This window comes from Schistocerca serialis, chromosome 2, assembly GCF_023864345.2.
Source record: "Schistocerca serialis cubense isolate TAMUIC-IGC-003099 chromosome 2, iqSchSeri2.2, whole genome shotgun sequence".
Classification (NCBI taxonomy): Eukaryota; Metazoa; Arthropoda; class Insecta; order Orthoptera; family Acrididae; genus Schistocerca; species Schistocerca serialis.
In genome coordinates, this window is record NC_064639.1 from 44,679,818 (window position 1) to 44,823,996 (window position 144,179).

General features: G+C 39.0%; 1 protein-coding gene across 1 annotated transcript; it reads right to left on the bottom strand.

Moving 5' to 3' along the window:
• Positions 1-447: 447 nt before the first annotated feature.
• Positions 448-77,547, bottom strand: LOC126455438 (Down syndrome cell adhesion molecule-like protein Dscam2). Its single transcript, XM_050091187.1, has 11 exons — positions 77,422-77,547; positions 75,128-75,267; positions 54,231-54,499; positions 41,164-41,318; positions 41,038-41,055; positions 36,973-37,071; positions 17,603-17,788; positions 13,098-13,391; positions 7,131-7,307; positions 4,885-5,147; positions 448-793 (listed from the first exon to the last, which is right to left on the bottom strand). The coding sequence occupies exons 2-11, from the start codon at positions 75,245-75,247 to the stop codon at positions 680-682; spliced, it is 1,695 nt and encodes a 564-aa protein (XP_049947144.1). The 5' UTR covers positions 75,248-75,267; positions 77,422-77,547; the 3' UTR covers positions 448-679.
• Between the last annotated feature and the right edge of the window lie 66,632 nt (positions 77,548-144,179).

The window sequence follows — 144,179 nt, forward strand, 5'->3', positions numbered from 1 at the left end:
GTGAGATATGAGTGAACAGTGTGGCATTCCATTATTTAATAAGTTATTTGTAAAAAATTATTGTAGCCAGGAGTAAATCTAATCATTGTCACTAACTAGAAGTCTGTAAATATATGTGTATACGAATTAGCTTATTTTAAATTGATCTAAACTTGTAAATACTGTGACATGTCATATATCCTTGTAAAAAGAGATCTACGGATGAATAAAGCTGCTACTACTACTACTACTACTACTACTAACAGGACATCACTATTTGTGTTTATAATGCAAAGCATTTTGGGAGGCATCAGGAGCATTGTAGTTTCAAAACTTGTAAGCATTATTTCAGATTAGCTAGAAAGGCTATTTACAATAAATTACAAAAGAAATAACTTAAAAATTGGGAATTTGAAGAAGTATATTTTGTATTTAATCCATGAGTTTACATCATTAGCAGAGGCATTATTGTCACATGTGAATACAATCAGCTTCTCTTTGAAACATGAAATCATTTATATAAATGTATAAAAACTGACATTTACACTGGAGCTAATAAATAGTGTTTTCTTTAGTCAAAAGGCACTTGGTAAGTTTAACTTGCTTCATCATCTTTACCACTGTCTGTTAACATCTCGCTTACACTGAAAACTTTCTCCACAACACTTGATATTGGCTACCTGAAAAGTTGCAGGTGTTATTAATACCTATGTGCTTGGTACAAATTATGTAAGGGTATCCACTCAGGTGTTTCGTTTCCATGTTGAAGTTTCCTGTGAATTTTGGAGTATGTTGAATCTGTGCTGCTTCCATCCTACAATAAAGTTTAAAAACACATATGAAGTGATAAAGTATTGATAAATCAGTTTTAACACAATGCAAAACCAGCTGAAAGTTACAAACAGTAAGCATACATGGTAACACAGCATTTCATGAGGTACGTGCTGAGTGTAACTGTATATCGTCTCTGCCATGCACATACACTAGTCTCAAAGGCAGGCAGCACATGAAGGGAACAAACATGTACCAGAAACAAAAATGGAAGTTAGACTTTGGTGTAGCAATCATTTTAATGTTTTGTGATTTGGAAACTCAAATTTTTTTGCTATATATTACGAAATACTTCTAAACAGTGCTATCATGTAAGTTAGTTTTTGCCAACTAACATTTGTACTGTACAGAAACAAGTCCTGTAAACCTATGTTTCCTGATTCCTCTACTCCCAGCAGCCAATCTGAGAAGTTCCAAGTCATTCTTTGTGCATAATAGCAGGTAGTAAAGGAAAAAAAAAACCTTATTGGCAATAAGAACACGAATAACAAGTAGTTTTCTTCACATTTGTGAGTAAAAGATATTGTTTTGTAATTTCCTCAAATGCATGAGGCCTCCTGCTCTAGATTGGTTTCTTCAAAAGGGTGTAACTGTGCACCACAGACAAAACTGATGAAGCAGGCATGCACAATAACATCAAATACACATACATGGGGTCAGCACAAGGCAATTAGCTGAGACATAATTTTTTGAGGTTGGAAACAAGTGAATTTCTGTCATTTCACCTTAATAACCTCAGATTGCTGCAATATAATGTAAAAATTAGTTGTATTTAATATAACAATATACGACACCATTTGAGAGAATATAGAGTTTTATATGTACCTGAAATAAGCCAAAAATTTAAATGAAATACTTGTTCCATTCTTCATTAATTTTCTCAGTCAACAGATTGGTGAGTAGCATGTATTGACATCTACTTATCATAAATATTCTTTTCAGGGACAGTCTTTTATTTCTGCATCAGTGCATCCCTGTTTTATAGAGTCTATAAAATTATTTCTTCTTCTTGGTTGCACTTTCCTTCACTAGGATCTCACACTTCCTTCCAATAGATTTGTGCAACATCTTATCACATGTCTTATAAGTCAACTTCACCTAAATTGGTGAAGGCCTTTGTCAAGTTGAGACACATCAATGTGGAATGGTTCCACTCGCTACAATTCTGCTCCCTAAATATTTGTTTTGTTCTGCATTATACACATAATCTACACACAAAAGTACTTAAAATTACTAAATTCTTATTCATGAAGCATTTAACAAAAACTTATTACTAACAGTATGGATTTGAGACTACTGATGATAATGGTATATTCAGTTTATGTGGAAGCATTTTATTTAAGGAAATATTTACAATTTTAGTGTCATGTAAACCACACGCACTTCAAAATTTGGCATAGCTTATTTGCAAGCCCACACTTACCTCTCTCACAAAAGCATTAGGCTTTTTCAAAAACCACATACTTCAGAAGTTACTTGTAGGTATTCAAAATTTTTGTATTTCAGAAGAAATGCAATCCTGTCAAAATTCTACTGCCATAGCTATGTAGCCAGGCATTTTCTGTTTTTGAAAATTCATAAATTTCCTAAAATAACATGTTAGTTTATGAAATATCCAAATCATAAAATGTATCTTTCCTGAAAATTCTCAGGAGAGTTCGAAATTTTCAGCACACAGAAAAACTTCCACTTCATACATTACTGCTTATCAGTTCACCATGTTTTGATTGTGAAGCTTATAGTTAATCACAATAACTTCAGTGTCTAATTTATTTTTGTATGTTTCATTTTTCCTGTCTTTAATGTTAATACTCAAAATGCAATTGTGATTCCTATATTACATGCTTCTCTGTATAGGCACTGCACACAAAACTGCAGTCAATCAGAGAAGACTATTCAATCAGTTCGCAAACTAATGCATTCATTTTATTTATATAGTCAGTCGGAGGTGGACATTAAGTTATGCAGTCACTATGTTGTTACCATGCATTCAATATCTCAACTTCTATGTATCTGTATATCTATCTACTTGCAAATTTGTGGAACCTCTGAATAGTATGTGTTGCTTACAGATCTGTATTACCAAACTTCTATTAATGCATTTCAAGAAAGCTGAACACTGAAACCAGTTTTGTGTCAAGAATGGTGAAGAGAATGAAAAGGTAAATTCAAAGTGGTTGTTCACATTTATTGAACAACGTTTTGTAACACTACATAATGACAGGAGGAAGACTTGTGAAGCTGAACATCCAGGAGACTGTAGAGGCACACAAACAGGTTGTGAATACTTCAAAGTGCCTGGCTGAGGGTACTTGCCATTGTACCACATATTAGCAATCTATCCCATTGGACCTGTATAGAGAGCACAGGAAGCATGGCTATTTAAATGCCTCTGTGTCGCTGTAATTAGTCTCATTCTGTCTCTACAGCGCCTATGGGAGTTATATATAGTACATGCCTAAATTCCTTACCTAATATTACCTCTTGAAACATTGTAAGAAGCCTTTTGCAGGTATTTTGGTGTATATTTCCAAACAGTTTTTCCAGCATCCCTGTTATAACTCTCGCCTGCATCTGATAAACCTGTGACCATTCTATATATCCTGTTAGTTCCATTTAGTATTGTCCGACACACTTGGACAATATTCTAGGATGGATCACACAAGTTTTTGTAAGCAGTCTCCTTTACAGACTGCATTTTTCTAGTACACTACCCGTGAACCAAAATCTGCTTATTAATTTCATATCCATGCAAATTGTTACTTTCAGTTATTTGTATGAGTTCACTGCCTCTGCGACTCATTGATATTGCAGTTACAGGATAGTTAATTCTTCATTTTGTGAAATACACAGTATTTGTGTAAAATATATGTGTTGAATGAAAAATAGCTGGAGAATTGAAAACTAGCCTTTGCATTAGTGTGAACAAGTAAAAAAAATAAAAAATCATATGTGCTGTAATAAAGCATTAAGAAATGGGCATGGAAGGCTATGAAACACCAGCCAGTGGCAAAGACTTCTACATTATGTAGATGTAGGCAGGGGACAATCAAATCTGAGCAACCAGCTCTATAACAACTCAGGACACTGCTTTGACTTCCCTCCTGTGAAGATTTAATAAATGATTGCTTTCCAAAGCACAATCTCACACACTTATTTTTACCAAAATGTCTCAATAGATGTTTCAGTCAACAAACAGTAGAAATATGAGTCTCTTCCCTGAGGTTTCCAGGGAAAATCAATTTTGCTGAGAATCCAAATTTATCAAATAAATTATCACACTGGTATTGAAGAGAGTATTCTTCATTTAAGGGGCTGCTACTGTCAGGTAGCCTGCAGTGACAAACAATCACTCTCCAAGTTCACTGACAAACTTGCCGAAGCTGCCACCATCTGAAACTACCTTGCGTGCTCGTCCAGAAACAGATCTACTATGTGACACTAGAGTTTCTTCCAGCACATAAAATGTTCAAACAACTTGGAGGATGTCTTTAACAGGTGCACATGTGCCAATTTTTCAAGGTACAAATGCAGCAGGTGAGCAGTGTGCAAGAAAATTTAAAACCTTGGGGCATATGCAGGCAGGAATATAAAGACTCTCTCTCTCTCTCTCCCTCACACACACACACACACACAACACACACACACACACACACACACACACTCTCTCTCTCTCTCTCTCTCTCTCTCTCTCTCTCTCTCTCTCTCTGTAAACACTACCACCACCATCACCAATACAGAACCAAAAATGATCAACATCAGAAATTATCGATAATAGTTAATATAAATTACCAGCAAGTGAGCACCCAGCATTAACTATGTCCTTCTGAGTACAATCAAGGAGAGAGCAGGATTCCAAGCATAATTTAAAGCCTTGTCTCTATTTAAAAAGTCACTTTCTATTTAATCTCAACTGCCTCCTTAATAACATTATCCCAGTAGATGTACGTGTATGTCAGAATCTCTGGCTGCATCCCTGAAATTTATCTAAATATCCACTTCACTGGGTAAATTTAGAAATTCACAGTATGACTACAAATATGTGACAATGTTTTTGTTTTTCTAAAGATTCACCTTGTCTGCAAGCTTATGATTCCGGTCATGTGGCTCTAAATCCTCTTCACAGTCAGAACACTCAGGACCTCCAGGTGCTGGAACCTGGAAGGTGGCATAGGGACTGATGTCCTGCCTGTATCCCAGAGAGACGCGCACTGGAGTCGGCAGGTAGACTGGTTCTTGCAAGCTTGGAGACATTTTTCCACAGTCTGAGCTGTCAGCTCTGTCCTGCAACACTTTCTTGCCCAAGTCTGACAGCTGCTCAGGATCTTCATGTTTATCTATGAATACCATAAGTGCCATCAGTAATTCTTTTGTGTCCCTTAAAAGTGTAACATACATTTCTACATAGATATGGTAGAAAATACAGCAAGAAGCAGTTCAGGTCTGTGAATTTAAGTGAAAATGAAATCACCAAATATTGAGTGTCACAATGTCATTATTCCATTATGGAGAATAAATATTATTATTTTAATATCAGTGTCAATAATGGTCTGCAACTTACTATAGTAGTACTTCATAACAATGTGAATTCGAAGAAACATGTGACATAAATTCTTTCTGAAATAATAAACCCTAAAATAGCAAAATATTTTGACAATTTATATTTCACAGTATTGTAGCATATTTGAAACAGCTATATAAAAATATTGCTGTAAAATAATGTTCTATAACTATTCTATAACACTCTGCAAATATGAAGTTACAGCCACTTTCATTCTGTTACCAGTGATTACAGAGATATGTACTGACTTTAGTATTATGTGTAAATACCTATAAAAATCTAGACAAATGCACCTCAGGCACTCAGGGTTACATATTCAAACTTAATTATGTGAGTAGAAAGTTAATCCATCCTGGGAATCGAGAATCTTGACAATTTCCTGCTATCAATATTGATACTGGCAAGGTACTGGTGCTAGGAATTCCAAGATGTTCAAGAATGTTTTAATTTTATGGTTAAATGTTTCTGTAATTTTTATTCACTGTTGTAATTTTCATTTATTTTATTACTTTTGGAGTTATATTAAGATGCTATGCTAACTGGCTATTGTAGATGCATTGTCTGCTCTCATCCCTGTTGCAATTATTGGTAAGATATGGCAGAAGAAAATGGTTCAGTGGACCATGGTGTTATTTTAGTCATGAAAATGCAGAATTTCTCTGTGGAACATTTCAGTTGATACTTTATGGGATGTCAGAATGCAATCCGAAACAATGGAAGTGCAATCCTGCATCAATTACCAGCATTACTTTGCTCTGGAAATATTACAGATGTTGTACATGTCACAGATTTCTCAGCATAGTAGTTTTGTGGCCTTTTACCTATCACCACTAGATGGTAAAGACATCATTTTCGCAGGGCCAGGAGACTTCACTTCATCACAACTCAGTCAATTAGCATGAAATATTTTTAAATTATTCACACAAACCTTCCTCTTGAATCACACTACCTATTATTGAAAACCAGATCAAAATCCCTACAGCAGTTCCTGAGACTTTCAACAGATTATGAATACAATGTCAGTATTTAAAAGCAAAAATTTTTCTTATGTGATATAGTTACAAATTAATAATTTTTGGATTTTTTCTTTTATTTGTACTGTGAAATCCTGCTTCTTGCCAAATTTCATGATTCTAGGTCAATGTAAAGTATCCTATAGGCTTTGATGTGTGAGTTTGTGAGTAACAAAAAAATGACAGTTTCCTTTGATTGCATTGACTGAGAAGTTTACCCTTCCAAGAGACCATAGACCTTAGAGTGTGACACTAATTTTAGCTTCATAGCTCTATACCCACTTCTGAGAAAAAGGGATCTTAACAGTCAGGCAGACAGACAGCAAAGTGATCCTATGAGGGTTCCATTCTTACCAGCTAACATACAGAATGCTAAAAGAGCAAATAACATTACTGTAACACAAAGCCCAGAGGTATGACTGAGTTGACATTGGCTTGAGTAGACAGGAGCTACAGTCAGTAAATATCAGTTTAAAATTAATGAACTTTAGCGGTACTATGTTCACTTAGAGAGAGTGTAAGGATAATATAATTAACAATTACTCTTGTAGAACTGGATTTTTGTTTAGAACTTACCACAGTAAAGTAGTATGTGCAATGGGAGAAAGAAATATTATTCTATAGGAGAGAAACTGTTTAATGAAATCAGTCATATTGGGAAGGATATAGTACAACTAAGTCCATAAGTGCTGCCATTATATTCATTTGCACTTCTTTTTCTCTTTCATTTTCTAGCTGTGTTTTACCTCTGTATGTATTAGAAGACATTATGGTATGACTTTTCTTCAAGTAGGCGAATAGGATAGCAGCAGCAGCAATTGTAATTGTAATCCCAGTGGCAGCAGGAACTATTACTGCTATCTCACTATAAAAAGGTTTTCTTCCATATCCATAATATACTATGAGTTCTGGAGCTACTGTAGCTGGAAACAAAAAATAAACATGGGTTGAAAATTATGCTGTATGAGAAAATTTACGGTGGTGACTATCATTAAAATGTCATGTACTTTTGATGTATTTAATAAAGGCACAAACTTAAGGTACATGGAACTGCAACATCCAAAAAAAAAAAAAAAAAAAAAATGAACAGAATGAATCCAGTCTTAAAGACTGTGTAGGAATAAATGATTAAAACTGCATATAGAAAGTATACTCAGTGCTCTGTCTTGCACTGTATGACTGTTTGAGAAGAATGTATGTAGTTTATGTCTTCTCTCATATGACTGAATAGAAAAAAGGGTGTTATGCTGTACTCAGTCGATGAACATCCATCAAATGAGGTAAAAATGAAAAGGCAAGAATGGCTTGTCAGTTTCAAAGAGTGCAGTATTAGTATATGAATGATAGTGAACAGGGAAAATGAACAATGGAGCTGCCAGATTCAAAATGTTTGGCTTGTTCGCTGTTATGGCAGTGATTCAAGTGTGGAATAATTGGGCACAAAAGGGTTATACCAGAAAGTGGATCACGTAATATGACCATTGCGAAGCAGCTCTTCCATCTTGTCTGTATAAATGTAACAGACTGAAAAGTTATGGCTACAATGATCACTTGTTGCTGTGTCACTGAAATGGTTGAGGTACTTATTTTTGAAGCTGCCGACAGGGAGGTCTTTATGATGTGGCAGCTCATTCTCCATCTCACTCACCCATGCAGTGGAAAATTCTGCTATGCTGCCACATTACCTTACATGGTAAGGCATGTGGAAATAGTGAGGGACGTGAGGTTGAAGTGCAGAAACTGAAGTGGCTACTGAGTGGTTAGAATATAAATTGGTAAATGAAAATAGTTCTAAAAGAAAAAGAAAATTTTGGTAACTGCAACAAAAGCAAAAAGATATCATAAAGAGAAATTGTGTAAAATGTGTCATCCAAAATACTGAAGAATAACCTCACTTTAACAGATAATATTATTCTTGGGCTGTATTGTTGAGTGTGCTCATAATTTAGATGCCACTGCCGAAAATAAGAGTAACTGCATTGAACAAACAATTTAAAACAGCAATCTGAACTTGGTGAGCACCCATTATAGATTATGAAAATTTTTATTATGTTGTACTGTTGGGTTCAGTGTCTTCTGTGGCACTACACTGTCTTTCCACATTGTTTAGTAACAAAGTCCAGGAAGGAAAATTCGTGAACACTGGTGACATATTAGGTAACAGCATAATACTACCACCAGGTAGAGGTTTGTTGAGTCACAGACAGGCACAATGAAAAAATGTTCAGCTTAGGAAATATATTGTTGCCTTGCATAGTCCATAAGATGAACATTTCTAACATACTCTTTCACCATGCTTGTCTGCAACTCAACACATCTTCTATGTGGTGATAGCTATCTATCCTTCCCATATTCTTGTTGTTTGTTTGATGGCCCACTTGAAACACAGGTGTCCTTCTTGGTGTTGCAATTTTCATAAATGATGGTGTCTAACACGCATTAAAAGTTACATTTCTCTGCCTTGCAGACACAGCAGTCAAATGTTTAACATTTCTGGGTAGTGATCTAAACATCTCATATTTGATAAAACCCTGTGTTTACATACTGAATAACAATCATCAGTTACACCAACACAAGAATTGTTCTACGTGAAGTCACCCTCTGTCAGCCAATACCTGTTCCAAAAGAGGGCTGCATATTGGATATAGAGGTTCGTCATATCATATTCTCTTCTCACTGTCATGATAATCTGCCCTTTACAATCAATAGTTATCAATGGCATAATATCAGGAGGCTGCAGAAGACAGCAGAACCACTGCATTAAAGTTACAAAAGGTGTATCAACATGATATCAGGATTGCAACTGGTCATCATAAACTTCATTCCACAATATTTCAACTGGACACCTGCCAGTCACCTTCAGGTCAGTCATAGAAGACTGACAAAGACATTCTCTCCTCTGCCTTATATAGTGTGCTGATGCCGTGTATGTGTCAGAGTCACGGTGACAGAAAGACCAAACTGCCCAGTGGCAGAACCCTAGCTTGTGGAGCTGCAAGGATTAACTGTCTTTGTCACATCCGCTTGCTGCAGTTATCGGAGTATTCTGGCTGCATTTTTCAACAGATTCTCTTATAGCAGAATCCCAAAAAGATGTTGCTGTGCCCAAAATGATTGTTTTGTCAGACTCCACTGAATGTCCATTGCAGATACAATGTTCCGCAACTGCAGACTTGCCCAGCAGGTCCAAAATCGTAGATGGTGGGCGGAAAATCACTTTCACCTGAAAATTATTAAGGCTTCTTGCTATTTTGAAGGAAGTATTTCCAATGATGGAAATACAAGCTAGGGACTTCGTTAGCGCGTTCTCCTCTTTATCCACTTCCCAGTTCTTCGTTTAAGCTGAGGATGCCCTGTTAATTTGCCGGGTTGACTATCTATTGTCTCTGAACAATGTCCTTAAATGTGCAAGCTCTTTAGGTAAACTGCTTCCATCCGACACTGTATGGGCCCTGTGTACAAGGGTTTTAAGCATACTCATGGCTTGGGATGGGTGATTGCAACTTGAGGAGTGCAAGTACAAATCAGTGTGATTGGGCTTATGGTAAACAGAAAGTCCCAAAGAGCCATCGCTCTTCCATCTAAAATTTCTTTGCACACATGTTGTAGGGTTGTGATCAGTCTTCCTGTACATGAAGTAGATGATACATCATCTCCAAATACAAACTACGAGGTAACAGAACAGTTGAGTTACGTTATCAACCTTCAGCACCACTATGTCTGGAGCCTCTCAGAGATTTTGTAGTGCAACCCTTTCTTCAGAGGTTATATTACTGCATTGAGAAGGAGCTTTCAAAATAGCACGGCAAGTTTACCTTCTTATTTCTTTGGCAGTGTCCATAGGAATGCATTGTACAGTTTCTTCAACACCACTCACAAAACTCGTCAGAGTTGCTGCATTTGGTGTAAGTGCGAAATTGAATCCGTTACCCAAAACAGATAGCATCGCATCTTCGAAATTCCTGTTGGTGAATTTAACATTGGAATGTCATGCAGTTATTCCCTGTGGTGATGGCTGTTGTGGCACAAAGCAATCAAATTTTGACATCTCCTGAGAACTTGCATCCTCGTACCGAGCGAGGTGGTGCAGTGGCTAGCACACTGGACTCGCATTTGGGAGGACAACGGTTCAATCCCGTGTCCGGCCATCCTGATTTAGGTTTTCCATGATTTCACTAAATCGCTCCCGACCAATGCCGGGATGGTTCCTTTGAAAGGGCACGGCCGAATTCCTTCCCCGTCCTTGCCTAATTCGATGAGACCGATGACCTCGCTGTCTGGTCTTCTCCCCCAAACAACCCAACCCTTGCATCCTCATACACTCAATCAAATTTTGCTGAAGTCACTCCATCAACCGAGTCCCATGATATGGGAGAAAGAAGAGCTGCACTCTTCAGATGTAGGTGGAACAGTTCTTCTGAAATGGCATCAAACCTTCATCTTGCATAACAAATTCTCTCCTTCACAATAGCACGACACACCTTCTCCATCTTCAGTGCAGTGGCTGTCTCTTCAGTGCAGTGGCTGTCTTAATAAACTGTATCACTCTGACAGATTTTGGTATTATGCCATGGTCTTGACATCTCACTAAAAACTTAAAGAACTTAAAAGTTTTGCTGTGGACATAGTGGCGCTGGAGGCTGATAAAAGTAACTCAATTGCTCTGTTACCTCATAGTTTGTATTTGAAGATGTATGGTCTACCTGGTGGTACAGGAAGTTTGATCATGACCCTACAGCTTGGGTGCAATGGAAGACATGTACAGTCCTGAATTCTTCCTTGTTATCTCCAGAGACCATCAGGCAGTTATCACCACATGGCAGTGTACCACTAAGACTGTATGGTCTTCCTGAAGTGCACAAAGGTCGTCTTCCTTTACGGCCCATAGTGGGTATTATTACACCCCCACATATGATTTCATCAAACATCTTGCTTTCTTGCTGAGACCATTGGTTGGCAAAGGTCTACGTCATACATGGAAATCTGCTGATTTTATCAAAAGACTGGGGGCTGTCCACCTAAGTAGCTCAGATCTTCTAGTGAGTTTTAACATACTACCTCTTTTTGCAAATGGGCCTCTTGCTGATTCGTTGGTGCTAATGGATAAACATTTTCAGTCAGATGTCACTGCTTTGTTTTGACATGCTCTTTCCTCAACCTATTTTATGTTAATCCAAGAATATTTTGAACAGACTGACAGTATCGCCATGGGCAGCCCCTTATCTCCCCTAGTGACTACCTTTTTTTATGGTGAATTTTTAGGAAAGAGGACTTGAATCAGTGGTTTGTAAAACAACTGTTTTTTGGCGATACTTGGATGACACTTTCATAGTGTGGCTCCATGGAGAAGATAAGTTAATGTAGTTTTTACATCATCTTAACTCCATTCACGAGAACATTCGATTTACTATGGAATTACAGAAAGATGGCTGTTTCCCATTCCTGGATGTTTTGGTTTGATAGAAGAGTGGCGGCTCTTTGGGACATCTTGTTTACCGTAAGCTTGATCACACTGATTCGTACTAGCACTCCTCAAACTGCAACAACCTATCCCAAACCATGAGTATGCTTAAAAACCTTGTAAACAGGGCCCATACAGTGTCAGATGCAAATAGTTTACCTAAAGAGCTTGCACATTTAAGGACATTGTCCAGAGACAATAGATACTCCACCCGGCAAATTAACAGGGCATCCTCACCTAAAACCAAGAACCGGGAAGTGGATAAAGAGGAGAAAGTGCCAGCAAAGTCCCTAGCTTTTATTTCCATCATTGGAAATATTTCCTTAAAAATAGCAAGAAGCCTTAATAATTTTCAGGTGAAAGTGATTTTCCGCACACCATGTAAGATTTTGGACCTTTCGGGACCAGTAAAGAATAATTCGTTATTGAGGATGGCAGTAAGTGTGGTACTGCCTATATAGGACAAACAACGTGGATATTGAAAAAATGTTGCACATAACATAAGCGTTGCACTTGCCTCCTGCAACGCAGTAAGTCTGCAGTTGCAGAAAATTGTATCTCCAACAGACATTCAATGGATTATAACAAAAATTAATTTTGGCCACAGTAACATTTTTTTTTTTGGGACTCTGTTATAAAAGAATCCATCGAAAATCTCATGAATATCGACAGCGGCTACCAGCTGGATAATGTGTGGAATCCCGTCATCTCCAAGATTTTCTCCACAGATGAAGGAGCCAGAATACTCTGATAAGTGAAATGAGTGGCAACATTGAAGACAGCTGATCCTTGCAGTTCCACAGGTGAGGGCGCTGCCATTGGGTGGTGTGGTCCTTCTGTCACTGTGACTCTGATGCATGTGCAGCAATACTATCAGCGCACTATATAAGGTGGAGCAGAGACTGTCTTTGTCAGTCTTCTATGGCTTGCCTGAAGATGACTGGCAGGTGTCCAGTTGAAATATTGTGGAATGAAGTTTGCGACGACCATATGCAATCCCAAAATTTCTTCAAAGATTTAATTCATCAGGAAAATTTTAAATTTCACAACATAGTTTTTTTTACAACACACTCAGTTCAAGAAGGCCACCATTGTCTTGCATAAATTTTTTATAAATGGATTCTACAACAAAAATATCCACAGATGAGTAAATGTTGGCTTTCCAAACTACACATACTCTTGCATCAGGAATTATGGCAACATGCTCTACAAATTTTGTTACATTAACTCAATTAAAAACTGATTATCATACCTCCTAAATGTGTGAGGGTAACAAAGTCATAGTGTTCCACAGTTGAGCCAGCACTGTTATGAGCTGTAACTCGTAAATTATACCAAGTTCCTGGATTTAAATCCAGGACAATAAATTGAAGTTGCTCTGTTTTGACATTGTTTGATACAAGTGTCCACATGGTTTCATCCTTTACTTTGTATTCAATCACAATAGACGTTATGTGGCAACCACCATCATCCCATGATGTTAAATTTAACAATATGAAACTGGAATTAACTTTTATGAGATCGGAATTTTTAGGAGCAACTGGTGCTGAAAGTAAAATGTCATTAATTAGCACTTGGAAAATTAAGCTTGTAATAAAACACATGAAAATATATCTGCAACCATTTATGTCAGAGATAGCCTACAAAGAATTACTTCACTTGTGCTCAAAACACTAAAGGTACAACAAATCCTGGGCATATTTTATTTCCCATGATGGGATGAAGAGTCATCCAATATGTACCCAACAACAAAACATTACACATGTTAAAAAATCTATAATAAAGAAAAATAATTTGAACATAAACAACTGTACTGTACTTCGTAAAAAGGTAACTGAAAAATAATAGTAAATTCCTCAAATTACGTGGTAGTTAGAAGACTAGGCATGAGATTTCTGGCCTACCTGTGATTTTTTTCCTTTTTCACTTAAAAGATATCACCAACTTTGTAGGAACAAATTTTACTTTAGTCCAGATCACTGTCAAATAGAAATTTTGTAGGTTATAAAAATATAGACCTAAAACAACTCTATACTTGGTGCAAATAACCAGAAACAAATGACCAGTTAACACAAGAATATGTTTCAGAAAAGAAGAAAATATTACAAACTAGTCACAAGGGTTCTGAAGGTTTCTCGGGGTACTTACCTTAATTCTGTACTAAGAATATCCTCACAGAAAAAGACTAACTTCTTAATGTCAGGAGAATCTGAAAACTGACCTATCAGGACATCTCTTCATACTGACTGAACTGGAAACAATGCATCCAACACACACTACACATTGAGTGATCAGTTGTGTGAAGTACCTGTCTGTTGTAAAAGAATGTTTCACTACAAGTATTTCTGGTAAAGATAAGCAAACAGCTCATATTCAGGTGTTACTCAAGAATTTTTTTGGCAAGAAAAATCATCTAGTACTTAAGTTGCTTAGCACATCTATCAAACGTTCAGTTCTAGACTATCTCATATGAGTCTTCTAAATCATTTTGTGGTTTTTTAATTAGCTAGCCTGTGACAACTGGCACCCATAATGGTGGGAGACTGTAGCCCTCTTCACAGTTTGTTAGATGACAGCTTTGCAGCCTCAGTGATACGTCTGCTTTTCCTGTTAGTGGTAAGTGGCAGCCACACTAACAGATCACCACACTTGTCATCATGTTGTAATACCAACAATTTATTATGTTCTCAAAGTCATGTAAAGTGCTCACCATTTGCAATACATGTTTTAATTGTGCATCCCCTCTCACCATTGACTAGTTAAGTCACATTATTGTTTATGTGCCTTTCAGTCAAATTATTGTTTGTTTGTCTTTCAGTTGCTTATTTCCTTCACTGCACAATGAATGATTATCAGTACTTAGTACATTAATAATGCTAATATTCAACCTGTAGATCAGATCATATGCCAGCACAGCATTTAAGTTAGATCATTAAGACTGTCTGTAGATAAGTAAAATTATGAGACTGTGTGAGATCACTTAAACTATCCACAGTATGTCGATAACTTGCTTAGAATGGCCTTAAAGACTGTGCATGTCCACTGGATTAATGTACAAAAAGAAAAAGATTTTGATCCATGGATACCTTTTTAAAGTACTGATCTTCTCATAATACCAAATCTGCTCTAAACTGACAGGTTGATTTGGACACTGCAATGCTTTACTGGGTATGGTACTGCTGGAAGTCATATGCCCTTGTTGTTGTGTGACCTTTTGACTTACACACCCCATTAGCAGGACCTACAGTTTAATGTGTACTCATAACCTCACCATAACTTGGAATTTTTCACATTAATTTATCATTGCCAAATGCGAAAGATGAAGCAAGTAACAGACACGACCATACCTGGAGCAAGGCAGGATAAGCCTCCACCATGGGTACAGGCACTGAGTGGCTACGAAATCTGATGACTTAAAAAAAATGTGTTTTAAAAATTAAGCAGGGGAGGTCCATGAGTTCTCCCACCCCTCGGCTTTCTATCTGATGCCTAGAAGAAGAAACCTACCTCCTCAGCTGGCAACTGTAAATTCAGCTGATGTCACAGTGCCATTACTACAGTGTCATTTAATCCAAACAGAATGATAAAGAAATGACTACTATCAAACAGGTGTCTATCAGTAACGTGGTTCATGTAGCAACAGTGCACTCGGTTCACACAACTGCTGCAAGATTCGCTCATATACAACACTGGAGCTCTTGCTGCAACTTCATTATAGTATTGAGGGATTTCAAATGTTGATGAACTGATGCTGAAGCAAATATGGTATTTGACCAAAGCTATCCAACTTTTGCCAATTGGAGACTGGAGCAAAACTGTTCGAGCTAAGATGTTTTAAAGTATTTAACAGAATAATAAGTGCAATAGAACATATAAAAGTATTTCATCTAACTTTAATTTCCTGTCAGGAAATGCCTTAAATGCAAGTTCTGTGTCTTGTCTTGAAGAATGTGCAGCTGATTTTGGTGCCAAATGTACCAGAGATATTGATACACCATAAAGTAGCAATTGTTTTTAAGTTCTAGGTGAAGAAGCACATTAAGAGCACTGAAACAGATTCCCATCTAGGTGTTTTGAAGGTTTTTCAAGGTATGGGTTAAGAGACGGTATTCCAATGCCAAAATTTGTTTGCCAAAGACTGCAGCATCTCGTGTGAAAGCAGACTATTAAATCTAAAATCTTGTTGATAGGACACAACACAGCTGTTAAACTTGACTTCCGTGACTTAAGACAAATAAATGAAAAGTAACATTATAATGAAACATAATTCTTGAAAAGGATATTGCCTCAACTCTTAATTAGGCCTTTTTTCTTCTATATCTAGTGTGTGCACTATTGGTAATTTATAAAGATCTCTTCCTTATTTCTATTATTATTATTGTTGTTGTTGTCATTGTTGTTTGCATGTGGATCATGCTGGATGTCACAGTGCTTTTAGATTCATTTTCTTGATCTTCCATACAGCTTTTATTCTCTCTCTCTCTCTCTCTCTCTCTCTCTCTCTCTCTCTCTCCATATGCTATTTTTCCTTCCTCAGTTTAGTTGGTTTCTGCTTTTTTAGGAATCTCATTCTACCCAACAGTTAGTCCCTTTTGACTGAATCAATCTACTACTTCTGCTTTCCTGATTTCCTTTTTCACTTGTTTGATCCATGATGAGACTGTTAATTTTTTGACGTATGCCATAATCTTATACATAAGCTTTATTGTTGGGAGTCTATGAACATGTCCACAAAATTTAAATCCTTGTTTCCCAGTGTCTACTGTCAGGTTTGAGAATTTCTGTGTTGCCTTACAGGACTTCAACCTCTGTCAGTTCTCTGTTTTGTCTAGGTCAAGAATTTTCCTTGTAACTCCTCGTTCTTCATCTAGGAGGTTTTCAGGTTGCTTCTTCTGTCAAGAAATAAAACTTTGCCCACCTGCAGAGCTTCTGTATTGATCACCATTTTGTAATGTCTAATCTTTGTTTGTGTCAATATTCAGTTTTGACTGAGCTTTTGTAAATGGATTCTCAGCGCTTCCTTTACTGTCGGGTTTGTAGGCCAGCCTTTTCATTGCATCCTTTCAGAACTTCTATCTTATTTCTGTGATTTCACTGTCTGCTAATACTGCTAAATCATCTGCAAAAACTAAGCAAGGAATATTAATGTCATCTTTATTTCGAGAACACCTGTTTTCATTAAAAAGGTTTCTGATATTTTGCACCTAAACTTTACTTTGCACATTGTGTACTTTATCTCTGCCAAGTTGTGCCATGACCTTGCAGGATTCTTAAATTGACTCTTTATTATACATAATTCTAAAACCAATGTAAAATAGCTCTATAAACATTACATTACCGTTTTACTTCAATTTCTTGTAGAACATTTATACTACTTATTATTTATCTACTACAATGACAAATTTAATTTGTTGTGTGCATTATATTATATAAATATTTGTAGTCCAGTTAAGTGATATTTTTAACTGAAAAAATAGCTTTATGTATGTAGAAAAAATGCAGAAATGTAGTTTTTCTTGGTGAAGCATTGGCAGTTTTGTTGATGTGCAGGATCGTCTCAGAACAGCTCTGGTGGCAAAAAAGATCATGGGTTGAACTGGGAATCAAACCTTAGAACTTGTTTTCAGATCTGATGCCTAGTAAGCCATACACATGACTTTACAAATTAAGTGGCATTTACTTTCTTGAGCAACACAATAGAAAATCAAAAATATGTTTAATGTCATGGAAGTTCTCTGGAAATAATGTAACACTTACCTGAACCTTGTGTGCATGCAGTAATTGTAGAAGTTGGTTCACTTTGCCCTAGTTGATTAAATGTTTGTAAGTAGAAGTAATACTTTGTGCCACACTGCAGGTTATTGAGGATGAAACTGGAGTCTTGAGCTCTTAATTTTGTCTTTTCCCATTCGCCAAATTCTCTCTTGTGGTAGAGATAGAGACCTGTGAAAATTAATGAAACTGTTAAGCTAGACAATTTGTGACCATAGTATATTTAGACCAAAATGAATTGATGATGTTTTATTAATGTTATAGTGGTAAGTCAGATATAAAGAACTAAATCTCAGCAAATACAGGTAAAATGATAGTAGAGAGTTAACTACATCTATAAACCACAGAAAGACAGAATCAAATAATATTAGAAAAGCACAAATAGGAACCATAAAAATTTAAGTCATGAAGTGTAGAAGTTTTTCCACCAAACTGTAGCACAAAGTCACTTGAAAAGATAATATTCATTTAACAAAATTCCCTGTTCTAATTCTTGTACACTTGGTGTCAACTTCTCAGAATTTATCATTGCACTGTAATATGCTAAGCAGAGACAAGTTTAACACAGAGACACTAATAGGAATGCAGATCAATACTGTTTGCACAGGGAGCAAAAATTGAAGAACGACAATGGAGAATGAAAGGAGGGCCTAAGTAAAGCATGGCATTAACTTCAGGCTCTCTGACTCCTGAGGGAGTAGATGAACAGGAATTGAAGACAAAAGCAGAATTCACATTTAAATTTATTTCAGTATTATGTCAATATATATTTCCTACACATAACAGTATATGTAAAGGTGACTGAGATAGAACAAAAGATGAATTACACAGGTATTTTTTTAAGCAACGAATTCACAAAGGCAAAAATATGACTCACACTGAACAAAAATAGAAGAAAATTACTTAACCTAGAAAAGCAAACAAAATCAAGCAATAGAAAGTCTGTCTAACCTCCCTACTGTGCCTAGTTGTCCTACCGTCTCTCCACCTCATCCCTGCACACTCCTCAGCAGCATTTTACCATCCCCCACCCCTACCTTGCTATCACTCCCCCTTCCCCTACCTGCCCCAGCCTCTTTTCTAGCCCCACCCAGGTGCCTCTCCCATCATGTGCTGCTGCTGCTTGTAGTATGGCTTCAGCTGCTAGAGACAGTGGTCATGTGTATGTGAGTTGCATTTGGGTGTGTTTTTGTGTGTGTGTTGCTTATTTTTGACAGAGGCCTTGTTGGCTGAAAGCTTATTTCATGACAGTCTTTCTGTTGTGACTATCTGCGACCCAACATCACCTCTATATGGTGAGTAACAACAATCCTTTTCATAAGAAAAGGAAAGTGTGTTATGATGAGGAGTTGATTCACACAATTACTCAATAAAATTACATCTGTTTACCAGACAACAATTGCCACATATAAATGAAGGTGAGAAAATTAGTCTGTCATCTTATCCTCCTCAACAAACTTATGTCTGAAATACAGTACTCTATTTTAGCAGAGTATACAGTGAACTGAAACTTTTAACAATGTAGGAAAAGGTAGATAGCTACTTACTGTAAAATGACATGTAAAGCTGCAGACAGGCACAATTAAAAGACACCTACATATAAGCTTTCAGCGCAACCTTCAGGAGATAAAGGAAGAAAAACACACACTATACATGATTATCTTATATTGTAACATTGCACAAACACAACGTCTGAAAAAATTTGTCTACGAGGGCCCTGACACACTGTCTTATATATGACTGTTTACCACACAACACAGTGCCTGCTGTACCATCTGTCATGGTGTGTGACAGCCTCTTTTTTTTGGGCTGACTGTGGAGTCACACACTGTTTGATTATGAGCACTCACTGTGTATGGGGTTGCAACACCCCTTCTCCCTTGGGGAAAAATATTCACAGTGGAGATGCCCATGTCTTTGTCAGAATTAACACACCATCAAGAACTGAGAGGCAGTGACAGGGACTGTAATAATTATGCAAAGGATTTGACACTCAACCCAGTAAAATAGGATCAACCGTAAAAGCTATCAAAATCTGAGAATTGATAATGAGAAAACCATCCATGGTGTTTTGCACTTCAACATCTAAGTGGAACACGAAAGTTCATCCTGATTAAATACTGGATCATGGCCAATTTGGAATTGAGAAAAAGCATCTTCATTAGCATATTGGGCCATAGGGCAGAAAGGAACCTTGCAGTGTAATGCAACAAAACCAGAGCCCAGCACTGCAGGCTATGGACCATTTTGTCTGGTAAAGGTGCCAAAGGATGGAAAAGAGGGACCAGATGTAAAAAAAAAAAAAAAATCTGTGAGTAGCGCTATTGAGCCGGATTCAGAGTTTTGGAAGCATACACAATAGGGCATTTCAAACTGTCCATGTATTTGTGTATGAGAATGGACCCAAGGCCATACTGGGATGCTTCTGTGGCCAAACCAGATGTTGGCCCAGTTGGAAGGTAACCAAGCAAGGTGTCGGAGTGTAATTCTGACTTCAGCAGAGTAAAAGCATGCCTGCAGGCAGGTGATCAGTGAAAAGGAACACCTTCCCATAAGAGAGCATGAAGCGGGTTAACTACTGGGACTGCGTTAGGAAGAAATTTATGGTAATACACAATCTTTCCAAAGAAAGGTCTGCAGCTCTTCGACATTGGTATGATACAGCGAAGCTATAATATCATTGACCTATTGGTGCAAAGGCTTGATGCCAGTATGCAGCACTTCAAAACTGAGATGAACAGTTGAAAAAATAGCAGTTTGTACAAATTACATTTCAATCCAGTGTCATGCAGCACCACGAACAATACGTGAAGGATGCATAAGTGTTCTTCTGTTGAGGAACCAGAAACCGTAATATCATCCAGGTAGTTAATGCACCCCGGCATAGAGGCCATTAGTTGCTCCAAAAATCATAGGAAAATAGAAGGGTCACTAGCTGCACCAGATGGCAGGTGATGGTATGGTATACCCAAATGGGGTATTCTCTATGAGGATATGTTTGGAATCATCTTCCAGAGTCAGTTGCATGTAGGCCTCAGACAAGTCTATGTTGGTAAAGCTGCACTGAGTTCATCCTGATGGTGTAAGGGATAGGTATCAGTTGTAGAATCTGAATTTACAAAATTTTTAAAACCACCATAGTGCTGAAAGTTACCATTAGGTTTTGCTACAACTACCAGCAGAATAGACTGCTCACTAGAGGAGAAAGGCATGATAACACCCAAAGATGCAAGTCAGTCTAGTTCTAATTTGACCTCCTTCTGTAAAGCTATTGGGATTGGTCAGGCATGAAAAGAATGGAGACATGCTGTTGATTTCAGTATGGTGTGAGTCTTGAAATTGGTAGCACTCCCTAGATCTTTTGAAAACAGGGATGAATATCCCAAGCAGTTGCTAGTATGAAACCTGATCTAATACCAGATGCACTTTTTCAGAAATAGAGAAGTCAAAATTTTTGAAGGTGTCCAACCAAATTAAGTTTTCAATGTTGGCATCAACCACCACTAGAAAGGTTAAATCCTGAGCAATTGCTTAATACACTACAGTAGTAGGAAACTGTCCAGTTTTACTATTTGTTGTTGTGATCCAAGATCCTAATGATGGGACTGTTGCACTTGTGTCTACTTGCATTTTTAACATTTTGTCCATAGCACAGACTTTAATATAGAGTTGGTTTCGGGCAACCATCACTTGAGAAACACTGTTCAAATCCATGTTCATGTCTGATGAACAAAGTTGAGAGCTACACACAGATGCAATCTCTCTCTCTCTGTCTCTCTCTCTCTCTCTCTCTCTCTCTCTCTCTCAGAATGGTTGTATGTTGCCCAATCTTTGGGCATGCAGCCCACTCATATTGAACAAAACAATAAGAGCATGATGGGAGAGGAGTATTTGGCTACTGTTGTCTCACTGGCTGTTGTTGCTATTTTGCATGGAGCTGCCCCATGCATTGTGGAGACCACGGTTACATGTCTGTGATGTCGCAGTCGATGGTGTGGTGGCTAAGGAGGAGAATCAGAGGCTGCTACATCACACAAATCTTCTGATTTCCTACTTCCTTAGGTACTTCAAAAGACCAGGAAATGTTCAAAACCTCTATGAAAGAGGAATATTCACACTGTAAAGCACTTTCATGAACTTCTCTGTCAGGACCAGGTATATTATAGCAACACAAACCATCAAATCAGCTTCAGTAATGAACTGGCAATGACAGCTAAACCCATAAAGTTCCATTGTCCAGGATATGTAGGGTTGATGTGGTCACTTTTGACAACATTAGAACTCAACATGAACAGCAATAAAATGGGCACATTTTTAATGATAAGTAGAATGATAAGTAGAGAGCAGCTGACACATTTCATCAAGATAGAGACTGGAAGGTTCCTGAAGAGGAGCCAGCTGACAAAAAGGTGATAAACACAAGGTGAAATCCATCACAGAAAGAAAGCCTTACACATGCTGAGGTCAGGGACCACAAAAGCTTCAAAATGTTGCTGAAGGCATTTTTTGTATGCATCCCAGTCATCCACAGTATCATCATACAGAAGAAATGGTGGGGATTGCGGCAGTGGCAGAGAACCCTGTCATGTTATCAATGCTGTCAAATTATTCAGTACCATGGAGAGAGCTTGCTGCAGGTTGGTGAGAGCTCACTGCTAATAATAATAATAATAAAATTTTATTGTCATTTGGCTAATTATAGCAATAGACAAAGTCAAGAACATATACTTGTACATAAACTACTATATCGATGTAAATTGGTTTACATAAAATAGGTACATGTTAGAATACAGTATTTTCATCTTCAAAAAATTCATGAATGGTGTAAAACGGATTGTTCACTAGTATCTTGTATAATTTAGCTTTAAAAAAATTTACAGGCAGTTCTTTAAAGTCAGAACTTAGTCTATCAAACATCCTTAGTCCAGGAACTAGGTAGGAGTTCTGTGATTTTGATAATCTGTGATATGGCACGTCTACAGATGTTCTGTTTCTGGGATTAGAACACACAAAATTAGAGACATTGTTTCTAATGTACAATAAAAAATTGTAGATGAATAAGTTTACTACTGCAAGACACTGCAATTTAATAAACAGAGGTTTACAATGTTCTGTTTTATCAGAATCCATTATTATTATTATTATTATTACTTTCTTCTGTAAAAGTTAAATGTCATTTACATGACAGCTACTACCCCACAGTAAGATTCCATAAGAGATGATGCTTTTGGAAGAAGGCAAAATATGCTGATCTCACATAGTCAATGGGAACATGTCTTTTTAAATTTGTAAGTAGATAAATAACTCTTGAAAGCCTAGCCAATATATTTTTAATGTGTGGTTCCCATGTCAATTTGTTGTCAACAGTAACACCTAAAAATTTGACAGTTTCTAGTTCTTGGTAGTTAGGAATACCTTTGAGGCTAAAGTAAAGTGTCTGGGTTTTGTTTTCATTTAGTAAGAAGCCATTAGCTTTGAACTGTAATGAGGACTGAGCAAGGGTATTTTTGGTCAGTGTTTTCAGTGTGCCTAGATCAGAGCTTTTATGTATAAAAGTTGTGTCATCAGCATACAATATTGTGTGAGAATTTATGAACAAGAACAGGTCATTAATCCTTAGTATAAACAGTAAAGGTTCAAGCACCAACCCTTGAGGCACTCCGTACCTAACATTAAACAAATTTGATTTCTCCCTACCAATGCACACAACTTGTTGACAGTGCTCTAGAAAAGACCTGAACATATTTATACTGTTGTCATCAAAACCATAGTAAACTAGCTTATTCAGCACAGTAGCATCTTGTTGAAAATGGCCTTGGTTTCCCGCAAGCGATCAGGTGCAAGCCTGCGAACATGTGAGGAGACTGGTGGGCCTGGAGTTGTACGGATGTGGTGCACCGTCTCATGCTTCGCCCTGCTCTTTCTTGTTCCCTGTTTTGGTTTGGGTATCGCCTTTGTGGTTGAAACAGCAGGAGCCTGTTGTTGTGTCGTCAACTGTTTTGACGTCGTTGAGCCATCTGCCGGTCAGATTCCTTCATTGCTATGGTGTCCTTCCAGGTGGGTGCACTGAGGTTATCTACCCTTTGGCATGCATGAGAGGTCAGACATCCTTGTATTCCCAGCATAACAAATCCCTTGGCAGAATGGACGAGTTGTGAGTTGCATAAATCCACGGACAATGCATGTTTTGCCAGGAAATCAGCACCTAGTATAGGTTGGTCGATATAGGCCATAACGAAGGTCCAGTCACATTTTTCTGGTAGCCCAGTGTCCACTGGCAGTGTTTTCTGTCCATATGTGTGGATGACTGAATCGTTGACTGCTTTCAAAGTGGTCTTTCAGTGTGTTTGTCTGAAGGGAAGAAATTTACAGGCAGAGCGCTGACATCTGAGCCAGTGTCAACCAAGAACATCCATCCTATGGAGCGATCAGGAATGAAAAGTCTTTGTGAAGCAGCGTACCTTACAGCTGTGTGAGACGTCGATCCGCATAACGTAGGCTCGTGCTGAAATGGGGGTGTTCTCCTTCCATGCGTCTGTGAGTTTAGGCACACTTGCTTGTTGTCATGGTCGGCTGCGCCTAAAGCAGGCCGTGGGATGCGTTTGGGTGCGAGCACGGCGCCTTACACTCGGTAGCTTGCACGCCGAAGCGCTGGTGGAACCAGCAATAACTGGTGCCGTTGTTTGCGTGACACGGCGGTCGCGTCGGCTGGTGCCGACACGTGTGTGTGTGTCAGCCGCCGCAACTTCGTGTGGCTCTAGCCGCTGCAGCTGGGCGGTCAGCTGATCGATGGCAGCGCGGAGAGATCGGAAATCTTTGGCTGTGTCCGCCGCTCATCGTGCAGTCGTGGCAGCACAAGCAGGAGGCGCCGCGGCGATCGGCTCTGGCTGTGCTCGGCTGGTGTCGTTGGCCGAGGTGGTTGCAGCGGCGGCCACTGTGGCGCGCGAGTCGAACAGGGAGTGCGCTCTATCAGCCACTTGCAGCAACTCGCTTAATGGCTGGCCCTCGTAAGCAATTAAGGTTAAGCCCACCTGCGGAGGTAACTGCTGTTGCCATATGTGCAAAAGTAATGTGTCTGAGAACACGGAAGGGTCCACCATAGCACGTAAATGCCGGTAAAAGTCTGAAGGCGACCTGTCACCGCGTTTCTCGTGGTACAGGAGCTGTGTTATCCGCTGGTCCACAGGTTTTGTACAATGCGAAATTAAAGCCGTCTTGAGAGTGGCGTAGGCTTGTTGTGATGGGGGTTGCATAATTATATCCGATACCACTGATGACGCACGTTGGTCCAGGTTGCATATCACTGGCGTTAACTGTTCAAAATCGTCGACTATTTGTTGCTGCACGAAAATGTTCTCCATAATAGTGAACCAAATTTCTGGACGATCGGGAACGAAAGGTGGGGGCCGAATTTGTAACCGCGACACGGGTGGGCCACGATCACTGGTGAACGGAAAGTGCGAAACTCGTGGGAGTGGTATCGACGCCGGTGATGAAAACGGGAGCACTTTTGGTCTCATATCAGCGTGACCGGCATGCTGGTTGTACGAGGCAATATCCTGTGGCGGCGGCGCGGGACCTGCCGGCACACGCGGCGCGGTTGGAAATGTAACGTCGTGGGCGAAGTCAGTTTGCGATGTAGGCATCCGTGGCACTGTGAACTGAGGGTTTTGCTGCATCGTGTTGAGCTCCTTCTTGATATTTTGGATGACGCCGTCGATGTCGCAGAAGAGGTTCTGTGCAGACGACATGTCAATACGAGATGTCGCGGAAAATATCTAAAGAAACTTGCCTACTGTCACACTGTTTAGTTACGGGGTCACCACTTATGTAGGAGTTATTTCACTACATAAAGGAAAACATTTTTGTGGAATTTATACTGTAAACAGCCACCTTTATTGTACCGCACAAACACAATAGATACATATGTTAACGTGGGAAATGAACACTGGTTGTGTCCTCCAAAGAACCCCGCTCGTAAAGAGAATCTCTCAGTGTCTTGTCAACTATCGACTTGTCACTCCCACATACCCAAGTAGACACTAACTTGCTCATACATAATTGTTTCTAAAATTTTTGAAAAACTAGGGTTATGGATATAGGTCTGTAACCAGCGGGACAGTTCTTTTACCCTTTTTTATATATGGGCACAGCTCTAGAAATTTATAGTTTGTCGGGGAACTTACTTTCAATTGGCATTTGTTAATACAAAAAGTTAAGGGATAAATCACACAATCAATGACATCTTTCAACAAATTACATGACATGTCATAGTACTCAACACTAACTGAAGGTGTGAAATTTTTCACTATTTTTAGGATATTATTTGGGCTCACTTCTGTGAAAGTGAAGGTGCTTGGGGGAAGCTTTTCAAAGCAGCTGTCCATAGTACTAAGTGCATTTTCAGGGGGTTTGTTTTTTGAGCTACTAATTTCTTCAATTGACTGAATGCAATATTTATTAAATTCTTCTGGGGTAATGGCGATTTCCTCTTTGTGTTTACTATGAACAATGGAGTTTATTATACTCCAGGCCTTTTTGCATTTATTGTTGGATTTTTCAATGTTTACTATGTTATGCAGTTTCTCTGCTTCATTTATTGCCTTCCTATACTTGTATTTAGCTTTAGCATACAGTTCTTATACAGTTCTGATTTACTGGTTTTGTACAGACTAGAATACCGCATAACAGTATTTTTCTGTTGCCGTAACTGTGGAGTATACCATTCCTTAGTTCTCCTTTTCTTGTGATAACTACTAATATTCACTGTACAGAGGGGTGTTATTTTCAAATATATTAAAAAATATGGAGAAAAACTTTGTGAAAAAAATATCAGCTGAACAGTGTTGAAAGCTAATAAAATATGTGTCCCAACTGAAATAAGTGAGGGCATGTCTAAACCTATCCATCCTCTCTCTAATCACTGGTCTAGTAATCGCAATTTTAGATTCCGGTTTGACGCAGTCTGAAGTTACATTATTAAGACTAAGATATACTGCATCATGGTCTGAGAAAGAGAAACTAATTACATCAGGGGACATAGAAGTTTTCTTAATATTTGTAAATGTATTGTCTAGAGAGGAGGAGCCTCTGGTAGGTTTGCAGTTAACATAGTACAGGTTAAATTGTTGAAGCACATTTTTGAGCTCTGTCACAGTTTTTCTGTCCTGCAGGACATCAAAACTTGAATTGATATCCCCTCCAATGACAGTATTGTATTTTTTCCATTTCGGTATACATATGTACATTAAAGAGTTCCTTGAGTCTCTCCAGAAAGATATGGGGGTCAGCACTAGGTGGCCTGTACACTACTCCTATCATTAGCTTAAGGCTCTCAATTACTAGACCTGATATTTCAAAATGCATTTCATCACAAAGGGTATTAAGATCCATCCTGCCACAGTTTGGTGCAAGAGGTAATTTTGCATATATTGCTACCCCACCACGTAAGTGCTGTTTTCTGCAATAGCAACTAAGTAGTGTGTAATCATCCAATACTTTGTACCCATGCTCATCCTCTTTAGACCAATGTTCACTTAAACATAGAATATCTACCATGTTTTCATTTGAAAATTCATTGTCTATTAAGTTTTTGTCTGCCATACCCTGAATATTGAGGTAGCATATTTTAAACTCTGCTGTTCAACAAGAGACTGAAGAATTTCTTCCACTGACATATTGACCATAATGAACCAAGAAATGGAACACATGGAGTAGAACACCATACAAGTCATCAAAACATTGTAATGTTGCACAAACACAATATAAGAATTCCAAGTAACCCTCTTTTGCTCCATTTACACATGCAGAAGTATACTAAGACATTGAGTGAAGTAGTATCTGGTATAAACACAGTCCACCAAGAAGTACATGGTGCACACTCTAACATAGAGTGTACAACTATCACATTTGTCTGCCCAAGGTCCCTTGCACACAGCTTTCATATGGCTGTTTGGCACATTGATCTCTTGTTCTTCACCATTTGCTTCTACTTTCGATTTTCTAACCAGATGTATGTTACTGATGCTTCTCATTATCTGCCTTTTCATTCTGCCTGACAGTATGGGTACATTGAAATAGTGGTAGTAAACATCTCTCCTAATGAGTATGATGCTAAATTTGGCGAAATTTGGTCCCATATCTAGGGGCACCAATAATCTTTCTTCCCATATAACATGCATAAATGGAATATGAAGGAGAATAATGAGACTTGTACAGTACATACCATCCACGACATATCATACAGTGGCTTACATAATAGATATGTAGATGCAGAGCTCCATTTTTTAACAAAAGAGCACTGATAATGGACTGATAACAAGGAAGGAAGGCAGGGAGGAAAGAAGATTGGGTTTAACTTCCCGTCGACATTGACGTCATTAGAGATGGAGCACTAGTTTGGATTGTGTCAAGGATAGGGAAGGAAATTGGCCATGCCATTTCACATGAACTACCCCAGAATTTGCCTAGATTGATTTAGGGAAATCATGGGAAACCTAAGTCTGGATGGATGGACAAAGATTTGAACCATTATCCTAAATGCCAGTCCAGTGTGCTAAACACTGCCATCTGACTTGGTGACTGATAGCAAATAGCATAACTCATAAAAAATTACTTCTGTATAAATAGATACAATAAGTATGACAGCAAGGTGGAAATAAAACAGTATGTCAAAAATTCACTTATTTTTCCACATAGCCTTCTTATAGGTCAGTGGTTGTCAAATGTATTTGCTCAAGATCCAATACTGACATTGTGGGGTGGCACCTCAGTTTGCACGTGTACTGACCTTATTATTATTAGGTAACCTACATAAATTAGTATGTTATGAGCTCCCAATAGACTGACCTCCGAATACTAATCATTAAGCTGACACCATACAGAACACTTCCTGCTGACTGTTCTCTGTTTAATACTGCTGCCTCGCTAAACAAACTCAAAATTGTGACACAGTTATTTCTTGACTAGGTGTTTTGTGCTGTCTTTGTAAGTGGATGATTAAGTGATTAATAACAGTAAGTGTACTTATTTTTAAATGCATTATGCAAGAAGAGACATGCTCACAAATGTTTACTAAATGTTTTGAATGTTATTTTTCTTTTACTCATTGTCCTGTACTACAACAGCATTAACTTTATTTCATATTACTTGCTACGAATATGTACCACGTTTGAAATGGGAGATTGGTATGAGGCACACATGCCAATGAAATGTCAGCACTGGGAAGATAAACAGAAAAACATTTGCCCTATCATGTCCCTTCATCCCACAGTGACAAGTCTATCTGTGTTCCTGTACCAAGCATCACCCCGAGGTGATCAACTGGCTTTTAGCATGCCTACTATAATTCCCTCAGCATATTTTTACTTAGACAAAGAAGAGAGATACAGTAGGCAGCTGCAAATGTAAGTGTTTATTCATTACCAGATTTGCATATAAATCACTTATCCTTTGTTAGAAGATATTAAATGTTAACATTGTAACAAAAGGAAATGTATTTTTGAAACTGGTAAAGAATAAATACTTCCCATTTGCAACTGTTGGCTCTACCTGACTCGTTCATTGACTAAAATATTGTGCAGATACTGGGAGTGATAAGCCATATTTTTTATTCGACAAAAAAGTGAGGTACAGTAGGCAGCTGCAAATGAAAGTATTTATTCATTACCAGATTTGGATGTAAATCAGTTACCCTTCATTAGAAGATATTAAATGTTAACACCTGTAACAAATGGAAATGTATTTTTGAAACCGGTAAAGAATAAATACTTACCATTTGCAACTGTTGGCTGTACCTGACTTATTAAATTATTGTGGAGTTTCTGACAATCATCAGCCATGTTTTTATTAAAATCCTGTAATACGGGGAATAAGAATTCTAAATTTCTGGGCATCAGTCTGACAACAGTTAGATTTTGTGGGGCATATTCATATTCATGGCAGTCAATAGTTGGCATGTGCCATTTTGACAACAATTAGATTTTTAATGAGTATTCAAGGGAGTCAGGTGTTGGCACTGAATACAATAATTGTTATGGCACCATGAGCCAGTTATGGAATTCATCACTGACAGAATTTTACAGAATGAGTGCCACCATGTTTGCACATGTAGAAAATAGCAAAGTGCTGCTGATCAACTTCAGTAAACAAGAAGAAAGACTCCAGTGTGCTGGTCTAATTGAGTCCAGTCTTCCTTAACCCTGTGAAAATAACATTCACTTGATTTGTGTAATCTTATAATGCTCATGTCTCTTGCAGGTGCATGAAAGGAAGGGACATATCAGTAATCTGATCATTTCGAGTCACTATCGAAAATGAGTCTGGAATCGGCATATTTTGTTCCTTATTTTATGCAAGATCTGACAGATGTATTATTAAAAAATTATTTTACACTATTTAATGTGCATATCAATTTTATTCTATTGTCTTTACTCTCAAACTGTCAGAATGACAAAAAGCCAATGCCCTCCTTCATTTCTGATATCTTTCACATGTCAAAGGCTATATAAGAATTAGAAAGCTAAAGGTTTGTTCTTGACTCTGTATTCTCGATTTTTATTCATTCTAACTGGGGAAAAAAAAAAAAAAAAAAAAAAAAAAAAAAAAATTGAATACAAAAATAAAATTTTTTACTTATGTGGTGTTGTATTCTTTGGCTATCTCATCAATATTTACATCACATAAAGTCCTCACTGCATCTTCTAAATGGCTGGACAACCGATAACAATATCCATTTTTCAAGTAGTTAATTTCTGAAACTGAAGCTTCACAAAAGTAAGTCAAAGGAAACCATCAAAATAAACTCTGCACAGTCTTGTAAATTTTTATAATTGCTAGGAGCTCATCTCCAAAATTCACAATGTTCTATAACAGGGTGTATATGTGGACAAGAAAAAAAAAATTCCTGGATTTTTCCCGGATTTCCCAGTTAAAACTACACTTTCTCCCGGGTGAAAATACACTTTCTCCATGTTAAGTGACAGTATACTCTTCCCTGGAACTATAAAACTCATCAATCCTTTGAATGTTTATGGTTTTATATATGGACTTAGAATTTCCTGACACTTAGGAAATGAAACTCAGGGGGGAAAAACACGTTTTGAAAGACCTTTGATGTGCACCAACTTGTACGCTGCATATTTCCGTATTACAAAGGTATAAATTTGAATTCCACCAAATACTGCATGTCACTTTCTGAAGCATTGAAATCGAGAGTGCGATTTGCTTTTGTAAGCCAGTCCTAGCTCATGTCACATGATACCGCCAGCTGATGACAGCATAGGACACGTGATGTAGTCAGCCAATAGCAATATCACTCTTAAGTAGCGCGAACATACAAATAAGAAAATTTAATGGTTGAAATTAATATACATAGCATTCACATATAATATTGGTCTCGAAGATTAATAAGCTGGATGAGAAGCTAAGCTTCCACATATAATGTTGATCTTTTTTGCGTGTGTTGCACTTTAAGATAGATTACACAAATGTGCCAGTAAAATCTATAATAACGACGTAAATGTCTGATCTTCTGGGCTCGAAATTCTCCTAAATGGTTATCCTCAAAGAGTTGATTTTTAAATGAGAGTCAAACACTTTGTGATTTTAGAAATTCATCTTACATTCTTGCACATAGTTCATTTTGTGTAAAAGGAAATTTGGTTTGAATGTAATGCTTTTCAAACCACCATTCGCAATATTTTCCGGCAACCTGTTAGAAATAGGTTCGTTTCAGTAGGTGTCATAAGGTATTTTAATTCATTTGATAGCTCTCCGCTGCAAAAATCCATTTGTTATCATTTAATGTGAGAGCAATAAATGAAGAGGAAGCAACAAAATCACTAAATGTAAACACATGACATGTGGCGATGACCCACCTCTCCACCACAACTCAGACTGCTCTGGTCATCACCACCAGATTTACTACATTTCCGAACTGAGGCAATATTAGATAGTGGCCCCCAGCCACACTTCTGTAACCACAAGCGAAAGAAGGTACTGCTCATATGAGACTCAACTGTGCATGCGCAAGAGCCCCCCTGCAACTGCTCAAGTGAATCAAATTTAAACAGTTGTCATGTCACGCTCATCAGAGGCAATTTGTTGTTATGAAGCATTGCATAGTCTTCCTAACACCTTTGACACACTTTGCTGTTGGCAGACGGTTGTATGAGCACTGTGTTGTGTTGTTGTATACGGCGCATTTCCTTTGCAACTTAAGTTTTATTTTCATTTTTCTTTCTCTCATTCATGTTTTGTTGCTGCAGTATCATTCTGCAGTAGTGGGATACAGTAATATCCTTTGATAGAGTATTGGTTCTTACCAGTCAAAATCACAAAAATTTAACTGAAAACTAATACAATGAATAATTCCCAGTATTCTAAACAATTCCCGGGTTTTTTTCCCGGTTGTCCCCCAGATAAAAAAATTCCCAGTTTTTTTCCGGATCTCCCGGTTGTCCTGGGTCATATACACCCTGTATAAGTAAAGCTTTAAGCAGTGTGTCATGCTGAAGTTTCATTATTTATCAAATGAATTTCATGAGACCCAAACTGGCAGAATAATTTGAGATCAGCACATTCAACATGCCAAGGATTCTCTATGAAAATGAAACAGCATCGAATATTTCAAATAGCTGCAAATCTGAATAAAATGTTCTTGGGTTTCCAATTGTGTCAATTGCTTAAAACTACATGAGCTTTCGGCCAAGCACTCCTTGGCCATTGTCAAGTTGTATGACTGCCAGTGGGCTGTTGGTGTGCCATTATATACGTTATCTGCCAGCTGTGACATTGGTGCCCATGACATTGCCATATATGGGCATGTTTTAAGTCGGCATTCGATGTGCCCTCTTCAACCGCGTGATCGCTGGATCCCACGCAGTGCTGAGCTGCAAGCCACCGTCTCTATTCACGGTGTTTGTGGTAATTTTTATTTCAATAACTTCCTTTATTAAACTGTCCCAGAAGCCATTAGTGTAAGCCACAACAAAGGTATCTTCAAATTTTATGTGGTGACCGTTTTCTAACGCAGATTTCTCTGGATAGCATAGGCGATAATACCTCTCATGTTCTTTCCTGCGTTGTTCCACAGTGTGCACTGTTTGTCTGAAGTACTTCCAGCCACACTCACAAGGTATTTTGTAGACTCCAGGTGTTCTGAGACCTACTGTGTCTTTAACTGGTCTCAGTAATTGACCGATTTTCGTTGGAGGTCTGAAAATTGATTTGATTTTGTGTCTTTTCAACAGGCGGCTTATCTTGACCAACACAGAGCCACAGAATGGCAGCAAAGAAATTTCTTTTTCCTACTCTTCGTCGGTGGTCTTATTCTGATATATCCCAGAAATCACTTCTTTCACTTGATGGGCGCACTACGTAATGATGAAAGCATTGTGTTACTTCCTGCCCACAAGGGCAATGCCACCATAATTATGGAGTTCGAGGACTATGATACAAAGATCTGTGCGCTACTGAATGAAGATACTTATCAAAAGCTCCTACATGACCCGACATCAAGAATAGTAAGAAAAACATCAGAACTTCTTAAGCAACCTTCAGTGGAAGACAGTGTGGTTAAGAATCTTCTCCCACAGATGCCTAGACCACCTACTGCTTATGGTTTACCGAAGACACACAAGGACGGGACGCCATTTCACCTTATTGTGTCCATGATAGGTTCTCCAACATACAAGCTGGTGAAGTACTTGACCAAGCTCCTCGCTTCACAAGTGAGACACTGTGAACATCATATAAAAAAGTCAGTAGAATTTATCAGCAGAATCCACCATCTATGCCTTAGTGAGGATGATATTATGGTCAGTTTTGATGTTGTGGTGCTGTTTATGAATGTGTCTATCAAAGACGCTTTGGACCTAATTTCCCAGTACTTTGTAAGTGACATGGTTGAGCTATTTAGGCACGCTCTTATGTCCTCCTATTTTGTGTACAGCAGCCAGTATTACAATCAGACAGACGCCGTAGCAATGGGTAGCCCATTGGCTCCAGCTGTTGCAAACCTCTTCATGGAGAATTTTGAGGATATTGCCATAGATACTGCACCACTGAAGCTGAAGTGTTTCTTTCTATACATTGATGACACATTCGTCATTTGGCCACATGCACATGAGAAACTAGATGAGTTTTTGAACACCTCAATGGCATCAACAGTAATACCCAGTTCACCATGGAAGTGGAAAAAGATAATGCATTGCACTTCCTCAACGTTCTTGTCCACCGTAAACAAAATGGGTGCCTTGGCCACAGTGTCTACAGAAAACCCACCCACACATACCTGTTCCTGCATGCCACCAGCCATCATCATCCAGCACAGAAGCACACAGTATAACAAACATTGGTGCATCGTGCAAGAGCAATATCAGGCGACGATAACCTGCCCATGAACTGAGCCACCTACGCAAGGTTTTCAGGAATAATGGCTACAGCGCAGAACAAATGAAAGAAGTGATTTCTGGGATATATCAGAATAAGACCACCGACTAAGAGTAGGAAAGGAAAATTTCTTTGCTGACATTCTGTAGCTCTGTGTCAGGCAAGATAAGCCACCTGTTGAAAAGACACAAGATCAAATCAATCTTCAGGCCTCCAATGAAAATCCGTCAATTACGCAGACCAGTTAAAGACGCAGTAGGTCTCAGAAAACATGGAGTCTACGAAATACCTTGTGAGTGTGGCCAGAAGTACATCAGACAAACAGTGAGCACTGTGGAACAATGCAGGAAAGAATATGAGAGGTATTATCGCCTACGCTATCCAGAGAAATCTGCATTAGCTGAGCATGCGTTAGAAAATGGTCACCACATAAAATTTGACGATACTTCTGTCATGGGTCACACTAACAGCTTCTGGGACAGTCTAATAAAAGAAGCTATTGAAATAAAAATTACTGCAAACACCCTAAATAGAGATGTTGGCTTGCAGCTCAGTGCTGAGTTGGATCCAGTGATCACATGGTTGAAGAGGGCACATCGAACACTGACTCAAAACATAACCATATATGGCATTGTCACAGGCACCACTGATGTCACAGCTAGCAGCTAGCATATATAAGGGCGCACCAACAGCCCACTGGCAGTCATATCACTTGACAATGGCCAAGGGGTGCTTGGCCGAAAGCTCGTACAGTTTTAAGCAATTGACGCAGTTGGAAACCTAAGAACATTTTATTCAATGTTATCGCCACAAGACTGTATTCATACAGCTGCAAATCTGTTTTTTATTTCTTGCAAATGTTCTCTCAAATGGTACACCGTATGACTTAGTAAATAATTTTGGTGATAGTTAAGGTCATTCTGAGCACAGAAATGGTTGTAAAATTAGACAAATCTTTTTTTTTCTAGTTCATTTACCTACAATTGCAGTTTGGCTTCAAATGCAAATATTTTGTTGGTCATTTGTCCAATTATCTTGTTTGGTTCTTGCAATTCCAAATGAAATTTGCTGACATTTTGTATAATATTGGGCAAAACAGCAGTAAGTGCCCACCATTCATTATTAAGTTCAGCATAATTTTTTCCACTTTTTTTTGTAAGAATAAAATAATTTCAGATTTCAAACTGACCAAACATCCCAGCACTTTTCCTTTGCTTTGCCATCTGAATGCAGTATTTTGGATATCATCAGTGTAACAAACTAGCAATTCCTACAGTAGTTCTTTACTTTTTCAGTGATTAAATTCACATGCACGAATGAAATAATGTCCTTTAATTTTCTATTTGAAATCTGACACGCCAAACTTTCTTCACACAGCAATGGGCAGTAATTGATAATTTCCATCCATTCTTAATTAATTCTATCAAAGTACTGTTTTTTCCTGTCATTGACGGACAGCCATCTGTACACACTGATATTAAATTGCTTGTAGATAACAAAATCTTTATTGCATTCATAAAATCACAATCTTTTGTGTGACCTCTCATGATTATAATTGCCATAAAGTCTCCTCCTATTACCCCATCATCTGTGCAGTTATGCACAAATAATGTAGATTGAGCCATCGAAGCTACATCTGCACTGGAATCAGATGCAAGGCTAAAATATTTGCGTATTTTTACTTTATTTATTACTACAGCAACCATATATATTGAGACATCTTCTATGTGGTGGCAAAAGGTAGATTCTGAAAACATAAGCTTATTTATTTCAGCTAATATTCGTTTACTGTTTGAGAAATGCTGAAACAAAGTTTGAGAAACAATTATCATACATTGCTTCACTAATTCAGCATCAGTGAATAACATTCAGTTACCTAATATTCTTCTCTGGTTTTTTAAATCACAATTCTACACAGTGCCCTGCAATTAAAATAACCACTATGGCAGACAAGTCATCTGGCAGTAGGTACTGTGAGAAGCCCGTTAGCATTATTATAAAATATGGCTGAGAACCATGAGCCACATGAATGCTTGATTCGGGTCACATGCAGCCTATGGGCTGCAGTTTGACAGCTACTGTTTTAGATCAATGCACTTTGTCCACCATTTTTAGAGAGTATATTCCATGTGTGAAGTGAAATACTGTATAGCTTTCTGAAAAAAGTACTGAAAGGTAGATGCGACACTCCAGATACCAAATATTATGACGTAATGAATGGTGAAACAATTTTATATCTTTCAGATACCTTGTATCCAAATCATCTATGCTGACAGATGCTGGCTTGAAGATAGTCTTTTAATCAGTCCAAGTTTTCTCTCATGTATTTGGACAACCATTTGGTCAATACGACTTCAGAAGGATGTAGGCTACAGTAGGTACTGGGAGGTGAAGAAGCTTGCACAGGATAGAGTAGCACGGAGAGCTGCATCAAACCAGTCTCAGGACTGAAGACCACAACAACAACAACAATGCAAAACTGAGGTGGGTCATAGCAGATACCTCTTATTTTCTCAGTATTCAATGTCAAACGTGCATCTGTATCAAGTGAAAGGCTATTGCAAGCTTAACAGGGGTTTTTCTTTCCACAATCTTTCTGTCCCAACTTGTGACAGCAGGGCATGCTTGCTGAATAGTGTAATAGATGATGTGACACACAAGAAAGGTAGAAAGTAACTTCCTTGTTGACACAGTTTGATCCTCTTGAATGGTACCTAGAGAACCACCAGTCTTAATGTACCTACCCAATGGATGGACCATCACTAAGTGTCACAGTACCGCACTCAATGAAAAACTGTAAAGACACAGGAGACATAACACTTAACACAGATTATTGGTGCACAAACAGGTGAAAATAAACAACACAATTCAGTGAAGAATCTTATAATATTAGAGATCAAAGAATCTTATAATGTGTGTGATTGAGCTTCAAAATCATGGTGTTACTATATGCAATGTATTACCTTCAAGAACATGGCCAGCATCTGGTGGAAGCTGCCACTGAAGTGCAATGCTTGATGCAGTTGTTGAAGATATTTGTATCTCGCTTGGTACAAGTGGAACTGAAAATATTATAGTTTTACATTAAATTTCAGTTAGAAATTTCACACAGAACATAAATTCATTTAACAAGTATATGATACATACAACACAACATTTTTAAGACCTGCATGCAAACTGGGTAATAAACATATATACTTTCTCTGGCCCTGCACACAGAAGACACAGTGCGCAATGGGCACAAGTATCAAACTGAATGCATCTACCCATATAATGGAACTTATTGTGACAGTGTTTAGCACATGGAATAACAAAAGAGAAGAAACGTGATGATATGCTTGCAGCATTGCAACACTGTAATATGCAACATTCTGCTCCCCTCCCCCTCCCATCCTCCTGAAGAACATGGTTTATGGTGTGGACATGCAGTACGCAATATGCAATGTCCACCACAAGGATGTCCTTCAATCAAGGAAATGTCCCCAGTCATTTCCACAGCACAGCTGTTCTGCTAGTTTTTGTGGATTTAAACCACATATTCTTTTCACGTTAGGGATATGCCAGTCAGCAGTTAACTTTCTGGCAGAGACTAACAAACTGAAATACCGATCTCCTACTAATATAACCAATATCCTCATACCATAAAATTCAAAATCTTACAAAATAGTTGCAGACTTTTTGAGATTGTAACCTACACAGAGAATTATCAGTAACTGTGTGCTCTGTATTTACTACCATAAATATACTGTAATCATCAGATGTGCTATGTATGTCATGTAGTGCTCACTGCATTTTATCTACACAAAATGGCAATAAAATAAAATTTAAACAAGTTCAATCCAATTGACTAACTAGAAAAATGACAAAGATATAGGGACAGACACTTCAGTAAATAGTTGTAAGTAATGTGACTAAAAAGTGTAACATAGAGGGAGTTAAGAAGTGAGATAAAGAGGGAATTAGAAATGTGAATAACTATTTTGAAGCCATTATGGTTCAAGGAAAAGGAGAGAGAAGGCATAAGAAATTTTAAGTATCACTTACACAAACTAAATAGCGGAGATGCTGAGCCACGATAGGCACAATAAAAAGATTCACACATCATAGCTTTTGGCCATTAAGGCCTTTGTCAGCAGTAGATACACATACACATACATACACATGCACATGCACACACTCACACTCTCACTCACGCAAGCACAACTGTAGTTTCAGCTCTCTGAGACTGCAAATGTGTGTGCAAGTTTGGTGTACTGTACTAGACAAAGTGAAAAATCAGTCATGAATAATTTTTCAGAACTTTCCAGAACATTTTCAATATGACAGAAGTTGCCATTCCCTTAATTCCACAACTAATCACACCAGTTCAAAAATCTCACCAAACAGAAGCAGCAGTTGAAATGTCGTAGTTGTGTCAGGCCAATCAACATGATTTTCATGTCCACCTAATCACGATGTAAAAATGCTGGGGGTGTCACAGTGATCCTGAAACAAAGCAGGAAAGAAAGCAATGGAAACGTGTGTACTCACTACCACCAAGGAAGGCGAAGACCCAAACATAATCAGGCAAGGTGATGCTCAGCGTTTTTTGGGACTGCCATGGTGTGGTGCTAACAGAGTATACTCATAGTAAGCCTGAACATTGCAGGAGCATTGCAAGAAGCTGTCCATGTTGTTGGTTTTGCTCCAGACAATGCCTCAACTCATTCTGCAAAGAACACAGCCTACAAGCTGCTTCTTCAGGCTATCAAACGTTGACTCAACATGTTACACTGCTGATTAGGGCTCTAGAAAAACTGTAGCACTTGCTGTTGAGTAATTCACATTTATTGTCATGTTTTGACATTAACTCATCATCAGAACATCTGTCAAAAGATTACAAATGTCATAAGAAACAGAATAATAAAGATTTTCTGAATCATGACTAACAAATTCTTTTTTTTTTTTTAAACATACTGGACAAACCTAAGAACATACAGAAGAAAAATATCTTCCTACACAATATTGTGTCATGTGTGTGCTAACTGCTGCAGAGTACAAATGAGCATGAAGTGCATAACAAGCTGGCAGGTTAAGGGAAATGACCTCCAGGTAGCATGAGAACATACGTGATGTGGCTAAGAGTAGCTAATTGGAGTATAAAGAAAGAAGTGTGCTAATACAGTAAAATGAAAAAGAATAAACGCTTAAAGGTATTATTGGCGGCATAGCCTATGCCTATTCAGAATGGTGCAATGACTGCATACAAATTTGTATTGCTTTTTTAAGTGCCCATTTTTTTTCATACACTCGTTAGCTCTTTCATTTTGCACATTATGATTTCATCATGTGTTACATGTTTTAATCTCTTCGTACCAACTGAATTCTTCCTTTTGTCTTTACCCCTTCTCTTGCATTTACTTTAACAAAATAAATTTAAAAATTAAATAGTGATATTTGGTACACTGCTGTAAGATCATATTGTATATATATATTTTTATTATGGTTAGTATTATATCAGTTAATGTTGTGCGTAATTTCATATAATTAAAAATAGTATTCTTCCTTTTATCCCATTGTCTACTTCCTGTTTTTTGTTTAACAAATGTCTGTATGATGTCCATCCATTTTACTTGTAATCTTTTTGTATTTTTTCCATTATTATTTATCCAGTATTTTGTTTTTACCACCTCTTATGATCCTGTTTATGATTTTTAAAGATGACTGTTATTCACATATATGTTATTGTTAACATTATTTTGTGCAGATTTATATTTTGTATATCTTAACAAGCAAGGTGGCACAATGGATAGCACATTGGACTTGCATTTGGGAGGAAAATAGTTCAAACCTGATTTAGGTTTCCTGTGATTCCCCTAAATTTCTTCAGACAGATGCCAGGATGGTTCGTCTTAAAGGGCACAGCCGATTTCCTTACCCATCCTTGCCTGACCCAAGCTTGTGCTCCTTCTCTAATGACCTTATTGTTGACGGGATGTAAAACACTAATCTATTCCTCCTCCATTTTGTATATATTTAAGTATTTGTTATTTTACATCTTATTTTAATAATTAACAACTTGTTTTTTCATACCTCCATTAGTCACTCTTAGTGCACTTCAGTCATGTACTCACACTATCTGGAGGTCATTTCTGTTAACTTCATAGCTTGTGATATGCTTCACACTCAGTTGTACTTTGGAGCAGTTAGCTCATACATGGCACTGTACTGTGTATGATGAACCCCACCATTCTTCTTTGGTATGTTCATGGGTTTGCCCAGAATGTTTTAAAAAAGTTGTTAATCATGACTCAGAAAATCTTTATGGTTGTGTTGCTTATGACTTTTGTAATCTTTTGACATGTCTTCTGTTGATGAATTAATCTCTAAATATATCAATAAATGTGAATTACCAAACACCCGGTGTTAAAATTTTTTGAGCAATGTAACCAGCAATGATACAAGTTTTACAAAATTTTGTTTGACGATGGTTGCAATCATCCTACACAACTTCATGTAGCACCTCTTTTTTTTTTTTAAGGAAAAAAAATTGACTCCCCCATCAGTTCACCTGTCATGGTGCCTAGTGACTTCAACCAGATGAAGACATTGTTTGGCACAAATTTCCAGAATGGCAACAAGGATAATTTAAGATAGAATGTTTCCTGAACAGCCAAAAGACAGATTTCTACAACCAAGGTCTCTAGGAAGTCATCTGTCGTTGGAAAAAATGTGTTTTATTGAAGTGTGAATATGTAAGGAAGAGTAACATCTCCAATCATCATAGTCATAGCTTGATTTTTCAAGGTAACATTTAAAACTTTATGACTACTGCTTTTGATGGAGATTAATTGGAAAGGTTGGAGGGTGGAGCATGTAATGTGATTAAGGCTAAGGAACTGCGGTACAGCAGCTCATATTATTCGGAGGCCAGTAACTGTTGAATGTTATTTTCTATTGCAGAATTGTAAGGTAGTGACACTGGAATGACTACCTTACAGCTTTACATTTATATTTAAAAGTGTAAGTAGCATTACTGACATACTTACTTCCTTTAGTTTGACTCTCTAATGGGGCATGCGATTAAAGAAACAAGATGAATTAATATAAAATATAATGATAATGACATTAAAAGTATTTATTTACATTTAAATCATCAGTAAATACACATATACCATGGATTGTAACAAAATAGGCAATTTGGTCTCTCCCAAATATGTTTTCTGCTAAACAGGAGTAATTCCCAGCATCAGCTCTTTCAAGGGGACTGATGACAAGCAGCTTTCCCTGGATAATCTGGAGACGGCTGTCTTCTTGTATCGAATTCCCACTGAGAAAAGAAAGACAGGGTGAAATAAGAAATGTAGCTGAAATATAGTCTAAAGGAAGTAAAACTAACTGAACATGTCATGTATGAGTTGTGTTTATTGAAGACTTTTCCAAAAGTGACATTAAGTGTAACTCAGCAGTTAATAAAATTAACCATTATGTGTCTAAACAGAAGGCTAATAGGTTCATGTCAGTCATGGCATTATAAAACACCTTGAAGAGGTTGGCAATAGTTCTTTTTTATGTTATTTAGATTGTGCCTTAAGCAGAAATTTCACGTAAGGCAATAGACTAAAAACTTCACTTGATGTATTGCCCTAGTCATATAGACTTTATTAAATATACAAACTGCTTCATAACAAAAATTATTCCATTATTGTTATTATTATAGAAATATACAGCATTTTAAAAAGACTTCAGCACTATAGTTAAGAGAAGCAAGACTTCTTCTGTGAGACCAGAGACAAATTCTGGACTGGTTTAAAAAAAGTGCATTTTTATCACAGTCTTATTTGCCTTATTTAAAAGTAAACATGTTGCTGATTAATGAATGACATCACAAGCAATTTTAAATAGCGAGTTGGTGTGAATTCATATTACAAACTGTAATACTGGCTCATACTATTGCAGAACTTCCAAAATAGGTGTGTTTGCTTGAAATTAGTCAGAAAATGTAAACTGGTTCTACAGTGAGAATCATTTCAAGCACCATGTTCTTGTGATGAGTCAAGAAAAACAAATCACTGTCTGCACTTACAGGGTACCAGAAGACAGTTTATCAATATTCCAAGAGAAATTGGCACAAGTTATAAATTCCTACACAACATGGGGGGATTTTAATATAAACTTTGCCAATGAGTCACATGGATCAACCAACATGAACAACCTACTGGCTATGACTAACATAGCCCACATGGTTAGCCATGTGGTCTAACGCACTGATTTCCAGGCAGGAAGGCATGCCGGTCCCAGGCACAAATCTCCCAGGCGGCTTAGTGTCAAGGTGTGGTGTGCTGGCCAGTCTGTGATGGTATTTAAGGTGGTTTTCCATCTGCCTCGGCGAATGCAGGCTGGTTGCCCTTATTCCACCTCAGTTACACTATATCGGCGATTGCTGCGCAAACACTTTCTCCACCTACGCATACACTGTAATTACTCTACCATGCAAACATTCGGGTTACACTCATCTGGTTTGAGACATTCCTGAGGGGGTCCCCTAGGGTCCAAACCACACAATAACCCTGGGTTCAGCAGGGGGTGGTGGTGGAGTAAGTGGACTGCTGTAAGCTGATGTAGGGTTGTGAACCACTGAGGGCTATGGTGGGGATGAAGCCTTTCCATCATTTCTAGGTCCCCAGTTGCATACAGTACAATAACATAGTAAAGTTGCCTACATGAATAACACTCACATCCTGCACCTCAGTAGATGCCAGATTAATAAACACTAATTCTACTCCTGCACTCAGTTTCCAAAACTTACTCAATGGGCTTTCTGACCATTAGGGCCACTTACTTAAGCTTAAACAAATGGGTGTGAACAAACACTTATTACTAACAGTCATGTAAACATATCAACAACAGAATGTTAATTGAGCACCTGCTAAAGCACAAGACCTGGGAAAATGTTTATCTCTAGGAAAACACTGAAAAGAAACTAAAAATATTAGTTGCTAATTTGTGTCATAGTTTTAACATAGCCTTTTCCCTCAGAAAATCTACAGAGAACCTACTGAGAAGCAATGGATACAAAGGATGGATCACCAAGGGAATAATTGCTTCCCATGCAACCAAGAAAACATTTTACACAGAAAGTAAGCCAAACAGTGATACAAACTTCTAAAGATACTTATGAAACTACGAAAATATCCTCAAGAAGGTCATTACTAATGCAAATCAGATCTATAACCACTAGTTTATTGTGAACTCAGGTAACATGAGTAAAGCACATTGGAAAGTTGTCAATGGTACCATAGGAACCTAAACTGAATGTGTCTCAGCTGAATACCTCCAGCCAAATGAAACAAATATCTCTGATTGAAAACAGGTTATTGAACATTTTAACTTCCATTTTTCAAAGGTTACTGATAATCTAGTGTCAGGAAACACTATGCCAGCAATATCACACGAGGCTATAATCCCAGTAACCAATCAAGGCATATTAAACATTGTAAGAGCCACATAATCATCATTTCCACATGTCACACCATTATGTAATGTGATCAATAGCTCAATAAGCAGAGGATGTTTCACAGAAGTATTAAAGGCCTTGAATGTGATTCCAGTCTTCAAAAGGGGACTGTTATGATGTAAACAATTATGATCTTACTGCCATACTTCCAGCTATATCCAAGATATTTCAGAAAGTCATATACAATAGAGTCATAGCATTTCTAGAAAAAACGAAATCATTGACCAAACACCAACTTGAATTTAGTGAAACCAGGACTGGTATTAATTTCACTAACCAAATTCTTAAAACCATTGATCAATATGAATTTTTTCTTGACTTTTCACTGACAATAGTAAAGCTTTTGATCTCATTAATCACTCACTGTTTATTAAGAAGCTAGAATCATATGGCATCAGAGGTACAGAAAATAATTGGTTTAAATCCTATCTCACCATATGAAGCAAATGGTAGAACTCACAAGCCCTGAATCTATAAAAATTTATTCTGACAATGCCCTGACAAGCTGTGGAGTCCCACAAGGCTCGGTACTGAGCCCTCTTCTCTTCGTCCTCCTTTTCAATGACCTTCCTATAAATCTCCTTAACACTTCCCTTGTGTTGTTTGCAGATCACACAAACTTGCTCTTCTGTTCAGACTCAGTTCTGAAATTGGAACTCAAAATTAATGATACAACTGAAAGACTCCTCTCATGGCTCCACTGCAGTAAATTATTTTTAAACACAAGCAAGACAGCTCATATGCTCTTCTACCCTTCCTGAAACCATCCTGCCCACACGAAACCCTTGCAGGATGTGGCAAAGAAACTGAACTAGTAATAAAAACAAAGTTTTAAGGAGTCTGGATTGACAGTTCAGACCAGTGGGACCCCTAAATGGAAAAATTGTTAAATAAGCTTGGTAGTCTCTGCTATGCTTTCAGAATTCTTGGGCAATCATGAGATATAAACACACTTAAAACTAATGAGTCTATTTGCATGGCCATCCTCTGCAGTACAGAAATAATTGCTTTGTAAATAATAAATGCCTTCTCTTGCTGCATTGTAAACTACAGTGCAGCAACAGAAGGCATTTTTATTTACATAACAAACACTAAAAACTGTTTATCATGGGCTTGTGCAATCAATAATAGCACATTGTATCTTGTGTGTGCGTGTGTGTGTGTGTGTGTGTGTGTGTGTGTGTGTGTGTGTGTGTGTGTGTGTGTGTGCGCAGGGGGGGGGGGGGGGTTCTTGCACAATACTTTTCAATGAGCAAAAAAGAATAATAAAATGATGAAGAGAGCACCAATACAAGCTGCCAACAAACCCATATTCAGAGAGTTTAACATATTGCCAGTCTCCTTTATTTATATTCAGAGACAGTACCAAACAATGGAACCTCTAAGTAGGAATATCAACAACGTAAGAAAAGACAGATTGCTACATACCATAAAGAAGAGACATTAAGTTACAGACAGGCTCAACTGCCAAAAGCTTTATGTAGGTGCCCTTTAATTGTTTCTGTCTGCAAATTAACAAATCTTCTTTATGGTAAGTAGCAATCTGTCAAAAACACCCTTGATCTCTTTACAACTAATGGAGAAATCCACAGCCATGACAAGAACAAAAGCAAACATTTTTATGGTGACACAAAAATTAAGCAGTCGTCACAATGGGGTGACATATATGGGCAGCCTACTTTTCAACAAACTACCCCTACCAATAAGAAACAAAAGCAATACCTTCAGGAAGAAAGTTAAAGATTTTCTAATGAAACATACTTTTTATTCTGTTGATGAGTACCAGAAGGCAAATTTGCATTGACTTCCTGACCTAATCCTCTCCCTCACAGTGTGCAACAGTGCTTATCATTACTTTCTATGCTTGTCTCCCACTTATGGCAGAATTTCTTTGTCACTGTTTTGTAAAGCTGCATAGAAATAATAATCTTCCATTCATATGTAACAGGATCTGTTAAAATATTACCATGTATCCTCTATTTTAGGTACATTAAAATAAACACAGAGTATTTTTTCATTCATACTATTGTAGCCACTATTGTATTTTGCACAATATGTGTGCTGAATTTTCATGTATATTTTAATCTGTTTAACTGTTAAAAAAAATGTTAAGTTATTGCTGTCATTACTGAATATCTGCTATTGTTTGCAAATATAGTAACAATGCAATTAACATCAGCCCAATATCTTTGTGGTTACACAGTGTATGATTTCTGGGCTTCAAATATACAAACAAACAATAATGAACCACATGAAAGGTAACTTATGAGGTGTAATGCACCACTGACATTAAATAAGATAATATGGTACAGCTGTGACTGAAAAAAGAAGTCCATTGTGGATTACAATATCTTTGATGGGGAACTGAAGTGGCATGTTACCAATATACAGAATACTTAGACAGAGACCACTGGCCTTATTGATGAGTCTCAGTGTCATGATGGAAACAAGGAGGAACAAAAAGGAAGGAGAAAAACTGGAAAGTAAGAGAGGAAGAAACCAGAGGAAAGTATCAAGATACCTGAAGGTAAACCCGTAAAAGAGGAGAAGGAATGGGACAAGTTTAAGACAACACTTGTGAAAATCTAGTATTAGTTTGTGGAAGAATATACAAAATTAAAAGATGGAAGCAAATACAAATATCCTGGTGGAATGAAAGAATTAAAAGAGCAGTACAAGAAAAGAACAGAGCAGGATATGGTTTCAGCAAAGGGCATTAGGTGCAAGAGATGGATTGTGATACCAAGAAGAAGCAAACCAACAAGATAGTACCAGAGATAATGAGGGAATGAATGGACAAACGCATGAAAATGAAGGAGGGAGACAGATGAGCAGTAGGAAAACAATGAATGGGATGGTGAAGGGAAAGATGAAAGATGAAAGGTGTAACTGAAAACTTCACTATTCTGGATGTAAATGGAAAAATGAAAAGAAAAACTGAGAATAAGGTGGAAAGCAAACTTTGAAGCCTTTTTAATCCAGATTAGGCAGCTGATGAGGAGAGGCCCAAGAAAGAAATGAATAGCAACCAAGGAAAAGAAACTGGGAAGGATCTGATCTAAGCAAAGCTACAATCAGCAGAGTACAATATGAAAGAAGGAAAGGTATTAGATGTGGATGAAGTGTTTGCAGGAATGGTAAGTGCACCCAGGATGACATCTACATCTATACACACACTCTGCAAGCCTCATGCACTGAATAGCAGAGTGTGCTACCCATTCTCTTTCCTGTTCCACTCATTAATGTAGCAAGGGAAAAATGAATGTTTATATGCCTCTATATGAGCCCTGATTGTTCTTATCTTGTCTCTGTGGTCCTTATGAGAGATCTACATCAGTGGAAATAGAATTTTTCAGCAATCAGTTGTAAATGCAGTTTCTCTAAACTTTCTCAATAATGTTGCACAAAAAGAATGTTGTCTTACCCCCAGGAAAACAACGTTCATGGGGAATTTCCATAACAGTTGTGTGCTGAACAAAGCTACCAGTAACAAATCCACCAGTATGCCTCTGAATTAATTCATTGTCTTCCTATCCTACCTGGTGGGATCCCGAACATTTGAGCAGTACTCAACCATGGGTCACGATAGCGTTCCGTAAGTGGTGGCCTTTATAGATGAGTTACACTTGCCAAGAGTTCCCTCAGTACACCGATGTCAACCAATCTCTGTCCCTACAACTGACTTCCACTGTCAGATAATGATGCCTGGATTTTAGGGCTAGTTAAGGATGGAAAGAAAATCTCTTTTGAGTTGGATGCAGGGGCACATGCCACATATCAGGATTGGTGCAAATATTCCCGTAAAGACAAGTTGTGCAGAGTCAATTTGTAATGGATCTGGGAGATGTGTCATTTTCTACCAGATTTGTCGATACCAAATTGTAAATGTTTTCTTATATTTTTGTCAGAATATTTTTTTAAATTGTAATTTGCCTTATTATATGCTAATTTACTTATGTTTTTGAGAGTGAAAGCATATTGATTACTATTAGTAAATGTGCCAAAGAATATCAAAGAGACTGATTACAAGTGGAAGCTGGTGTGTTGTGTAAAATATCTTTGACGCTGGAGTCGTCTTTGACTGTAATCAGTCGGCAGTGAACTCTTGGTGTGTGTTGACGGTAGAACAATGTCCAGGTCGCCGTCATAATAATTTGGAAGTGAACAGAAAAAAATGAATTATGTTACTATTTTTTTTAATACAAACTTTAAGAGGAAACCACATTCGAAGAAATGGTATTTGAAGCACCAAAAATGAGGCAAACCCATTGAACTAGGTCATTTCTGCAGCCGACGAAACTGCATTGTGGAATCATACTTCCACTAGACAACTGAAGCCAAGACAAATATCGCCTTGTCAACATTTTATGGAAGAGGTACTGTCACGAAATATGCCAAATTTAAGTAAATAAAAACTAGTGAGCATATTTCAAATTCATTATGATGAAACACTTGCATATTTGGTTAACATTGCCGTCAAAGTTGTGAAAGGAAACTGTTTACTGCCTCTGTAATTGTCTTTGACTAGCTCCACTTCACTGGGAAGAAACTGGCACAGACCCATTCCACATAACTGTGACAATACTGCAAAAATACATCAGGCAAAACAATTACAAGTTTGCTACCCATAAACAGATTCATTGGGATAACTTGTGTGGGTATATCATGAGATTTTTACCAAAAAATTATTTAGTTTATTTATTTGACCTGAACTGATAATGATCATCAGGTCCTCTCTTACATCAGACCACAGTTTCACACATACAGTATCTAGGAAACTTTAAAAAGATCCATTTGGACCCTATTGATAAGAGATGGAGTACATCCTAATGCCCTTCACGCCAAGTCATTTTCCCTAGATCACCAAACTATAATACAAAATTATATAAATATAATATAATATAATATACAAAATTTGGGTGTGGAAAAGAAAAAATGCAATGTTATCAGATGATGATTTAGTCAAAACCAAAAAGCTATAGCTGTGAGAGTCTTCTTTTTGTGCCTATCTGCTACTTTCCTTCTCATAATGTTGTTACATTTCATCCTGGATTTTCCATTGTTTGATTTATCCCTTTCCAAAGACAGATGGGATTTTTGATAAGCTAGGAGGAGAAAAGAATTCTCTAAACGTGTCTTATAGAGTGCCTCGTAACAACGAGGAATGGATGAGCCATCTCAAGATTTCCAAACCATTGTAGCTCCTTGGGGCTTGTATAAGCTAACTAGACTTGATTCTGGAATTGCATGTGTAAGCAAACATGGATAATATTTGTAGTAACCTGCACATTACTACACCTTGGTGCCACTACTGCAGTGTGCATAACACATCTGAGTATTGTGTTCTTCGGCTGGTCCAGGCCCCTAGCAGAGGCTGCTGGCAGTGGACAATGCTTCAGCAACTGGTAGCCAGCAACCCCTCACTGGCAAATGCTCTTTATATCACCATGCACTGGCTCCTGGCTCCAGCCAGTAATCCTGAACATGTCAATAAACTGTATTGTACTACCATATTGAATTGTGTTCAGAGTCAGAACACTATTCATGTTGTTAAGAAAACATTTTGGTATCTTCATGATACTATCATCATAAGCATCTCCCTAGCAGAGCAGTTGTTCCATTTAGCTGTATAACTGAAAGGTATTAGAACGTAGAATTAATATTTGAAAATTGTAAAAAGTTAGCTTTTCAAAATAAGGTGGAATGTCGTGATCACATTGATAAAATGAGTTGAACACTACCAATGGAAAAGAAGTAGTTTTACAGAAAGACATAAAGCCAACAATCCGAATTCATACATTTGTCATTTCATAGTACCATGAATTTCTGTGGGAATTTATTACCACACCCGTCTAAGAACTTAAGTTTCTGTATTCATGAATGGTGTGCAAAATGCAACAAAGCTTTCAAAGAAGCCAAAAGTATGTTTCTGTCACAAAGCATTTTGTGTTATTGTGATACAAATTTTCCACTAGTTTTAGCTTGTGATGCTGCTAAGTCAGACATGGGTGCATATCTTTCTCGTGTTTTTCGTGTTAGAACTGTAAGACATTCAATGTTTGCTACTTCCAGCTGGAGCAAAGAAGAATAAAATTATATATCTTGAATAAGAAGGATATAGCCACTGTATGAAGTCTAAAAAGTATGCTGTGCTCTAAGAGGCATCAACTTACTTTCATAGTACATCATAAACCATTCATCTATAATTTCAGTTACAGAGTTTTGCTGCCTTCCATTTGTAATAGCAGACTGCAAAAGTGGGCTTGAATTTTAATCTCCATGTGATAGTGATTTTAAATATGGTAAGACTGATAATCGTGGTAATGCTGGCATTTTATCAAGATTGTTATGACCTAGACAGATTGAACCAACTGTGCTGTATATGTAAATTTTCTCATGGCTTATAGGGCCCTTATTACAGCAAAAGAAGTTTCCAAAGGGACTGCCACAGATAGTATGTTATCTGTTTTCATGATTTATGTCAAAAATAACCAATGATCAAACAATATGCCAGACATTCTTAAAGAGTATTCAACGCATTGTAATGATGACACTGCTGATCACAAATGTACTGTTAAAAAGTAGAGAATTGCAACTTCAAATAGTCTAAGACCCAGTGGCGGATACAAAAAAACCTCAAGGAGGGGATTCTAAAGGTATCTTGAGCTACCTTTACCTGATACACATATACAAGACAATGCCACCTTATGATATAAGAAAGTGTGAACAAATACCTACTGTGAAAGTGACAAGCCAATATGTACCTTACAACGTATAATATAAGGACAAGTTTCCAATGATGATGGTTGTAGAACTATTATTGTCAGTTCCATTCCTTTCTAGTGCATTCAATAGAGGACCTATATAGTAACAGTGCCTTTTTAGGAATCTTCTCAAAAGCCACTATTACCAGAGATATATGCATCAATAGTTTCCATACCTAAGTCATATTATGAGTTAGGTATGGGAAACTATTGTTACGTTATTAGTAAAAATATTGTTACGTCTGTTACAAGACTCATTACAATATTATTTATAAAAATATTTTTACTGAGAAATTACTATGAATTACTATTATTAATACTTCACAATTAACAGATCATTCTCACTCTTGACTAATCTTAACACTTGCACTCACTGCAACTAGGACATTTTATTTATTCATTCTTCAGTCTTAATATTTCAGCTTCTGAATGTAAACTAGCTTCCTATTTGGCAAATAGTCCATATTGATAATGCTACATACTGAAGGTTCTCTTTACAAGAAAACAGTAGAATATTCATGAGTTTTCTCGAACAAATGCCTGACAGAATAACGTATCAAGAGCACTAGAATGGCCGCGATTTTTCTTTTTGTTTGTTTTAGCTATCTATGTGCCAGACAGAAACGTATAAAACATGATGACACATACACATGTGCTACAACTGCTTGATAACTCAATTGAGTCAAGTCGACTGACGAAAGAAACGAACACTTACCGTGCGGACTGACTGGTGGGTAAAAGAAATATGCACAGGCCATTTGGGTATCACTAAAACCAAGTCTGTTGCTCAAAGATTTGTATGGTGGCCTGGACTGAAAAAAGAAATACAGAAAGAGACTCTGTTTGCAATGGATGTTATGGGTTTGGTAACATACCAGCAAAGGCCCATTACATTTGGGAATGGTTTAGAGAGCCATGGGAGGACTTCACATCAATTTTGTGGAGTTTTCCAAGCTGATGTATCTCACTGTAGTATCCCTACTCATCACTGTCAATGAAACCTTACTACAGAACAACATCCCTCATGCCTGTGGCCTTGCCATGATTGAACACTACCTTTCCCAAGACCCTGCACATTCTAAACCCACCACTTCATTTCTCATACACCTAACCAAGTAAATGCTAACTCTTAACTTACTTCACCTTTGATGGGAAGGTACAGAGACAAATTCATGGTACAGTCACTGGAATCCACGTAGCACCCTCCTATGCCAACCTCTACATGGGCCACCTATAGGAAACATTACTAGCTTTCCAAAACCCCAAACTCCTGGGCTGGTTTAGGTTTACCGATGACATCTTTGTAATCTGGACCCAAGGCCAGGACACTTTACCCTCATTCCTCCACAATCTCAACACCTTCTCTCCTACTCACTTCACCTGGTCCTCCTCCAACCACTGCACCACCTTCCTAGATATTGATCTCCTCCTCTCAGATGGCTCCATCCACACCTCAGTTCTCATCAGACCCAACAATCACCAACAGTTCATGCGCTTTGACAGCTGCCACCCCTGCCACACCAAAAAATCCCTTCCATGACCACGTGGTCATCTGTGACAGATGCATCTGCAGCCATGAGAATTTCCTCGCACAATATGCTGATGGGCTCATAAAGGCCTTTGCGCACAGGTAATACCACTCAGACCTTATTCACAAACAGATCTTCAATGTCATATCCTCATATAGACCTGATCCTCACATCCATCCCAAGAATCATCCACAAAGAAGTGCCCTGCTTAGTAGCCAGTGTAACACCAATCTGGAACAACTAAACCATGTCCTTCATCAGGGCTTTGATTATCCATCATCATGCCTGAAATGAGTGACAACCTACTCAAGATACTTCCATCCTGCTGCCCACTCAACCTCCACAAAATTTTAGTCCATCCCTATGCCACTCCCTCCCCCAATCCCCTGCCGCAGGGATCATTCCCATGTGGAAGACATGCCCAATCCACCCACCCAGCATCACTTAATCTGGTACTGTCACAGGCTTATCCTACCCCATCAGGGGCTGGGCCACCTGTGAAAGCAGCCAAGTTATATACCAGCTCTACTGCAACCACTGCACAGCATTTTACATTGGTATGACAAGCAACTAGCTGTCAACTAGAATAAATGGCCACTGCCAAACTGTTGGCAAAAAACAAGGTGGACCACTCAGTGGCACAACATACAACAAAGCACAACATGGGAGATTTCAATGGCTGTGTGACAACCTGTGCCATCTGGATCTACCCCACCATCACCAGCTTTTCTGAGCTACAAAGATGGGAAGCTATCTCTGCAGAATATTTTTCATTATAATAACCTTCCTGGTCTAAGCCTAAGGTAACTCACTGGCCCCCACCTCCACCCCACATTTTGTGTGTGTGTGTGTGTGTGTGTGTGTGTGTGTGTGTGTGTGTGTGTGTACATGAATATCCTACCCCCTGCCCCAGTACATCTGCCCAAAGCTAAGTAGCTAAGTGTGTGCTGTTATCTCATGCCCTAGTCTATGAAATCATGTGCCCAGCCATATCCCAGCTACCCCTCTATCTGCACCCATAGCTGTCCCACAGATGGCTCCCAACTCTCCTAATAGCCACTACACGCTGCCCCTCATTTCCTGCCTCTTTCTATCCCTCACCCCACCCCACCACACCCTACCCCACAACCCCACCTCACTTCAGTACACCCACTGGGGGCCAGGAAAGAGCTGGCAGTCAACTGAGCACAATGAAGGGAGACAGGCACGTGCATGTGACTGAGCAGGTGTGGGTGTGTTTTTGTGCATGTTTTTCCCACAAACTTGAAAAAGGAAGTATGTTCCAAAAGCTAGCCAAGATCTGGACCTTTTGTTTGTGTACTTATTGACGATGCAACATTTCTGCCTTTCAGTGAGTCGTCTCCTTTATTCCTAAATAATTCGCAATTCTCAACCAGAACTTTTCATACATTCTTTTGAGTTTTATGTTCATTATTTTGTGGTAAATGAAAATTCAGTCTGTATGGGCAGAGCTGTTTGTGCAGTGACGACCAAGTTTGTGCGCAAAGACTACTCACCTGAAATACTTGCAATCTCAAATGTTTGAACAGATCTTTACAGTGAGCCTGATTACTATTATTCCATCAAGGATTTTCTATAGTTTCATTACTATTTTTGGTTGATATTCTTAAGGCCCTTTTCTATACTTCAAAAGCTGTATTCATATTTTGTGCATTTCTTCCCCAAAAAAGAATTCCGTGGCTGAGAATTGTAGGCCTAACTAAATGACACTGGCTGTTACATATTGATGACATTCTGTTTCTAATATCTATGTGTATTCACATCATTTCAACTAAGAATCAATTTTCATTCAAAAAATTTGTTTCTGTCACACAATCCATGAGGATCTGTTCAAGGGAAATTAGTGCATTAATTTTTTTGTAAACATGTACCTTGTGTTTTTGGTTTTCTAACATACTTGAGTGTGTTTAATGAATCTATGAAACAAAAAGTACATCTGTGTATCTTTAATAATAGAATATTATATTCTGCTGACAGAAATACTATGTGGTGAGTGAATGCTGTGGAAAGGTTTTTTATCTGACTTTGGGGTATGACCAATGGATAATAGGGTTTAGAGTATGAGTAGCTTTATGCTAAATTTAAAAAAAATGAATAGATGCCATTTTGCAAATTTGGGAAAGGGTGCATATACCTTGTATCAAAATAAGAACGAAACCCCAGTGACGGTTGTAATTAAGGTGGCAGATTTCAACATCTAGAATTCGTTAGTAATTGAGTAAATTATTCTCAAGAGTATATATACATCAGTGTAGATTTCTATAGCACTACATATGATTTATCCTAGTCAACTAAATATCTCATGAGTGTGATTTCAACAGCGAATTTTTATTTTGTGTCTCAACATAATTTTTTGCTCTTTATACCTAATTCAGTAACACAACAATATGTAACAGCATAAGAATACTTACTTCTTCCTCCAATAGTATTGTGGAGCAGGCTGACCAACAGCCAGACATGACAGTTTTAAATCTTCATGTAGAACTCCAACAACATGCTGGCTAAATGGAGCAATTTGTGCTGGGGCATGGTCAGTTGTTGCTTGCACCACATGCCTTGATTCTGCTCCTTCTCCTACTGCTGTGAAGGCTGTTACCCAGAACTCATATCGGTTGTGCGTCTCCAAGTATGAAATAGTATAGTTTGTCTGCTCACTGGGAATATCAAATTGATCTGTGTCCTGGAGGAATCATAATTAATTACAACACAACACAACACATTACTGTAGTATTTATACACCTACAATAAGTATAATGAAAAATTTATCTGAATCATAGTCATAAGATCATTTCCACTTATATAAAAAAGAAATACAAATCGTCTTTACAAAGGAAGAATGCAAGCTAATTTGCAAAATAGTATAAGAGAACTACTACATCATATTCATATATATCTGACAAAAATGCTAACTGCTTAATTTTTTATTTGCTGGCATAATAAGTGTTCTGACTTATTTGGGAAAAAAGTGTCTACCACAAAAAGAAAGACAAATCCTATAAAATATATTTCTGAATCAAATGAATTACTGCAGTTTACACAGTAGTAAACATTCAATGAAAACTTTATTATTAAATCAAAATACAGTTTTAGAACACAGGTTCACTGTCAAGGACACCTTAAAGGAGTTTCATAAATAACACAGTACTCCCTTTCACGGTCTGGAATGAGCTCTACTGATTAAGTCCCCCTTTTGCATCTCTGTAGTGAAAATGACTGTTTAGAAATTGAAGTGTTTCATTTGTGTTGTTAACGATGTAGATGTGAGAAAAGGCAGAATGAAATTATACTCAGTTAGCAGATCACTGCTGTTAGAAAAGAATCAGAATTGTCACCATGTAAAAAGCTCCATTTACAGATCAGAACCTATAGAGTCTTTTGCCTTCTTTTCATTGTACGAATGGGTGGTCTGTAGTTCAACTTTGAATACTAGCATAAACTGAATGTTAAAGTACTTCTACTGCTAGAGTTTATAACTGATAAAAGACTGTTTGTCACTGAATCTCCTCAGTTTAACAACTTTCCTTTGGATATGATAGTTGCTCAAAGACTAAATGATAATGGAAAATAAATGTATCCAAAAATGTGGGAAAGGAATATTATATTTGAACAGAGCACTAATGGAGTGCAGTCCATGCAATTATTCAACTCATTATGGTTGGAGGATGAATGACTTTTTGAACTGAATGCTCAGCCCTTAGATTGTGTTTCACTTGCTGAAAACATGGGCTGTTGTTTTGAGCATCATATGAAGTTCAGAGACACTGCAGACATGCCAGAATGGAATGGGTACAGAAAAGTGCTACAGTTAACTCAACTTCAATGCAGACATATTTTGGACTTAAAAACAAGATGAAATGTTCTTTTGAAGAATTTGACAATAATTTGTGTAAAAGATGTTGCTTGTATGTCACACAGTTGTCAGACAGCGCACAGGCTGTCTCCAGACGACAACATCATACTGATCCAGCTAGACTGTTATCATACAGAATTCATAGCATAGTTTAAAATCATTGTTTGAACCAGATTGTCAGCTATGACCATTAAGGACTGGGAAACATCAGTAAATAAAATCTGCTGCTCATCACACTTCCTCTTTCACCTCATCATGGTGGCTTAGTGAGGGATGGAACTATAGGAATGAACAGCACAGTTTAATGAAAATATTACATTCCATTGGACAACAATAACAACAAATAATAATAATAATAATAATAATAATAATAATAATATAATGGACAGCATCTAGTCATACAAACATACTTGTGCCATTACAAGTGACAAAGATCACTTAGTGGAAAACAGTACACTGAGAGGATATTTGGCATACATATGTATGTGAATGATCATAACTGAGAGCACTAACAGATTCAATCTTTTTATCAATTTAAAAGGTCCACTGATGCAGCCTTACATAATTATCATTATTTTCAATCTTAGTGTGCCAACACAGAATAGTTATCTGTCAGTTACAAGAGGCTAATGAAACATAAAGCCAAAGCTGGTCAACTTAATGTTATGGTTCCGTAACCCTAAAATTTCATGTGGATCAGAAATCTTGTACTATGAAGAGATAGCATTATTTAACACAAGGGACTAGCTCTAATCAAGACTTAAATATTCATTGTAAACAGTACTGAACAATTCCTCAGCATGTGAAAGGCAAAATCCATGTATTATGCACAAAAAATTGAAACTCCAATTAAAAGGCAAGGACAGTTTGGAGCTTTATTTGACATGAAATGAAAAAACTTGGTGAAGTAAATGACACTGAAGTCCCAAATGACAGTAGCAGTGAGACATATGACATGAAACTCAAATCACTGGCTACTAAGCTCAGTGGAATCACCCTAACGGTAGCTGAAAGCATAGACAGAGAACCATCCACCGAAAGCATGCTCAATAAACTGCCTTAGACAGGCAATACACACAGTGTGAATAGACACAAAGTTTTCCAAATCATCTGTTATAGAGATCACAAAAATCATCAGGTGACTAAAAAAATGTTATCATTTGATGAGCCAAGGGGTATTTTCTGAAAGACTGAAGTACACAATAGTAACACAAATATACAAAGAGAGAGATAAGCCATTGATCTGTAATTGCATACTGATCTACCCTTCTCCTGAGTTCTCAAGCGTTTTACTTTAAAAGTAGCTTACGGCATAACATTGAACCATATTTCTGAAAATAACCATTTAACAACAGCTCAGTTTAGCTTTTATAAAGATCTTTTTACTTAGAATGTGATACATATTATTCACAAACTCAATTCTAGCAGACTAAACAAAAAAGTTACCCTTTGGTCTGTTCTGTGATATTGCCAGTCTTTGACTGTGTACACCATAAAATTCTGCTGAGGAAACTAAAATGGTATGGTACTAAAGGTCTTCCTCTTGCATGGATGGAGTAAATCTTACAATAGGAAACAGAATGTCACATTGGCAAATGACAAGCCATGAATAAGTTTAAGTTCCAAGTGGAGGAATATGGTGTGCTGCAAGGTTTGGTGCTTGATCTGCTCCTGTTCATGGTCTTCATAAATTATTTACCAGGGACAGCAGAGGACATAATAAAGGTGGTGGTGTTACCATTTACTTGAGAAAATTATAAGTGTATAATCTCCACAGGAAAATTGCTTTGGGTGAACAAGTTTTGTGTTGACAAAGATTTCCAAATTACAATTCTCACATTCACATTTTTGCATTGTCTCTTTCTTTATTATAGGTATACATAGATCCCCTAGTGGAAATTTTGACACTTTCCTGATGGACTTTTGAATAAATGAATATCAGGTAGTAATATAAATCTTGTCACACTTGCAGATGTGAACATTGACACTTCACATGACTGCCAGGAAGGCAAACATTTTACAGATTGTATTCTGTCTTATGGGGCTAGAGATCTGCTTGAACTAGCACCCACTAGAATAGATAACACACATGGCAGTTCAGTAGATCATGTTATAATGAATTATTACCATATCATTTCAGCAGACATCATAAGTTGTCACTTCTCAGACAAGCACACGAGCATACTATCTGCAAACAACATTGCTAAGCTAAGACATAGTGTAAGTCAGAAATCTTGAGAATCAGTTATTAGTATCATTGGTATCAACAATAAATGGAACATGTTCTTAGAACTTCTGACTGGGCACATAATAGCAGCATCTCATTAAAAAAGATGAGTATTGAAAAAAATCCACCTCTGAAATCAAAACCTGTACTGTTAGATGTTAAACCAAAAAATTTGTTTAAGAAAAAAATGGAAAACATGCGTAGTTCGCACAGACTGATTAACTCTTAGCTACAAAAAGAACTCTACAAATGGCTCAAATACCAGTAGCATATGAGATTAAAAGCGGGAAGAGTTAGCTAACAGATATGAAGTTCAGACAGTGTGTCAAAGTCTTGCTGGCTAATTGTAAATAAAATTAGACACAATGCAACAAAAACTAAAATTAATAATGTAGAATTAACTGTAAATAACAATGACTGGAGAATGGATTTTTACATTAATAATTTTTTCTTCTGTTTATAGATGGAAAACAATCCACCTCTGCTTTAATGCTTTAATCATATGTGAAATTCTGTTTCACATAAAAATGCATATTTTTGCTAATATTTTATGTAAGTAAATATTTTAAATAATTTTGGTACGGCATATAAGTTCTCACTTTTCTTTGTTATAATATCTAAATTTAACAAAAATATTGGGCATTTTCATGTTATGAGAATGCAGTTTGAATTAATTTCATTCATAAGGAGTCAGTGACATCCACTACACATACTGCCTCGCTATCTGGAAGAGAATTCCATTGCTTATGAAGTGGGTGGCTGACACAATGTACAAAACAGTCTTCAGTCATTGCCCTCATATTGTATAAAGCAGATGTTTATACGGTAAGGTATCTTAAGTGAAGTGATTGGCAATATGACGCCAAAGGTAAAGTGAACCATTCACTACTGAATTTAGTGACACCTTTAAAAGTGCTGAAAGAATTCTGTTCTGTTGAAAATGTGGCATATCAGTCAACGCACACCAGTGACCTAGGTCTTGCAACATTTAGCAGGTAGTACCGTAAACGTAGACTGGCTGCTTCAAGTACAACTCCTAGACAATTTCTTTTATGTGAATCAGCTTCCTCTTCACACACCCTATTTTCAACAAGTTCAGAATATTATGCAGATTTATCCAATGAGCATGTAAAGAAATATCGGCATCAAATCATGTAACAATACATAGCATATTCAATTAATCTCTGCAGCTGTTATGGCAAAATGGCGTGATATTTGTTAGTGTTTTACTCTTACTTATGAATACTGCTGCATAAATGATGAAGGTAGCTGAAGTCCTTTCTGTAAAATGGTGTATTTCACTCTACGTGTAAAACTGCCATGGTAGAAGGGGAAGTAAATGTTAGTGAAATTGAAAATGTGTATGCCAATGTCATTCTGTTGATGAAATATGTAAGATTATCATCATGTGGTGTTGAAAGCTTCTTCTCTGAGCATCATACAGTGTTTTGAGACAACTGACATGGGTTTGTGGTGGAAAACTTGGAGATAGTTTTTGTGATTCACTGTAACAGCTAATTGTTTCAATCCACCACTGTGTCAGCATGACTGTTATTTTAACATACATATTTATGGTTTTGTAACATTTACACAAAATATTTCTGCACTTTTATACATATTTTTTGTGTTCTCCCAAGATAAAAATAAAATATTTGAAAGTTTTTTTTGTACATAAAAATCTATTCCCTAGTGATGACATTTCCAATCCCCTTCCAGTTAGCAATATTTGTAATAATTACTTTATAGATACTGTCAAAAACATGCCTACACGAAACCAGATGCATAGCATACACTTGAGGCAACTAATGAACAGAATTGCAGTACACTACCTGCAGTAAGCACAGGTGACATTCTGCAGCTTATTGACCGCGTAAAAAAATAAACTGAACTAGTTAAACTGTTAGTTCATCTAATAAGCTGTGTTTTTGAAAACAGTATTTTCCCAGACAAGTTGAAACTGGCTGTAGCCAAACCCTTAGACAAAAAAGAGGAAAGAAAGCGTGTCCAGAACTACAGATCCATTGCCCTAACCTCAACACATTTAACAAACTGATGGACAACATAAGGCTAATGTTACAACAGTGCTGATATATTAGGTGATGTCCAGCATGGTTTCACAAGGGATCAAAGTACAATGTGAGCAACAGTACAATTTGTCCATTATGTAATTTAAAAAATAAATGAAAAGCCCCAAGCAGCAGAAGTGTTCCTGGATCTCTCGAAAGTTTTTGATAGCTAACATCAGTAAAACTCATGCAATTGCTGGAAATGTATTTAAAAGGTAGACAATAGTGTAGAGAAATTATTTGGAGAAATACTGGAGAGGAGATGGCCAGGAATAAGAAATGCATGAGGGGCAGTCAAATGCAAACCAAACACACACCAAAATGGGACCAATGATGGGTTCCATCCAAAAGTAATGACCACACGTATTAAGATATATACCTCAGTGGGAGATGAGACAATCAATTACTGGTTCATGGAACACGGTCAGTCACAGACAGACCCACAACCACACTGACTCTTGAAACTCTTCATCTGATTTAAAGTGACGTCCTTGCTTGTCTTTCTTCAGGTTTCCAAAAGTGTGAAAATCACACAGTGAAAGACCGGGGCATTTCCCACCCAAACTGATAAAGTGTAGCCTTCTTCCAATCCACAGTGTGCAGGTGGGTTTTATTGTGCAGCAGGATGCATCTGACTGACAACATTCCTGGATGTTTTGACGTTATGGTGCACTGTGGTTTCTGCAAAGCGTCTCCACAGTGCTGATGACTGATTGTGGTTCTACATTCAAGGAACTCAACAAGCCGACAACCCCTACAGTTGAAGAAGGAGGTCATCTTGACATTACCAGAACTTGTATGAAGAGCTCTGGATTTCTTTGGCAGGGGACATGTGAAATGTTTTCACTGTAGACTTTGATATCTGCCCTTGGGCTCTAAATGGCGGTACCACATAAGGCCTTGTGACATCCTTCTTCAACTGTAGGGGCCCTTTGCTCATCGAGTTCCTCGATCACGGAACCATATTCATTCTGCAGTGCTTTGAGAACACTGCAAGGAATCTGCAAAGCACCATAAAGTCAAAATACCGAGGAACACTGCCAAATGGAAGAATCCTGTTGCACAATAACACCCATCCCTACACTGCCAGTTGGACGAAGACTACACTTCAGTGATTTGATGGGAAAGATTGCAACACTCTCCATACAGCTCAGATCCTTCGCCATGTAATTTTCACATCCCTCGCAACCAGAAGTAAGACATGCATGGTTGTCAGTTTGAGCAGGATGAGGAAGTGCAAGAGTGGGTATGTCAACAGCCAACACCATTCTACGAACCATGAACTGATTATCTTGTCCCCCAGTGGGATTACTTTTGAATGGAACCATACGATGTTCCTGTTGTGGTGGGTGTTTGGTGTTATTTGACTGCCCCTTACGCATTTTAGAGTTACTCAGGGCTCCATCTTAGGTCTGCTTCTCTTTATATGTTATGTAAATGATTTCCCAAGTTCTGTAGATAGTAAAGATTTAATCACCATGTATACTATTCACAAATCTGGTGTCTATCATGCAGACAGTGAGCTCAGCCTATCTGAAGAGATTCAAAACATTACTGAAAAGGCTAGAGCTCACTTTGAAAGAGACAAAAGTAAACATAGGAAAAACCAATATTATTCATTTAAAAAAATGATTCAAATAAACAAAATATTGCAATTGATGAAATTCTGTCAAAAACCTGTCTGCAATGTAATGTTTTGGGTTTATACACAAATGTTGACCAAGTCTGCAAAAATACAGCACCCAGCCTACATTTACTAGGGAGATTATCACCATTCCTTAATTCTGAGACATCAAGGACAACATAGTTTGGATTAGTATGCCCTTTCTTGTCTTATGGAATAGTACTGAGGAATGAGACTTGCCACACTAATACGAAAACAGTGTCCATAACATAGAAAAGTGCCTTGAGGATTGCAGCAAAAGTAAAACAAAGAACATCTTGAAAAAGCTTGTTCACATGGGTCAATACTCTCACAGTTTATGTTATTCATATGCTGTGAGTCATTTTGCTAGTGAAAATAGATACTAAGGCCACAAATAAGAACACAGAAATTTACAAACATGATACAAACCACAAAAAAGACTTTCACATGGTTAACATATGATTAACTTCAATAGCAGAAATCCCCTATGTCAAAGGAGCTGTTTTTGATAATTTTTTACTGAATAAAATTAAAATATTGACATGGATACTTTTAAAAAGTGACTCAGTCAGTGGCTTGTCCACAAATGCCCATGTAACTTGGCCTTAACATGAATAATAATGCAACAATTAATTTTGTTCCAGAAACAAGTACAGTAATTGTTGCATATTACTGTTGCATATTGCAAAGTATTTGTAATTTAAAAAAAAAAAATACATTGTTAACAATGCCATGCATATAAATTGTGTGATACAACCAGTTAACAAATTGACTCTTTGAAAACTGTAATGTTTACAGATGACACAGTACACTGATAACAGGACCAAAAGCATCTCTACCAACACACACGAGAAAAATGAATGAATCATACCCCACAAATTGACAACGGCTGAGAAAGGACCTCAGTACTCAGATATCAAATTGCTAAGAAGTCTACCTAGAAACTTGCATGACAGTGTACATGACACTAATTTTACAAAGAAACTCAAATACTATCTGGCGAAAAAGGAATTTTACAACATTGAAGAGTAATTATCACTTTAAATTAGTAGATATATATAGGTATATTTATAATATATAGGTATATTTAATATATAGGTATATTTATAATCAGTTACATGAGAATGTAAGTGTATGATAATGAATGTTTTCTGTTTTTCAACAAGACTCTAGTAAGTTGTTCATATTTAGTTTTAATGTTGTATCTATTATGAAATTATCAATTCATGCAACTTCTGAGCCTTCTCAGTTGTTTTTCCAGCTGCAGTACTTTGTTATCTGAATTTTCCTTCTGGAGCACCCAGCATCTTTGTATATACTACTTGCCTGTCATGCTGTCAAATTGATCATACATTGCTGCCTCCCATGCAATATCATGCCCAGCATTGACAATTGTCAATTCTGAACTAGTCCATTGTGCAAACAGAGGCCATACAGTCTCATTCATCTATGCCCTTCCTGTTTAATTTTACTGAACCATTCCCTCCTTTTTTCCTGAGGAACCAACTAGTAGTTCTAAAATGGCATCAAGTGCTTTTATATTAGTACTAATATTTCTCGTTCTTAAGCTAATACTGGCCACCAATTCTCTCTCATAACTTTATCATTATAACTGTTCCCTTAAGAGTTTGATACCAACTCAACAATGGATCAAGTTTTACTATCCTTACAAAGATCAACAATGCTTGTACCATTCCACACACAACATTACACACTGCCAATATAGAGGCTGCTGACATATAGATCATTATCATTGCTATGAGGAACCACCAATACACCATACACAAGAGAATAGTGTGGAAATTAACAGTGTCATATATATATATTGATGGGTAAGAATGATTTGCTCCTGAAATGATGCATTGGTGATGTACTCAGGCATAAATACTAACATACAGGAAACCTTACTTGTAAACATAGAACTTACTTCAGGTCTAGGCTTATGATGCAAAGTGATGATGAAATGAGTTTCCCTCCAGTGAGAAAGTGTACTACAGACAACATATTAGAGTCAGACCATACAAAGGAACAGATCCACTGAAGGATTTAAGATTATTGCAGAAAGCAGTGGAAGTCTTTTGGAGTTGGGAAAAGTTCAAGAGAGAGTTTTACAAATGGCTGTACACACCATAAGATATGAAAGAGTTATTACCAGGGCTGTACAGTTGGCCACAGACATGGAACTTAAGTACGACATGGAAGATTTAGAGAAGCATCAGCTTATACATGAATCAGAAATTAAATATGTTTGTGCTTGTAGCACACAGGATTGTAGAAAGCCAATTATTCACCAGTAGTTGATTGATGTACAGAACTATGTCACAGAACTGTGATGTCATTAGCATTCAGGTTACTGATCTTTCTTTAGTGTGAGTATGAGTATGGGTATGGGTGTGGGTGTGTGTGTGCATGTCCCATCCCTCCCCCTCCAACACACACACACACACACACACACACACATGTGAGAGTTGTGCTTGTGTGAATATTGTGTGTTTGCTACTTCTGATGATGGACATAGCTGAACATTTCTAGCACTTTTTTTCATTTTGCCTTTCTGCAACTTAACGCATCCTCTATGTGATTACTAGGAATCTAGCCTTTCCATATTGCTCTTATTCCTTCCTGGACACTCCACAATAATTGTTACTTAGCTGGTATATGATGTGGCTAATTTCACACATAGCCTTCCCTTTTAAAAGATAGGAAATGTTTGACTGGAATTTGCAAGTTGTGAAGGCTGGGTTTATAGCTCAAGTCTAAAGCCTGTGCCATCAGCAGGGGAATGAGCAATTCTGGCATAAGGATGCACTAGAATATTGAGTAGATTAGGTGGGGAGATGGACTACTGCTTTGGCTGATGATGGTGGGATTATCCATCATTTCAGAGCATGGCAAGAGGTATTTAAAACATGCTAAAAAGGTGTGGTTGAATTTTTTAAGACCTGTGTAATAAGAGAAGCACTGGTCAGTGACTGGCTCACTGTGGCTATAGATTTGTTGGTGTCACAGGGAAATATGCCTTGGGAAATGAGTTTCTGAGCCAGCTGGCATGATATTGTTAGTCTTCAGAGACTCTGGAAATGTAGGTACATTTAGCTAACTCTCTCTGGTATTAAAATTAAAAAATAACTAGAATGATTAGGAAGAAAATGGAAAGAACACATCAGTAGGATAGAGGCCGACAGACCACCAAAACACTGTATAAATACAATCCAACAGGATGAAGATATAGGGATTTAAATCAAATGAAAGGACTTGTACTAAATATACATCCTAAAAGATGTAGGAGTTATTCATTACCCTACTTTACTTTGCAAATGCAGTGCCAACACATGCCTAGACTATAGGGTAGGCACTTTGTAATGTGGAACATGTCACAGCAGCCAAATGGAGGTACTGTTGGTGGTAGATGGATCTACGATGCACAGAGACTTTTATGGAGCCAGCTGTCAAAATTAAATTCAACCTGCACTACCAAAACATGTAAAAACATCAGCCAAGAAAATGTGGGGGTGTTTATTAAAAAAATAAGCCTCAGAATGTGGTTAGTCAGCACACACTTCAACAAATGACTACTACAATAACTTTTCAACTGAATTTATGAGATTATTCTATTAATGCTTCGCTTTTGTAACAGTGTGGACTGAGTCCCACAGAAGTACGTCATGGGAAACAAAAGGAATTAGAGTGTCTAGTATTAGGAAGAAGAAACTGCATATAGAGGTGCCAAAGTTATTTGAATCCTAGATTTTCTTAAATATGTGAGCACATACAGAACAACATTTGACACCATAGTTAAACTAGAAAAGCATACTCAAATGACAAATTAATTTTAACTGCAAAAAATTAAAAAGAAAGCTGTTTGATGCCACTAAATGCTAATGATCAATGGCAGAGCCATATGTGAATCCTCCCCCTCCCCCCCTCCCCCACCCCCCCATGAACCATGGACCTAGCCGTTGGTGGGGAGGCTTGCATGCCTCAGCGATGCATACAGCCATACCGTAGGTGCAACCACAACGGAGGGGTATCTGTTGAGAGGCCAGACAAATGTGTGGTTCCTGAAGAGGGGCAGCAGCCTTTTCAGTAGTTGCAGGGGCAACAGTCTGGATGATTGACTGATCTGGCCTTGAAACACTAACCAAAATGGCCTTGCTGTGCTGGTACTGCGAATGGCTGAAAGCAAGGGGAAACTACAGCCGTAATTTTTCCCAAGGGCATGCAGCTTTACTGTATGGTTAAATGATGATGGCTTCCTCTTGGGTAAAATATTCTGGAGGTCAAATAGTCCCCCATTCGGATCTCCGGGTGGGGACTACTCAAGAGGATGTTGTTATCAGGAGAAAGAAAACTGGCATTCTATGGATCGGAGCGTGGAACGTCAGATCCCTTAATCGGGCAGGTAGGTTAGAAAATTTAAAAAGGGAAATGGATAGGTTAATGTTAGATATAGTGGGAATTAGTGAAGTTTGGTGGCAGGAGGAACAAGACTTCTGGTCAGGTGACTACAGGGTTATAAACACAAAATCAAATAGGGGTAATGCAGGAGTAGGGTTAATAAAAAATAGGAAAATAGGAATCTGGGTAAGCTACTACAAACAGCATAGTGAACGCATTATTGTGGCCAAGATAGATACGAAGCCCACGCCTACTACAGTAGTACAAGTTTATATGCCAACTAGCTCTCCAGTTGATGAACAAATTGAAGAAATGTATGATGAAATAAAAGAAATTATTCAGATAGTGAAGGGACACGAAAATTTAATAGTCATGGGTGACTGGAATTCGTCAGTAGGAAAAGGGAGAGAAGGAAATGTAGTAGGTGAATATGGATTGGGGGTAAGAAACGAAAGAGGAAGCCTGTGCACAGAGCACAACTTAATCATAGCTAACACTTGGTTCAAGAATCATAAAAGAAGACTGTATACTTCGAAGAAGCGTGGAGATACTGACGGTTTCAGATAGATTATATTACGGTAAGACAGAGATTTAGGAACCAGGTTTTAAATTGTAAGACATTTCCAGGGGCAGATGTGGACTCTGACCACAATCTATTGGTTATGAACTGTAGATTAAAACTGAAGAAACTGCAAAAAGGTGGTAATTTAAGGAGATGGAACCTGGGTAAACTGAAAGAACCAGAGGTTGTAGAGAATTTCAGGGAGAGCATAAGGGAACAATTGACAAGAATGGGGGAAAGGCATACAGTAGAAAAAGAATGGGTAGCTTTGAGGGATGAAGTAGTGAAGGCAGCAGAGGATCAAGTAGGAAAAACGACGAGGGATAGTAGAAATTCTTGGGTGACAGAAGAAATATTGAATTTAATTGATGAAAGGAGAAAATATAAAAATGCAGTAAATGACGCAGACAAAAAGGAATACAAACGTCTCAAAAATGAGATCGACAGGAAGTGCAAAATGGCTAAGTAGGGACGGCTATAGGACAAATGTAATGATGTAGAGGCTTATCTCACTAGGGGTCAGATAGATACTACCTACAGGAAAATTAGAGAGAGCTATGGAGAAAAGAGAACCACTTGTATCTGTATCAAGAGCTCAGATGGAAACCCAGTTCTAAGCAAAGAAGAGAAAGCAGAAAGGTGGAAGGAGTATATTGAGGGTCTATACAAGGGTGATGTACTTGAGGACAATATTTTGGAAATGGAAGAGGACGTAGATGAAGATGAAATGGGAGATATGATACTGTGTGAAGAGTTCGACAGAGCACTGAAAGACCTGAATCAAAACACAGCCCCGTGAGTGGACAACATTTCATTAGAACTACTGTCAGTCTTGGGAGAGCCAGTCCCGACAAAACTCTACTATCTGGTAAGCAAGATACATGAGACAGGTGAAATACCCTCAGACTTCAAGAAGAATATAATAATTCCAGTCCCAAAGAAAGCAGGTGTTGACATATGTGAAAATTGCCGAACTATCAGTTTAATAAGTCACGGCTGCAAAATACTAACGCGAATTCTTTACAGACGAGTGGAAAAACTAGTAGAAGCCGACCTCAGGGAAGATCAGTTTCGATTCTGTAGAAATATCGGAACACATGAGGCAATACTGACCCTACAACTTATCTTGGAAAATAGATTAAGGAAAGGCAAACCTATGTTTCTAGCATTTGTAGACTTAGAGAAAGCTTTTGACAATATTGACTGGAATACTCTCTTTCAAATTCTGAAGGTGGCAAGGGTAAAATACAGGGAGCGAAAAGCTATTTACAGTTTGTACAGAAACCAGATTGCAGTTATAAGAATCGAGGGACATGAAAGGGAAGCAGTGGTTGGGAAGGGAGTGAGACAGGTTTGTAGCCTCTCCCCGATGTTATTCAATCTGTATATTGAGCAAGCAGTGGAGGAAACAAAAGAAAAATTCGGAGTAGGAATTAAAATCCATGGAGAAGAAATAAAAACTTTGAGGTTCACCGATGACATTGTAATTCTGTCAGAGACAGAAAAGGACTTGGAAGAGCAGTTGAACAGAATGGACACTGTCTTGAAAGGAGGATATAAGATGAACATCAACAAAAGCAAAACGAGGATAATGGAATGTAGTCAAATTAAGTTGAGTGATGCTGAAGGAATTAGATTAGGAAATGATACACTTAAAGTAGTAAATTAGTTTTGCTATTTGGGGAGCAAAATAACTGATGATGGTCGAAGTAGAGAGGATATAAAATGTAGACTGGCAATGGCAAGGAAAGCGTTTCTGAAGAAGAGAAATTTGTTAACATCGAGTATAGATTTAAATGTCAGGAAGTGGTTTCCTGAAAGTATTTGTATGGAGTGTAGCCATGTATGGAAGTGAAACATGGACGATAAATATTTTGGACAAGAGGAGAACAGAATCTTTCGAAATGTGGTGCTACAGAAGAATGGTGAAGATTAGATGGGTAGATCACATAACTAATGAGGAAGTGTCGAATAGGATTGGGGAGAAGAGAAGTTTGTGGCACAGCTTGACTAGAAGAAGGGATCGGTTGGTAGGACATGTTCTGAGGCATCAAGGGATCACCAGTTTAGTATTGGAGGTCAGTGTGGAGGGTAAAAATCATAGAAGGAGACCAAGAGACAAATACACTAAGCAGATTTAGAAGGATGTAGGTTGCAGTAGATACTGGGAGATGAAGAGGCATGCACAGAATAGATTAGCATGGAGAGCTGCATCAAACCAGTCTCAGGACTGAAGACCACAACAACAACATGTGAATCCTTCAGTGAATCTTTCATAAATTGTAATAAAATTGGTGAATTCTTGCCACCAATACAAATCCTAGTGTGATAGAGAGAAATTGCTCAAGTTTTAAATCTTCCCTGTTTCCAAGATCTGATGTTATGAAAACCATAATTTCTCTAAAAAAAATTAAAATCTGAGTGCTGGGATAAGGTTCCCACTAGAATAACAAACTAGTCCCTTATAGTACAAAGTTAGTATAAATGGTTGGAGGAATTTCATAAATTCACTGTAACTACATAACTAACATATTATCACAAAACTCAACACTCATACAGAAAAACTCAGGAAGTTTTGTACTGTTCAGCTGCACTTCAAATGTCCGCCATGAGAGAACAGTGGTAAGCAGTCAGGCAAGATGGTGACAGACACTGAAAAAGCATATGTTGTGCTTGAAAGGCATTCACATCCATCTGCTTAAGAGTGCAATGACACTCAACAATAAAGTTCAACAAAGATCCACCAATTGCCAATTCCATTTTTGGTGATGGTATGCACAGTTCAAAGCTTGAAGATGCCACTGCAAGAGGAAATCAGTGGGTCAACATGCGGTGAATGAAGGAATGGTTGGCACATGCTGGAGAGTTTTGTACTTAGCCCACAGAACTCAATGAACAGAACAAGAAGAGAGCTGAGCATATCGTAGCTAACCATTTGGAAGATCTTAAAGAAATGACAAGCTGAAGACTTACTGCTTGCAATTGCTGTAAGTCATGACTCCTGATGGCAAAGTCAGATGTTGAATTTCAAGTCATGACCTCCACACTCTCCCAACCTAACCAACTGTGACTCTTGTGTGAGATTATGTGAAAAACTCAGTGCTTACACTTTCTCTACCAATAAACCTACCAGAACAGTGGTGGACCTAGGTTTCATCTATGGTTACGAACTGATACAAAAACTTAACTTTATTGGACTGAAACATCCTAATGACACTTCTCTTGTTCTATTGTGTCCGCCCCAGTAGCTGAGTGGTCAGCGTGACGGATTGCCGTCCTCTGGGCCCGGGTTCGATTCCCGGCTGGGTCGGAGATTTTCTCCGCTCAGGGACTGGGTGTTGTGTTGTGTTCATCATCATTTCATCCCCATCCGGCGTGCAGGTCGCCCAATGTGGCGCCGAATGTAATAAGACCTGCGATATGGCGGCCGGACCTGCCCCGCGAGGGGCCTCCCGGCCAATGACGCCAAACGCTCATTTCCATTTTCCATTTGTTCTATTGTGAGTAAACATGGCACCCATGTTGTGTACAGCTTTCTTATGTCCAAATCTTCAGTACATATTAAAAATGAAGAAATTCCTCCAGCTGTATTTAAGGTTTCAATTTTATTTTGGCAACTAGTTTCAATGTTGTAACAACATCATCTTCAGGCCCATACACTTGTTGACGTCAACTGCGCACGGCTGATACTAGAAGTCAGTGGTGAGATATGGACGTGTTCCATGTGGGAGGTGGTTACTAACCATCTTCCACATGGAGCACATCTGTATCTCACCACTGACTTCTAGTATCAGCCATACGCAGTTGATGTCAACAAGTATATGGGCCTGAAGACGACGTTGTTACAACATTGAAACTAGTTGCCAAAATAAAATCGACACCTGAAATACAACTGGAGGAATTTCTTCATTTTTAATATAAATTTACACCGGCTGACGTCCCACTGTCCTCCATTTCAACTATGGATGTACGAAAATTTTCAGTCAGTGTGCAATGCACAATTCTTTCTGAAATGCCTATAACATCTTTCATTTTATGGATTTTCTTCATAATTTCTGACATGGTCACCCAATTATGTTAATCACTATCATGTTCATTTTGGCAACTCTTGCAGTTTCACTTAAATTCTGTCGCCCAGTGTTTTACTGTTGTAAACTAAGGAGCAGACTCCTCCAAAGTAGAATCTACCTCAGCTTTAATATTAGTTGGACTAGGACCTCTCAAATGGAAGTATAGCATCATGTAAGAATTACTGGTTTTATCTACATTTAGAAATCTGTGAAGAGCATTCACTATTGATGGCTGCCAGATAAATACTAAACAATGTAGCATTGTCAAACTTCAAATTTAAGCTTTATAAAGTTCATACTTTCTACCATACAAGAACCCGTACCTATATGCCAGGTCAAGCACTTCAGGAATGCCCTTGTTACCAAGAAGCTTGCCAAATTTCAAATGTGTGCCATTCATGCATGGTTTAAAAATTGATAATGAACTGCAGAAAACTAATTTTTGAAATTTTATGATAAAGAAATGCATGTGTAAAAATAAGCAGTGATACTAAGTTTGATGTGGAATCTTATATATGTATTTTCTCCCTCAGGTATACCTTTACTGTTCCTAGTACTGAGTAATAAAGAATGGCTTTGCATATTTCCACCTGTCATGCTTAAATCCCTTTTCAGTGCTTGATCTTGGAACTTAATGTTTCCTACTTTTACAAACCTCTGACATAAACTGAACAACAGATGCTGTTCCAAATCAAATGGAATTAACAGGGCCCAAATTTGAAGGTTTTAACCTAAAAAGGGCTAAATCATACTTAAAGGCTTAATGGAGCTGAACAGCACCTTCACAGAAAAAAGTAGACACTAAAGAGGATTCTTTTAGAAAAAAATTTTTGTAAAAGATTTTCTGAATTAATGCTAAAGAAAACCATAATATGAAGTTCACATTTTAAGAAAAGTCATGATAAACAAATTTATACACTGCACTGAAATCAAGAATGTGTAAGGTGCAGTACTGCTTGTCCTTATAGTTTGATAATGTGTCAGCACACTGCTGCATCAGTGCCATTTAAGTCTTCTTATTTTTGTAGTTCTGAAGGTATAACAGTAAAGCCCAAATTGAAATCAGTACTGTGTATGACACATAGTTGCCACATCATCACTTTGGGAACATGTCCACTCACTGCTGCATTGGGATATCTTCAATCAGCCTTTACTTAAATGCTGTCAAGCAATAGAAAGGTATATTAAAGGAACAAATCAGTGACACGAGTATGTTTATTTTTGTAGTTACAAAGTAAAGTTGCTTGATGTGTAGACTTACTCTGAATTGTGTGCTCTAAGTTTAGTTTTTTCCTGCCCAAACAGAAATTGTCAAACACTGGTATTTTCCATCACTGGATTGGGGAAGAGACTTATCTCATAACTGACAGCCAAGTAAATTTTTACCAAGCCTGTCAAAAACATATAAGTAAGCCCAAGTTATTTTTATCATTCATTTTATCTACCAGTCTTCTTGTTAGTCATCTTCCCTTGGATTTTAAAATCAAATTTTAAACTTAGTTTACTGACATGTCTATGTGATTCAATTAAAGATATGAATGTAATAGAGGGAAACATTCCACGTGGGAAAAATATATCTAAAAACAAAGATTCTGTAACTTACCAAACGAAAGCGTTGGTACGTTGATAGAGACAATAGCAAACACAAACACACACACAAATTTCAAGCTTTTGCAACCCACAGTTGCTTCATCAGGAAAGAGGGAAGGAGAGGGAAAGACGAAAGCATGTGGGTTTTAAGGGAGAGGGAAAGGAGTCATTCCAATCCCGGGAGCGGAAAGACTTACCTTGGGGGGAAAAAGGGAAAGGTATACACTCGCACACACACACATATCCATCCGCACATATACAGACACAAGCAGACATATGTAAAGAGCCCCAATTTTAATGCCTTCCTGGATAGTATGAGCAGTCACAGTGTAGTAGATATGTAAAGGCCTTTACATATGTCTGCTTGTGTCTGTATATGTGCGGATGGATATGTGTGTGTGTGTGTGTGCGAGTGTATACTTGTCCCTTTTTCCCCCCAAGGTAAGTCTTTCTGCTCCCAGGATTGGAATGACTCCTTACCCTCTCCCTTAAAACCCACATCCTTTCGTCTTTCCCTCTCCTTCCCTCTTTACTGATGAAGCAACCGTGGGTTGTGAAAGCTTGAAATTTGTATGTGTGTGTGTTTGTTATTGTCTCTGTCAACATACCAATGCTTTTGTTTGGTAAGTTACAGAATCTTTGTTTTTAGATATATGATGCAATTAAAGTGATGTTTTACATGATCACATTCTTACTTTTTAGTTAGTGCCATGTTCTTAGTGCTTGTTTTAATTTTAGACAAGCCATGATAAAAAGCCACATTTCCTTCAACACAAACATTCTGCAGCTCACATTATGAACACCACTAGGAAGAAGAACAAAGAAATGATTCAACCATTAATTTCTTCCATGACATGTAAATCTAGACTTGCATGAGGCTTCAGTGTAGGCTTATGTGCAATGGAACATGCTAAAGAGCCCCAATTTCAATGCCTTCCTGGATAGTATGAGCAGTCACAGTGTAGTAGATGAGATGCCATTGTGCAAAAATGATTAGAAAAAGGTTTTAGAAAGGCTATTGCTAATATTAAAACAAACATTGGTGACCACTACATTTGGCTTTCAGTTAATGAGACCACTGACAGTTGTGGCAGATTTATAGTTAATGTCATGGTGGGGAAATTCCACAGCACCAGGAAATCCATACACCTGTGTAAAGAACTGGAGAAGTTGAATCTCAGTACTGCAGTGTGCACAAAGTCAGGAATGTCAAATGCATCCTATGTTCAGTAAAAAATAGAGATGATAAATTTTTACTGTTAGTGACAGAATGTGCTGCCAATTTCTTAAAAGAGGGAGCAACTGTGAAATAATTGTATCCCGGTATGCTCCATTACACCCGCCTTGCCCATGACCTACAACACCTAGTGCAGTAAATCAGAAATAATTTTCCTGAAGTAAATAGAGTCATGCTCTCAGTTAAGAAAGTGTATCGCAAAGTTCTAATCCATATTCTGTCCATTACGTAAATAGCTTGAAACATACCTCTCCCACATGAAGCCAAACTTACACGTTGGTGCAACTGGCTCTAAGGCACCTTTATATTATGCTGAACACTTCGAAAAGGTCAAAGAGTAAATCAAGTTTTACTGAAAAAGCCAAGATGGCCCTTAAGAACGACAAGAATGTTGGCATTTTTAAGAGCTCACTTTCAACATCAACCTGTTGCAATCCAACAACTAGAGTCCACATCTCTACTACTGAAAGATGCTGTAGACATGATCTCCAAGCTCCAGATGTGTCTGCAAGAAAATGTCATTCAGTTGATACAGCATGCATTATTAAATTAAGGAGAATTTTTGTGATGAATCTTGGATATGAAGATTCGGAGGAAGTGTCCACCATTATTCGGGGGAGAAGTTTGAAGTTGGACTGTATTTGAGGCTGCGAGCAATTGTGTTGATGAAATATGCATCATTGGCCTTTTGTGTTGTAGAGAGTTGTTTCTCAGCCTACAAAACTGCACTGAGAGGCAACAGAAAAAGTTTCATTTACAAAACTTAGAAATTTGATTAACTGAGGACTGCAATAACACAATATAATTTAAAATTTCTTGTTGGTTGTAGTGATAGGCCATAGCCTGTGGACATACATGGGTATGCATCTCAAGTGTGTATTTTTATGTGAGTGACATACAAAAAGAATTTTTCAGTAAAGGACTTAAAGCCATTGTAGCATGGCTGTTTGTGCCTCTCCCCCCCCCCCCCCTCCCCCCCTAATATAAGGAATAGTTGAATGTTTATTTTCTAAAGGAAACTAGAATAACTGTGTCAAAATTACAAAAAAAATTCCAAGTTAATATTACTGTTCACTATATTTTTTATTAAAATACCCCATTAATGCTAAAATAGTTTGTTTGAACCTAAAAAGGGTTATTCCAAGAAAATAAAGGCTTTATCTACCAGAGGCTGCAGTCATGTGTATGTGAACTGCATTTCCGTGTGTGCTTGTATGTGTGTTGGTCATCTATTTTCAACAAAGGCCTTGATGGCTGAACGTTTATATTGTGACAGTCTTTTTGTCATGCCCATTGTGACTCAGCATCTCCACTATATGGTGAGTAGCAACTTTTCTTTTCATAATACTGTTACATTCCATCTTGGATTTTCCATTGTTTGTAGTATTAATAAAAAATATCCATAGTCTAGAAGTTATAGTCACACACAACCCACATCTTAGGGTCTATTAATAACATTAAAATTGTGTTAGGATTGGAACCCACTTGTTTCTTTTTGCAGCCATTGGATATTTCATGGGCAGACTCACAAATTCAGCTTGTTGCATCTTTTCTCCTCTGTATGAATAAAGCTAGAGTTTCTTGTTCCTCTCTTTCTGTATGTACATAAACTGAGAGACTGTGGTACAAATATAATAAAAATGAAATAAGGTTCTTCACTTACCAGAGTCATTCCATCTAATGATCTCATGTATATTCTGTACTGCTTGATTTTTCCATTAGGGTATAGTGGTGGTAACCACGAGACAAGCATTGTTCTTAAGTCTGCCACCAATACCTTCATATTTTCCGGTTCACCTGGTACTGTAAAATATATTTACTCTCTCTTATACTATCCAAAAGCATTTTAAAAGTGTCAATCTAATAAGCAACAAAATAAATAAATTGCTACAATAATTTACTGTTATTGTAAAGCAACAAAAGTAATACTAGATATGTGTTTGACATACATTTGAAAATGCATAAAGGAGCAGCTGAATCTGTCAATACTCAAAGAAATTATATTTGCAAAGCACAATTTGCAGATAAGAATTTGAACATTTATAGATTTAAATAGATTGTATCACATTTCAAATCATGTGTTGAACTACAATCTGAAACACATTTTTGAAGCTAAGCTATGTATCAGAGACAGAAAGGAATACTAATACCTTAACTGTTCCAGTAAAAGTACCCTACCATTATTACCAATATTTCACCAGGCAGCTGAACAACCCCATACGAGGTCTCCTGGACAATAATGCCATATGATCATTTCTTTTCACTAAACTTCAGTGAATTGGTGCTCAAAAAGTTTGAAGAATTTTAAGGTTCATTAATAATGATGTGATTAACAAGTCCCATTTCCCATACACAGGAGACATTGAATAGTGAAGAAGCACAAAACAAACAACTCAAGCACAGGATCTTAACTTACAAACTTGTATCCATCTTGAAAGCACAAAACACACATAGCTAAAATGTCCTGCTACTGCAGTCCAACTGCCGAGTGCCCTGAACATCTGTCTGCTCCTCTGCCCTCTTTGACAAGACCACTGGCTAATGAGGTTGACTTTTTATAGTATTACAGGAGTGTAAATAGATTTTGAACAAAAGGGGTGAGGGAGGGATGCATGGCACAGTCGGCTCAGGTGAATTCAAGCAGTCCACTGAAAAAATCTTTTAGAAATGGATGCATTATAGAAAGCACTGTCATCACATACCCCTTTTGCTCTCCACTAACTCCTCCACCTCATTCCAAATCAGAAATGGTTCTCATAACTGAGTACTGTCCACGTTACCAGATTGAGCGATGTTTGCCATTTGGATTACTAATGGTAGAATATTGAGCAAAATTTGTAAAGAAATGCAACCATATTGATATTTTTGTTTATCAACACAATTTTTGTATGACAAAGACAAATCCAGGTGTATTTTTATCCAATGATTTTAATTTAATGTTATTTGTAATGATATTTACTGCTTCAGTGTCACGTGAAATACTGCAACTCCAAAGTTCTACAAGTCTCCAAATACGGACTATCTACCATAAACAGGTAAATAGGCAGTTGTAGTAGAGTGTACATATTTTTAACTTCCCATAGCACTAGCAAATGAATCAGGATCACTTTTCTTCTTCTTTCTTGTTACAAACTTATCCGTACTAGAAACTATCACAACAGCACACAGCACAAAAACAATAAATGGTAGCACTTGCATTTAATACAGCTGCAAGTAAGAACTGAACTGGTTAACAAAACAATGATTCCAAGAAAGGCCAACAAATGGTCTTGGCTAAAATAGGAATGGCAATAGCTAATATTGCTGTAAATGTTTAGATAGTTTAAATCTATTGTTGGCCTTGCTAACTATCGATATTGTGTATCCCTTTTTCATCATACAATTGAAAATCAGAATGTCTTTCAATTTCCAGAGCCTCTGGTCTCCTCCCTTGGCTACATCCTTGCACTGAGCCACACACAGAACAAAGAATAAGGATCACTTCATGGCAGGGACAGGTTGCTTTCTTTGCATTAATTCTCTTCATCCCATTGCTTTGCGCAGTATGGGTTTATGTGCAGTACTCCCCTCATAACCCTCTAAATTGAACCAATAGAAAGCATATAAAAAGTAACTGGGAGTGTCTGGTGTTGCCTGAAAAAGAATGCAAGTTCATAAGCAAAGTTGCTATTTCTAGATTGTGCTTTTGTAGCTGTACACACTGAAAGCCTCCAATGCATTGTGAATGGCCATCTTTTCTCATTCTACTGCTTGAATTCAACTCAGGATTTTCTGATATTCTTTAAGTTTTCAAATAAATGATTTTCTAAAGTGAACTTCCTTTTAACACATATATTTTGGTACTTTTAATTTATGAAATCTGATTAAAAGGATAGAATGGAGATAATGTTGACTAAATGGTTTCAAGCAATTCAGAATCACCATCATAGATTAAATAATTAATTGGATGAAACTAACATGTGTCATACCATCCTCTTGTGTTGCACAGATGATAGGTTGGCTGCCCACACCATCACCTTTACTTGTGAAGGCTCGAACTTCTATGCTGTAGTTGCAGAAGTGATCAAGTTTACTCAGTTCCACTTTTTGATCTCTTGTAATATGTTCTGAAGGCATAAATACCTCTGTGAATAAAGATTGAGAAGTCTATATCTGGATAACAACAACAGCTCAACAATGTCAGCATCATTACAACTACAATTGACGTAATAAATGTCATATGAAGCATCATAAACTAGTCCTTCCTCACCCAATAAAATATCCCATTTCCTTACATTATGTGAAGGATGCATACTTGCACTGTAGGACAAGTCAACTTAATCTTTCACTGTTAAACATGTAACCCACGCATCACAATTTAAAACAACAAGTTGACAAATGTGGGTCATATATTTTAAATGAGAACTATTTTGAAATAAAAATAAAACAAGTAGAATTCTCTTAGCTATTATATTTTTATGTGAAAGCTTATGCTTTAATCTACATTTTTTACAAAATTTTCCTCAATATTTGGCATGCTTACGTTTGTTTGTGAGTATTTGAAATGTCTCCTGTGACTGAGAATCCTGTCCGTCAGTTGTGAAATGGGTGAGAGCTTCTAAAGATAGCAACATTATTACACACAAATAAGAAAGACCAATCTCAAAGTAGATAAGGAGGATGGAGTATGCTTATGAAGACCACAATACCTTGTACTTCGTAATTTACTCCATGCAGTACAAATCCATCGTGTATTATCAGCGGATTCTTATGAATAATTTCTCTTGTTTGAAGGGATAAATTGTGGATATGTATAGAATTTCTTATGTATACCCTGTTTTTCCACTATCTTATGTATTTCTGTGTGTGTTCGTAAAATGGCCACATCCGTACAGTGAAAACTGACTACAGAAGAATGAATGAATAAATAAATAAAGAGTAAGAATTTGCATGATCAGGAACCAAGTGAATGACCTACAGTCATTCCTGACAATTTGATACACAAAATTAATGACAAAGTGAGAAAGAACAGACACTTTTCATGAAATCCTCCCCACTCCACCAAGAGTGTCTTTCCGCCATCCACCTAACCTTCGTAACCTCTTGGTTCATCCCTATGAAATCCCCAAACCACCTTCCATACCCTCTGGCTACTACCCTTGTAACTGCCCCCGGTGTAAACCCTGTCCCATGCACCCTCCCACCACCACCTACTCCAGTCCTGTAACCCGGAAGGTATACACGATCAAAGGCAGAGCCACATGTGAAAGCACCCACATGATTTACCAACTGACATGCCTACACTGTGAAGCATTCTATGTGGGAATGACCAGCAACAAACTGTCCATTCACAAGAATGGACACAGGCAGACAGTGTTTGTTGGTAATGAGGATCACCCTGTGGCTAAACAAGCCTTGGTGCACAGACAGCACATCTTGGCACAGTGTTACACCGTTCGGGTTACCTGGATACTTCCCACTGACACCAACCTATCAGAACTCTGGGGATGGGAACTTGCCCTTCAATATATGCTCTCTCCCTGTTACCCACCTGCCCTCAACCTCCGCTAATTTCAAGTTGTCGCCCCTCGTACATAACTTGTCACTCAACAGTATCTTAGCCTCTGTACTTCCACCTCGACTGACATCTCTGCTCAAACTCTTTGCCTTTCCATATGTCTGCTTGTGTCTGTATATGTGCGGATGGACATGTATGTGTGTGCGAGTGTATACCTGTCCCTTTTTCCCCCTAAGTTAAGTCTTTCCACTACCGGGATTGGAACGACTCCTTACCCTCTCCCTTAAAACCCACATCCTTTCGTCTTTCCCTCTCCTTCCCTCTTCCCTGATGAAGCAACCGTGGGTTGCGAAAGGTTGAAATTTGTGTGTGTGTGTTTGTGTTTGTTATTGTTTCTATCAATGTACCAACGCTTTCGTTTGGTAAGTTACATCATCTTTCTTTATATATATATATATATATGAATATAATAGACGGTAACATTCCACGTGGGAAAAATATATCTAAAAACAAAGATGATGTGACATACCGAACGAAAGCGCTGGCATGTTGACAGACACACAAACAAACACAAACATACACACAAAATTCAAGCTTTCGCAACCAACAGTTGCTCAGTCAGGAAAGAGGGAAGGTGAGGGAAAGGCGAAAGGATGTGGGTTTTAAGGGAGAGGGTAAGGAGTCATTCCATTCCCGGGAGCGGAAAGACTTAGCTTAGGGGGAAAAAGGGACAGGTATACACTTGCACACACACACACACACACACACACACACACACACATACATCCATCCACACATATACAGACACAAGCAGACATTGTAAAGGCAAAGAGTTTAGGCAGAGATGTCAGTCAAGGCGGAAGTACAGAGGCAAAGATGTTGTTGAATGACAAGTGATGTACCAGGGGCGGCAACTTGAAATTAGCGGAGGTTTAGGCCTGGTGGGTAACGGGAAGAGAGGATATATTGAAGGGCAAGTTCCCATCTCCGGTGTTCTGACAGGTTGGTGTCAGTGGGAGGTATCCAGATAATCTGGACGGTGTAACACTGTGCCAAGATGTGCTGGCTGTGCACCAAGGCATCCTTAGCCACAGGGTGATCCTCATTACTAACAAACACTGTCTGCCTGTGTCCATTCACGCAAATGGACAGTTTGTTGCTGGTCATTCCCACATAGAATGCTTCACAGTGTAGGCAGGTCAGTTGGTAAATCACGTGGGTGAAAGCACCCATGTGGCTCTGCCTTTGATCATGTACAACTTCCGGGTTACAGGACTGGAGTAGGTGGTCGTGGGAGGTGGGCGGTTACAAGGGTAGGAGCCAGAGGGTAGGGAAGGTAGTTTGGAGATTTCATAGGGATGAACTAAGAGGTTATAAAGGTTAGGTGGACGCCGGAAAGACACACTTGGTGGAGTGGGGAGGATTTCATGAAGGATGGATCTCATTTCTGGGCAGGATTTATGGATGTCGTATCCCTTCTGGAGAGCCACATTCAGAGTCTGATCCAGTCCAGGAAAGTATCCAGTCACAAGTGGTGCACTTTTGGGGTTCTTCTTTGGGAGGTTCTGGGTTTGAGGGGATTAGGAAGTGGCTCTAGCTATTTGCTTCTGTACCAAGTTGGGAGGGTAGTTGCAGGATGCGAAAGCTGTTTTCAAGTTGTTGGTGTAATGGTTCAGGGATTCTGGACTGGAGAAGATTCATTTGTCCCGAAGACCTAGATTGTATGGAACGGACCGTTTGATGTGGAATGGGTGGCAGCTGTCATAATGGAGGTACTGTTGCTTGTTCGTGGGTTTGATGTGGACAGATGTGTGAAGCTGACCATTGGACAGATGGAGGTCAATGTCAAGGAAAGTGGCATGGGATTTGGAGTAGGACCGGGTGAATCTGATGGTTGAGGTTGGAGAGTAAATTCTGGAGTTGTTCTTCACTGTGAGTCCAGATCATGAAGATGTCATCAATAAATCTGTACCAAACTTTGGGTTGGCAGGCCTGGGTAACCAAGAAGGCTTCCTCTAAGCAACCCATAAATAGGTTGGCGTACAAGGGGGCCATCCTGGTACCCATGGCTGTTCCCTTTAATTGTTGGTTCAAACGGCTCTGAGTACTATGCGACTTAACTTCTAAGGTCATCAGTCGCCTAGAACTTAGAACTAATTAAACCTAACTAACCTAAGGACATCACACACATCCTTGCCCAAGGCAGGATTCGAACCTGCAACCGTAGCGGTCGCTCGGTTCCAGACTGCAGCGCCCAGAACCACACGGACACTCCGGCCGGCTAATTGTTGGTATGTCTGGCCTTCGAAAGTGAAGTAGTTGTGAGTCAGGATGAAGCTGGCTAAGGTAATGAGGAAAGAGGTTTTAGATAGGGTGGCAGGTGATCGGCATGAAAGGAAGTGCTCCATCGCAGCGAGGCCCTGGACGTGCGGGATATTTGTGTATAAGGAAGTGCCATCAATGGTTACATGGATGGTTTCTGGGGGTAACAGATTGTGTAAGGATTCCAGGCGTTCGAGAAAGTGGTTGGTGTCTTTGATGAAGGATGGGAGACTGCATGTAATGGGTTGAAGGTGTTGATCTACGTAGGCAGAGATGCGTTCTGTGGGGGCTTGGTAACCAGCTACAATGGGGAGGCCGGGATGATTGGGCTGTGAATTTTAGGAAGTAGGTAGAAGGTAGGGGTGTGGGGTGTTGGTGGAGTCAGGAGGTAGATGGAGTCAGGTGAAAGGTTTTGTAGGGGGCCTAAGGTTCTGAGGATTCCTTGAAGCTCTGCCTGGACATCAGGAATGGGATTACCTTTGCAAACTTTGTATGCAGTGTTGTCTGAAAGCTGACGCAGTCCCTCAGCCACATACTCCCGATGATCAAGTACCACGGTCATGGAAGCCTTCTCAGCCGGATGAATGACGATGCATTGGTCAGCCTTCAGATCACAGATAGCCTGGGCTTTAGCTGTGGTGATGTTGGGAGAAGGATTAAGGTTTTTCAAGAAGGATTCAGAGGCAAGGCTGAAAGTGAGAAATTCCTGGAAGGTTTGGAGAGGGTGATTTTGAGGAAGAGGAGGTGGGTCCCGCTGTGACGGAGGATGGAACTGTTCCAGGCAGGGGTCAGTTTGGATAGTGTCTTGTGGAGTTCGATCATTAGGAGTAGGATTAGGATTATTTTTCTTCGTGGCAAAGTGATATTTCCAGCAGAGAGTACGAGTGTAGGACAGTATAACTTTGATGAGGGCTGTTTGGTTGAATCTGGGAGTGGGGCTGAAGGTGAGGCCTTTGGATAGGGCAGAGGGTTCAGATTGGGAGAGAGGTTTGGAGGAAAGGTTAACTACTGAATTGGGATGTTGTGGTTCCAGATTGGGTTTATTAGAATTTTGAGGTTTTGGGGGGAGTGGAGTTGGAAGTGGGTCTGTGTGCAATGAGAGGAGGTTGAGGTTTGTTGGAAAGGTTGTGTAGGGTGAGTGAGTAGCCTTTCCGGAGGTGGGAAACCAGGAGATTGGATAGTTTTTGAGGTGGTGGGTGGCATGCTGTTCTAATTTGCGGTTGGCCTGTAGGAGGATGCTCTGAACAGCCGGTGTGGATGTGGGAGAGGAAAGATTCAGGACTTTTATTAGGGATAGGAGTTGACGGGTATGTTCGTTGGCTGAGTTGATGTGTAGGTGAAGGATTAGGCGGGCGAGGACTACGGATTGTTCAGTTTGGAACTGGTATAGGGACTGATGGAAAGAAGTGTTAGAGCCAGAGATGGGAACTTTAAGAGTGAGGCCTTTGGGGGTAATGCCAAATGACAGACAAGCCTGAGTAAATAAAATATGGGAGTGTAATCTGGCTAGGGCGAAAGCATGTTTCTGCAGGGAATGTAAATAAAACTTAATGGGGTCATTGTGGTGACGTTGTGAGGGTGACATGGTATTAGAAAGTGGAAAGTGTAACGTGAGGCTGCAATGAAAATATATATATATATATATATATATATATATATATATATATATATATATATATATATATATAATATAATAGAGGGAAACATTCCATGTGGGAAAAATATATCTAAAAAGAAAGATGATGAAACTTACCAAACAAAAGCGCTGGCAGGTGACGAGGCAACCATTGGTTGCGAAAGCTAGAATTTTGTGTGTATGTTTTTGTTGTGTGTCTATCGACCTGCCAGCGCTTCTGTTTGGTAAGTTTCATCATCTTTCTTTTTATATATATATATATATATATATATATATATATATATATATATATATATATAAAAGAGGGAAACATTCCACGTGGGAAAAATATATCTAAAAACAAAGATGATGAGACTTACCAACCAAAAGCGCTGGCAGGTCGATAGACACAAAAAAAACTGGCCTAAGGTAAGTCTTTCCGCTCCCGGGATTGGAATGACTCCTTACCCTCTCCCTTAAAACCCACATCCTTTCGTCTTTCCCTCTCCTTCCCTCTTTCCTGATGAAGCAAGCGTTTGTTGCAAAAGCTTGAATTTCGTGTGATGTTTGTGTTTGTTTGTGTGTCTATCAACCTGCCAGTGCTTTTGTTTGATAAGTCTCATTATATATATATATATATATATATATATATATATATATATATATATATATATATATATACGAGGGCAGTTCAATAAGTAATGCAACACATTTTTTTTCTAAAACAGGGGTCGTTTTATTCAGCATTGAATTACACCAGGTTATTCCCCAATCTTTTAGCTACACAACACTATTTTTCAACGTAATCTCCATTCAATGCTACGGCCTTACGCCACCTTGATATGAGGGCCTGTATGCCTGCACAGTACCATTCCACTGGTCGATGTCGGAGCCAACGTCGTACTGCATCAATAACTTCTTCATCATCCGCGTAGTGCCTCCCACGGATTGCGTCCTTCATTGGGCCATACATATGGAAATCCGACGGTGCGAGATCGGGGCTGTAGGGTGCATGAGGAAGAACAGTCCACTGAAGTTTTGTGAGCTCCTCTCGGGTGCGAAGACTTATGTGAGGTCTTGCGTTGTCATGAAGAAGGAGAAGTTCGTTCAGATTTTTGTGCCTACGAACACGCTGAAGTCGTTTCTTCAGTTTCTGAAGAGTAGCACAATACACTTCAGAGTTGATCGTTTGACCACGGGGAAGGACATCGAACAGAATAACCCCTTCAGCGTCCCAGAAGACTGTAACCATGACTTTACCGGGTGAGGGTATGGCTTTAAACTTTTTCTTGGTAGGGGAGTGGGTGTGGCGCCACTCCATTGATTGCCGTTTTGTTTCAGGTTCGAAGTGATGAACCCATGTTTTATCGCCTGTAACAATCTTTGACAAGGAATTGTCACCCTCAGCCACATGACGAGCAAGCAATTCCGCACAGATGGTTCTCCTTTGCTCTTTATGGTGTTCGGTTAGACAATGAGGGACCCAGCGGGAACAAACCTTTGAATATCCCAACTGGTGAACAATTGTGACAGCACTACCAACAGAGATGTCAAGTTGAGCACTGAGTTGTTTGATGGTGATCCGTCGATCATCTCGAACGAGTGTGTTTGCACGCTCCGCCATTGCAGGAGTCACAGCTGTGCACGGGCGGCCTGCACGCGGGAGATCAGACAGTCTTGCTTGACCTTGCGGCGATGATGACACACGCTTTGCCCAACGACTCACCATGCTTTTGTCCACTGCCAGATCACTGTAGACATTCTGCAAGCGCCTATGAATATCTGAGATGCCCTGGTTTTCCGCCGAAAGAAACTCGATCACTGCCCGTTGTTTGCAACGCACATCCGTTACAGACACTATTTTAACAGCTCCATACAGTGCCGCCACCTGTCGGAAGTCAATGAAACTATACGAGACGAAGCGGGAATGTTTGAAAATATTCCACAAGAAATTTCCGGTTTTTTCAACCAAAATTAGCCGAGAAAAAAAATGTGTTGCATTACTTATTGAACTGCCCTCGTATTTAAACAAAGATGATGTGACTTACCAAACGAGAGCGCTGGCAGGTTGATGGACACACAAACAAACACACATACACACAAAATTCTAGCTTTCGCAACCAACGGCTGCTTCGTCAGGAAAGAGGGAAGGAGATGGAAAGACGAAAGGATGTGGGTTTTAAGGGAGAGGGTAAGGAGTCATTCCAATCCTGGGAGCGGAAAGACTCACCTTAGGGGGAAAAAAGGACGGGTGTACACTCGCACACATACACATATCCATCCACACATATACAGACACAAGCAGACATATTAAAAGGCAAAGAGTTTGGGCAGAGATGTCAGTCGAGGCAAAGATGTTGTTGAATGACAGGTGAGGTACCAGTGGAGGCAACTTGAAATTAGAGGAGATTGAGGCCTGGTGGATAACGGGAAGAGAGGATATATTGAAGAGCAAGTTCCCATCTCCGGAGTTCTGATAGGTTGGTGTTAGTAGGAAGTATCCAGATAATCCGGACGGTGTAACACTGTGCCAAGTTGTGCTGGCTGTGCACCAAGGCAAGTTTAGCCATAGGGTGATCCTCATTACTAACAAACACTGTCTGCCTGTGTCCATTCTTGTGAATGGACATTTTGTTGCTGGTCATTCCCACATGGAATGCGTCATAGTGTAGGCAGGTCAGTTGGTAAATCACGTGGGTGCTTTCACATGTGGCTCTGCCTTTGATCGTGTACACTTTCCGGGTTACAGGACTGGAGTAGGTGGTGGTGGGAGGGTGCATGGGACAGGTTTTACACTGGGGGCGGTTGCAAGGGTAGGAGCCCGAGGGTAGGGAAAGTGGTTTGGGGATTTCATAGGGATGAACTAAGAGGTTACGAAGGTTAGGCGGACGGCGGAAAGACACTCTTGGTGGAGTGGGGAAGATTTCATGAAGGATGGATCTCATTTCAGGGCAGGATTTGAGGAAGTCGTATCCCTGCTGGAGAGCCACATTCAGATTCTGATCCAGTCCCAGAAAGTATCCTGTCACAAGTGGGGCACTTTTGTGGTTCTTCTGTGGGAGGTTCTGGCTTTGAGGGGATGAGGAAGTGGCTCTGGTTATTTGCTGCTGTACCAGGTCGGGAGGGTAGTTGCGGGATGCGAAAGCTGTTATCAGGTTGTTGGTGTAATGGTTCAGGGATTCCGGACGGGAGCAGATTCGTTTGCCACGAAGACCTAGGCTGTAGGGAAGGGACCGTTTGATGTGGAATGGGTGGCAGCTGTCATAATGGAGGTACTGTTGCTTGTTGGTGGGTTTGATGTGGATGGACGTGTGAAGCTGGCCATTGGACAGATGGAGGTCAATGTCAAGGAAAGTGGCATGGGATTTGGAGTAGGACCAGGTGAATCTGATGGAACCAAAGGAGTTGAGGTTGGAGAGGAAATTCTGGATTTCTTCTTCACCGTGAGCCCAAATCATGAAGATGTCATCAATAAATCTGTATGAAACTTTGGGTTGGCAGGCCTGGGTAACCAAGGAGGCTTCCTCTAAGCGACCCATGAATAGGTTTGCATACGAGGGAGCCATCCTGGTACCCATGGCTGTTCCCTTTAATTGTTGGTATGTCTGGCCTTCAAAAGTGAAGAAGTTGTGGGTCAGGATGAAGCTGGCTAAGGTAATGAGGAAAGAGGTTTTAGGTAGGGTGGCAGGTGATCGGCATGAAAGGAAGTGCTCCATCGCAGCAAGACATGCGGAATATTTGTGTATAAGGAAGTGCCATCAATGGTTACATGGATGGTTTCCAAGGGTAACAGATTGGGTAAGAATTCCAGGCGTTCGAGAAAATGGTTGGTGTCTTTGATGAAGGATGGGATACTGCATGTAATGGGTTGAAGGTGTTGATCTACGTAGGCAGAGATACGTTCTGTGGGGGCTTGGTAACCAGCTACAATGGGGAGGCCGGGATGATTGGGTTTGTGAATTTTAGGAAGAAGGAAGAAGGTAGAAGGTAGGGGTGCGGGGTGTCAGTGGAGTCAGGAGGTTGATGGAGTCAGGTGAAAGGTTTTGTAGGGGGACTAATGTTCTGAGGATTCCTTGAAGCTCCGCCTGGACATCAGGAATGGGATTACCTTGGCAAACTTTGTATGTGGAGTTGTTTGAAAGCTGACACAGTCCCTCAGCCACATACTCCCGACGATCAAGTACCACGGTTGTAGTACCCTTGTCCGCTGGAAGAATGACGATGAATTGGTCAGCCTTCAGATCATGGATAGCCAGGGCTTCAGCAGTGGTGATGTTCTGATTAGGATTAAGGTTTTTTAAGAAGCATTCAGAGGCAAGGCTGGAAGTCAGAAATTCCTGGAAGGTTTGGAGAGGGTGATTTTGAGGAAGAGGAGGTGGGTCCCGCTGTGACGGAGGATGGAACTGTTCCAGGCAGGGTTCAATTTATATAGTGCCTTGGGAAGTTGGATCATTAGGGGTCGGATTAGGATCATTTCTGTTCATGGCAAAGTGATATTTCCAGCAGAGAGTACGAGTGTAGGACAGTAAATCTTTGACGAGGGCTGTTTGGTTGAATCTGGGAGTGGGGCTGAAGGTGAGGCCTTTGGATAGGACACTGGTTTCGGATTGGGAGAGAGGTTTGGAGGAAAGGTTAACTACTGAATTAGGGTGTTGTGGTTCCAGATTGTGTTGATTGGAATTTTGAGGTTTTGGAGGGAGTGGAGCTGCAAGTGGGAGATTGAGTAGATGGGAGAGACTGGGTTTGTGTGCAATGAGAGGAGGTTGAGGTTTGCTGGAAAGGTTGTGAAGGGTGAGTGAGTTGCCTTTCCGGAGGTGGGAAACCAGGAGATTGGATAGTTTTTTGAGGTGGAGGGTGGCATGCTGTTCTACGAGGGCCGTTCAGAAAGTAACCTCCGGTTGATTTAAAAAAATACACCAAGTTAAATAAAAATATTTTAATATATACATCTTACAACTACATCTTTGCACTATTATTCTACATAGTCTCCATAGCGATTGAGGCACTTATCGTATCTCTTCACAAGCTTTGAAATTCCTTCTGCATAAAAATCACCCGCTTGTGCCTGGAGCCAGCCTGTGACCGCATCTTTGAGCTCTTCGTCGTCATCAAACCGCTGTGACCCGAGCCATTTCTTCAAATGCATGAAGAGGTGATAATCACTTGGCGCCAGGTCTGGACTGTAAGGTGGATGGTTGATAACGTCCCACTTGAAGGACTCACGAAGGGCCGTTGTTCTGCGAGCAGAGTGAGGACGGGCGTTATCGTGCAAAAAAAACGATACCGGAAATCAGCATACCACGGCATTTGTTCTGTATAGCCCGTCGTAACTTTTTTATTGTTTCACAGTACACGTCTTGATTAATGGTCGTACCACGTTCTATGAATTCAACCAACAACACCCCTTTGGCATCCCAAAACACCGTTGCCATCAGTTTTCTGGCAGAAAAATCTTGCGAGGCTTTTCTTGGTTTGGTAGGCGAATTTGAATGTGCCCACATCTTTGATTGTTCTTTTGTCTCAGGGTTCACGTACTTAATCCAGGTTTCGTCACCGGCCACGATTCTGTTTAACAATGGTTCTCCTTCGTCCTCATAACGTGACAGAAAGTCTAATGCAGAGGCCATTCTTTGAGATTTGTGGTGGTCAGTAAGAATTTTGGGCACCCATCGTGCACAGAACTTACGGTAACCCAATCTTGCTGTCACTATCTCGTACAAGAGAGTCTTAGAAATCTGTGGAAAAACAGTAGACAACTCCAACATTGAGAAACGTCGATTTTCACGAACTTTTGCATCAACTGTCTGAACGAGTTCGTCAGTCACCAATGATGGTCTACCACTCCACTCTTCATCATGAACGTTTTCTCGTCCACTTTTAAATAAACGTACCCATTGACGGACAACTCCTTCACTCATAACTCTTGGTCCGTACACGGCACAAAGCTCACGATGAATAGCTGCTGCAGAATATCCTTTGGCTGTAAAAAACCTTATGACAGCACGCACTTCACATTTGGCGGGGTTTTCTATTGCAGCACACATTTCAAACTGCCACAAAAACTAAACTAGCGCAGGTACGACGTTCACTCGACCACGGCTTGATGCCGACTGACCTGTTGAGTGCGTGAACGCACAGATGGCGTCGCTACTCCCCCCGCAACCCGCACTGTAACCAATCGGAGGTTACTTTCTGAACCGCCCTCGTAATTTGCGGTTGGCCTGTAGGAGGATGCTCTGAACAGCTGAGACAAGCCTGAGAAAATAAAATACGGGAGCCTAATCTGGCTAGGGCGAAGGCATGTTTGCAGAGGGAATGTAAACAAAACTTAATGGGGTCGTTGTGGGGGTGTTGTGAGGGTGACATGGTATTAGAAGGTGGAAAGTGTAACATGAGGCTAAAATGAAAATAAAAGTATATGGGGAGAGATAAAGCTGAACTAGAAAGTAACTGGAGATCTGGTGTGAAAAAAGGCGAAAAAGTGTTGGTTAAATCTGGGCTATGTTGATCCTGTGGTGAACTTGGATTGGTAGACAATGATGTGTATAAAGGTTAGGTGGTTGTGTTGCCGAAAAACATGTTAAAGGGTGGAGAAATTCGGGAAAATTTCGAAAATCTGCGTGTAAATGTATTAAAAGGAGTGGTTTTGTGGTGGCAGATTATGAAAATGATGCTAACAGTTGTCTGATGAAAAATAATGATGTTAAAACGTGAGTGAAGCGGGTAAAAATTATCAGTGATGTGGGAAAAATGGAAATGGAAATAAAGTGAAAGTTATTAGAACTAGCCGAAATGGTTGTTTAATAGGTGAAAGGAACTGTTTGTGAACTAGAAACAGTGTGTTTTATAGCAGCGGTAGTGTTGAAAGCGGAAAAAAAATTTTTTGGTTATGGTTTGGAAGTGGGTTACGTATTATTGAGTATATATATGCGGGATAAAATTGTATAGTAGACAGCGGTAAAAAGGAGAAGGTGAATACAAAGTGAAACTACTGGCAAAAACAGAGAGAGAAAATAAGACGGCTGAAAAGATTTCGAAATGCAACAGTGACAATAACAAACGTAATTGTTGGGTTCAAATTAATGACATGAATATAATAGAGGGAAACATTCCAAGTGAGAAAAACATATTTAAAAACAAATATGATGTGACTTACCAAAAGAAAGCGCTGGCAGGTCGATAGACACACAAACAAAACAAACATACACACAAAATTCAAGCTTTCGCAACCAATGGTTGCTTCGTCAGGAAAGAGGGAAGGAGAGGGAAAGACGAAAGGATGTGGGTTTTAAGGGAGAGGGTAAGGAGTCATTCCAATCCCGGGAGCGGAAAGAACCATCTTAGGGGGAAAAAGGACGTGTATACACTCGCGCGCACACACACACACACACACACACACACACACACACACACACACATCCATCCACACATATACAGACACAAGCAGACATATTCAAAGGCAAAGAGTTTGGGCAGAGATGTCAGTTAAGGCGGAAGTGCAGAGGCAAAGATGCTGTTGAATGACAAGTGATGTACCAGGGGCGGCAACTTGAAATTAGCGGAGGTTTAGGCCTGGTGGGTAACGGGAAGAGAGGATATATTGAAGGGCAAGTTCCCATCTCCGGAGTTCGGATAGGTTGGTGTTAGTGGGAAGTATCCAGATAACCCGGACAGTGTAACTCTGTGCCAAGAAGTGCTGGCCGTGCACCAAGGGATGTTTAGCCACAGGGTGATCCTCATTACCAACAAACACTGTCTGCCTGTGTCCGTTCATTGGAATGGACAGTTTGTTACTGGTCATTCCCACATAAAAAGCTTCACAGTGTAGGCAGGTCAGTTGGTAAATCACGTGGGTGCTGTCACACGTGGCTGTGCCTTTGATCGTGTACACCTTCTGGGTTGCAGGACTGGAGTAGGTGGTGGTGGGAGGGTGCATGGGACAGGTTTTACACTCTGGGCGGTTACCTGCTGGGGGCAGCCATGGAGGTGCAAATGGGCGATGCCCCCTCACTCCCACCTTCTCCACTTGCCGATCCTATGGACCTGGACCTGCCACTGCCATCGAAGTCTCCTTCAGTGCCGCAGGTCATGCCCTCAGGCCTGGACGTGTGCCCTGGCAGCAGTTTTCCAGAGGATATTCCGGATTCCTTGCAAATCAGCAAGCCAGACGATGGTGTACAGCTGGGAGTATGCTGTACTCCACAGCTACAGCACCTAGCTCATCTCCACATCCAGTGTCCTGCCTCCCTGCCCATTGTTTTTCGCAGCCTCCCTACATGCCTACATAAAATGATGCAGCATTACGTGGCAGGGTGGCGAAGGGGGGGGGGGGGCAAAGTGCTGTCATAAGCCACTGCTTGCACACCAGTTGGTAAAGAGGTTGCAAGAAGACTGATAATAGGTGCTGCATCAAGTGCGCCTATGAGGAGTGAGGTCAAAGACAGACCTGCAAGCAACGCGCCGCACCGTCAACGCCCTCTTGACTGCAAGGATTTAGATCACCACCACAGACTGGAGGGTCCGGTCAGTCACAGACAGTCAGCAAGTCGCAGACAGAGTCAGTTTCAATTGCAGTCAGCTCAGTTACTAGCTCAGTCACTATTCTAGTTAGAATCTGTCAGTTCACATCACTGGCTATGAGAGTGTAGAGTTTACAGCAGGACTTGTACTTAACCAGCAGTGAGGCTAATGTGGACAATTAAAGAAGAGATCGTACAAAAACAGATTGCTTAAAGATAAGTAGCTTCTTGTTCTTATGAATTAATAACCCAGTTAATACAAATGCGCAGTTGGGTTGTAGAAAGAGGATATTGGCCACCAAACAACATCCTCTCCTTGCTTTTCAAGGTACAAAACTCAACAGTGGCAATGAGAGGACACTAAAAACGTAAAAAGTGGGGAAAATGTAAAATGCAGAAATGTAAAAATAGTGTTTTACTGTATATAAATACAGGTGCTAGTTTACCGTTTTTATCAAAAATCTTAAAAAATTCTTCATTGATTTTGTTTACATTTTTACATAATAATCTAGTAAACATTTGGTCAGATATAGTCTATATATTTTTAATATGTTTGGTAAATACATATATGCATACTGTACAGGTGTTTCAGAAGTGATAGTCTATATTCAGGGATATGACTGGAATGACCATTTGAAACAAAAAAATCGAGTAAACATGGAGTCTAAAACACATATCTTAAGAGCTATTGTTAATTCTTGCTCTTGATCCTGTGAAACAAATCTCTTCTACTGCAAGCTCCTTGCTTTCCATATTTTGGGAAGTGGCAGGATGGACCAAAACAACAAAAAAGGTCCAGTAAAGATGCTCTAAAATGCATACATTGAAAGTTATGAGCATTTTTTCATTAGAAGAGTTATTTTCAAAGTACCGAAAATGAAAAAGTGCTCATTGCTCTTAACGTACCACTCAGTTGCCACTCCCATCATGCAATGTAGCTGTTGCCCACAGTGTGGCTTCAGCTGCCAGAGGCTGCAGTTATGTGTGTGTGTGTGTGTGTGTGTGTGTGTGTGTGTGTGTGTGTTACATTCCACCCTGGATTTTCCATTGTTTGATATGTTAGACTGCAATATAATTAATATCAGCACTGTAATAAAATAGTGCTACATGGTGCTAATTCATTGTATTGCACATAATACCATAACAGATCAAGATATTAAAAGAAAACCAACAAACTTATTTTCTTGTAATTTGTTTCCTGATCTGAAAAACTGCACCATCCATAATGAAGCCAGATCTGAATCATGTTCTTGGATGTGGGGGTTGCTGTCTGTGAATAGCTGAAAATCACCCTGACTACTCTCAAGCAAATGGAAGCTGCTGAGAATGGGTGTTAGAAGGGCTATCAAGACCATGTACCAGAAAGACTGAAGGTACCCCAAGTACTACTCTCTCTTGTGGATACTGTCTCCTGTAAAAGTAGTACAGGATCCATCACCACTCGTCAACTTGACAGTGAATGGCACATAACTGGTATGTGTAAGGGCCCTGGAAGGAAACAAGAACCAGGGAGAACTCAAGCAGAAGTCAGGGTATCACACCTACCCCTTAATCAACAACTTCACATTGCTTTCTCTCACTGAAACTGAACAGACCACGAATCACTGAGACACACATCACCCATTGTAAGATAGTGCTTTTTTTATCCCCCCTTCCAGCCCACTCCATCAATCTTCTGATTGGTTTCACCTGACCTGCCACAAATTCTTATCTTCTGTCTCATGTCATCCTCTTCATCTAAGAGTAGCAATTGCACTAAATATACCCAATTATTTGTTGGATAAATTCCAATGGCTGTTTTTCTCTATAGATTTTATTGTGTACAGCTCTATCTTTCATTTGCACTAGAAGTAGTATAATAATCATGCCTATTACATAGTGTTTTCTATTCTATAATTAAAACAATTAATTATTGAAATACAGAAGGAAGCAGTTACCATGAAGATCACTGAGAGCTCTGTAGATCACTTTGTATCCTAATAGTATTCCATTGACCTGTGATTGTGGTGGAGGTGTCCACATCACTAGAAGACTTTGTGATGAAATAGAACTACACTGTACATCTGTAGGTGGTGCATCTGGAACTGAGATACATGTACATTGTTCAGAACTGCTCCCAAGTTTGGCAACACAAATAAATTATGTGGACAGTTCATTATTGTTATGTTCAAACAATATGCTATCTTGATAAATTTATTGACAAAGATCCATGAATATAACTTATTGAATTTAATTGGTGCCTATCATGAATTTAAAGGAGATATCTGAATTTTATGTCATAACATAGATCATAGATATACAAGTAAATAGTTATGAATATAATAGAGGGAAACATTCACGTGGGAAAATTATATCTAAAAACAAAGATGATGTAACTTACCGTGATGTAACTTTGAGATGATGTAACTTTGTGTGAACTTAACCATGAGATTCACCTGGTCCTACTCCAAATCCCATGCCACTTTCCTTGACATTGACCTCCATCTGTCCGATGGTCAGCTTCACACATCTGTCCACATCAAACCCACCAACAAGCAACAGTACCTCCATTATGACAGCTGCCACCCATTCCACATCGAATGGTCCCTTCCCTACAGCCTAGGTCTTCATGGCAAATGAATCTGCTCCAGTCCGAAATCCCTGAACCATTACACCAACAACTTGAAAACAGCTTTCGCATCCCGCAACTACCCTCCCGACCTGGTACAGAAGCAAATAACCAGAGCCACTTCCTCATCCCCTCAAACCCAGAACCTCCCACAGAAGAACCACAAAAGTGCCCCACTTGTGACAGGATACTTTCCGAGACTGGATCAGACTCTGAATGTGGCTCTCCAGCAGGGATACGATTTCCTCAAATCCTGCCCTGAAATGAGATCCATCCTTCATGAAATCCTCCCCACTCCACCAAGAGTGTCTTTCCGCCATCCACCTAACCTTCGTAACCTCTTACTTAATCCCTATGAAATCCCCAAACCACCTTCCCTACCCTCTGGCTCCTACTGTTGTAACTGCCCTTGGTGTAAGACTTGTCCCATGCACCCTCCCACCACCACCTACTCTAGTTCTGTAACCCAGACGGTGTACACGATCAAAGGCAGAGCCACGTGTGAAAGCACCCACGTGATTTACCAACTGACTTGCCTACACTGTGAAGCTTTCTATGTGGGAATGACCAGCAACAAACTGTCCATTTGCATGAATGGACACAGGCAGACAGTGTTTGTTGGTAATGAGGATCACCCTGTGGCTAAACATGCCTTGGTGCACGGCCAGCACATCTTGGCACAGTGTTACACCGTCCGGGTTATCTGGATACTTCCCACTAACACCAACCTATCAGAACTCCAGAGATGGGAACTTGCCCGTTACCCACCAGGCCTCAACCTCCGCTAATTTCATGTTGCCACCACTCATACCTCACCTGTCATTCAACAATATCTTTGCCTCTGTACTTCTGCCTCGACTGACATCTCTGCCCTAACTCTTTGCCTTTACAAATGTCTGCTTGTGTCTGTGTACGTGTGGATGGATATGTGTGTGTGTGTGTGTGTGTGTGTGTGTGTGTGTGTGTGTGCGATTGTATACCTGTCCTTTTTTCCCCCTAAGCTAAGTCTTTCCGCTCTCGTGATTGGAATGACTCCTTTATGTTTGTGTTTGTTTGTGTGTCTATCAACATGCCAGCGCTTTTGTTTGGTAAGTTACATCATCTTTGTTTTTAGATACAAATAAATAGTTAAATTTACAAAATAATATGGAAAATAAACATGATACTTCTTATGTCACCTTGAGTCACAATTAGAGTATAGTAATATAGCCCATAGTACAGAAATTTTGATCCAATAGATTTTGGATCTTTATACCCAAAAATTCCATCCCTTCAACTCATATTTTGATTGTATACCTTTCATCCATCTTCAAGTCAGCTGACAGATTCAGTTAGCTCACCCCCATCCATTGTTTGAAATACAAGAGCCACAACACTGCACTGTGGCTACACGAAAATGCACAGTGATGTGGCTCTTGTGTTTAAAATAATGGACATGAGTGCTTTGCTTGAGTCTGTCAGCTAGCTCAGAAAATGGTTGAAGTAGAAGAAATGATGTTTCTGTGGCTGCATGCCCAAAATATGATGAATCACTTAATGAACCACAAAAATATGAAGCTGTCCATTAAAAGAATTGCTGCACTTCTTAGAAATTACAGTCTATGATGGTTCTGACTTCATTTAACAGCTACTGTTGGAAGGCTTTGAAATTTTAATTGCCTATTGTAATGGTTGAAATGGGAGTAAATGGTGAATGCTACAAGATGAGACTCAACAAATAATTTATCTACCTTATTCATTGTTGAGCTCTGTGGCTGTGGATTATATTATTTTAAGAAATAAGCAACTAGCTACTTTTTACGTATTATTATTTATGTCAACATATATTGGACTTTGATCCATTTTCAATTGGTGTAATACATGTTCCAATCTTCTGCTGTGCATCATTAATAAATAGACAGTGGCATCCCGATTTTGCTGTCAATGTTTTAACAATGTACAACTCAAGACTGTAAGACATGTATTATGCCAATTAGAGATGGGTGAAAGCCTGAAATGCATATTGGTATAAATAAAAATACATAAAAAATGGAGTGCATGCTGTAGTTCTTAAAATAAAATGAGACTGGGTAACTCTCCAATTTAATGCAATGGTGCGTTTTATGTTGGTAAACATCTATAATGGGCAGAAAAAGTAGCCTTGTCAACAAAAATTCTGTTGAGAAAATTAATAAATTATGAGACAGAATTTCTTCCCAGTACTTTACTTTTGTATGGAGTGTAGCCATGTATGGAAGTGAAACATGGACGATAAATATTTTGGACAAGAGGAGAACAGAATCTTTCGAAATGTGGTGCTGCAGAAGAATGCTGAAGATTAGATGGGTAGATCACATAACTAATGAGGAAGTGTTGAATAGGATTGGGGAGAAGAGAAGTTTGTGGCACAGCTTGAGTAGAAGAAGGGATTGGTTGGTAGGACATGTTCTGAGGCATCAAGGGATCACCAGTTTAGTATTGGAGGGCAGTGTGGAGGGTAAAAATTGTAGAGGGAGACCAAGAGATGAAAACACTAAACAGATTCAGAAGGATGTAGGTTGCAGTAGGTACTGGGAGATGAAGAAGCTTGCACAGGATTGAGTAGTATGGAGAGCTGCATCAAACCAGCCCATGGACTGAAGATCACAACAACAACAACACCACAACGTAACTTCACAGATATGACAGAACAGAGTGAAAAGCAAAGTGAGATTATGGGAAGACAAATGAATAGTGCAGTAATTTTTTTCTGCTGTCCTAAACTACCTTTACTCTTCACTCTGTTCCTGTACACTGAAGCTGCACAGTGTTTACCAACATACCACCTCTGCGCTACTCTCTCTGACTGTCCCTCCTTTCATTTTTGTCTGCCGAGGTCAGCACTAGAGGTGGATCCTTTTTGTCCTAGGCTCTGACTGGCCTGTGTTTCCTTTTCAACCTTCCCCATTCCATCACTCTCTACTCCTGAGGAAGGAACTAGTACTTCCAAAAGCTACGATAGTATCATATTTTTTACTTTCATATTTATCTGCTGGCAGTACTAAACATATTGTTCTCTGAAGGTAAGCATTAGTTAGCGATTCTGAAACAATAATCTTTATTTTTATCACAGTTGATCATATAAACCTTGAATTCTGCTTCTGATGGCCAGGACTACATGGGCCTATAATCTTCATTAATAAGATAATTATCCTCCCAACCTTGTACAAAATCAAATCTCCCATGCCTTATCTTCCCAGTCTCCCACCACCTTCCAAAGTCCCACTGTCCAGCCACAGAGGAGCATTCCCCTCATAACCAACCATGACTGGAGCAACTGAAATTCTCCTACAGGGTTTCGATTACCTCTCATTGTGCCCTAAAATGTCCTGCCCACTATCCTTCCCACCCCTTCCACAGTGGTATTCCACTGTCCACCGAACCTACACAATATACTTGTCCATCCCTACACAACCCCCGCTCTCAATCCCTTACCTCATGGCTCATACCCCTGTAATATATCTAGATGCGAGACCTGTCCCATACATCCTCCCACCACCACCTACTCCAGTCTGGTCACTAACATCACCTATCCAATCAAAGGTAGGGCTACCTGTGAAACCTGCAATGGTCTACAAGCTAAGCTGCAACCACTGTGCTGCATTCTATTTGGGCATGACAACCAATAAGCTGTCTGCCAACATGAATGGCCACTGGAAAACTAGGCCAAGAAACAAGTGGACCACCCTGTTGCTGGACACACTGCCTTTATTTCAATGACTACTTCACAGCCAGTGCCATATGGATCCTTCCCACCAACACCAGCTTTTCTGAATTGTGCAGGTGGGAACTTTCTCTGCAATGCATCCTACGTTCCTGTAACCCTCCTCTCCTCAACCTTCATTAGTCACTGTTCTCACCCATCCAGGCCCTTCTGTGTTCCCATTCCAGCCCTACTCAGCCATCATTTCACCACCACATGCAGTCTTTTTATTTCTCTCCTCGTCCGCTACTGCCCCCCTCCCCACTTCCTCCCCACCTCTCCCCTGCCGTCCATCTAACCTGCAGCACTTCACTGGCTGCCACTTCCCACCATACTATCCCTCCCCCTCCCCTCCCCAGCCTCCTCCTCACCCCCACCCAATCACCACTCCTATCATGCACTGGTGATGCTGCTCGCAATGTGGTTTCAGATACCTGAGACTGCAGTTGTGTGTGTGTGTGTGTGTGTGTGTGTGTGTGTGTTTACTGTTGAAGGCCAATGGCCAAAAGCTTGAATTGTGAGAATCTCTTTGTTGTGCCTATCTCCGACTCACATCTCTGATATATGGTGAGTAGCAACTTTCCTTCTCGTAATATTTTTATATTCCATCCTGGTTTTTCCATTGTTTGATTTGCTGATAAAAACATTAGGCCAATTCAAACAAAATATGTTAATTCTTAGTACCTCTTGACTAAATGGATGGACTGATTGCAGACTTGGTGTCTTCACTCTTGCACATTTGAACACTGTGCGCATCATAGCTACGGATTATGTTGAAGGAAGACATCAAAATTGAGTTAGATGTCTATACAATGACATTTGATTCTGTTATAGTTTTTGAGAAATTTGAGCAGTTGGAGCTGTAACTTAATTCAAATGTACTGTATTTATCTGAGATCATGGCTTTTGGACAGTCATTCAGTTTTATTAATTCTCATACTCAAAATACTTTATAACTGTCTCCAATTTTCAAACAGAAACACACACATGTTGAGTGCAGAAAGGGATATTCCAAAGTTTAGTGTCTACCACTCTTATAGGCTGTAATATTAATAGTTTCAGAAACAAAAATAAGCTAATGGGTATCACCTCTCAGAAAATGATAAAACTACTGGTGGTGTCTCTTAAAGATGTGATCTCTCAGGTTTTCTTGGTGTCTATGATTAATGGTGTGCTTCCAGATGTTCTGCTGATTGTTTTTCCAGGCAGCAAGTGCACATAACAGTAAAACTTGGGGCACCTGAAGTAGTTAGCTGAGACAGTTGTAGAAATATTGTGTCTAAAATGGATACAAATCAGCAGAACACAAACACAACTCACACAAAACTGCTGTCTCAGGCAACTGAAACCATACTGCGAGCAGCAGCACCAGTGAATGATGGAAGTGGCGACTGCATGGGAGTAAGGAGGAGGATGGGACAGGGATGTGGAGGAACAGTATGGTGGGGTTGGCGGACAGTGAAGAGCTGCAGTTTAGACAGTAACCAGGGGAGATATGGTGGGGGGGGGGGGGGGGGGTGGGAGCAGAAATAGGGGCGAGAAATAAATTTTGTATGTGGTAACTCCCGCACCTCTCCTGTGTCACATGATCTTGTACCTCAACCTATGAACCTGCCTCCCCCCCCCCCCCCACACACACACACACTTTATCTGTTCTATCCTAGTTTGCACCCACTAATTCCACCTCATCCAGTCACATCTGCCATCCCCCTTCTTCACACTTATCCACTCTCAGACCGCTACCCACAGTTCCTCCACTGACTTTCCACAGTTCCTGCCCCTTTACCACATGGTGCCCTACTTGTCACTGTTGATGCCACCTCCCTGTACACTAACATTACTAATGCCCATGGCCTTACTGCTATTGAACACTACATTTCCCAACACCCTTTGTATTCCAAACCAACAACCTTCTTCCTAGTCACCATTCTAATGCTTTCTTAGACAACAAGAGACATTGCGGTGTTGGGTTGCATGACTCACATGTCTTTCCAGTTGACTTACACATTGTATGTGCAGCCGATTCTCTTCTTTGGGTAATCAGTTACAACGCTCTTGTCATTTAATTCTTCTCCAAAGTCTGTATCAGGTTAAGGGGAATATTACGAGGGCGGTTCAGAAAATAACCTCCGATTGGTCACAGTGCAGGTTGTGGGGGGAGTAGCGACGCCATCTGTGCGTTCACGCACTCAACAGGTCAGTCGGCATCAAGCCGTGGTCGAGTGAACGTCGTACCTGCGCTAGTTTAGTTTTTGTGGCAGTTTGAAATGTGTGCTGCAATAGAAAACCCCGCCAAATGTGAAGTGCGTGCTGTCATAAGGTTTTTTACAGCCAAAGGATATTCTGCAGCAGCTATTCATCGTGAGCTTTGTGCCGTGTACAGACCAAGAGTTATGAGTGAAGGAGTTGTCCATGAATGGGTACGTTTATTTAAAAGTGGACGAGAAAACGTTCATGATGAAGAGAGGAGTGGTAGACCATCATTGGTGACTGACGAACTCGTTCAGACAGTTGATGCAAAAGTTCGTGAAAATCGACGTTTCTCAATGTCAGAGTTGTCTACTGGTTTTCCACAGATTTCTAAGACTCTCTTGTATGAGATAGTGACAGCAAGATTGGGTTACCATAAGTTCTGTGCACGATGGGTGCCCAAAATTCTTACCGACCACCACAAAACTCAAAGAATGGCCTCTGCATTAGACTTTCTGTCACGTTATGAGGATGAAGGAGAACCATTGTTAAACAGAACCGTGACCGGTGACGTAACCTGGATTAAGTACGTGAACCCTGAAACAAAAGAACAATCAAAGATGTGGGCACATTCAAATTCGCCTACCAAACCAAGAAAAGCCTCGCAAGATTTTTCTGCCAGAAAACTGATGGCAACGGTGTTTTGGGATGCCAAAGGGGTGCTGTTGGTTGAATTCATGGAACGTGGTACGACCATTAATCAAGACGTGTACTGTGAAACAATAAAAAAGTTACGACGGGCTATACAGAACAAACGCTGTGGTATGCTGACTTCCGGATTCTTTTTTTTTGCACGATAACGCCCGTCCTCACTCTGCTCACAGAACAACGGCCCTTCTTGAGTCCTTCAAGTGGGACGTTATCAACCATCCACCTTACAGCCCAGACCTGGCGCCAAGTGATTATCACCTCTTCATGCATTTGAAGAAACGGCTCGGGTCACAGCGGTTTGATGATGACGAAGACCTCAAAGATGCGGTCACAGGCCGGCTCCAGGCACAAGCGGGTGATTTTTATGCATAAGGAATTTCAAAGCTTGTGAAGAGATACGATAAGTGCCTCAATCGCTATGGAGACTAAGTAGAAAAATAGTGCAAAGATGTAGTTGTAAGATGTATAAATTAAAATATTTTTATTTAACTTGGTGTATTTTTTAAATCAACCGGAGGTTACTTTCTGAACGGCCCTCGTATTAACCAGCTCTACATTCCTGCAATAAATTCTGTACTCATTGCCTCCTGTCAGTTAAATGATAACATATTTCCAACTCTCGTCCCAAAGTAACAATTATTATGTACAAAATCCAGCAAGCCAACTGGTTCCAAGATAAATGTTTAGAATCTACTATAAATTCATACAGTTACATACGTTCTGCCTCATTCAGAGCCAAGACGTAAGAGTCTCTCTCTAATACACACTTCATCTGTCTCTGTAACAACCCTCATGACACCACACACCAAGAAACATGATGAAAACATTCTTTGACTTTTTGATATGACTTCCAAGGCACCGTTGGTAACCACTTGTCGGGGCTGCTCATCTGACACAGCTCCTGGCTCCTCCTGACAGCTGTCCTTCCTGCACACACAGACATGTGTGGCACAGTAAAAAGGCTCTCTCACCCTTGTCATTAAAATATCGGGTGTTCAAGAGGGTGGAGAGCCAAGTGTTTCTAGAATTTACCTTGAAATTCTCGAAGCACTACACCATAACCAACAATAACCTCACCCACAATTACTTCTCCTCTAACAGCATTACCTACAAAGAAATGCAGGGTAAAGCTAAGTGCACCTGTATGGCACCATCCTATGCCAACCTACTCATGGGCCATCTAGAGCAATCCTTCCTAAAAACCCAGAATCTTAAACCCCTCACCTGGTTCAGATTTACTGATGACATCTTTGCTATCTGGGTCGAACCAACAAGCCACCTTCCTAGATGTTGACCTCCACCTCAAAGATGTCTACATCAATACCTCTGACCATATCAAACGTACTAACCACCAGCTATACCTCCACTCTGACAGCTGCCACCCATTCCATACCAAGAAGTCCCTTCCGTACTGCCTTGCCACCCATGGTCATTGCATCTGCAGTGACGAGAATCCCTCTCAGAATGTACCAAGGGTCTCACTGAAGCCTTCACTGACCATAATTATCCTCCCAACCTTGCACAAAAACAAATCTCCCATGCCTTATCTTTCCGGTCTCCAACCACCTCCCAAAGTCCCACTGCCCAGCCACAGAGGAGCATTCCCCTCGTAACCACCCACTACCATGCAGGACTGGAACAACTGAATTACATTCTATGCCAGAGTTTTGATTACCTCTCACTGTGCCCTGAAATGAGAAATTTGCTGCCCACTATCCTTCCCACCCCTCCTACATTGGTATTCCGCTTTCCACTGAACCTACACAGTATACTCATCCATCCATACACAACCCTGCTCTCAACCCCTTACCTCATGCTCATACCCATGTAATAGACCTAGATGCAAGACCTGCCCCATACATCCTCCTACCACCACCAACTCCAGTCCGGTAACAAACATCACCTATCCCATCAAAGGCAGGGCTACCTGTGAAACCAGTCATGTAATTTACAAGCTAAGCTGCAACCACTGTGCTGCATTCTATGTAGGCATGACAACCAATAAGCTGTCTGTCCGCATGAATGGCCACTGACAAACTGTGGCCAAGAAACAAGTGAACTAGCCTGTTGTTGAACACTCTGCCAAACTTGATATCCTCCATTTCAGTGACTGCTGTCTGTCCGCATGAATGGCCACTGACAAACTGTGGCCAAGAAACAAGTGGACCTCCCTGTTGTTGAACACTCTGCCAAACTTGATATCCTTCATTTCAATGACTGCTTCACAGCCTGTGCCACATGTATCCTTCCCACCAACACCAGCTTTTCTGAAATGTGCAGGTGGGAACTTTCCTTGCAACACATCCTATGTTCCTGTAACCCTCCTGGCCTCAACCTTCATTAGTCACTGTCCTCACCCATCCAGCCCCTTCCTGTTCCTATTCCAGCACTACACATCCATCATTTCACCACTACACCCAGTCTTTTTATATCTCTCCTTTTCTGCTACTCCCCCCCCCCCCCACTCCTCTGCCCTCTGTCTAAACTGCAGCACTTCACTTTCCGCTACCCTCACCATACTATCCCTCCCCTTCCTTGCCCCAGCCTCCTCATTACCCTACCCAGTCACCACTCCCATCATGCATTGGTGCTGCTGCTCGCAATGTGGTTTCATTTGTCTGAGACTGCAGTCGTGTGTATGAGTTGCATTTGCACATGTGTGTGTGTGTGTGTGTGTGTGTGTGTGTGTGTGAGAGAGAGAGAGAGAGAGAGAGAGAGAGAGAGAGAGAGAGAGACAGAGAGAGAGAGAGAGATGTTTGTCAGTGCTGTCTGGCAACACCTGTTTGCAAAGTATGACACCTTGTAGAAAAGGTAACTGAAAGGAACTGGAGCAAAATTAGGATGTTTAATCATTATTATGATTCTGAGTATCTAACAACAGATGTACAAAACAAGACCAAGAAAAAATTGTGAGATTTCTGATACTGAGAAAAATTTAATTAATCTGTAAAAAAGCTTCCATAGAATTTGTTCAATATTTCTTTCTGTAAACATGTGAACAAGAGTCCACACCAACCAGTTTTATCCATGCTACTTAAAAAAAATTGCAGATATTATCCATTAAAATTAGTGTCATGCATGCAATTTCTAATTTGATTACAAAAAGCTCCAATTGTTTTGAATGTAAAATAATATGAGCCAAATTAAAATTTTGAAGAGTCAGTTATTTATCTTTTTACCTGTCAATTAAACAAATATTGATATCTTCCTTGATAAGCTGCAGTGTACTGAATATACTGGTACTAATGTACAAAAGCAGGCAGAAGTGCATACAATCCAAACTCAGGAAATCTCTGCCCTTCAATTTTCTTTTCAATAGTATTTCAGAGACTTCCTTATAGCAGGACCCAGAGTCACATTGTACTGACTAATGGATTCAGTTCCAGATTGATTTTCATGAAGGATATTTTTTAAAGAGGTCTAATTCCAGCATTTTTAAAGAAATCTTTGTGTGAACTTAACTGTGAGAATTTTTAGCTGATCTTCTGCTACTGATCTTCTAAGTTGGAAACTTTTGCATAAAGTCTGCAAAATCATTTATTGTACAATTCAGTGAATTTTTTGGATATCCAGTTTGTATAACATATGTACCCATTCTAGTCTGCTTCTGAAACTCCAAAAATATCAAAATGAAAGTTTTGGATCTACATTCATGAGCAGTTCAATACGAGGCTGCTAGAAAGCAGCTCCACAATCCCTGCTGACGGAATGTTCCTGAATCTACTCCAACACAATTCCTGGAGAATAGGTTAGTAGATTGTTTGGCTGAAGGTGCAAATTGCCTGATAGATGCAAACACATGGATCCAAAACACCAGACAATGGGTTCCCATACTGTTACAAGTGTATCACATCGATACTGATTGCCTTCATAGACATACTGTAGAAAAAGTAACTGATAACGTTAAATGGAAAAAATTGTTCAAAGAAATGATGAATAAAGCAGCAAAATTCAGGAACAAAATAATTATTTAGCTCTATAACCATAGTCTGCAAACCACTGTCAGCAAACCAGAGCACAGCAGGGGGTATATCCCATTGTACCAGTTATTAGGGCTTCATCCCATCTCATTCATGTGTGAAGCACAGCAAGCATGATAGAAATACCTCTGTGTGAGAGGTAATTAGTCTAATCTTGTCCTCACAGTTGCTATGAGAGCAATATGTAGAGGGTTGTAGTAGTGGACACCTGTCAGTATATGCTAACCATTTTGCATCCTCATGTTCACCCACCAACAACTGATCTGCTGCCCAGGAGAAAATAAGCACTGATGGTTTGTTCTTGTCAGATGTATTTGCTGGAACTAACCACCCTAGGAACATACAACTTGTAATGACTATTATTATTGGTCTGCAAATGATGTAAATACTGATGTATTGCTATTGAGTACATTGTCCTCAGTCACCAATTGAGATTCTGCACTTATACCTGTGACATACTGTATAATTTGTAAACAGTGTATGCTATGAAGGAATTCTCAGAAACCAGTGGTGATTTTCACAGTATACATGTAGATGCAGAGGTAGAAACCAATACTAATTGGGTAATAATTAATGGAGAATGCTTCAAAATAATCTTGGGGGAGCTACACAAGGTGCATCAAGGTGAATCAAATCATAATAGAGAAGTGTGAGATGAAGATCAGCAGAAGCAAAACAACCACAAGAGATGGAAAACAGAACACAGTTGTACACCTTGAAAACAACTAGCTGGTACAAGTGACTACGTTTAGGCATCTCAGATGTTGTAACACAGTGAAATAGATGTTGAAGCTAGAATAACCAAGCAAAAAGGATCACTTATCCAATAAAGTACTCTACTATTTTCGAAATTAATTCACTGAACAGTGACATATGAAGATTTGTGCTACACTAGGACTCCAATTTTGATTTCTTGCTTACCATGAGGGTCATTTTAATCACTTTGTCTATTCATACACACTCCTCAGACTATCCCAAACTTTCACATCACACTGTCTATATCCTTATATTGTAATGTGCTAAGAAAGTTGTGATTGGTCCAGGCAGCGTAAATGGATAGCCAAAGTGGTCAAGGTGACCACTCGTGATAAGTGAGAAATCCAGGTTCAAATCCCAATCTGGTGTAAATTTTCTTACATCTACATCTAAATAGAAGATCTGCAAATCACATTGAAGTGCCTGGCAGAGGGTTCATCGAACCACCTTCACAATTCTCTATTATTCCAATCTCATATTGCGCATGGAAAGAATGAACACCTATATCTTTCCGTACGAGCTCTGGTTTCCCTTATTTTATCATAGTGATCATTTCTCCCTATGTAGGTTGGTGTCAACAAAATATTTTCGTATTCAGAGGGGAAAGTTGGTGATTGGAATTTCGTGAGAAGATTACATCGCAATGAAAAGCGCCTTTCTTTTAATGATGTCCAGCCCAAATCCTGTATCATTTCAGTGGCACTCTCTCCCATATTTTGTGATAATACAAAATGTGCTGCCCTTCTTTGAACTTTTTCGATGTACTCCGTCAGTCCTATCTGATAAGGATCCCAAATTGCGCAGCAGTATTCTAAAAGAGGATGGACAAGTGTAGTGTAGGCAGTCTCCTTAGTAGATCTGTTACATTTTCTAAGCATCCTGCCAATAAAATGCAGTCTTTGGTTAGCCTTCCCCACAACATTTTCTTTGTGTTCCTTCCAATTTAATTTGTTTGTAATTGTAATTCCTAGATATTTAGTTGAATTTACACCTTTAGATTTGACCGATTTATCGTGTGACTGAAGTTTAATGAATTCCTTTTCACAGTCATGTGGATGACCTCACACTTTTTGTTATTTAGGGTCACCTGCCAATTTTTACACCATACAGATATCACTTCTAAATCATTTTGCAATCTGTTTTGAGCTTCTGATGACATTATTAGTAGATAAATGACAGCGTCATCTGCAAACAACCTAAGACAGATGCTCAGATTGTCTCCCAAATCATTTATATAGAAAAGGAACAGCAAAGGGCCTTTAACACTACCTTGGGGAATGCCAGAAATCACTTCTGTTTTACTTGATGACTTTCTGTCAGTTACTACAAACTGTGACCTCTCTGACAGGAAATCACAAACCCAGTCACATAACTGAGATGATATTCCATAAGCATGCAATTTCACTAAAAGCTCCATGTGTGGTACAGTGTCAAAAGCCTGATGGAAATCCAGATATACGGAATCAAGCTAGTTGTGTTTCACAAGAACGATGTTTTCTAAACCCATGCTGACTGTGTGTCAATCAACCATTTTCTTTGAGGAAACTCATAATGTTTGAACACAATATATGTTCCAAAATCCTGTTGCATATCAACGTTAATGATATGGGGCTGTAATTTAGTAGATTATTCCTTCTACTTTTCTTGGATATAGGTGTGACCTGTGCAACTTTCCAGTCTTTGGGTATGAATCTTTTGTCAAGCAACCGCTTGTATATGGTTGTTAAGTATGGAGTTAATGCAACAGCATACTCTGAATGGAACCTAATTGGTATAAAGTCTGGACCAGAAGACTTGCTTTTATTAAGTCATTTAAGTTGCTTCACTTCTCCAAGGATATTTACTTCTGTGTTTCTCATGCTGGCAGCTGTTCTTGATTCTAATTCTGGAATATTTACTTCGTCTTCTTTTGTGAAGGAAGTAACTTTGAAACCTTAAGTAGGAACATTTCACTTTTGATTTTTATTGTATATTTGAAGTATAGGAGAAAAATACAAACTCTTGTATGTAGCACTTCTTTCATTACATGATAGATGGTGCTGCAATTGACAAAAGCAAAATTGAGTTAAAAAATTGTATTATCTTGAGAAAAATGCATTGAATTGAAAAACAAAAACCAGATGTTTTCAGTAGCTGTGAAGAAAACTTGTTTGAGGTATGTCCTCTCACCTTCCACCAATGAAGTGCTCGTCTGAGGTGTGTCCTCTCACTTCTCACCCATTGGGTGCTTGTTCGTAAGAATTACTTCACAGTAAGTGCTCAAAAATGTCACTGTCCACTTTGATGCACTTATTTGTCTGCACATGGAATGATTCAACAAAACTTACAAGTGTTTCTGTTGTAAAATTATGACCTTCATCGGTGATATGCTGAATCGTTATCAGTGGTTGTTGGCAGTTCATTATAAACTTCATTCTTCAAGTAATACCACAAATGAAAGTCAGTTGAAGTAACGTCTAGTGATCTTGCTGGCCAAAACACTGGACCACCTCCTTCGATCCACCAGGGGATTGTACACATTATTTAATATGTCTCATGCTGCTACAGAATAATGTGCTGGATAACAGTCATGCTAAAACTACATTGTTTGTTGTGACCTTAAGGAAACATCTGCAAGCAATACTGAAAGATCGTACTCCAGAAATGTTTGATATGTATCACAGTTCAACATGCCATCGATAAAGAATGGATGAATGAGTTTGTAACCAATTATTTCAACCAAAGATTCATATTCCAAGGACTCGAAATCTTTGACTTCTTATAAAAAATGTTGGTTTTCCACATTTCAGCAATGCATGTTATGTTGATCAATCATATGGCCCATGAGGGGAGATATGTCAGAGAAAAATACTCAATCAAAGACATTGTTTGCTAAAGCGACCACTGACAAACTGTTACTTATTTATGGAAATCATTACCATGAACTTCCTGATGGTGGGAAATATGAAACTGATAATATTTCTAAGTTTCATAATTTGGCAGATAGTAGTCTTACTAATTCCTGATTCATGACATACTTGTCAAGTGCTGTTGTGGGGTTATGATTCACTGCAGCTAATGTTGCAGTTTCATTATTCTCTCCAGCAACTGTTCTTCAATTGTTCCTTTTCCTTTGCTATACACTTTTCTTGGTGGAGAACTGTCGAATAACCCAACAATAACAAGCACATAGTTTCACACTGTTTGGAAATTTTGAGTACAAAGGGTTACAGCATTATCAATATCCCTGCCACTTTCTCCGTGAAAGTATACCATTTCAATTTACTCTTCTATCATTTTAATTAGTACTACAGTCATATTATGAAGGGTAGTTTGAAACAGCTACATGGAAAAAACTAAAAAACACTGAGTCATTTGCCACACATGTCTGTGTTTATGTTTTTGATCCGATACATTTTTCTTGAGATAATACCATTCTGGAATTCACATGTGTTATTTGTTGATTACAGAGTCATCTATCATATAATGACAAAAGTACTAAATACAAAAGTTACTTTCCCCCCCTCCTCAGAGACAAATTCTACAATAAAAGTGGGACGTTCCTATATAAGATTTCAAAGCTGCCACCACCCCAACCCTGGTGGATGGCGCAGGGGGATCAACATCAGTATCACTGGATAGAATATTTCAAAACAGAATTGGTGAGGTTAGGAAGTGGGGAGTGTTCAGAAAAGTTACCCAGAATACCAGGTCAGGATAGACTTACAACCCTCTTCCTTCTCCTTTAATCTGTCTGCCAGAAGAAAGGTTCACTGGCTCTGAAAGCTTGTAAATTTATTTAACCTTTATACATGTTTTCTCCTGTCACTGCTTGGTGAGTAGAATCTATCCAGTTATGTTATGTCTAGAAAAATAAGTGGGATATTTAGTCATAAAAACCTTTGACCACCTACCCAGTGATGTAAAGAATTTAATGGATGATAAAATTAACTTCAAACACAAACTGAAATCAAATTTGCTTGACAACTCCTTTTCTGCATAGAAGAATTTATGTATGTGTGTGTGTGTGTGCACCCCCTTGTGTGTGGGCATGTTAAAGGGAGGGAGGGAGGGAGGGAGGGAGGGGAGAGGGAGGCAGGGGGGGAGAGGGAGGGAGGGAGGGAGAGAGAAAGAGAAAGAGAGAGAGAGATCATGTTGCCATATTCTCACTGAGAAAACAACTGCTGACTCATTTCATGTAACAGAAAGAGATCACAATTTTGATACACAGAACAGTCAACTAACAAACTAACTAATTACCTCTCCCACTTGCTTCTCAATTAGAAAGATACTTAAGGCAGTACTTACCATCTTCATCTGTTGTTGCTGAGACCTCTTGGCTTCTGGGACCAGCACCAACTCTATTATATGCTTGAACAAGAATAGTGTACTGTGTATACTTCTTAAGATTTGTCAGTATATGTCGCAGTGGCATTCCAGGGAGCACTTCATGTGTTTCATAGTGAAATGGATCTGTTGAATTTGCAAGTCTGTAGCCAATGTAGTATCCCATTACATCACCATGCTGGAGGTAACGTTCTGGAGGCTGTAACAAAGCAGTTTCATCTCAGATTTAATTTGTGTATGTTAAAGTTTTTACATTCTAAATATGGATTACATTTGTGCTCTGATTATTGTTAAAATTTAAAAAAAAACTTTTAATTTCTCTAGAGTTTGTGTGCAAACCACAAATATCCAAGATCATATTGCTCAAGTTGGTAACTTCGATTTCACCACTTTGTTGATGTTTCTCTCCATGTGTGGTCATCAAATGATGGGTTTTGCAATCATATTGTTATAAAAGTGTACAAAAGCTTAATACATAATGTATTTAAATACAAAAGTTGATACATAGTTCATACAGCTTTCTCTCAGGGAATAGAGACATTCATTTAAAAGAAAAGTTTTTAATTTTCTTTTAAATGGATCACCAGTACATGCTCTTATTGATTTTGGCAATTTGTTGTATGACTTTTAGACACTGGTATATGGAATGTGGTCTGTTACTTTTAATTGTATTCTTTGTCTGTAACAACTGTGCTTATTTCTTGTGTTGTGATTATGTACATCATATTTGGGTGAGTCAACGTGAAGGCTTACAGAAAATGTGATTCAAGTAAGTCTATAGAAAGTGGGTAAGTGAAATACTTATTTTTGATAAGTCCTTCGTGACACGTTTCCCTGTATCCCAGACCACGTATCAGCCTAAAAACTCTCTTTTGTAGCAACAGTATTCTGTGAAAGTGCTCATCCCCACTGCTCTATCTATCCCATAACCTATAAATGGGAAAGCTGTCCCAGAGTTTGCTGTTTTTAATGTTTTATTATATACAGTTTTGGACAGTTGGCTAAGCAAACACAATGCATTGCTTGTTTTCCTGCATACATAGTTAGCATGATTTTTACTGCTGAAGAATGCCATCTAAGAGCAGACCAAGGAATTAACAGTTCTCAATCTGTATACAAACTTCCACAAATATTTCTTACACATCTGTCATTTTGCACTATTCACTGTTAGGCCCTAGTAGCTAAAGTGTGTTGTCACTCCAGATATCCCATATTCTGAAAAATGTTATATCCTCATTATTGTCGCCATAAAACAGTAGAGAGGTGTCATCAGCTTAAGTAATGATATGGGAAATTGAAGAGTGTACAATATCATTTACATGTACAAGAATATTGATCCACACTGCATTATTGTTTCAGTCTTATACTGAATGTTATTATTTCTTACCCCATTTTGATCATTTATATTTGTATATTGTCTATGGTTTTTTGGGCAAGGAGACAGGAGTTCGAGAGATGTGTGTGTGATATTGCATACCCATAGTTTCTGTAAGAGAAGCACACAGTTGACCATGTCAGTAGCCTTCATAAGATCTAAAAATATGCCACAGTATGCTTTCTGTCATTTATATGGCTATAGACTTCAAGCAAAAATTCTGTGACAGCTGTTGCTGTATTGCTATCTTTTGGAATTCTGTGTTGGGTTTCTGTGAAGAATGAAAAAGGCACTAAGCTTTGCCAGCATCACTGATTCAAAAATCTCACTAAATGTATGAATCAGTTATATTGGTCTGTATTTTGATGATTCTTCTTTGATCTTATTTTATGTATTGGTCTGCCAACACCCCTTTTCAGTGTAGGAAACATACCTTCTTTGATGCTACTATTGATGACTTATTTAATTGGTTCAACATAGGGTTTCCCAAACTGTGTTTCACTGGAAGTGAATAAGTGGTCCATGGGAAATTCTTAACATGGCTTTTTCTTGACTTTTGATGACACTATGTTATGATTTAAAATTGAAGTAATCACTGAATAAAACAAGTATTTCTCATTTTTTAAAAATTTCATTAACTTTCAAAATAAACAAGGTGGGCATCAGAGTATCAGGATTCTCAAAGTGTTTCATCAGAAGAAAAGTTTGGGAACCCCTGGTTTAACCACAAAATTTGGGCATTTTTTAATTACTGTACTGGAAAGACCTTCCCAACTAATCAAGTGTTTGTTTCAGCTTTAAAATTATTTTGCTTATTCTTGTCCTTCTACTTCCTGAAATTCACAGCCTTTATCCATTGTCTAGCAGCTATCCTAAACATAAGCAGATCTGCAGTTTCCTATTTCATAGTGAAGTGGAATGGGAACAGAACAACCACTGTATATAAGGGACAAGACCAACCATTTGTTTTTGAGTCTCAGTAGAATTTTAATTGAAGAAATTACTACTGAGGAAACTGTCCCAGTCACAATAATTATTTACTTGTTAATTCTGAAAACTGGTTTCAGTGTAAGAGCAAGCTAGTATTTGATGTGAGGGGATGTCATTTGAATGCTTTGAAACTCTCCCTGTAACTCATATTAACTGTATTGTAAATACAACTTTCCCTTACTCATCTCCATAGCAAGTTTTATCTGTACCATAGGCCCCTGCAGTATACAGAGAGAGTTTCAAAACATTCAAACAACATCCCATCACTTGAAATACTAGCTTCTGATGTAAAGATGGCCACTCTGACTGAAACTGAACACTGCAACTGATAAATAAATAATTATTGCAACCTGCACTGCATTTTTCAGTTATACTGTTAAATACAATTGCTGTCATTCTGCTATGACATAAAAGATTACTGAAAAAGTTATTCTTATAAATAGTAAATCTGCCATCCCAAAACAGTGATAAATTCACATTGCATCCACAACTGAAAAAAAGAAGGAAACAATAATAAATATGGTTTATACAGATACTTTTCCTAGGGAGATGTAAGGGTAGCTCTACCAATAGCAACAACATGTTCAAACAAATTTTGGGCTTGCAGCCGGTCGTGGTTCAATACTTCGCACGATATTTCAACTGGGCACCTGCCAGTCATCTTCAGGTGAGCCGTCGCAGACTGGCGAAAACGTCCTCCGTTCTGCAATATATAGCGTACTGTAACTGTTCTGCACATGCGTCGAAAACTTGATAGATGAACCACACTGCCTGCTGGCAGCGCCCTCGCTGGTGGAATAGCGGAACTCAGTCACCCTCTGTGTTGCTGTTTGCCACGGCCGTCGGCGCACTCTGTCGTCTTTGATTTCAGCAAACCGTGGAGATGATGGGATTCGATGCACTGTCCAGCTGGTAGCTGCTGTCACGTTTTAACAGATTTTATGCCAGTCATATTTCTACGGATTCTTTAATAATGGAGTCCCAGAAAGACATTGCTGTGGACAAAATCATTGTTTTTTCATACTCCATTGAATGTCCAGTAGAAATACAATGTTCAGCAATAGCGGACTTGCTTGGCTGCAAAAGGTGGGTGTAACATTGATGTTCAGTGCAGCATTCTTTCACGGTGCGTGTGGTTTGACCTATGTAAGCCATACCACATTGGCATGGTATCTTGTAAAATTCACATCATCAACATGGTTTTGGTGTAATAATACTTTATTAATAGCATGCAGTATAAGACATATGTGAATGGTCGTGAGATCTACGCCCAAGAGAAATCAACAAATATTATACTACTCGGTCTGCAGTCCCTGGAGAGAGCTGTTATTTCACAAAGTGGTATAATAAACACTTTCAGTGGTATGTTGGACCACTAATGATAATCTCTTAAAATAGCTGACATGTCCTCAGTGCTCTGCTTGGATAAAGCGGGTGTTGATGTTGCATCATTGTGTCAAGTTGATTGCAGCTAAAGGGAGGATATTATTGGGTGGTCAATGCCAAGCTCTTATCTGCATGACATTACACATAAAATGAATTCCTCATGCAGTGATGCTTGCACATACTTTCAAAAAATTGCCCATGTGGCAGTGCTATATCATCCACAGAGGGCACCTCAGACTTGTTTGTTTAATTGTGTGTGTGTGTGTGTGTGTGTGTGTGTGTGTGTGTGTGTGTGTGTGTGTGTGTTTGAGAGAGAGAGAGAGAGAGAGAGAGATCACTGTCAGAGCCCACCACAGCGCCCAGTCTATTTAAGGCTAGCTGAGGTATGATCGGCCTCAGTTCTCTAGGTGTAATGATACAGTTCTTTGCATGTGTAGTTGGTTCCTGCTGAATGTTACTTAAGTACTGTGCTTATGTTGTTAATGTTTCTGTGGAATAAAGTTGTGTTCACTCTACTGGTAGTGTTGTACTTATACCGAACTAAAACATGATTGACAATGAGTGTGGTCCTGTTCTCCACGCAAATTTCTACTCTGGTTGGTCCTCCATTATTCTCACAATAGCTGACTGTGTTATGGAAGATATTTTACGTTGGTTGGTTGAACAGCATTTTCCACAGCACTGCACCAGCAATCACAGGTGCTGGTCAATTAATCTCAGGTACTTCAGTCACTGACTTCTGTTTAGTCTAGTCAGCATGCTCCTTAGCCTGTGTTACATGTTGTTCTGCCTTCCATGGCCCCCATGGTTTATGCACTTTCCTTTTTCCGCACGTGACGAGTCCACTGAGGAATGGGATGCACATGAGAAACTTCTACAACAACACTTTCAAGATTTTTGGTTAACTGATGCTATTTTATGTTGTGCCATGTTTCTTTCATGGATGTCACCCAAGAAGTATCAAGTCCTACGCCAACTTCCACCTTTGCAGGATTTGTCTTCTTTAATATTTGACCACATGTATGAACTTTTTTAAAAATACTACTGTAACCGCACCCATGTCATTGCATCCCAGGTTGCATTTTACCACTGTAGGAAGTAACCACATCAGTTCTATTGAGAATGGGCAGCTGACCTTCACAAGTTAAGTCATCATTGTCATTTTGTGTCCAAAGCACACAAAGAGCTGTATGCTGACCAGATGGTGAGAGATGTTATCATTTGCTTAGCTCCAGATCTTGAAATGTGAGAGCATGCCCTCCAGTGTGAAAATCCATACCTCTCTGAGATTTTAACTACAACACAGTCGTTCAATGTGTCATGAGCTGCAGGAAATCAAAATTGAGCCATGGTTCATGGTGTAAGGTATTGGCTATCCAACCCTCTTCTGCACACCAAGCTTCAGATAGTTTGCAGGGGGGAGATATGATGTGGCAGTCCTCACTTGATCACTGTGTCAAGCAGCAGCCATACCATGATGCTTGTAAACAGCAATGTATGCATTCGATGCTCCCATCCTACCCTTATTGTTTCACTAATCATGAGTGCCCAGACTGTCCAAAATGCTGGGCTACCTGCCACAGTTTCAACAAGAAAGATCACATTGCTTCTGTTTGTACTGCAAAAACTCAGCACAACATTCATAATGTGGATATGGACATAAACATTGTATGGGCAACTTCTGTTCCACCAAATAAACTTTTCATTGGTGTTATGGTTTTTCATAAAGTTCAGCACATTCAAGTGAATACAGGAGCTGCGGTAACCTTGTTAAACTCACAAACTTATAATGATTTGGGTTCGCCTCTGCTTCTCCCTGTGTCACAAAAGTTAGCAAATTACAATAAGCAGAGTATTCCCATTTTCAGCTAATTCTATGCTCCAGTGACCTACAAGTTAATAGACTAGGTGCTTACATTTCTTGTTGTAGATAGCGCGAGTATAGAGAATCTTTTTGGACTAAATGCTTTTAAGTTGTTAGGTTTTACCATTTCAGATGAAGTGAATTTAGTGTCTGAACAAGTTCTACAGAACATAGATGCATTATGTTCTGAGTTTTCCTCTATATTCTCTCCTGGATTGGGGTTTACCAACAATTTTCCCACACATATGGCTGTAAAACCTTCTGATTGGTGTCGTTTTTTATGGGCCCGTCCAGTTCCAGTGGCACTCAGGGGGGGAAGTCAAAGATGAATTAGATTGCCTCACAGAAACTAGAATTATTCAGCCTATTGCATCAAGTGAACAGTCAGCCCCATTACTAATAGCAAATAAACCGTCAGGCTGGTTAAGCCTTTCTGGTGAATTAAAAGTTTCTGTGAATGCACAATCCATAGTGGATACATATCTGATACTGTGTCTGGATGAACTCTTTACTAAGTTATCAGTTGATAATTATTTCTCAAAAATTGACTTGTTGGATGCCTATTTACAACTCCCTTCAGATACAGTCACAATGTATGTTAGTTTTCAGTTCCCCTTTTGGTCTGTACCAATACTTGCAGTTACATTTTGGAGTCACCAGTTCTCCTGCTACTTTTCAGTGTTTTTTTCATTAATAACTTACTTTATCTGTGCCAGGCTGTGCAAACTATTTGGATGACACTATAGTTTCCAGTGCCTCCACTGATGATAATTGACAGAATCTCCACACTCTTTTTTTCTGTCCTCCAAGTGGCAAGGTTAAAGTATAACTTAGAAAAATGTCAGTTTTTCCAAGCTTCTATTGTTTATCTTGGGTTTGTAATGGTCTCAAACTCTTGCATCAACATCTTTCTGCTGTTGTGTTGCTTCCATGCACTATGTCAGTCAAAGAACTTTAGGTTTTTCTAGGTAAAGTCATCTACTACCATAAATTTTCGCCTGGGGCAGCAACAATCATGCAGCCTTTACATGCATTGCTGGGTGAAGGGACTCAGTTTCACTGGTCACCAGCTCGTGGCACCACATTTTCCACCATGTTGCAGTCTGCACCCTGCTAAGTGACGTACCAGTCAGGCCTCCACTGGGTCCTTGCATAAGATGCTTCACAGTATCGGTTGGGGGTGGCACTGGCTTCGAGTGGTCTATTACTTATGCCTCAAAAATACTGATGCCTGTTCAAACTAGGTACTATACAATAAAGTTTTGGACATTGTACATGCTGTGAAAAAATTCCATGTTTTTCTCTATGGTGCCAAATTCCACCTGGTCAATGATCACAAACCATTGGTTTCCTTCTGCATCGTTACCAGATAAAGTATAACTGATGACTCAGAACAGTCAGTTGCTTATGATTAAAAAGTGCTTAGTGCCACCCAGAAGTTTTCCCAGATTGAAAAGAAAGCATTCATGATCATTGCATGTTTTCCTTTACTGAGCTAAGCTGCACTTAATCACTAATTAAGAGCCTTTGATATCACTCTTTCGCACAACTGTCAACTATCAAATCGAAGGGTCTACCAACACCAGCGATGGGCAGTTTTTCTCAGCAGATGTAACTATGAGATACATTTCCACAACACTACTCAGTATGCAAACACTGATGTCCTGTTATGCCTTCCAATTAGCCCTAATTCATCATTTGATCGAGATGAGGGCCTTTGTTTCCACTTAGATGATGAGGCCACGCAAGCCGTGAACTACTTTTCTCTCACCAGATCCCGATTTGCAGGGGTCATTGGGAGGATACAATATTGCAGCAAATATATCATTACATCCTGCAGGGGTGGCTGGCCTGGATACCCAGTTACTAACCCTGTTACAGCAGTATTTTCATCTCTGTCATATGCTAAATGACGCCATGGACGGTGCAATTTTGTTATAAAAACACCAAAACTCTCAATGGACAGTCCTGCTGGAGCCTCTTTGGCTGGATACCATGCATCTCCTGCACAAAAGACATTGGGTTGGATCTCATACCATGATGCTAGTCAGGCATTATGTCCACTGGCATGGCATTGACAGGCTGATTGACAACCTCATCTGGAATTGTCAAAAATGTGAAGCACAGCCTTGCCAGACTTTCTCGATCTGGTTGGTGCCCTTGCAGTCTTGGGAGAGTATTCGATTTTGGTGGTCCCTTTCTGGATGCTGCCTGGTTGACAGTTGTCAATGCTTACTCCACATTTCCCTAATCAATGCTTACCCAACATTCAGGCCACTGTTGAGGTGATCACTAGAATTTTCGCCGAAGAATGGCAACCACACATGACTGTGTTCCATACTGGATAATGGGCAACAATTCTGGACAAGCTGTTTGACACTTTCTGCAAGCAGAATGTCATTGAACATTATCCTGTCACCACCTTTGCATCCCAAATCCTACACAAAAGCATAAAGGCATGTGCACACATTCGAAACCCAGATGGAGAAATTGCTGATGAATTGCCTACAGATGATGCTTTTACCCTTTCCCTGAGTTCATAGAGGGCTGCATCATTTGAGGAGAAGAGTTCAGCAGCCTCCAATGCTGCCAGTCTTCAAGCACTTGCACCTCCTACTGCAGACTCCAGTTGCACCTCCCCTCAACCATCTCCACGCTTCATGCTGGGTATCTGAGCAGTCACCCGATAGCAAAGGAGCCACCGTTTGTTCATCTCAGAAGTGGATGGAAAAACAGTGACCAGTCACAAAGACTGACTTCACCTGTGGAGCAGATATCAAGCACCTCCATCCCTGATCCTGCTCCAGGACCTCCCTGTGGTGATGCAATGGGAGATCCTCTGCTTCCCTATCTCTTTCTTTTTTTCTGCTTAAGAGCCCTTCCTTGTTCATCAACACTCTAGCACATCAGCCCAGCTATGCAGGAGGACAGCAGTTCAAACCTGTGGCTTGCCATCCTGATTTAGGTTTTCTGCAATTTCCCTATATCACTTCAGGCAAATGCTGGCCGATTACCTTCCCCACTCTTCCCTAATCTGAGCATGTGCTCTGTCTCTAATGAACTTGTTGGTGATGGGACATTAAAACACTGATTACCACTAGATGTGAACTCATCACTTTTCTTTTCTAGGCCACCCACTGAGGATGGAACCACAGCAGGAAATGCTGCCGCCAGACCTTCCTGGGCAGCACCTACAGCCACGGAAGCACACCCCCTCCAATGGTATCACGAGTATTGTTCTTGTCCAGTATGCCCCTCGGTGTACTGCTGGGTGCAGAGCCACACCACACAATGTTGCTCCTCCCCTATGTGAGATGGAACGACTAAGAACTGCGGTAACTCATAGGTCTACAACCCTCTTCAGCTGGGATTGGACACCATCGACATCACCACTGCTGGTTGGTCACAGTTATGACCCATCGGCTTTTCTGCCTCTCCTACCATGGGCCTCGGTTGCCAGAAGAGAGAGGCCACCGCAAAATTTGCTGTGCGAGATAGCTGTGCAGGGCCCCCTTAGCAGCACCTGCACTGGTCTTAACTACAGCCATCTGTTTATGTGGCTACCACAGACCACTCAGTGTCTTTCATCTTCACTCGCAATATGGTGCTGGGATGTTCTCTACATAAGAAACTATTTTCTGTTATAATGCATTATTTTTGTGGCTTGTTCTTTCAGGCAATGTACATGTACATTTGTGATGCTTGTATGAAACTTTAACTGTAAAATATATCAGTTAACTGACTTGCTTCACTATCAGTTTTGTGGCCAGTTAAAACAGTAATGCAGAGTGCTCTTCAAAATACCTTTGTATATTGTTCATTGTGGATCATCTCCATAGTCAAATGGTTAGTGTTACTGCCTTTGGTGTGGAAAGACCAGGTCCCAATATGGCTCAGATTTTTCTGAGGTATGGAGGTGCGGAATGGGATCCACTAAGCCTCGTGAGAGTATATGAGGAGCTGCTTGAATAACAAAGCAGTAGCATCAGCAGGTGTTATCTACTGGAAATAACCCCAGGATGGATTGGTGACCCATTGATCATCAGTAAACTAGATTTTAAAAAATCAATAATAAGATATCTCAGAGAAGAACTTGAAACTTTCTGCACAGGGCAGGAGCATGTGGAGGAACTAGGCTCTAGTTTAAAAGAATAGTTGACCATGCACCAATAGATATATATCTATTAGAACAGTTTATAATAGGTGGGAATTCACGGTAGAAAGTTGCTGTAAAGAAACTTCTGAAGAAAACAAGATTACTGCATAACAGGTGTAAAACAGAGCATAGGGCTATAGACAGAGAGATATTGAATGAAACACATTTGGCTGTCAAGAGAGCAGTGCATGATGCCTTCAATAACTACCACAGCAGAATATTGTCAAATGATATTTCACAAAAAACCAAAGAAACCTGGTTGTACGTAAAGGCTGTTAGTGGCACCAAAGCTAGTGTCCAGTCCCTAGCAAGGGAGACAGGAAACTAAATTGAGGGTGGCAAAGCAAAAGCTGAAATGTTTAACTCCATTTCCAAATGTTCCTTTACAAAGAAAATTTCCCCAGTTTAATCCTTGTATCACTTAAAAGATGAATGAAATAAGTATTAGTGTCAGTGGTGTCAAGAAGCAGCTGAAATCATTAAAACTGAACAAAGCTCCATGGCTTGATAGAATCCCTGTCAGATTCTATACTAAATTTGTGAATTTGTGACTGAGTTAGCCCCTCTTTCAAATATAATCTATCATAGATCCCTCAAACCAAAACCCATTTTTTTTTTTTTTTTTTTTTTTTGTTTTTTTTTTTTTTTGTTTTTTTTTAAGAAAGAGCACAGGTCATACTTGTCTGCAAGAAGGGTAGTACAAGTGATCCACTAAACTACTGTCCAGTATCCTTGACATCAATTTCCTGTAGAATCTTAGAACATATTCTGAGCTCAAACATAACAACATATCTTGAACAGAATCACCATATCAATGCCAACCACCATGAATTCCAAAAACATGGATCGTGTGAAACCCAGCTCTCACTTTTCTCACATGACATGCTGAAAGCTTTGGACCAAGACAGTCATGTAGGAGCAGTATTTCTTGATTTCCAAAAAGCATTGGACTCAGTACCACACCTACACGCATTATCAAGAGTATGATAATATGGGATATCAGGTGAAATTTGTGACTGGATTGATGACTTTTTTGGTATGGAGGATACTGCATGTTATCTTGGATAGGGGGGGGGGGGAGGGTTCATCATCAGATGTATAAGTAATTTCAAGTGTGCCCTAGAAAAGTGTGTTGGGACACTTGCTGTTCTTGTTGTATATTAATGACCGTACAGATAGTATTAATAATGATCTCTGACTTTTTTCAAATGATGCAGTTATCTATAATGAAGTACTGTCTGAAAGAAGCTGCATAAATATTCAGTCAGATCTTGATAAGATTTCAAAATGGACCAAATATTGGCAACTTGCTTTAAAGGTTCAGAAATGTAAAACTGTGCACCACACAAAACGAAGAAAATGTTGTATTCTATGACTATAATATCAATGTATCACAGTTGGAATCAGCCAACTCTGCAGGGATATGTAATGGAATGATCACATAGGCTCAGTCATGGGTAAAGGAGATGGTGGACATCAGTTTATTGGTAGAATACTGGGGAACTGCCATCAGTCTACAAAGGAGATTGCTTAAAAACTACTTGTGCAACCAATTATAGAATATTGCTCAAGTGTGTGGGACCCATATCAAATAGGACTAACAGGGAATATTAAACAAAAACAGAGAAGGGCTCCACAAATGCCACAGGCTTGCTGCATCCATGAGAGAGTGTTACAGAGATGCTGAAGGAACTGAACTGGAAGACTCTTGAAGATAGACATAAACTATCCTGAGAAAGTCTATTAACAAAGTTTCAAGAACTGGCTTTAAATGATGGCTCTAGGAGTATGTGAAAATCCCCAATGTATTGCTCACATAGGGATCATGAGGATAAGATTAGAATAATTACTGTACACAGAGCATTCAGATAATCATTCTTCCTGTGCTCCATATGTGAATGGAATGGGAAGAAATCCTAACAACCGGTACATTGAGTCATACCGTCTGCCATTCACCTTACAGTGGTTTGCACAGTATAGATGTAGATGTATATGTATATGTATCCCATGATCATAATTAATTCTTTGTACTGCCTTATAGGGAGCATTAAACCAGTCACGACATGCTTAAGACCATGAGTGGTGTTTACATTTACAGTTTATTATTATGAGGTATTATCTCTATAAACATTCCTAAATGTTAGGACTGATAATCACTAAACTGTTTTTGTTTTTCTTGACAACTACTTCTGCTCAAATTTCTGATTAAACCCACGTACTGAATTTAAATATGGATTAAAATAAAAGTCAATCATTTAAGTGATTAGCACAAAGATTTATTTTCACTGAGAAAATTTATTATATTCTGAGCTAAATGACTCATTCCACATGGGATACATAAATGACTAAACAAAACTAAATTTTCTATTAACACTAATTTTAGAAAGACTTTAAAAAAGTTATAACATTTCATTTACTCACCTCCCATGTTACAATGAGTGCCTCAGAATTTTTTGTTGTAACACTCACATCTCTGGGTGGGGCTTCTGGAACTTCCTCCAGTGTAGTGACAGTTAATACTTCACTTGAGTTGGAGATACCAATTGAATTTTCAGCAAAAATTCTGATATGGTACACATGAGCAGGCATCAGATCCTTAATGGAACCATTCATCATTTCTCCATTAACCACAATCTGAGGTACATTTTTCTGCCAGCTGACTATCAACAAACACGCACACTGCTCTAAGAATTATACAACATTTTTCAATGCAATAACAATTGGTCATTTGATAATTGTGTACAAAAAGATGACATACCTGATGAGTTTTTGTACTGAATTATGTATGAAATAATTGGACTGTTGCCGGTGTGTGGTTGCTCCCACGTCAAATTTATCGTACGACTTGAATAGTTGCTGACATGTACACTGAGTGGTGCTTCAGGGGGTTCCTGTACAACTAGCCACATCTCAGAGTGATCTGTTCCGTATTTATTCTTTGCAACACAAACAAATAATGAGGTGTCCTCTCTGTCAACATTCTTAAATATCAGAATCGAAGAAGAGCCTTTCTCTGTATCATCCTCAGATATAGTCATTCTGGAGTCAAGTTCTGTATTAATCTCCTCACCTCCATGATACCATTTGATAGAGACAGGTGTATCTCCTTCAGCTGTACAGTTAATAATTGCAGAACTTCCTTTTGGAGCTGTCACATTCTGAAACTGTTTAGAGAATCTTGCTGGGACTGGAAAGAGAGCAGAGTAATAGCTCCAGGTCATACATTTAACTGATACATGTTGTAATGCCAAAGGGAAGAATACAGAGAAGAAATACATGTTGTCAGACAGTTATGAGAACAGCTGTCTGAACACACTCACTGTCATTTGTTCATTATAATTAAGCAAAAAATTGTTCAAATGGGTCTAAACACTATGGGATTTAACATCTGAGGTCATCAGTCCCTTAGACTTAGAACTATTTAAACCTAACTAACCTAAGGACATCCCACACATGCATGCCCTAGGCAGGATTTGAAGCTGTGACTGTAGCAGCAGCGTGGTTCCGGGCAGAAGTGCTTAGAACCATTTGGCCACAGCGGCAATTAAGCACATTTTATGACAATGTTTATTGAATTAAGACAATAATATTCAAAATATTTTCTCACTGTTTTCCAGAAGATTGATGTCTATAATGATTATGTCACACAATAGACAAGTTGTGGGTGTTAAAAGGTTTGTGGAACTGTAATCATACATACTGTTCCTCAAGGAGGAGTCTGTCTTCTGTCAAGTGTTGAGAACAATACTTGAAACAGAATATCTCAACAACTCTGGTGCAAAGGCCATGAACACTGTATGAAATAGCTATCAATTTTGAATTGCACTACATCAGCCCCCTCACCTCTCCCTCCCTTTGTAAAAGCAGAGCATCACCAAACATCTTACTGGAAAGCAGGCATGCTGACCAGAACATTTCCATCAGTCAAAGGTGATTTCAGAGATGGGTTCTAGTGATGACTGCTCTTGTAGTAGGTTGAGGCACAAGGCTGAGCATTTCTGGGAAAAGATATACTGTTTGACCCTGTGTAAAGACACTGTAGCAGTATTGCCATTTAATAATAGACTGAGTGCTTCATTTGCTCTTTACCATCTGCTCATAATGTCATATGTGTATGGTTTTGCAAGTCCTGATGGATGAAAGGAAATGTGGAATCATGTCTTCAGACTGGCTGCAGGTGAATGTGACCGATGTGACACAGACCTGCAGCAAAATCTGGTTGATTAATGTCTGGTGGCTGTGTGATAGTTGTCAACAACTTCATGAGACAGGCACAGTTCAGCTGACGAAGCATCAAGATTGATCTTGTATGTTATATGGTCGCTGAGTAGAACTGTCAGAAGTGAATTATCAAATGGCATTTCAAAGCAGCCTTGAGTGTATGATGCCACTGCTCAATCATACACTTGTTAGCTTGATACTAGCTAGTGTCCAAAGATGATTGACACCACAAAACTTCACCAGTTTTGGAAATAGCTCTAATCCGAAATTGCTGAACATGGTCCATTATCATGAAGAGGGGTGGGGGGGGGGGGGGGGGGGGGGCAAAGTGGGAAACACAATTTGAAATAAAAGATAGGGCTAGTGTCTCTGCTGTAGGTCTGGGACTGGTATTGTTTCTGGTTAGCATGTGAGTGGTCAGTCATTCTCAGTAAACAGTGTTGCCTGTTACAGGTGGCAGTGGACTGATGATATCTGTGTGTGAATAAGCAAAAACCATTGTATTTGGAAAATCACATACTGGTGCATTTACATGGCACACTATGTAGCATTGATAGGCAAGACATGCATGGGCCACTCAGTGCAATAATTTTAAATATCAGGTCAGACAGAATAGTCTGTGACCAATCATGTTGATATGATGATCCCAGGGTGACTAATGTTAAGGAACTTGTCAAAGCCATGGTGTCAAAATGCAACTTGAAGGAATGCTCAAGGCTTTCCTTTATAGATGACACAATAATGTCAAATGAATGATTCAGGAACATTGATGAGTTGCAGTTGTAAGCTTGTGAAGGTGTTGTTCAAGAATTTTTTTAGTTTTTTGTCAGTATTCTGCACCTCAGCAAACTTTAAAAATTCAATGCTACTTGAGATGCTGCTAACATGGACCAGGAAATCTACTACATTGCTTATTCTGGATAAATGGTGAATGTCTTATTAAATTTCCTGTAATGGCAAGAGAAATGTATCATTTTTCTGCCAGAATGACTCGGTAAATGGGTTCATGAAAATAACAAAGTCTTTGGCTTCAAAGTGAGGATGGAAGTACCAGACTGATTCGTACAAGGACAACAGTGCACAGTCCTCCAGTAAAGTGTGAAGAGAGGAGGTTACATCAAAACAATGTGAGCAGCTGACACGCAGCATTAAATTGTTGTTGCAAGACAGCTCTTATGGTGAATTGATGCAACATTCCCCCCCCCCCCCCCCCCCCCTTGGAATCTACAAGCACAGCAGCCAGTGGCTCCTGCAGTGCTGCTATATGAGGTACATGGTGACAGCAAAAATTCAACATTTCAAGGAAACAGCATAACTCTTTAATTGTTTCTGGTCCATGAATTTGAGTGAGGGCCTCAACTTTTGAGGTAAGGATGACAATTCTGATGAAGAAATATGATGTCCTAGGAATATGACCAATGGTTCACTGAAAATGTATCATAGCTGGATTGATATCACACTGAAATGTTTAGTGTTGGAAAACTCGTGTCAAGTGCTTCTGGTGTGGCTCTTCAGTTCCTGAGAAGATGAGAATGTTGTCCAAATAGACAAAACAAAAGGGAAATCCTTGGAAAATGAGGTCAATAAACTATTTCCAACCTGTGCAGTATTTTGTGAGCTGAATTGTCATAAATAAGCTCTCAAAAAACCCAATGTTGTGCTGATTATGGCTATTTTTGCAATCATATCCCTCTGCCATTGGGATCTGAGTAAACGCATTAGCACAATCCAGAGCACCAAACACTCAGTGGATGGTTGTAGTCTCTCAAGAGTCCATATATTTAGGATATGATAATTGCCACACAGGCATTGTACATCATCCTTTTTTGGAATAAAATGAACAAGTGACAGCCAAGGGCTGTGGGAGGGCCAGATCAATCCTTTGTGCTCCATTCAGCCAAATTTAGCCTTTACTAAAGCTGAAAGGTCTGGTGAAAGGCCCTGAGAATAGCATGAGACATGCAGACCATATGTTTTAATGTAAAGCACTCTGGTTTATCTCTTATGGTACGCTGGGGGCTGACTGATTGTCAGATAATGGTCCATTAATTTTGTCTACATCCAGAGAACTTGAATAAGTTTGACACTGCGGACAGCAATGTCATGATTCTGTGCGGTGAGCCCAGTAACAAATGGTTCAAATGGCTCTGAGCACTATGGGACTCAACTGCTGAGGTCATTAGTCCCCTAGAACTTAGAACTAGTTAAACCTAACTAACCTAAGGACATCACAAACATCCATGCCCGAGGCAGGATTTGAACCTGTGACCGTAGCGGTCTTGCGGTTCCAGACTGCAGCGCCTTTAACCGCACGGCCACTTCGGCCGGCTCCCAGTAACACTGCCAATCATTTGTAACTCAGCAATGTCCAGTATTACCTGTTTACACAACAACAGGTTGGCTCCAGTGATGAGCTCTGCTTTGTCTGTGATGGTCAGATCCCAATTGAAAGCATGCCACAAGCTGACACTGAGTAGAAAATCTGCACCTGTGTGCCGAAGGGATTTCTGTCTGGATCTTCTGTCAGTTACATGCAGATGCTGAGAGGCTGTTTGGAAAGTGGATGTCCTATGTCAGATTATGGATGTTGGCTTTTGGGTATGTACAATGTAACATGCATTTCCTTGCTCGAGCCCCAAACTTTCTGTGGAACCAAAAAGCCACAGATGATTGAGCCATAGGGCCATATCAGTGGGTCTACGAGTTTTCTTCTGAATGAATATGGGAACATTTGCAGTTCCTCTTGTAAGGTGGTTTGCACTGTTGTGACCTAACACCTCACTCAGTTGTGCAGCTACAGAATCTGCCTTATTGGATAGGCATTCAAGGTGTGATAGTGTAATACTGTGTGGTGATACAATGTCACTATGTGTTACCTTCATACTGCTGACATCATCCTGCATGTGATTAGCTATCTCTCCTACAGCATGTAATCAAATCTCAGTCTGAGTTGACATTACAGACTGCACTTGTGTTGTAAGTCAGTCAGCCTATAGGATGTGGAGTAGAGTATCTGAGTCAGTTCCCACAAAACTTGCTTCCACTTGTGTGGACTATAGTACTCGTTTATGAAGCCAGGGGGTCAAACTCACTGTAAGGTAACAAACTGCAAATTTTTCAATAATTTTTGTAGCCATGGTTCCTTTTGCAGGATAGGAGGAAATATCAAAAAATATGTACTTTTTAGTGGATTTTTACAGAGAAAATGACATTGGTTTATAAAGGAAGTAGCTTGCAAGACACTCAGTGACCAGTCTTAGAATACTCGTTTTTCGGGCCAATCCTAAATAGGTCATATTGAAAATAGGCAAAGAAGGGCAGTAAGCATAAACCACTGAGCACTCTACATTGGTGATCACCAAGCTGCTGACTGTGAGATACCTGTAGCTCATGGGGCCATTTTTGGTCAGTCGTAGTAATGCTCAAGTTTGCTAATCTGGGTTGCTGCACTGAGTTCAGACATTGCTCGACAACTGGTTGTTTCTCCTACACAACTGATATTTTCAGACAGGAATACTACATAATCAGTCTCACAATTCACTGATTATGTACGAGTTTGTGCACTTTGTTTGCTGCGTGCATATCAAACATTTGTTAATATAGATAGTTTTTGCTAACATTAATACTGAGTTAGGCTTATTCTAATGAAAAGCAAACAACTTATCACTTTCATTTGGAATGGAAATCTGATTACTTCTTTAGTCAGGCAAAGGGCAAATGTGTGCATTTATTGTGCTACACAAGTGTGTCAGTTGGGAGAAAATGGAAAGTTGAATGTGACTTTAGAACCATTCATTCAGGGGTTGAAAAAGATATCCCACTGGATTCTGCTCTAAGGAAAGAAAAGGTAAGGCAGCTAACATTGAAATTGAATGATACACAATCATGTGTTTTACACTTTCAGATAAGAATAAAACAGCAACAGAGGCATCATCCAGAGTTTAAAAATTATTGCACAGAATAAGAAACCATATGAAGATCGCGAATTTTCAAAAGTTGGAGATTTATTATTTGATAGTTCCAACAATAAGACTGAGATAATGTCTGCTATTAAATCTGCACAGCTTTCCACAAATACAGCAATGAGGAGGGGTAAGGTTAAGTGTTGTGAGATTACTTAATAACTTAAAACTTACTTTCATCACTACAACCATCTTTTTATATGACTTTATAAATTGACTGATATGGCTGATAAGCTCAGATGGCCATTTTTGCAAGAAGGGCTTTTGATAATTTCGAAATAAGAGAGGAGCTGGTAAAGATTTCACCATTAACAGAATGCAGTACAGGAAAGGAGCAGTTAAAGATCTGATCAACTCTGAAAATATTTGTATAAAGAAGTTGGTGGCCTTAGCAACTGATGGAACTCCTGTGATGATAGGCAGAGAGAAGGGGTTCATAGCCTTGTGTTGTAAATGCAACAGCTTTCCCAAATTTCTGTCTTACCTTTGTGTAATACAGCAGCAATGCATAGGAAATTTTTAAGTATGATCACTGTGATAAAAACAGACATAAAAGAAATGAACGAAGTTAGAGCCCATGCAATTCTCATACGTTTTCCAAGTGCTGACTGATGAACTAGGTTGTCAGTAAGGTAATCTGCTGCATTATATGGAAGTTCTTTTTCTTTGTAGAGGCAGAAACATAGAACATTTCAAAGAGCTGCTTCAGCATTAGTAGAATTTTTGAAAGAATGAGGTAAATGCTTCTGTGAATTAGAAGATCTGGTTTGGATGCAGGATTTTGCTTTTCTCACAGACATCACCAAAAAGTGAAATATCCTTCACTTAGAGCTACAAGGTAAGGATAAAGATATAAGTGAACAGTTTCAGATGTTGGTTCATTCTCAAAAAAGTTGGGACTGTGGCATAACATCTCATCCAAAGTGAATAGAAACACCTTGCCTGTTTGAAACAAACTCTTCAGCAACTCCTTACAACAATACACAATTCTTTCAGGTCTGAGAAGTCAGTTCAACAAATGCTTTCATGATTTTTGAATGTTGCACTGTTTCTGAAGTCACCTTTTATAGAGTTGATGCTGAAGAGTTCTCTACTTCTGTCATGGAGTATTTTGATTTTCAAGAAGGCAGTGCTGACATGGAGTTGGAACTAATTGATTTTCAAAGTGATTTATCTTTAAAATTGCTTTCTTCAAGCTCTGAATGTATTTGACCTATCGCTCCTAAAGAAAAATAACTCATTTTTTTCAGTGTTATTTTCAAACTCAAGGCAATGTTCTGCTCTTCTGTGAGAGGTTTCTTTTCCCAGTATGAAATTAAAAAAAAAGTACAGTGTCAGACTGATTGATGAACACTTTGAGAATTGTATTTGAGTGCCAGCCACTACCAACTCACCCAAAACTTGATTATGACAAATGAGAGTAATATCCTCCTCTTAAAAGTTAATAACTCCAATTAAAAAATCTGTCCTTGCTTTGGCACTTTATTTCTAACTACAATTCAATTTTTTTCTTTGATTAGAATTCATTTCATATTTACTAAAAATGTAAGTTTATAGGCAATAAACAAATGTAAGATTTTTAAAATCTTGATAGTTCTGTCCTAGTTTCTTTTAGTAATTAACAGTGGGATTTAAAAATAACATGGTAGCTCAGAAGGTTCATAAGTTTGGCAACCACTGCTTTACATACAACTGTTTGCTTTCAACAACAATAGTATGAAAAGGATAAATTGCCACCTACCATGCAGAGGAGACACTGAGTTGCAGACAGGCACAATGAAAAGACTTCTATACAATTTAGTATCTCTATCTCACGCGCGTGCCAACACACACACACACACACACACACACACACACACACACACACACACACACACACAGCCATTGCCTCTGGCTGCTGTGGCCATACTGCTTAGCAACATTGTTACAGCATTTAGAGGCCATTGTTACAGCATCAGGTGAGTCTGTTCAAATGCCAACCAACTGCAGCAAATCTTACAGTCTTTTGGAAAGCAAATGCGAAAGCCAAACGTATAACGACAGAGAGGATATGAGTTCTTCGGTTTAATTAAGTGCATCACCAGTTCCATTAAAGTATGGGTAGTAATCAGGAGGATTTCCAATACCCAAAATAGTTACTAGCATCAGCTCTAAACTGCTCATCTTCTGGTAGCTTCTGAAGACATTATTACGGCAATTACAGAGGATTATGCAAACACTTGTGCCTCATAGCTTTGGTTTTTTTTTTGCTATTGAGAGATATCCAAGACAGGTAGTTGGCATTTCATTTCTAATAATAATGAACAATACAGCTGTGAGATGGAATCAGCTCTGCTAGTGCCCCGAGACACTGCCCCTCATAATGAACTGGTTCATTATGAACTGATTCATTACAAAAAGTTGGATACTGAATTAATGAGAAATGATGAGAAGCATTTGAAATTTCCCAAGAACGTAGACAATCTGATGAAGAATATTGCAGAAGGCAGTTCAGTTGAACAAGAATGGATATATCTAAAAGAGAAACCACAAAATTGGACAGACAAAAATAGGTAAAAGAAGGTGACTATGGAAAAAAAAACTTGGGTAACAGAAGAAATACTTAATTGTTTGATTGTTTGATGGAAGAAGAAGGTACAAAAATGGTCAGCGAAACAGGAATATAACAGTATACGTCATTTAGGAATGAAATATATGCTGTTGCACAAAAAATGTGAAGGAATAAAAAAAGAAATGTTTGTTCGAAGGACTAATTCAGCACACACAAAAGTCAAAACAACCATCAGTGAAATTAAAAATGAGAGAAAAGTCATGAAGTGTGCAACAGGGATTCCACTGTTTAAAGCAGGGGAGAGAGCAGGTAAGTGGCAAGAATACACTAAAATGCTCTATGAGGGGGAAGACTTGTTCAATGATGTGAAAGAAGAGGAAATGAGAATGTAGGTGGAAGACTTTGGTTATCCAGTAGTAGAGTCAGAATTGACAGACCTATGGAAGACATATAGTCAAATTAGACAAGGATAAGTGACAATCTTTTGGAATTTCTGAAATCATTCAGCAAAGTGACAAACAAATGACTATTCAGTTTGGCATGCAGACACTGTAAGACTGGAGACATACCATCAGAGTTTCAGGAAAATATCATCCACATAATCCCAAAGATAGTGAGAGCAGATAAATGTGAGAATTATTGCACAATCAGCTTAACATCTCATGCATACAAGTTGCTGATAAGAATAATATACAGAAGAATGGAAAAGAAAACTGACATTTATTAGATTACCGTAAGTTTGGCCTTCACAAAGGGATAGGAACTGTAGAGACAGTTCTGTGATTCTGCTTCATAGTGGAAGTAAGTCTTAAGGAAAATCAAGACTTTAGATTATATTTGTTGACCTGAGAAAAATGAAATTAAGTTACGGGGAAAAATGAGTGACATACTGTTGTGGACTGGCAAGACAGCCAATCCACAGTGACGGGTAACCGAAAGGCACGCGCTTAAACTTACGCAGGCTGGCGTGAGGTCTGAAACAGGATATGTAATGAATGCTATAAAGAAAAGTACGTAGCTGCTGGAATACTTAACTTTAATCCACAATTGGTGAACGTTGGTCATGTTACTGTACATGCTTCATTAGATACATAGCAAAGGATAAATGGCGCCTTGCTAGGTCGTAACAATTGACTTAGCTGAAGGCTATGCCAACTATCGTCTCGGCAAATAAGAGCATAATTCTCAGTGATCCCCTTCTGGCAAAGTCGTCTGTACAACTGGGGCGAGTGCCAGGACGTCTCTCTAGACCTGCCGTGTGGCGGCGCTCGGTCTGCAATTACTGACAGTGGCGACACGCAGGCCCGTCTTATACTAGCGGACCGTGGCCGATTTAAAAGGCTACCACCTAGCAAGTGTGGTGACTCCACACATACAATATGTAAAAGAACCAAGGGTGATCAATAACAATGGACGACTAACAGTGGTCTTGGATTGAAAAAAGTGTAAGACAATGATGCAGTCATTCTCCTCTACTATTTAATCTGTACAGTGAAGAATCAATGATGGAAGTGAAGGGATTAAAATTTAAGTTGAAACAATATCAATGATAATATTCACATATGGCACTGTTAGCCTCAGTGAAAGCCTGATAAGCTAAGTGGAATGAACAGCCAACTGAGGACAGAATATGGATTGAGAGTGAAGTGAACAAACATGAAAGTTATGAGTAGCAGGAACAAAATTAACGAGAAGCTTAATGTCAAAATTGGGATGATGCAGTAGATGAAGTGAAGGAAATCTCATATCTTGGAAGGGAAACAATGTACCACAGACAAAGCAAGGAGGATATAAAAAGCAGACAAGTATATCCAAAGAAAAAAGACTGCTAGTACCAACCATTACCTTTAATTTGAAGAAGGAATTTCCAAGGATGTGCCCCTCAAGCACAGCACTGTATTGAAGTGAATCATGGATTGTGGGAGAACTGCAAAAGAAATATGCTCTGAGGATTTGAAATGTGGTGCTATAGGAGTCTGTTGAAAACTAGGTAAACTGATAACATAAGATGAATGATGAGGTTCTCCACAGAACTGGTGAGGAAAGAAATACTTGGAAAAGACAAACAAGAGAAGAGACAAGTTTATAGGAAATGTGTTACGATTTAGGGAAATAGCTTCAGTGGTACTTGAGGTAGACGTGGTGGGTAAAAACCATAAAGGAAGATAGATTGGAGTGCATCCAACAAATAATTGAGATCACTAGGGTTCAGGTGATGAGGTTGGTACAGGAGAGGAATTCATGGTGGGTTGCATCATATCAGTCAGAAGACTGATTGCTGCAAGCCCCCCCCCCCCCCACCTTCACCCGCCCCCCACCCCCCAAAAAAGAAGGAAAACAAATACCAGAAAAAGTGTCATGTTGCAGCCCCTTGGCAGATGGGCAAAGAAAACCTGCTACTACTTATTTGATGAAATGTGGCTGACAAAACAGTATCTTAGGATGATGACAATCTTAATTCCCCTCATGAGAGGGGGAAGAGACTTCCTAATGTGTAGTGAACTGTCTGTTAATATGGCTTCTTGAGATCAACAATCTCTTGATTTGCTCCCAGTATGTCTAATGACTACTGAGGTAGCTGGTATGGAGTATCTGGCAGTAGGTGGCAGTACAATGCACCTAATACAAAAAAACATATTTTTTTGGGGGTGTCCGAATAATTTTGATCACACAGTGTATAATTTCACTGAATGACAAGCTGACCCAACTGAATGCTCTCCAAATCAGACAACACCTAATGTGATTCTTTCAAAATATGGAAACTTCTTGATACAACTTAGAGAAATATCCATGAATGGTACTTTGAAGGATGGGTCCCTGCTCTCTTAACATCTTTCTGTAACTTCTTTAGGTATCAAGTTTATCACACTGTATTTGGCTATTTTGAGCAAGAGAATTCATCCTACAAGGCACCATTCTTAATGTAACTATGGTCACAACAGTTTTTAATAGTTTATCATTCATCACACAGGATCTACTTCTACCTTCACTTTTTATGGATGATTTTTGCCCTCTCCATTATTTCTTCATCCTAATGACCATCTTAAGATTTATGGTTTTGGTGAATGGGTTGAACATAGCGGTCTAAAACTCTCATCAGAGAAAATGTGTGGGTTGACTTATGCCATTTGTATGGCGTTTCCAGTCCTGTTCAAGTACAGGTGAGAGGTAATGTTTCCAGTTTCAAATATTCATCAAGGTACTTGCCCATAACTTGTGATGAAAATTTGACAGGGTTACTTCACCTGAGGCACCTCAAAGCAAAAATCCCGCAAGGCAATAAACATCTAAAAAAGCCTCAACTGTGCATAAAGCATATCTGATGCAATTTTACACAGAGTCTGGGTCAATATCATCTCATAATTGTTGGTGCTATTCGGCATGTGGAGATCAGGCTGGCATCATGAGCTTTTAGGACCAACCTTACTCCCAGTCTCTTACATTAGTCAATCGCCATTTATTGTAAAGCAAAGTATATTTATAGTGTGTGAACCATGCAGCATCTTATCATCTCCCATTTCACCAGATTTCCATGTCATTTCCCATCTTCCAATGATGCAACTTTGTTGAAACTCATCCTTGATCAGCAAGGTTGTTAGGATACATGCAATGCATGAATTAATGGTGTTAGGTTTGAATAAAGTGCCTGTTCATAATTGAGTGAACAACAGTTCACCAATTTCACTGGTGAGGAGGCCCCATGTTGATATCAAATTAACAGGAAAGAACACTACACCAGAATATGTTTCTGATCATTTTTCATCCATGTTTTAACTAAGAATTGTAACTATCTCATTATGCACATAATGTTATTTAATTGGACATAAAAAATCTACTCACCAAGCGGCAGCAGAACACACACATAAAAGACTGTTGTGATTGGCAAGCTTTTGGAACCAGTGACTGCTTCTTGAGGCAGAAGGTGAAGGAAAAGGACTGGAGAGATCTAGAAAAAGGGGCAGATTTTGGGGAAGTCTTTCAGAACCATGGGTAGGGGAGACTTACTGTACAATACATATTACCCCTTTTCCTAGACCTCCACTGCTTTCTCTTCGCCCTTCTTCCTTCCCCTTCAACCCTTCTGCCTGAAGAAGGAGCCACTGGCTCCAAAAACTTGCCAATCACAACACTCTTTTACGAGTGTATTCTGACGCCACTTGGTGAGTATATTTTTATCCATCCAATTAAATAATTTTATCAATAATTGATTGTTTGACTGTCATATACATGCTGTGTTATTCCTCAACATCCAGTTCCCAAAATATTTTATAATCTCTGATACTGAACTGAATGTGACCTTGATAATGCTGAGGCAGGTGAGACAACTCTGGGAAGAAATTACTCATCTGCTCTAACTCCCTGAGCAACCTTCAAGCTGTTCAACATATGTACCCAATAGAAAACAAACACCAAACATCCAGGATTTCATCCTCTTCTTCTTCTTCTTCTTCTTCTAATATATGAGGGTTGAGTGAAAAGTAATGCCTCCACTTTTATTAATTGAGTTTGGATGGGAATATTTTAATAAACCAAATGCAGAAATAATCCTTAGAATGTGATCTTTAATTACCAGTATTCACTTTTCCACATAATCACCAGCCAATTAGATACATTTCTGCCAACAATGAACAACTTTTTTGAAGCCATCACAGAACATGCTGACACACTGTTTCCGCAACCACAGTCTCACAGTTCTCTCAGCGTCTTCATCAGAAGCACAATGATGTCCCCGCCGATGTCTTCCATAATCGGGTACAGATGGAAGTCAGATGGTGCTAAATCTGGACTGTATGGAGGATGCCGTATGGTGATGAGATTCAATTTCTGAAGTTCTGTTGTGGTAGCACATGAAGTGTGTGGGTTTGCATTGTCATGCTGCAGGAAAACATTTCCCTTTTCCTTTCGGACACTTGTTAGCCATAGTTTCAGAGTTCGCAGCATTGTGACGTAATGCTCTGAATTTATTGTTGTTCCATGAGCAAGGAAATCAACATGGATGACACCATCTGCATCCCAGAACACTGTGGCCATGAGTTTTACAGCTAAGTTCTGCATCTTGAATTTCCTTTTGTGGGGCGAGTCTTTGTATCAATATTCCATAGACTGACTTTATGTCTCCAGGTTGCGATGGTGTACCCATGTTTCACCTCCTGTCACAATTTAATGGAGAAAGGTGTCACCTTCATTATTGTAACATGAGAGAAGTTCCTGGCAAATTTCAAGTCTGTGTGCTTTCATTTCAGGAGTCAGCATCTGGGGTACCCATCGTGTACAGATCTTCCAATAGTCTAGCAAAAAGTGATATGACGATCATTCTAAGTCATTCTGTCAACATTTTGCATGTGGAACTCGGTGGTTGCTGTCACAAGATGTTCAACTCTTTGTTTGTCATGCAGGGCAGATGTTCCCGCCTCAACGTCATTAAACTTACTTGCCCAACAATGCACAGTAGTCACATCAAGACAATCACCATAAACTGCTTTCATTCTCTGATGAATCTCCTTTGGGGTGGCACCTTCTGCTGTCAAGAATTCAATGACTACATGCTGCTTAAATCGTACTGACTGACTGTTTGCACAGGGTTCCATACTTTACACTGTAACAACACAACCATTCAATGCTAAGGCTTCCTGCCAACTGGAGCTGTAGAGAAGAGTCTGTGGAACAAGCCAGTACCTGCTTAAATTGCACTAACTGACCGTTTGCACAGGGTTCCATACTTCACACTGTAACAACACAACCATTCAATGCTAAGGCTTCCCACCAACTAGAGCTGTAGAGAAGAGGCTACGGAACAAGCCAGTATCTGCTGCATACCAATGTTGTCAACATCTGAAGAGGTACAAAGGTGGAGGCTTTACCTTTCAGCCAACCCTCATACATCAAATTACTGTTGAGGCACATGGACATGTGTTGATGGGAGGAAGTGTCTGAAAGTAAGGAATAATTTGTTGCTGAACTATACTTCTGCCCACTTCAGTGAGACTAAATCATCGAAACATGCTTTCAAACTGAATATTGTCCAAAATACTTGTGGATTCGTTCTACAGTGGGAGGACCCACCTATGTACAGTACTTATTGAGTAGCATAACAGTGTATATAAGAATGGCCATTTTCTAACATTCTAATACTAAGTCTGAAAATTTAAAACTTTCTGTTTCAGATACTTCATTTTTTTACATGAACAGCAGCAGCAGCACCAACAAAAACAACAACAACAATAACAACACAGATAAATATTTCTTGCTGCTGTCTTCTCTTCTTTTTCTTATCATCATCCTTACTGTCCCCTTAAGAAGTACTGAATTTCTTAGCTACACCTGTATAAATGAGACTTTAAGATGACTAAACGTCATGTAAATACTCACCATGAACTGTGAGGTAGATGACTTTGCTGAGAGCCACACCAACACCATTGGATGCTTGGCACATATAATATCCAGAATCTTCTGGGCGAGTGTTGTAAATAACAAGGCTTCCATTCTGCATAATTCTGAAACAATAATGTTGCCCATGAATGTAAAATATTTCAGGTCTGGATTATTTATACGTATCTATCATAGAAAAGGTAAAGGAAAAGACATCTTCATAACAGTTAGGAACCACACCAGTTGGGGAAGAAATACCTCCATTAGGTATACCTCTAGTACTACCTACATCCATTTACAGCTGCACCACAGTGGATTTATTAACCGCAAGCTAAGCTTTATAGAAAACATTAATAAGACAATATGAGAAGTGAGATGCAAAATACTCAAATTCATGTCAGTGAATGAACAATGTTCTGACATGTATGAAATGGTTTAATGCAATAAAAAAAGAAAATGATCAATAAAAATAGAGGAAAGTCACAAAAAGCGAACATGTTACTGAACAGAAGAGAACTGGACAATGAAAGTAGTCACAGCAACTAAAGACTTTAGAGACCATCACTGTTTTAACAATGTGCAAAAGCAATAGAAATTCCTGATTGGAATAATAGAAAAAAATAAAGAAAATGCAACCATCTATCTATAGTCAACTGATGTGTGGCACATAGAAATACGCAAAAGAAAAAAGTATTCACACTAACTTTTGAGCTCTTGTTCCTTGTATAGCAAGTCAGTTATCAGTCAACCATAGGTGAGTGATTGCCTTCTCTTTATTTTGCATACAACTTTAACATTATTTGAACATCAGAATACACAATAATAAGTAACAAATTCTACATATATACAGGTATGAAATAGAAAATTGAAGATTCATATGAGCACCATAATGTTTATGGTAAGCAAATTAATGCAACTGAAGTGATGATTGAAAATTTATGTCAAGACCTGGACTTGAACCAGAGTTTTTTTGTTTCCTACGAGCTGTCATTTCAGACTAACCAAGCAGATCTCCTGGCCTAACTCAACTTCTCAATCTCAATCACTGTTCCCTCCAATATGCCATATGCTGGTACACAGAGATTATCACACTACAGGAATAGGAATGGAGGTGGAGAGATTTGGCTGACTACCCAATTAGGAGTGTCATTATGTCCAAGCTTGGAACATGCTCTAAGATCTTGCAGCACATGGATCTCATAGAACTTTGTCTCTAATTCTATGCATCTGATCATTTCCTCTTCTTATAAATAGACATCTTCTCTGATACATGTATGCTGTCAACAATGTGTTCTCAATAAAGAAAATCTAACAAAAATCCAATTTCCCAGTTTATTGAATGCAAAATCTAATGGGAATTCTGTCAGGGCCAGGTACTTTATTCTTTTTGAGTAGTTACATTTGTTTTCAATATTAGAAATTTTTATTTTGTGTGTTCAGCAGACAGGTGTTAGTACGGTAATGACAATTGTGCATGAATTCAATTTTACGCTCGTCCACCATGTTAGTGCTTTAAATATATCATGTAGTAAAGAAAGACTTTCCGTTCGTAATTTTCCGCTTATTTTCGAGGGTTCAGTCACACCTATCACTTTCACAATGATTTCGTAATTTTGCTTACAAATACTCTTCGCAGTCCGCAAAAAGGAAGAGTTTTCATGACTCACAATTTCTGAATGTAAAGATGGCATCGCATATAGAAGTGTGTATAAATAGTTCCATGGAAAATGGCTACATATCGAATATAAATTGTATAAAGTGCAATAACTATATCACGAAAGGTATCAGGTTATGTGCAGTGTCGCAAAAATGGATTCATGCAAAGTGTTTCATGGGAACAGAAGAATGGGATGCGAAATGTGACTGTGGCATGGAATGCTATGATGTACTAATGGTAGCTTTGTCAGGATATGATAACTGCATATAAGAATGTGTTGTGCATCGCTTCAGCAAGACCTTGTGCTTGCAAATCATTACACATAAATAAGTTAGAGGAACTGATAAACCAATGGAAAGGTGGCAATTTAAAAAATGTGTAATGAAAACATACCAGCAGTTTTTGTTTCAAACAAAACTTCTGTTCGTAGTGAATGAAATCTTTCTGACAGTATGAAATACACAATACATAGAGTGCAAAGAAAAACGGGTGATAAAGACATGACAGGACGAAATGTGAACTCAAAAACAAGACAAGTGAAACTAGATCATCAGTGTGTTCTAACAAGAGAAATGTTTCTTCAAAGTGTACTATAAAACCAATGGAATGAGGGCACTTGGAGAAAAACAAATATCAAGTCTGTGTATTAGGTGATAGCCATGCGAAGGGTGTGGCACAAATAATAAATCATCAGCAGTTCCAATTTAGAGTTACAGGCATTGTTAAACCTGACACTCCCCTTAATGAAATAGTAAATAATTGTGAAAACTTAGTTGACTGGAACATGCTGTGTGCTAATAGGTGGAGCAAATGACATATACAAAAATGGTAGCCAACTAGTGACAAGGGCACTTCAAACAACTCTAAAAAAGCTGTCAGGTCTAAATTTAAAGGTTCTCGTTGTAAGTATGCCACATAGACATGATCTAATCAAGGAATCATGTGTAAACAAAGAAATAAAGTCAACAAATAATAAATTAAGGAAGATCTGCTGTGCTTTTAAGTGTGCAACTTTTGTGGATGCAAACAGCTCAGAGAGAAATCATTTCACGAGGCATGGACAGCACAGTAACTATTATGGAAAAAAGATGATGGGTGAAAAGATACTAGAAGAAATAAGCCATATATCAATAGAAAAGTTCCCTAAAATCCCACTTCAAATGAGGGCAGAAGTAGAAGAAATGAAGACCTTAACGAGAGCAACATTTGCTGAAGCACTAAAAACATCAACATCTGCTATAGTTAATATTAAAATGTCATCAGCTGCCACAGCTAGTATAAACAATCAATCAGCATCATCCTTTTCAAGTAGGAAAAGCAACAGACACAAGAAATCTGTGGTACAACAGGGTTTTTGGTATCCGGCCTTAATGAAAACTCCAAGCTAACAGTGATAAACGAAATGAGAAATACCATCAATGCTCACTCCCCTGTCCTAAAGATTATGACTCTAAATGTGCAGTGCCTCAAGAACAAATATTGTGAACTCAAAATAGCAGTAAGTAACACCCAACCTGATGTCTTGTGTATTACTAAACACTGGTGTAAGGACCATGAAATTAGTAGTATTCATATTAATCCATTTAAACTGGCAAATCATTATAGTAGGAAAATTGCAAAAGGTGGTGGAGTTGGTATTTACCTTAGACAAGAGTTAGAATTTAAAAAGAGATGTGAAGCAGAGAACTTAAGTATTGAAAAATTCTTTGAAGCAGGTGTTGTCCAGCTATATGGCCTGATGAAAAAAGTCGTAATCGTAACAGTGTATAGGTCACCATGTGGAAACATAGATGTCTTTTTTGATAAGTTAGAATTGTTGCAAAATACTTTTTACAAAAAAGAAACTGTTATTATTCATTGCGGTGATTTCAATATTAATCTTCTAGTTGAAAGTCAACAAAAAAGGCAATTTTTGGAGATATTAAAGAGTTTCAACATGTCACCACACACAAACAATTCAACTAGAATAACAAACACCTCCAATAGCCTCATAGATAACATTTTCTCAAATATGTCAACAACTGACATAGAGGTAACAAACATAGATTTAGGATGGTCTGACCACAATACTCTCACCATTGAAAGGAAGATAAAGGTGTAGACAATATTTACAAAAGAAACTTCTCAGTGGACAGCAGTCATCAGTTCACAAGCATCTTAGAAAATGAAATTTGGTTAGATGTTATGAAACAAACAAGTACAGATGAGGCATATAGTGTATTTGCATTGATTTATATGATGAACTTTGAAATGTGTTTTCCAAAGAAATGGACCAGAATCAAGTCTACTGGACACACAAAGTCAAGTTCTTGGACGACTCTTGGCATTAAGAAATCATGTGAAAACATGAAAAAACTCAATTCAGAGTTGAGGGAGTGTGCAGATACTGATTTTATGGAATATGTAAAAAGGTATAGGAAAATACTCTGCAGAGTAATTGCAAATGCAAAGTTACTAAGTAATGACATGGAAATAAAACAGTCCAGAAATAAAACTAAAATAGCATGGGAAATTGTGAGAAAAGAAACTGGAGTACTTATCAAAGATAAGGAAATTATTCTAAAAGATGAGGAGAATAAAATGGTAGATAAATATTCCATGCCTAATTACATAAATACTTTTTAAATATACCCCAGACATTAATCAGGAATTTTGGGGAGCAGATTAAGAGAGCAACACCCAATGCAGCCAGCAGTATGTTGACAGTCCCAACAAACAAAAAGGAAGTTTTAAAAGTGATTAAAAGTCTGAAGTCCAAAATGTCAGGTGGAGTAGACGAGGTGCCAGTAATACTAGTCAAGAAAACAGCTAATCAAATAGTGAAACCATTGGCACACATAGCAAACTTGTCAATGGCTGAGGGCATGTTTCCACAGAAACTGAAAATAAAGTCGTTCCCCTGTTGAAAAAGGGTGATAAGCTTAAAATAGAAAACTACAGACCTGTCTCACTTCTCCCAACTTTCTCTAAGGTTTTAGAGATACTAATGAAATATAGAGTCACACATTATCTTAATATCCACAATCTGATGAACAGTAATCAGCATGGATTTCAAGCTGGGAGAAGTACCGAAACAGCTGTACTGGAATACACAAAAGAAATAATCAGTAAATTGGAAGAGGGCAAAAGTGTAGTCGAGATAAATCTAGATTTGTCAAAAGCCTTTGACACTGTTGCCCACAGCATACTTTTGGAAAAGCCTGAAGCTATAGGTATTAGAGGACTGGTAAGAAAGTGGAATGACTGAACCAGATTAGTATATTTTGGCTATTTTCAGTCCATTGCATCCTATGGGATAGTATTCTGGGGAAAAACATATTGTTGTCTAAATGAGATTTTCAAATTACAAAAACGCGCTATTCGGATAATGACCCAGAGCCCACCTCAAACACACTGTAGGCCCCTTTTTAAAGCATTGAAAATTTTAACAATTCCATCATTACACAATCTGAAATGTTTGTTGGTGATCAAGAGAAATCAGGTCAAAATGAAAAGCATTACAGACTACCACAATTACGATACATGGCAATGTAAAGATCTCCAATTACAAGCTGCAACAAGGCCCAAAGTCAGAAACATGTATGTAATCAAGGCATCAAACTTCTGAATGCACTACCAAAACTATCAAAGAGCTGGAAAATGAGGATAAATTTAAAACTGTTATAAAGAATCGCATGATTGACAAATGTTATTATAGCATAAGTGAATATCTCTGTGTAACTGTATAAGAATATATGTTTAAATTAATGTGACATGAAATTGCATCAATGAATATGTCTGTCAAGCACATAAGAAGATTAAGAACTAAATGCTTAACAAATGCCACTACAGTATAAGTGAATAGCTCTGCTCAACTGTATAAGAATATGCAACATAATAAATGTGAGAAATGAAATCACAACATCAAGGAATAGGTTTGTCAAGCACATAAGAAATTATGTTATAAAAACACTTATTAGTTGTATATTGTATTAAACATAAGATAGATTCATATGAATACAGCATACAAAAAAAAATTGTGAAGACATTACATAGTTGTTAAAATGTATCCTGACAAATCCTATATCACAAATGTGTTCATTGGGATGATAATAAACAAATAAATTAATTTTTTGAATGCAGATTTTATTTTTTTCAATTGTTATTTTAAGTTTCAAAACCAGGCTGATCCAAGAGACAGTGGATGGAATGGTTTGAACCTTTATCCACTTTGTGTATGGAAAGAAGTTGTTAGAGAAGTTTAATAGCTCTTCCACTAAGATCCAACTGTAGATATTGTTGTAGGCTTCACACATACCCTATTGTACAGATATATGAGCTGCTATTAAGTTTTTTTCTCTGAGTTTCCTCACATATCTTTTGTAACAAGAGTGTAGTGATCTACACTGATAACATTCTCTAAATGGCACTATGAAACTGAGGTAAGCATTTATAGTCTTTTATAAAATTGCTTGCTACATACTTATCTAGACTGACATGATGTATTTGACCTTTGATCACAAGTTTACATGTTTACTGAATTTAAAGTAAATGTTATTGACTATACTTAAAAGTATAGTGTACTGACTATTAGTACCGCCAAACACAAATATTCTTCTGCCTTTCCTGATGAACATTTCTTGTCTGGTAACCACTGTGCCCATAATAACGTAACAGTTGCTAATTCCTGTCTCTCTGATGACACCATCCAAATGAATGGTCCTATATGTAGGCAGGAGAAGTAAAATATTGTTTTCTTTATGAAGATTTTTGTTATGAGGTGCTCTTACAGCCGCTTGTGCCACAGCCTCCTCACTTGCCACTAATGTGTCTGGAGAGCTGCAGAAACTCAGGTATTGCCTATAGTGACATTGGTTTGACCATGTCAGTACCATGAGTCATTATTATGTTACCAATATTCACTTTCTTACTCACTTTCCCTTATCAACTCCTCAATTCTTGAAAGCTGCCCAAACTTGAAGGATCTAATGATAAATTACATAGATTTTGAGGCTGTTGATTCAAGTAACTGCTCATAGGTTACAATAAGGAGAAATGTAAATTGGAATATACATTAAAAATTTAAAAATATATCAAAAATGTTTTAAGGAAAGAGTGCATTTTATTGACAGAACACTTGGAAAGTGTATCCTCCTCTAGAGTACTGTTGCACAGTATGGGACCCATAAAAGAAAGGATTCACAGAACATGTTAAAAAACGTGATGATTGGTAACTCATTTTGTGTTACCACAATTCCATGCACAGGGGAAAAAGTGTCACAGAGATGATAATTAAGTTGGAGTGTTAACCTTCGCTTTCACAGAAGTGAGCCCAAATAATATCCTAAAAATAGTGAAAAATTTCAAACCTTCACTTAGTGTTGATTACTATGATATGTCATGTAATTTGTTGAAAGATGTTATTGATTGTGTGATTTATCCTTTAACCTTTGTGTTAACAAATGCCTAGTTGAAAGTAAGTTCCCCGACATACTAAAAATTTCTAGAGTTGTGCCCATATACAAAAAAGGGGAAAAGAACTGTCCTGCTAGTTACAGACCTATATCCATAACCCCGGTTTTCCCAAAAATTTTAGAAACGATTATGTATGAGCAAGTTAGTGCCTACTTGGGTAAACTAAATATAATTAGTGATAAACAGTTTGGATTTAGGAAAGGTAAATCCACAACAGATGCAATGGACTCCCTCGTAAAATTAGTCCTAGATGTGTTCAAGGCTAGGGACTATGCCCAGGCTACATTTTGTGACCTGAGAAGAGCCTTTGACTGTGTAGAGCATGACACTGCACTGAATAAGCTAGTTTACTATGGTTTTGATGACAACAGTATAAATATGTTCAGGAGTTTTCTAAAGAACCGTCAACAAGTTGTGTGCATTGGTAGGGAGAAATCAAATTTGGTTAATGTTAGGTATGGAGTGCCTCAAGGGTCGGTGCTTGG

Excerpts from the sequence above, each read along its gene's own strand:
- LOC126455438 (XM_050091187.1), bottom strand. The coding sequence starts at position 75,247 with ATGAAGGTATTGGTGGCAGACTTAAGAACAATGCTTGTCTCGTGGTTA. Across the intron at positions 41,319-54,230 it reads CAATACTATTGGAGGAAGAA|TGGGAATTCGATACAAGAAG; the intron begins GTAAGTATTCTT and ends TTCTTTTCTCAG. Across the intron at positions 7,308-13,097 it reads TACCCTCACACATTTAGGAG|CTACAGTAGCTCCAGAACTC; the intron begins GTATGATAATCA and ends TTTTGTTTCCAG.